At 52.8% G+C, this 134,074-nt stretch overlaps 9 protein-coding genes and 3 long non-coding RNA genes across 28 annotated transcripts; 4 read left to right on the forward strand and 8 right to left on the reverse strand.

Moving 5' to 3' along the window:
• Positions 1–5,880: 5,880 nt before the first annotated feature.
• LOC135323831 (uncharacterized) lies at positions 5,881–13,796 on the reverse strand. 4 transcript variants are annotated; one of them, XM_064498704.1, is made up of 16 exons: positions 13,747–13,796; positions 12,091–12,162; positions 11,822–11,893; positions 11,626–11,724; positions 10,829–10,936; positions 10,334–10,405; positions 9,383–9,421; positions 9,098–9,157; positions 8,598–8,669; positions 8,335–8,406; positions 8,204–8,242; positions 7,756–7,827; positions 7,219–7,290; positions 6,944–7,018; positions 6,457–6,604; positions 5,881–6,262 (listed from the first exon to the last, which is right to left on the reverse strand). In XM_064498704.1, the coding sequence occupies exons 3-16, from the start codon at positions 11,883–11,885 to the stop codon at positions 5,905–5,907; spliced, it is 1,350 nt and encodes a 449-aa protein (XP_064354774.1). In that variant the 5' UTR covers positions 11,886–11,893; positions 12,091–12,162; positions 13,747–13,796; the 3' UTR covers positions 5,881–5,904. The 4 variants fall into 4 exon arrangements, with proteins under 4 accessions (XP_064354774.1, XP_064354757.1, XP_064354766.1 ...); XM_064498687.1 differs by lacking the exon at positions 13,747–13,796 and adding an exon at positions 12,782–13,043; XM_064498696.1 differs by lacking the exons at positions 10,334–10,405; positions 13,747–13,796 and adding an exon at positions 12,782–13,042.
• A 7,187-nt stretch (positions 13,797–20,983) lies between these two features.
• Positions 20,984–25,398, reverse strand: LOC135323837 (uncharacterized). 2 transcript variants are annotated; one of them, XM_064498717.1, is made up of 9 exons: positions 25,183–25,398; positions 23,701–23,772; positions 23,438–23,509; positions 23,307–23,345; positions 22,859–22,930; positions 22,322–22,393; positions 22,047–22,121; positions 21,560–21,707; positions 20,984–21,365 (listed from the first exon to the last, which is right to left on the reverse strand). In XM_064498717.1, the coding sequence occupies exons 1-9, from the start codon at positions 25,280–25,282 to the stop codon at positions 21,008–21,010; spliced, it is 1,008 nt and encodes a 335-aa protein (XP_064354787.1). In that variant the 5' UTR covers positions 25,283–25,398; the 3' UTR covers positions 20,984–21,007. The 2 variants fall into 2 exon arrangements, with proteins under 2 accessions (XP_064354787.1, XP_064354791.1); XM_064498721.1 differs by having other exon boundaries at positions 24,912–25,250.
• A 166-nt stretch (positions 25,399–25,564) lies between these two features.
• Positions 25,565–33,486, forward strand: LOC135323840 (uncharacterized). Of its 2 annotated transcripts, none has more exons than XM_064498734.1 (16): positions 25,565–25,608; positions 27,193–27,264; positions 27,462–27,533; positions 27,631–27,729; positions 28,419–28,526; positions 28,950–29,021; positions 29,946–29,984; positions 30,210–30,269; positions 30,698–30,769; positions 30,961–31,032; positions 31,125–31,163; positions 31,540–31,611; positions 32,077–32,148; positions 32,349–32,423; positions 32,763–32,910; positions 33,105–33,486. In XM_064498734.1, exons 3-16 carry the CDS (start codon positions 27,470–27,472, stop codon positions 33,460–33,462), a joined length of 1,350 nt encoding a protein of 449 aa, XP_064354804.1. In that variant the 5' UTR covers positions 25,565–25,608; positions 27,193–27,264; positions 27,462–27,469; the 3' UTR covers positions 33,463–33,486. The 2 variants fall into 2 exon arrangements, with proteins under 2 accessions (XP_064354804.1, XP_064354801.1); XM_064498731.1 differs by lacking the exon at positions 25,565–25,608 and adding an exon at positions 26,314–26,573.
• A 12,330-nt stretch (positions 33,487–45,816) lies between these two features.
• LOC135329680 (uncharacterized) lies at positions 45,817–47,349 on the reverse strand. The gene is made up of 4 exons (XR_010391234.1): positions 47,218–47,349; positions 46,811–47,125; positions 46,375–46,446; positions 45,817–45,872 (listed from the first exon to the last, which is right to left on the reverse strand). It is a non-coding gene; the product is annotated as an uncharacterized LOC135329680 (long non-coding RNA).
• A 1,401-nt stretch (positions 47,350–48,750) lies between these two features.
• Positions 48,751–54,161, reverse strand: LOC135323843 (uncharacterized). 3 transcript variants are annotated; one of them, XM_064498746.1, is made up of 10 exons: positions 53,660–54,161; positions 52,571–52,642; positions 52,440–52,478; positions 52,180–52,239; positions 50,956–51,027; positions 50,440–50,511; positions 50,236–50,334; positions 49,637–49,714; positions 49,150–49,297; positions 48,751–48,953 (listed from the first exon to the last, which is right to left on the reverse strand). In XM_064498746.1, the coding sequence occupies exons 1-10, from the start codon at positions 53,775–53,777 to the stop codon at positions 48,764–48,766; spliced, it is 948 nt and encodes a 315-aa protein (XP_064354816.1). In that variant the 5' UTR covers positions 53,778–54,161; the 3' UTR covers positions 48,751–48,763. The 3 variants fall into 3 exon arrangements, with proteins under 3 accessions (XP_064354816.1, XP_064354825.1, XP_064354832.1); XM_064498755.1 differs by lacking the exon at positions 52,180–52,239; XM_064498762.1 differs by lacking the exon at positions 49,150–49,297 and having other exon boundaries at positions 48,761–48,953.
• A 664-nt stretch (positions 54,162–54,825) lies between these two features.
• Positions 54,826–59,249, forward strand: LOC135323848 (uncharacterized). 2 transcript variants are annotated; one of them, XM_064498768.1, is made up of 9 exons: positions 54,826–55,050; positions 56,461–56,532; positions 56,724–56,795; positions 56,888–56,926; positions 57,303–57,374; positions 57,840–57,911; positions 58,112–58,186; positions 58,526–58,673; positions 58,868–59,249. In XM_064498768.1, exons 1-9 carry the CDS (start codon positions 54,951–54,953, stop codon positions 59,223–59,225), a joined length of 1,008 nt encoding a protein of 335 aa, XP_064354838.1. In that variant the 5' UTR covers positions 54,826–54,950; the 3' UTR covers positions 59,226–59,249. The 2 variants fall into 2 exon arrangements, with proteins under 2 accessions (XP_064354838.1, XP_064354842.1); XM_064498772.1 differs by having other exon boundaries at positions 54,987–55,321.
• Positions 59,250–73,329: 14,080 nt separating this feature from the next.
• Positions 73,330–77,746, forward strand: LOC135323851 (uncharacterized). 3 transcript variants are annotated; one of them, XM_064498781.1, is made up of 9 exons: positions 73,332–73,547; positions 74,958–75,029; positions 75,221–75,292; positions 75,385–75,423; positions 75,800–75,871; positions 76,337–76,408; positions 76,609–76,683; positions 77,023–77,170; positions 77,365–77,746. In XM_064498781.1, the coding sequence occupies exons 1-9, from the start codon at positions 73,448–73,450 to the stop codon at positions 77,720–77,722; spliced, it is 1,008 nt and encodes a 335-aa protein (XP_064354851.1). In that variant the 5' UTR covers positions 73,332–73,447; the 3' UTR covers positions 77,723–77,746. The 3 variants fall into 3 exon arrangements, with proteins under 3 accessions (XP_064354868.1, XP_064354851.1, XP_064354860.1); XM_064498790.1 differs by having other exon boundaries at positions 73,484–73,818; XM_064498798.1 differs by lacking the exon at positions 77,023–77,170 and having other exon boundaries at positions 73,330–73,547; positions 77,365–77,692.
• Positions 77,747–90,932: 13,186 nt separating this feature from the next.
• LOC135329686 (uncharacterized) lies at positions 90,933–92,459 on the reverse strand. Its single transcript, XR_010391260.1, has 3 exons — positions 92,328–92,459; positions 91,485–92,235; positions 90,933–90,982 (listed from the first exon to the last, which is right to left on the reverse strand). It is a non-coding gene; the product is annotated as an uncharacterized LOC135329686 (long non-coding RNA).
• A 1,401-nt stretch (positions 92,460–93,860) lies between these two features.
• Positions 93,861–99,300, reverse strand: LOC135323855 (uncharacterized). Of its 3 annotated transcripts, XM_064498807.1 has the most exons (10): positions 98,799–99,300; positions 97,681–97,752; positions 97,550–97,588; positions 97,290–97,349; positions 96,066–96,137; positions 95,550–95,621; positions 95,346–95,444; positions 94,747–94,824; positions 94,260–94,407; positions 93,861–94,063 (listed from the first exon to the last, which is right to left on the reverse strand). In XM_064498807.1, the coding sequence occupies exons 1-10, from the start codon at positions 98,914–98,916 to the stop codon at positions 93,874–93,876; spliced, it is 948 nt and encodes a 315-aa protein (XP_064354877.1). In that variant the 5' UTR covers positions 98,917–99,300; the 3' UTR covers positions 93,861–93,873. The 3 variants fall into 3 exon arrangements, with proteins under 3 accessions (XP_064354877.1, XP_064354884.1, XP_064354889.1); XM_064498814.1 differs by lacking the exon at positions 97,290–97,349; XM_064498819.1 differs by lacking the exon at positions 94,260–94,407 and having other exon boundaries at positions 93,890–94,063.
• Positions 99,301–99,975: 675 nt separating this feature from the next.
• Positions 99,976–104,388, forward strand: LOC135323858 (uncharacterized). Of its 3 annotated transcripts, none has more exons than XM_064498830.1 (9): positions 99,979–100,189; positions 101,600–101,671; positions 101,863–101,934; positions 102,027–102,065; positions 102,442–102,513; positions 102,979–103,050; positions 103,251–103,325; positions 103,665–103,812; positions 104,007–104,388. In XM_064498830.1, the coding sequence occupies exons 1-9, from the start codon at positions 100,090–100,092 to the stop codon at positions 104,362–104,364; spliced, it is 1,008 nt and encodes a 335-aa protein (XP_064354900.1). In that variant the 5' UTR covers positions 99,979–100,089; the 3' UTR covers positions 104,365–104,388. The 3 variants fall into 3 exon arrangements, with proteins under 3 accessions (XP_064354913.1, XP_064354900.1, XP_064354908.1); XM_064498838.1 differs by having other exon boundaries at positions 100,126–100,460; XM_064498843.1 differs by lacking the exon at positions 103,665–103,812 and having other exon boundaries at positions 99,976–100,189; positions 104,007–104,334.
• A 13,205-nt stretch (positions 104,389–117,593) lies between these two features.
• Positions 117,594–119,120, reverse strand: LOC135329693 (uncharacterized). Its single transcript, XR_010391272.1, has 4 exons — positions 118,989–119,120; positions 118,582–118,896; positions 118,146–118,217; positions 117,594–117,643 (listed from the first exon to the last, which is right to left on the reverse strand). It is a non-coding gene; the product is annotated as an uncharacterized LOC135329693 (long non-coding RNA).
• Positions 119,121–120,521: 1,401 nt separating this feature from the next.
• LOC135323859 (uncharacterized) lies at positions 120,522–125,888 on the reverse strand. 3 transcript variants are annotated; one of them, XM_064498848.1, is made up of 10 exons: positions 125,421–125,888; positions 124,332–124,403; positions 124,201–124,239; positions 123,941–124,000; positions 122,727–122,798; positions 122,211–122,282; positions 122,007–122,105; positions 121,408–121,485; positions 120,921–121,068; positions 120,522–120,724 (listed from the first exon to the last, which is right to left on the reverse strand). In XM_064498848.1, exons 1-10 carry the CDS (start codon positions 125,536–125,538, stop codon positions 120,535–120,537), a joined length of 948 nt encoding a protein of 315 aa, XP_064354918.1. In that variant the 5' UTR covers positions 125,539–125,888; the 3' UTR covers positions 120,522–120,534. The 3 variants fall into 3 exon arrangements, with proteins under 3 accessions (XP_064354918.1, XP_064354927.1, XP_064354934.1); XM_064498857.1 differs by lacking the exon at positions 123,941–124,000; XM_064498864.1 differs by lacking the exon at positions 120,921–121,068 and having other exon boundaries at positions 120,532–120,724.
• Positions 125,889–134,074: the final 8,186 nt, after the last annotated feature.

A 134,074-nucleotide genomic window follows, 5' to 3' on the forward strand; every position in this document is an offset into this window, starting at 1 on the left:
TGAGCTGCGTCAACTGCTAGAACGCATCTGAAACAATGGACAAAAAGCTCTAATCACCGCTCATCATGATACGGAAGAGATACAGGACATCTTGGAAAGGGTGAAGCAGGACAGGGAACATCATGGGTGGGAAACTCTTCTGGGATGGTCACCAACTGCAACAGGGATTCATACTCACGTGTTGCGCCCAGTAGTAGTTGTGTTAAGTTTAACCGTGTTATGCCTATTACTTACGATCATATTATACATAAGATTATGGAAAGTGATAGCATGCCTTGAAAGCCTTTGAGAACTCTGTCTAAAGTATTAGCAGGGATGCTTAATAGAAACAAAGGGAGGACTGTTAAAGAATATTGAACTGGAACCATCTAGAGGTAACCACTTAGCACAACTTATGCAAACCTTGCTTAGCATGAGTAGCTAAATTTGCTGAAGCCTTAGGCCACACTCAGATAATGTGAGGAACTTTCAGCTAGTCCAGTAAGAAAGGGCCCCAGGACCGGTTCAAGGTGGAAAGATAAGGAAGCTTACGAGGAAGGTAAGGCCATCAGCAGAAGCTGCCACCGTAAAGATAAGGAAAACCAGGCTGCCTAGAGACAGCAGTGGGACCCAGTGAAGAACAGGAAGCCCCCAGAGCCAAATAGGATGATTGGTCTGAAGCTTTGCATGGGGTGTGGGGATCTTAGATTGTGAAGGTATAATTGCCCAGGGATTTCTTTGTTCGGGGTGCCTCTTGGGAGGCAGCCAGCTCAACCTGTAATTCCTGCCCGTGCATCATTACATTTTATTGAATTTGCTTTGATTTGGCTCCAAACTTCTCAGCGGGAACCTAGGGTCGGACTCTGTTATGGTGGCTGGCGAGCATAATTTTCCATAGCAGTGTGTGCTTTGAAGAGCTGGGACAGTCGTGGTTTAGTCAAGTGGTGGCTTGTAGTCTTGGCAAGAAGGTATTGGCCTGGACGTGTCTCTCTGAGAGAGGGGTGAGTGTTGGCGGCCCTGGTGATGAGGGCAACATCACCTTTGGGAAGGGCAGGAAAGAGAAGGGAAGGGCAGGGAGTTTCCTCCATCTTTCCTGTCTTCTGGTAGGTTTGGGATTCGTGGGCTGTGGTGGAGCAGCAGAGCTGAGTGTGCCCAGCCGCCTCCCGCTGGGTTTCCCAGCAGAAGCACTGACCCTGTGTCTTAAGCACGAGCTCTTCTGTTCCAAGTCCATGGATTCCATTTCCATTGATTGATTTCCGAATTGCAAAAGCTTGGGTGCAGGGGAGGCAGGAAAGGTCTGCGAGGAAAGAGTCGGTGGCCCAGAAGAACGTGCACAGGCAGGGAGGCAGCTTTCTGCAAACGGCATTTCTGTCTTTACTCATGTTTCGGCTTGTGTGTCCCCCGACTCCTACAATGACGTCACGGGAGCGTGAAGGGCTCCGTTGTGCAAGCCTGGCCGTAACTAGCACGCAGAGGGGTTCTGTCGGTTCCCAGGCTCTGACGTGCATTGTCCTCCTGGACACGAGTTTTATATGCCCGAGGTGCAAATGCTTCTCTTCCTGCAGGACCGAAGTTTCCAAAGGCAAGGAGGTGGCTTTGGAAGAAAGCCTGGACGTGCAGGCGCTGGCACAGTGTTTTTTTCTTCTCAGAGCTTGTTGCCTCCTTCTTTGCAGAGTCCAAGGCTGCTCTTCAGCTCCGAGGTACTTTGCTGTGGGCTTTGTTAGACTTGAGGAGGCAAAGAACGCCTCTGCCTCTGGAGGGGGCTGGGAAGGAGGCTCTTGTGGAGTGTGCTCCGGTCCACAGGGCTGGTCTGTGGGACTTCGTGGCATGACTCCGTTTCCTTCCTCTTCCTGGGAAATGCCATTCCTCTGTCCCCATGAGCACTTCCCTGACTCCAAGCCAGTCTTTTTGGGTGTTCTCCCTTGCAGACTCCTTTGAGACGAGGGGGCAGGTGACCAATTTAATTTTCCTCGCCCCAGAGTTTTCAAGCTGGAACCACCTCCCATTGCTAGGGACTTGGTTTTTCCTCGAAGGCAGTTTGGTCTGTGTTCCTATTTCCCCGTGCCGGGAGGCATTTCTTCTGCTTTTCTGTGGAGCAGTTGTTTGCAGATAACAGCTCTGTTGCTCACCGCCTTCTGTTTTGGCTGCACGTTCAACAGCACGGGTGTTTAGGATGCTGGCCAGGCCCTTGTAGCTCTTGCTGGCCGAAGGAGGCCAGCGTGGGCTTCTCTGGGTGTGTGCCCCCGAGAAAGGGGAGTGTGTGGGCAAAGACATGTGCTGCCTTGCATGAAAGCGCAGAATTGCTTCTGTAGCAGTCTCAGTGCTCGTCGACAGTGGCACAGTCACTTTGGCAGCTGTCCGGAGAGAAGACTTCGTCTCCCCAGACATCTGCCTACTTCCAGAACGTTGCCTATCTGCATACCGGAGAATTAGGCCATTGATGGTTATCTTGACACTACCCTTCTGCAACAGAGAAACCCTCTTCTGTAGGTGAGCAGCAGAGACAGAAACACGAATGCCCCAGTCCCATCACACCCGCCCTCCAGCTTGGTCTCTGCAGCACCTGACTCAGGGCTTTCTCAGAACAGCCGCTCAAACTCCGCCTAAAACCATTTCAGTTCAACAGTCCTGTGTTATGCATCCGTACTGCTTGTCCGTGGGAAGTATGGTGCTGGAGTGAGACTCACCTGCTGGGTTACCCTCAGATTGCTGTCTTCCTATGGAGAATGTGAGAACAAGTCCTGCAACTTGCCCTTGTAAAGGCTCTGTAAAAGTCATTAACACGCCACGAATAGTCTCAGGTGCTGAGTGGACTGAGAGCTGCAATAGCAGAGGCTTTGTGTTTGGCTCGCTCTGGCGATGCTTGGCTTGTGTGAACATGGTGGTTTAGCCAGGGGCCTCCCTGGGCCCAGCGAGTCTCTTGCATCATGTGACGCTGCCGCTCTTCCTCCTTTAGTCTCTGTGTAGGGCCAAAGGGGTGTAAGTGCATCCCAAGAGGAAGAGGCGAGCAGGAGGAGGAAAGCATGTCAAGAACCCATCCTCTGCATGTGCACACAGCTGCCAATACTTGCTCACTTGTGCCAGCTGCCCCTCAGAATTGTTTTTTTCTTTTAAATGGCTGATGAGTAGGTGTAACTTCTGCGGCTTCATGTTTTGCTGCTCTGTTTAGTAGTCTGTAGGCAGTAGTCCTCAACAGGCAATGAGTTTAGTGACCATGTCGAGCTAGGTGTGTCTGAATGGAGGATGGATGAGCTACACATCCCGTCTCTGGAAAGCTGCTCGTTCACAGGACAGGAGAACTACTGCGAGACTGCTACGGGCAGCTGTTTAGTCTCCCCACAGGAGACCAAGTGCTTGCTCCCCTGCCAGAGGGGGACAGTCTCTTCATTCAAGTGTCCGTCTTCTCCCCACAGGGGAAGCAATGCGCATGTTTTGGTGTAATCTGGTGAAAAAAAACACACTCCCAGTGCTTTGCATTTGTTTTCCTAGCCTTTGCAAGTCATAGCTGTTAAAGACGTGCAGAAAGAGTCCTTTTTTTCAGGACCTCCTGCTTGTTTCGAAGGGCCCGGAAAGGGGCAATGGGAGAGCTGTTGGGGTGTCGTGCACAGAGTGCCTTCTTTGAGGGGCCTTCTTCTCCCGTTGTCCTGTACCTCTCATTCCAAAGTTCCCATTCCCCAGTGCAATCACCTCTTAGCATGCCAGAAAGAAAGAGTGGAGGGGGCACAGCCATATGTGCCACAGCAGCCTTTTGGGAGTTGAACCCAGGTCCACTGGAAACCAAAACCCTCCCCAGAGCTCACCTCTTGACCTTCATGCAGGAGAAATTGGGGATGCCTTGTGAATCATAACCTTCTTCAGAACCTCGCTGCACAATGCCCCCAGCAGAGCAGGCCTTTTACCTTCTCTGGTACCTGTTGCCCACAGTAATAAATCCTGCCAAAGGCATTTTGAGTGATACTAATACTGCGCTTGACCTAGAGCTGTTGGGGCTGCTTTCAGCCCTTTCACATCGCTCTTTGCATTGCACCTTGTCAGGGTACAGTGGTTTCAGAGCATCAGAGTGGCAACTCAGCACCTGCTCAGCATGCGCACAGCACTTCACAGCACTTCTGTCAGGCCGTTTGCACCATCGGATCTGCTTCTCCGCTTCTGGCCTCTAAATTATTGGCCAGTCCCTGCCTGGGCAGCCTCTGTCATGTCTGAAGGCCACTGGGTGCTCTCCCTTTGGATACGTCCACACGAGCGTTTCAGCGGAGATCAGGAGCGAGCTGCTGAAGGGAGTCTTCCCACGCTCCCTACCTGCTGAGCTTTGCTCCATCCTGTGCAGAGCTCCCACAGCCCCTTGGCTGGAGCTGAAGGGGAAGGTGGGCTGCAGGCCGGTGCCTCCTGGGTCCTGACTGCTGCCGGGTGCTCAGTGCTGAGACCAGAGGAGAGCTAGCCCCAAATGACGCCCCCTCCAAAGGCATACGGGCTAGACACCGGGTTCGCAGCACCCACTGCCCCGCTCAGCAGATCCTCTGCTGTTCCTGTGTTAAAGCCTCTGCTTTAGAAGTGGTGGCATCGGGGGCATTTCTCAACCAGCCGCTGAGGAGGTGGGAGTTTCCTCCACCTCTCCAGGAGCCTGTGGCAGAATTAGGCTTTGGCTTCTGTGTTTCCGGAGGCCTCCTGCAGTGTCCTAACCCTGAGCTCCTTCCTCCCCTTGCCTCTCCTTGTGCTGAGGAGCCACCACAACCACCTCTGCCTGCCAGCTCACAAACAGCACGGGAAGGATTCCCTTGGTTTGGGCGGCTTGTGCTTTGAGACCCAGTGCCTGAACATCTTCCTGTGAGAAGTGCCGCTCTCCGGAGTGGTGTGTCCCTAGTCCTTACTTGGCTGAGCCTCGTGAGAAGAGGCTGCCGCTTGAATGCCTGTCCCTTAGTGCAGCGTGCAGAGCAAATCCTGCAGCACTTGATGAACATGCAGGGAAGGTGGAGGAGGAGCTGCTTCTTCTGATCCCAGAGGCAAAGGGTTGCTGGGCCACCTGAGAAACATGCTCAAATCTCACCGCTTGCCTTTCCTGTCCTACGCCCTTCCCTCACCAGGTTTCTCAGGGCCACGTGAGCTTCCCACACGACACTGCAGGTGCTGGGGAAGCACCTTCCTGCCATGGCCTTCCTATGGGATCCTACGAGGGCCTTTACTCCTTATCCTCTCCTGCAAGCTGGCAGTAGGGGTGACAAATGTTTTTTGAGGTGGCAACTGTTTGCTTGTCATCCTCGGGAAAGGTAAGAGACCACTTTTGCCCCCTTGAAAGAGAGCACAGAGGAGCCTGGGCTTTCCTCCAAATACAGCTGTATTCCCTTTTTGGCCTTACCGCTGCTATTCATGGCTTGAACGTTTGGGAGGAGAGCAATGCCATTTCTGTGGGTCTTTGTGCCATTTTTAAGGCCAGTACCGTTCTTCCTGTCACAGTCCTTTTCACTCTCTTGCCCAACCAGCCCCCTCTCACTTTGCTCTACTCAAAGACGGTCAGCTTCTGTGCACGGAAGACCATTGCGCTAACCCCCAGCAGCCTCTGGTCTCACTTTAGCACTCCTCTAACTCATTGCTCAGAGCTGCACAGCCATCCTTTGCAGCACCTCCTTCCCCTCTCAGTCCCCACATCCACCAGGATTCAGTGGAGCACTCCCAGGGAGTTCACGGATAACCATTTGCGTGCCATGTCTCATCCACGCTCCCCCATTCGGATGAATGAAACCTTAATGACAGCCCGAGCTGGGAAACTACATTGATAATGGGAACGAGGGCAGCCCTTGAGGGAGGGCAACTCTCTGACAGCCCCTCTCACTCATCCAACCCTGCCGTAAGCGCTGTGCATTACACCCAGACACAGAGGACCAAAACAGCCAAGGACTCGCACCGTTTTAGCCCACCATTTTTATTATTCTATTCGGAATATGCATCTGAAGTACAATATCCCTCTTGGTAACGAAAACACACACACTTGGAATGATCGCCTTGGGGAAAATCCCGGGAAATGCAGATATTTGAGGAACAGCCATAACCACCATCTGAGTTGCTCTGGCATCTAGGCTGAAATGAACTTTTCGAATTCATGGCATCAAATAACTGGGCAAGCTCTGTCGCAAAGTTCACCGGAAGGCGCCTGGAGCTGTTGTTGAGATTTTCATTTTCTAGGGTGAGCCCATCCTTTTCTCTGTCACTCCCTGGTTTTGCTCTGCCTTCCTCTGTGCTTGACTCCTCTCTGTTGGAGGCAGCGGCAGGGTTAGCTGGCATCGCTTCTCTGCAACAACGAAAATGGCTTTCAGGAAAGAGCACTCACTGCTAGGAAGGAAGAGTCCGCTTAAGAAAGCTAACAGCAGACGTCTCAACAGAGTCCTCTCAACAGCTCACCAGGCACTCCACCATACTATCACTACACATGCTTTGTTGCTAAAACACGGAAAATAGAAAGAATGTCGGAAAAGAACAACTCACTGTTTTCTCTTCCTCAGCCGGAAAGTAACTATGCAAGTCAGCACCACGGCAAACACTACGGAACCCGAGACTGCAGCGCTCAGGACCAAACGCTGCTTTTGTTGCGCTTTATGAGCTGCAGCCTGGGCATCTTTGTCACCAGCAAGGCCTGCAGGAAAGGAGACAATCCCATACATGCCTGGGTTCTGCAGGACTGATAATCTCACTGGGTGGCTGGGATTTCCAGGCAATTTTACATGCCGTGGTGTTGCTATCGCTGATTCTGGTCTCTTGGCAGCGGCGGACAAGAAAGCTCATTGACACTTCTCAGGGGCAAGAGCCCACTGGCCAGTGAAAGCCTGAACTAGCGCTACCCCTACCTGTGCCCCTGGGCTTCAGGGAGGGCATGTGTGCTGGGCACCTTGCATTCCCCAGGAGGGCAATAAAAGAGGGAAAAGGAGAAAATACTAATAGAAAAATCAAAAGGAAAGGAAGACAGATTACTTACCCCTGCGATCTCCCTGAGGCTCAAGCAGAGGCTTCAGCCCCTGAGAAGCTGGAGAAACACTGCCTTCAGGGACATCTGTCATGACACACAGAGGAGAAAAGGGTGAAATACCTGTGGCAATATACTTGTTTGCAAGGGAAGTGTAGTGAACTGACAGAGATCTTGTAACGACCTGGGACACGTGTAGGTCTAGGTTCTCACAGCTCTGGAGAACCCTTCCTGACCTTTAGGTAGGGACATGGCACCCTCAAAATAAACCAAGAGTCACAACTCACCTCTGGGATTCCCCAGAGACTCAAAATCAGAGTCCAGATGAGAAGATAAATCTCCACCACCTATGGCCACATCTGTAACCAAACACACGAGAACAGCTCCCATTACATATTTCCGTACACTTCTTCAGATTTGAATGGTAGTGAATGCAGGGGGAAAATATAATCCCACCAAGGAACTTGTCGGGCCCTTCCACTCCTGAGCATCTTGCAAACGCACACCGGGTGCGCGCATGGGCATCGTATGGGTGTAAATTTGACAATGCACAGAACTGCCAGGGGAAAGCACACCCTGCAGTTCACAGAAGCTGCAAACACAAACACCAACAAGCCTGCTGGCTTTGCCGTAGGCACTTGAAGAAGCACAAGGCTGGAGGAGCCAGGCAAAGCGCCCACCGCAGATCTCTGAAGCCCTCCCAAAGCCCACTCTGCTCTTTTGCAGGCATGAGCCTCGGCCAAGGACTGAAGCTACACGGCCCGTGAATACAACTCCGAAACCAAAGGCTCCTCCCAGGAAGTGAATACATCTCCACCACTTACTCCTGGCATGCCCCTGAGGCTCAGAAGTGGGATCCAGCTGGGAACCTAGAAGGCCACCGCCTGCAGGAACACCTGTAAGCAAACACAGACAAGACAAGTTTTCATTACGTCGTGCAACATGCTTCCGCGGAAGTGACGTGCCGGGAATGGGGGACACACGTGTAGTCTGAGAGTCTTCCAGCCACAATAGGGCCAGGGGTACTTGTTGGCTGGGACCTGGCGCCTCCCCAAAATCCTCCGTTGAGGCGCAACCCAGCAGCCCCCAAGCACCCCCAGGACAAACACACGGCCCCCCGCTGCTATGGAAAGCCAAATGGAAGTGAATGGAAGGGGGGGGCCATGATGGGACATATATGTAGGTCGCGAGTCTCAAAGCTGTGGAGGGGCAGAGAGGACCTTCTGCCTGGCACCTGGCAGCTCTCAAAGGAAAGAAATGCTCACAACTTACCCCTGGGACTCCCCTGCGGCTCTAAACCGCTTGGACCACCTGCAGAGGAAGTATGAAGCACAAGTTCACGGGAACAAAATAGCACAAGGAAAGTTCTTGTTCTTTCAGGGAAGTAAAAATTGACTACGTACCCCTGGGAAGACCTGGAGGCTCAGCAACAGCATCCAGCTGAGAAGCTGGATAAGCCCTCTGCAGGGGAACAGCTGTAATCAAAAACACAGGAGAAACACCTCCATTTGAGCTTGAGATATAGCTTTTCAAGTCAATGGCAGCACACGGAAGGGGAAAAAGGGATACACATATAGCTCTAGATACCTAAAGCTGACAAGGTACCTGGCTGATATTTTGTCCGTGACATGGAAGCTCTCAAAGAAGCTAAATATTCATGACTTACATGCACGACCATCTCGAGGTTCAAAATGGGGATCCAGCTGAGAAGCTGCATGCCCATCAATGTCGGCCACATCTGTAACCAGACACAGATTTGAATGGTAGCGAATGGCGGCGAGGAACATAGCATTACACCAAGGCCCTTGTCATGCCCTTCCACTCACGAGCATCTTGCAAACGCTCACCGGGTGCATGCACAGGCACCGTATGGGTACCAATCTAAGCAGGCACAGACCTGCTGCGGGAAAGCACGCCCTGGAGTTCACGCAAGCTGTAAACTCAACCCCAACAAGCCCGCTGGCTCTGCAGCAGGCTTTGGAAGCAGCACAAAGACTTTGCAAGGCAAAGCACCCCGGGGCACATCTCTCAAGGCCTCCCGAGTCCCACTCTGCTTTTCTCTGGCTCTGAGCATCAGCTGACGACTTACTCAGTTACACTCCATACCAGGAAAAGTTGGAAACGTAAAAGCTTCTTCTAGGAAGTGAATACACCTTGACCACTTACCCCGGGGATCCTCCCGAGGCTCAGGAAGAGGAAACAGCCAGAATGATGGATAACCATTGCCTACAGACAGAGCAGAAACCCGACACAGAGGTCGCAAGTTTTCCTTACAAGCTGCTACCAAGTTCTTCACAGAGCAGTTGTAATGACTGGAAGGGGGGGTCACGTCATGACACGGGACATATATGTAGGTCAATAGTCCCAAAGCTGTCCCAAAGTGGAGGGGCAGAGAGGACCTTTTGCCTGGCACCTGGCAGCTCTCAAAGGAAAAAAATGCTCACAACTTACCCCTGGGACTCCCCTGCGGCTGAAAAGCTCTTGGACGACCTGCAGAGGAAGTATGAAGTACAACTTCATGGGAACAAAATAGCACAAGGAAAGTTCTTGTTCTTTCAGGGAAGTAAAAATTGGCTATGTACCCCTGGGGAGACCCAGAGGCTCAGCAACAGGATGCAGCTGAGAAGCTGGATACCTGTCAACTTCAGCCACATCTGTAACCAAACACAGATGGGAACAGTTCTCATTATCTAATTCTATAGTCGTCTTCTGATTTGAAGGCTGGGGATATGATGATGAATGATAGGGAACATATAATTACACCATAGCACCTCTCTCTCCCTTCCAGTCATGCACATCATGCGCATCTTGAGCTGCTGGGGGAAAGGACGCCCCGGAGCTCACCCAAGCTGTAAACTCAACCCCATCATGCCAGCCCAGTTGGCAGCAGGCACTGGAAGCAGCACAGGCTCAGGGGGACTCGCCAACAGCGCTTTGCGAGCCAAGGCACCCAGCGCAGATCTTCCAAGCCTTTCTGAGTTGCACTCTGCTCTTTTTGGTGTCTGAACATTGGCCAAGCACTTGTTCAGTCAAATGTCACATGCAGAAGATATTGAAAACGAACGCTCATTCCACACATGCAGTTTGAGAGTCTCCCAGCTGCAGGAGGGCCAGCGGCACTCGCTGGCTGGGACCTGGCGCCTCTCAAGTCCTGCATCCAGGCGCCATACGACAGCCCCCAAGCACCCCCAGGACAAACACGCGGGCCCTCGGCACCTCCTTCCAGGGAGCTCTCTAACGCACAGCACTCTGCAAAGGGGGAACCCTCAGCACCGCAGGACACGAAGGATCGTTTACACTGCGCGGGCACAAGAGCTCCCCGGCCAGCGAAAGGCCAAAGCGGCGCCAGGAAAGGCATGCTTCTGGTCTTGCCAGGGAAGGGACGGTCCCCTGAGGACTCACCTCCAGCATCTTCCCAAGCCTTCGGTCCCGCATCTGGCCAAGCACCAGCATCGCCATCGCTGCCAGGCACCGCTGCAAACCCCCGCGGGGACGACAGCTCCTGTCACCCAGCGCCAGGCACTGCACCAGGCACAGCTCTCGCCCCCGGCCCCCGGCACCCCCCAGCGCACCCCCCTCCCCCGCGGCCTCCTTCCCCAAATGGCAAAGCTCCAAAATCTCTGAGAGCTGCGTGGTGTGGGAAGTGAGGCTATCTAATAGGACCCACAAAGGTTTATATGTACATGTCTGGCACACTAATTGCAATCATCTCCGCACACCAGAGACAGAAATCATCTTCAGAAAGCCGCTCCTGGCTTGTTTTAGAACACTTCCAATGCCCTAACACTTTAACATTTGGCCGCTGACATGATGTGTAGTAGCAGGCCCCAAGGGAAGAGCCTGCAGACACACAGGGATTTTGATTTCCTGCAGTGGATGACAATGGACAGCAAGTACCTGGCATGCCTGTTGCTTGAACTGCCTCTCTTTCTTCATCGGAGACTGGCAGGCTGTGACTGCCTCCTGCCGGAAAGGTCTCCTTCTCCAGGGTCTCCTGATGATTCTCTTTGGAAAGAAAGCAAGACAGCTTGATTAGAAGGAACTGATCCTCATCACTTCCTCATGGTATCTTCAGGAGGCAATACTTTTCAAAAGGCTTCAGTAAAAAGCTCAGAAACAAAACCTGGCATTTCAGGGTGGGCACCTGGTCACTAGCCCAATGTGTCCTTTGTAGAGAAAAATCAAAGCACACAAAATCTTCCCGATAACCAATACAGGCAGCAACACCTGCTGTACGGGTGGGGAGACGAGACAATTGCATGTGATCCTCTCATTCTCACTCCACTTGGTGCCTTTTTGAGAATTGGCACGATGACATTGAATCCTTTCCTTCAAAGAGGGCAGGAAAAAGCTGTAGCCGGTTCAGCTGGGGGAAAAGGCCTTCTGAGAACCAAGGCTCATCATGCCAACTCCACCACACAGTACGCATAACAGTCACATACAGTACACTGAGCCCCAAGCTCTTGCCACTATATTCAGGGCGCTTTCACAAACATGGTGAAGAACACGCTCGTATAAGAGACCCTCAACAAGCTCTGCGGCTTGCCAATGCCTGCGAGGTGTGACGTGGTGCGTCACTGCGGGGAGGCTCTGATCGATCCCTTTCTCCTGCGTAAGCCACAGCTCATCCATAGCTGTTTCTAAAACCTCAAGTTTACAATGATTACACTTAGCACAGAGTGAAATCTACCCACCAGCTGCTCCCTCCAAGTCCTTCAAGATTTCCTGTAGGACTTCAGAAGATTCCTGAGAGGACTTTCCCATTTTGGCCTCATACTGTGCTCTTTGCGGACCTAAACAGAAAGCATTAAGTTAAATGGCACACGAACAAGATATGCACAAGTAAATGCTGTTTCTTTCAAGTAAACCAAATACTGACTACTTACTTACCCGTGGCATGCTGCCAAGGCTCTAGAAAAGGATCCAGCCGAGAAGCCAGAGAAGCCCTCCTCATGGCTACATCTGTACACCAATGGGAAATGTTTTCATTACATATTGCAATATACTTCCTCATAAGTGAACTGCTGGGAATGGAAAGGGATCATGTAATCACATGGGACATATAAGTAGGTTGAGACTCTCAGGGCTGCAAAGGGGCCTGGCAGACCTGTTGGGGGACACCTGGCAGCTCTCAAAGAAAGTAAATATGGAAGACTTACCCGTGGGAATCTCCTGAGGCTCAAAACCAGCACCCAGCCGAGAAACAGGATAGCCATCCTCTACAGCCACATCTGTAACCAAACACAGATGGGAACAGCACCTGTCACATATACAGACCAATCTATCTATATACCTGTACATATATATATAGTGGCCTCCCTCCAGGGACATCAGGAATTTTACATGCTGCAACACACCTCTGCAGAAGTGAACTGCTGGTAATGGAAGGGCAATGGGGGACACACGCGCAGCTCGAGAGTCTCGCACCTGAAGAGCAGCCCAGGACCTGCTGGCTGGGACCGGGCAGCTCCCATAATCCTCTGTCGAGGCGACACCCAACACCCCGCAAGGACCCCCGGGACAAGGGCACAGCCGCTCCGCGCCTCCCCGCGGGAGTTCCGCGTCCTGCCTGCCCCGCGGACGCCTGCCCGCGCCGCTAGTACGGCCCGGTCCGCCCCAGCGCCGGCACCGCGCTGCCCCGCGCAGCGCCGCCCTCCCTCCGCGGCCCCACGAGCCTCGCCGAGCCGCTCCCGGCCCCCGCCGCCGCCTCCCGTCGCCCCGCAGCCCGGCAGGCGCCTCCCGCCGCCCCCGGCCGCCCCGGCCGCTCGCCGGCCGGCCCCGCGGCCCCCAGGCTGCCGCGCCGCGCCGTGCGGGGGCGGCGCTGCCTCCGTCGCCGCCCGCCCGCCCTACCTGGGCCCGGCGCTGCCCGCGGAGCAGCCCGGCTGTCCCGGGCACGCAGGGCCGCCAGGAGGCCGAGCAGCAGCAGCAGGCGACGCCCGGGGCCGGACGCCCCCCGCGCTCGCACCATGCTGCCCGTCGCCAGCAGCCGCCCCCCGCCGGCGCCCTCGAGCAACGCGCGCGCGGAGCGGCGTCTGCGGGGCGCGGCGCGGCACAACGCACCGCAGCGGAAAGCACCGCACCGCAGCGGAAAGCACCGCACCGCACTGCACCGCACTGCACTGCACCGCAGCGGAAAGCACCGCACCGCAGCGCAAAGCAGCGCACTGCCCCGCAGCACAACGCAACACCGCGCAGCACAACGCAGCACAATGCACCGCGGGGCCCCTCTGTGAGCTCAGGGGCGCCCTCCGCGCGCCTCCGCGGCGGCCCGCGCTCCCTCCGCGCGCCGGCGCCGGCGCCGGCGCCGCCCTGTGCGGGCAGCCCGGGCATGCTGGCGGCCGGGGGTGCTGCTGCCGCCCTCGAGGAGCCCCTCGGGGGCAGCCCGGCTCTCTGCCCACACGCTCGCGCCCCTGCGCTCGCCTCGCTGCTCGGCAGCTCCGCGCCAGCGCCTGCTCCGGCCTCGCTCGCTGCTCTCCTTCCCGCCCCCGCTGCCGCCGCTCTGCTCCAGCGCCAGCGCTAGCGCCAGCTGTGCACTTCCGGAGCTGGCCCAGGGGCAGCTGCTGACAGGCGGGGGGGCTCCAGTGCCAAGCCTGTGCCCCAGCTCTCCTCCCCCGTCCAGCTGGGATTCCGCCTCCCGCTTCCTTGCTGGCACCACTGCCTCTGTCCCCTTTGCTTTGGGACCAACATTTCAGGCCTCCTTGGGCCTTGGGACATCCTAGAACTGCTAAAGCCCTAAAGAAACGTTACATCAAAATGGTTTATTTCTAGCTGTGTGTTGCCAGTTTGGCAAAAGAGCTCATGTATCCCTAACTGACCTGTCCTCCATGTAATGCAAAAAATCCCGCCCACTGGTCAAAAAGCCCCATGCCCGGGTGAAGACCCCTGCCCTGAGCATGCGTAGTAGTAAAATGGTGTGTAAGCAGTCTTATAGTTGTCTGTAAATCACTACCCAATCAGTGTAAAAGGGAAAGTTGCAAACCTTGCAATGTGTTTGTATAAATGCTACTTGAAAAGGTGGGGGGGTGTGCTTGATTTGTGGGAAACCACCGAGCACCCAGGCTTGCGCAATGCTGAACTAAATAAGCCAGTGTCTCTCCCGAGTGTGTAATTATTGGCTTATTGCACAACAGGCAACGAATCCATGTTTTGGACAGCGCTCCTGGGGGCTTTGGGTGCTCTCTCTCAGCAAGGAGGAGGTGCTGACGCCCTCACGTATATCCTGGCCCCGGCGGCTGGACTCTGTGAGCATGGCTTGTGTGTCTTGCCAGCCTCCCCTCTTTATGTTGAAGAGGGTCACCAGGCCACCTGTGGATTTCAGGAGCTCCTGGATGCAGTGTGGCTGGAGGAAGAACTGTCGCCTGTGATTCTGGCGTGGCCAGCTGAGAAGATCGTAGTATCTCTGAGCATGTGTGCTGGCTCAGGCTTGACTTCTCTGCCATAGCTGCATGTCTGTGAGGAACTGTACCTCGGGAGGGAGGTCAAAAGAATGAACAGGACATTACAAGATAAAATCACAAAGGTATGCCCACACACTGGCCTAAAATGGCCAGAAGCCCTAAACTTAGCTCTGTGGGACATACAAAATGCGCCACAACAACCCGTAGGACTACCACCAGCCGAAATTCTCTTTGGGAGACCTTTAGCTATACGAGGGACTTCGATTCCAGCTAAGAGCAGCCTGTTAGACGGAGATGAATGACAAAGCCAGTGTGTTCTAAGTATGCAAAAAAGGTTTGAAAAGCTTAAAAAATATGCTCAGTGCTATCAATCCACACCACCTGAAATACAAGTGCCTGGTATACAGCCTGGGGCTGAAGTTTTAGTTAAAGTATTTTTAGGAAAATCCAAGTTAAAACCTAAATGGGAACGGCCATATACTGTCCTACTATGTTCCAATTTTGCTGTAAAGTTAAACTGTACTTGTATATATTCGGAAAGGCTGTGTGTGTATGAGAACCCTTTGTAGTCTTATATTCGTAGAGGACATTGCTGTAAATACAAGTAATCGCTCAAATATTTGTGCTGGTAACTTTACCAAGATTATGCGATGCGACTCTAGTTGTTCAGCTCCTGGTATGTCTTATCCATTATTACAGTCTAATTACACATTGAGTCAAGACTGACTGCCTACCCCCATCGGAATGAATCTTACATTGGTGGAGAAACTACTGCAACATGATGAGCTGCGTCAACTGCTAGAACGCATCTGAAACAATGGACAAAAAGCTCTAATCACCACTCATCATGATACGGAAGAGATACAGGACATCTTGGAAAGGGTGAAGCAGGACAGGGAACATCATGGGTGGGAAACTCTTCTGGGATGGTCACCAACTGCAACAGGGATTCATACTCACGTGTTGCGCCCAGTAGTAGTTGTGTTAAGTTTAACCGTGTTATGCCTATTACTTACGATCATATTATACATAAGATTATGGAAAGTGATAGCATGCCTTGAAAGCCTTTGAGAACTCTGTCTAAAGTATTAGCAGGGATGCTTAATAGAAACAAAGGGAGGACTGTTAAAGAATATTGAACTGGAACCATCTAGAGGTAACCACTTAGCACAACTTATGCAAACCTTGCTTAGCATGAGTAGCTAAATTTGCTGAAGCCTTAGGCCACACTCAGATAATGTGAGGAACTTTCAGCTAGTCCAGTAAGAAAGGGCCCCAGGACCGGTTCAAGGTGGAAAGATAAGGAAGCTTACGAGGAAGGTAAGGCCATCAGCAGAAGCCGCCACCGTAAAGATAAGGAAAACCAGGCTGCCTAGAGACAGCAGTGGGACCCAGTGAAGAACAGGAAGCCCCCAGAGCCAAATAGGATGATTGGTCTGAAGCTTTGCATGGGGTGTGGGGATCTTAGATTGTGAAGGTATAATTGCCCAGGGATTTCTTTGTTCGGGGTGCCTCTTGGGAGGCAGCCAGCTCAACCTGTAATTCCTGCCCGTGCATCATTACATTTTATTGAATTTGCTTTGATTTGGCTCCAAACTTCTCAGCGGGAACCTAGGGTCGGACTCTGTTATGGTGGCTGGCGAGCGTAATTTTCCATAGCAGTGTGTGCTTTGAAGAGCTGGGACAGTCGTGGTTTAGTCAAGTGGTGGCTTGTAGTCTTGGCAAGAAGGTATTGGCCTGGACGTGTCTCTCTGAGAGAGGGGTGAGTGTTGGCGGCCCTGGTGATGAGGGCAACATCACCTTTGGGAAGGGCAGGAAAGAGAAGGGAAGGGCAGGGAGTTTCCTCCATCTTTCCTGTCTTCTGGTAGGTTTGGGATTCGTGGGCTGTGGTGGAGCAGCAGAGCTGAGTGTGCCCAGCCGCCTCCCGCTGGGTTTCCCAGCAGAAGCACTGACCCTGTGTCTTAAGCACGAGCTCTTCTGTTCCAAGTCCATGGATTCCATTTCCATTGATTGATTTCCGAATTGCAAAAGCTTGGGTGCAGGGGAGGCAGGAAAGGTCTGCGAGGAAAGAGTCGGTGGCCCAGAAGAACGTGCACAGGCAGGGAGGCAGCTTTCTGCAAACGGCATTTCTGTCTTTACTCATGTTTCGGCTTGTGTGTCCCCCGACTCCTACAATGACGTCACGGGAGCGTGAAGGGCTCCGTTGTGCAAGCCTGGCCGTAACTAGCACGCAGAGGGGTTCTGTCGGTTCCCAGGCTCTGACGTGCATTGTCCTCCTGGACACGAGTTTTATATGCCCGAGGTGCAAATGCTTCTCTTCCTGCAGGACCGAAGTTTCCAAAGGCAAGGAGGTGGCTTTGGAAGAAAGCCTGGACGTGCAGGCGCTGGCACAGTGTTTTTTTCTTCTCAGAGCTTGTTGCCTCCTTCTTTGCAGAGTCCAAGGCTGCTCTTCAGCTCCGAGGTACTTTGCTGTGGGCTTTGTTAGACTTGAGGAGGCAAAGAACGCCTCTGCCTCTGGAGGGGGCTGGGAAGGAGGCTCTTGTGGAGTGTGCTCCGGTCCACAGGGCTGGTCTGTGGGACTTCGTGGCATGACTCCGTTTCCTTCCTCTTCCTGGGAAATGCCATTCCTCTGTCCCCATGAGCACTTCCCTGACTCCAAGCCAGTCTTTTTGGGTGTTCTCCCTTGCAGACTCCTTTGAGACGAGGGGGCAGGTGACCAATTTAATTTTCCTCGCCCCAGAGTTTTCAAGCTGGAACCACCTCCCATTGCTAGGGACTTGGTTTTTCCTCGAAGGCAGTTTGGTCTGTGTTCCTATTTCCCCGTGCCGGGAGGCATTTCTTCTGCTTTTCTGTGGAGCAGTTGTTTGCAGATAACAGCTCTGTTGCTCACCGCCTTCTGTTTTGGCTGCACGTTCAACAGCACGGGTGTTTAGGATGCTGGCCAGGCCCTTGTAGCTCTTGCTGGCCGAAGGAGGCCAGCGTGGGCTTCTCTGGGTGTGTGCCCCCGAGAAAGGGGAGTGTGTGGGCAAAGACATGTGCTGCCTTGCATGAAAGCGCAGAATTGCTTCTGTAGCAGTCTCAGTGCTCGTCTACAGTGGCACAGTCACTTTGGCAGCTGTCCGGAGAGAAGACTTCGTCTCCCCAGACATCTGCCTACTTCCAGAACGTTGCCTATCTGCATACCGGAGAATTAGGCCATTGATGGTTATCTTGACACTACCCTTCTGCAACAGAGAAACCCTCTTCTGTAGGTGAGCAGCAGAGACAGAAACACGAATGCCCCAGTCCCATCACACCCGCCCTCCAGCTTGGTCTCTGCAGCACCTGACTCAGGGCTTTCTCAGAACAGCCGCTCAAACTCCGCCTAAAACCATTTCAGTTCAACAGTCCTGTGTTATGCATCCGTACTGCTTGTCCGTGGGAAGTATGGTGCTGGAGTGAGACTCACCTGCTGGGTTACCCTCAGATTGCTGTCTTCCTATGGAGAATGTGAGAACAAGTCCTGCAACTTGCCCTTGTAAAGGCTCTGTAAAAGTCATTAACACGCCACGAATAGTCTCAGGTGCTGAGTGGACTGAGAGCTGCAATAGCAGAGGCTTTGTGTTTGGCTCGCTCTGGCGATGCTTGGCTTGTGTGAACATGGTGGTTTAGCCAGGGGCCTCCCTGGGCCCAGCGAGTCTCTTGCATCATGTGACGCTGCCGCTCTTCCTCCTTTAGTCTCTGTGTAGGGCCAAAGGGGTGTAAGTGCATCCCAAGAGGAAGAGGCGAGCAGGAGGAGGAAAGCATGTCAAGAACCCATCCTCTGCATGTGCACACAGCTGCCAATACTTGCTCACTTGTGCCAGCTGCCCCTCAGAATTGTTTTTTTCTTTTAAATGGCTGATGAGTAGGTGTAACTTCTGCGGCTTCATGTTTTGCTGCTCTGTTTAGTAGTCTGTAGGCAGTAGTCCTCAACAGGCAATGAGTTTAGTGACCATGTCGAGCTAGGTGTGTCTGAATGGAGGATGGATGAGCTACACATCCCGTCTCTGGAAAGCTGCTCGTTCACAGGACAGGAGAACTACTGCGAGACTGCTACGGGCAGCTGTTTAGTCTCCCCACAGGAGACCAAGTGCTTGCTCCCCTGCCAGAGGGGGACAGTCTCTTCATTCAAGTGTCCGTCTTCTCCCCACAGGGGAAGCAATGCGCATGTTTTGGTGTAATCTGGTGAAAAAAACCACACTCCCAGTGCTTTGCATTTGTTTTCCTAGCCTTTGCAAGTCATAGCTGTTAAAGACGTGCAGAAAGAGTCCTTTTTTTCAGGACCTCCTGCTTGTTTCGAAGGGCCCGGAAAGGGGCAATGGGAGAGCTGTTGGGGTGTCGTGCACAGAGTGCCTTCTTTGAGGGGCCTTCTTCTCCCGTTGTCCTGTACCTCTCATTCCAAAGTTCCCATTCCCCAGTGCAATCACCTCTTAGCATGCCAGAAAGAAAGAGTGGAGGGGGCACAGCCATATGTGCCACAGCAGCCTTTTGGGAGTTGAACCCAGGTCCACTGGAAACCAAAACCCTCCCCAGAGCTCACCTCTTGACCTTCATGCAGGAGAAATTGGGGATGCCTTGTGAATCATAACCTTCTTCAGAACCTCGCTGCACAATGCCCCCAGCAGAGCAGGCCTTTTACCTTCTCTGGTACCTGTTGCCCACAGTAATAAATCCTGCCAAAGGCATTTTGAGTGATACTAATACTGCGCTTGACCTAGAGCTGTTGGGGCTGCTTTCAGCCCTTTCACATCGCTCTTTGCATTGCACCTTGTCAGGGTACAGTGGTTTCAGAGCATCAGAGTGGCAACTCAGCACCTGCTCAGCATGCGCACAGCACTTCACAGCACTTCTGTCAGGCCGTTTGCACCATCGGATCTGCTTCTCCGCTTCTGGCCTCTAAATTATTGGCCAGTCCCTGCCTGGGCAGCCTCTGTCATGTCTGAAGGCCACTGGGTGCTCTCCCTTTGGATACGTCCACACGAGCGTTTCAGCGGAGATCAGGAGCGAGCTGCTGAAGGGAGTCTTCCCACGCTCCCTACCTGCTGAGCTTTGCTCCATCCTGTGCAGAGCTCCCACAGCCCCTTGGCTGGAGCTGAAGGGGAAGGTGGGCTGCAGGCCGGTGGGTCCTGACTGCTGCCGGGTGCTCAGTGCTGAGACCAGAGGAGAGCTAGCCCCAAATGACGCCCCCTCCAAAGGCATACGGGCTAGACACCGGGTTCGCAGCACCCACTGCCCCGCTCAGCAGATCCTCTGCTGTTCCTGTGTTAAAGCCTCTGCTTTAGAAGTGGTGGCATCGGGGGCATTTCTCAACCAGCCGCTGAGGAGGTGGGAGTTTCCTCCACCTCTCCAGGAGCCTGTGGCAGAATTAGGCTTTGGCTTCTGTGTTTCCGGAGGCCTCCTGCAGTGTCCTAACCCTGAGCTCCTTCCTCCCCTTGCCTCTCCTTGTGCTGAGGAGCCACCACAACCACCTCTGCCTGCCAGCTCACAAACAGCACGGGAAGGATTCCCTTGGTTTGGGCGGCTTGTGCTTTGAGACCCAGTGCCTGAACATCTTCCTGTGAGAAGTGCCGCTCTCCGGAGTGGTGTGTCCCTAGTCCTTACTTGGCTGAGCCTCGTGAGAAGAGGCTGCCGCTTGAATGCCTGTCCCTTAGTGCAGCGTGCAGAGCAAATCCTGCAGCACTTGATGAACATGCAGGGAAGGTGGAGGAGGAGCTGCTTCTTCTGATCCCAGAGGCAAAGGGTTGCTGGGCCACCTGAGAAACATGCTCAAATCTCACCGCTTGCCTTTCCTGTCCTACGCCCTTCCCTCACCAGGTTTCTCAGGGCCACGTGAGCTTCCCACACGACACTGCAGGTGCTGGGGAAGCACCTTCCTGCCATGGCCTTCCTGTGGGATCCTACGAGGGCCTTTACTCCTTATCCTCTCCTGCAAGCTGGCAGTAGGGGTGACAAATGTTTTTTGAGGTGGCAACTGTTTGCTTGTCATCCTCGGGAAAGGTAAGAGACCACTTTTGCCCCCTTGAAAGAGAGCACAGAGGAGCCTGGGCTTTCCTCCAAATACAGCTGTATTCCCTTTTTGGCCTTACCGCTACTATTCATGGCTTGAACGTTTGGGAGGAGAGCAATGCCATTTCTGTGGGTCTTTGTGCCATTTTTAAGGCCAGTACCGTTCTTCCTGTCACAGTCCTTTTCACTCTCTTGCCCAACCAGCCCCCTCTCACTTTGCTCTACTCAAAGACGGTCAGCTTCTGTGCACGGAAGACCATTGCGCTAACCCCCAGCAGCCTCTGGTCTCACTTTAGCACTCCTCTAACTCATTGCTCAGAGCTGCACAGCCATCCTTTGCAGCACCTCCTTCCCCTCTCAGTCCCCACATCCACCAGGATTCAGTGGAGCACTCCCAGGGAGTTCACGGATAACCATTTGCGTGCCATGTCTCATCCACGCTCCCCCATTCGGATGAATGAAACCTTAATGACAGCCCGAGCTGGGAAACTACATTGATAATGGGAACGAGGGCAGCCCTTGAGGGAGGGCAACTCTCTGACAGCCCCTCTCACTCATCCAAGCCTGCCGTAAGCGCTGTGCATTACACCCAGACACAGAGGACCAAAACAGCCAAGGATTCGCACCGTTTTAGCCCACCATTTTTATTATTCTATTCGGAATATGCATCTGAAGTACAATATCCCTCTTGGTAACGAAAACACACACACTTGGAATGATCGCCTTGGGGAAAATCCCGGGAAATGCAGATATTTGAGGAACAGCCATAACCACCATCTGAGTTGCTCTGGCATCTAGGCTGAAATGAACTTTTCGAATTCATGGCATCAAATAACTGGGCAAGCTCTGTCGCAAAGTTCACCGGAAGGCGCCTGGAGCTGTTGTTGAAATTTTCATTTTCTAGGGTGAGCCCATCCTTTTCTCTGTCACTCCCTGGTTTTGCTCTGCCTTCCTCTGTGCTTGACTCCTCTCTGTTGGAGGCAGCGGCAGGGTTAGCTGGCATCGCTTCTCTGCAACAACGAAAATGGCTTTCAGGAAAGAGCACTCACTGCTAGGAAGGAAGAGTCCGCTTAAGAAAGCTAACAGCAGACGTCTCAACAGAGTCCTCTCAACAGCTCACCAGGCACTCCACCATACTATCACTACACATGCTTTGTTGCTAAAACACGGAAAATAGAAAGAATGTCGGAAAAGAACAACTCACTGTTTTCTCTTCCTCAGCCGGAAAGTAACTATGCAAGTCAGCACCACGGCAAACACTACGGAACCCGAGACTGCAGCGCTCAGGACCAAACGCTGCTTTTGTTGCGCTTTATGAGCTGCAGCCTGGGCATCTTTGTCACCAGCAAGGCCTGCAGGAAAGGAGACAATCCCATACATGCCTGGGTTCTGCAGGACTGATAATCTCACTGGGTGGCTGGGATTTCCAGGCAATTTTACATGCCGTGGTGTTGCTATCGCTGATTCTGGTCTCTTGGCAGCGGCGGACAAGAAAGCTCATTGACACTTCTCAGGGGCAAGAGCCCACTGGCCAGTGAAAGCCTGAACTAGCGCTACCCCTACCTGTGCCCCTGGGCTTCAGGGAGGGCATGTGTGCTGGGCACCTTGCATTCCCCAGGAGGGCAATAAAAGAGGGAAAAGGAGAAAATACTAATAGAAAAATCAAAAGGAAAGGAAGACAGATTACTTACCCCTGCGATCTCCCTGAGGCTCAAGCAGAGGCTTCAGCCCCTGAGAAGCTGGAGAAACACTGCCTTCAGGGACATCTGTCATGACACACAGAGGAGAAAAGGGTGAAATACCTGTGGCAATATACTTGTTTGCAAGGGAAGTGTAGTGAACTGACAGAGATCTTGTAACGACCTGGGACACGTGTAGGTCTAGGTTCTCACAGCTCTGGAGAACCCTTCCTGACCTTTAGGTAGGGACATGGCACCCTCAAAATAAACCAAGAGTCACAACTCACCTCTGGGATTCCCCAGAGACTCAAAATCAGAGTCCAGATGAGAAGATAAATCTCCACCACCTATGGCCACATCTGTAACCAAACACACGAGAACAGCTCCCATTACATATTTCCGTACACTTCTTCAGATTTGAATGGTAGTGAATGCAGGGGGAAAATATAATCCCACCAAGGAACTTGTCGGGCCCTTCCACTCCTGAGCATCTTGCAAACGCACACCGGGTGCGCGCATGGGCATCGTATGGGTGTAAATTTGACAATGCACAGAACTGCCAGGGGAAAGCACACCCTGCAGTTCACAGAAGCTGCAAACACAAACACCAACAAGCCTGCTGGCTTTGCCGTAGGCACTTGAAGAAGCACAAGGCTGGAGGAGCCAGGCAAAGCGCCCACCGCAGATCTCTGAAGCCCTCCCAAAGCCCACTCTGCTCTTTTGCAGGCATGAGCCTCGGCCAAGGACTGAAGCTACACGGCCCGTGAATACAACTCCGAAACCAAAGGCTCCTCCCAGGAAGTGAATACATCTCCACCACTTACTCCTGGCATGCCCCTGAGGCTCAGAAGTGGGATCCAGCTGGGAACCTAGAAGGCCACCGCCTGCAGGAACACCTGTAAGCAAACACAGACAAGACAAGTTTTCATTACGTCGTGCAACATGCTTCCGCGGAAGTGACGTGCCGGGAATGGGGGACACACATGTAGTCTGAGAGTCTTCCAGCCACAATAGGGCCAGGGGTACTTGTTGGCTGGGACCTGGCGCCTCCCCAAAATCCTCCGTTGAGGCGCAACCCAGCAGCCCCCAAGCACCCCCAGGACAAACACACGGCCCCCCGCTGCTATGGAAAGCCAAATGGAAGTGAATGGAAGGGGGGGGCCATGATGGGACATATATGTAGGTCGCGAGTCTCAAAGCTGTGGAGGGGCAGAGAGGACCTTCTGCCTGGCACCTGGCAGCTCTCAAAGGAAAGAAATGCTCACAACTTACCCCTGGGACTCCCCTGCGGCTCTAAACCGCTTGGACCACCTGCAGAGGAAGTATGAAGCACAAGTTCACGGGAACAAAATAGCACAAGGAAAGTTCTTGTTCTTTCAGGGAAGTAAAAATTGACTACGTACCCCTGGGAAGACCTGGAGGCTCAGCAACAGCATCCAGCTGAGAAGCTGGATAAGCCCTCTGCAGGGGAACAGCTGTAATCAAAAACACAGGAGAAACACCTCCATTTGAGCTTGAGATATAGCTTTTCAAGTCAATGGCAGCACACGGAAGGGGAAAAAGGGATACACATATAGCTCTAGATACCTAAAGCTGACAAGGTACCTGGCTGATATTTTGTCCGTGACATGGAAGCTCTCAAAGAAGCTAAATATTCATGACTTACATGCACGACCATCTCGAGGTTCAAAATGGGGATCCAGCTGAGAAGCTGCATGCCCATCAATGTCGGCCACATCTGTAACCAGACACAGATTTGAATGGTAGCGAATGGCGGCGAGGAACATAGCATTACACCAAGGCCCTTGTCATGCCCTTCCACTCACGAGCATCTTGCAAACGCTCACCGGGTGCATGCACAGGCACCGTATGGGTACCAATCTAAGCAGGCACAGACCTGCTGCGGGAAAGCACGCCCTGGAGTTCACGCAAGCTGTAAACTCAACCCCAACAAGCCCGCTGGCTCTGCAGCAGGCTTTGGAAGCAGCACAAAGACTTTGCAAGGCAAAGCACCCCGGGGCACATCTCTCAAGGCCTCCCGAGTCCCACTCTGCTTTTCTCTGGCTCTGAGCATCAGCTGACGACTTACTCAGTTACACTCCACACCAGGAAAAGCTGGAAACATAAAAGCTTCTTCTAGGAAGTGAATACACCTTGACCACTTACCCCAGGGATCCTCCCGACGCTCGGGAAGAGGGAAAAGCTTACAGCTTACCATAGCTTACAGGCAGAGCAGAAACATAGAGGTGCCAATTTTCCTTACAAAATGCTACCAACTTCTTCACAAAGCAATGTTAGTGAATGGAAGGGGGGCCATGATGGGACATTTATATGTAGGTCGCGAGTCCCAAAGCTGTCCCAAAGTGGAGGGGCAGAGAGGACCTTTTGCCTGGCACCTGGCAGCTCTCAAAGGAAAGAAATGCTCACAACTTACCCATGGGAACCTCCCACCCTCCCACCCTCCCCCCCCCACGGCTCTAAAGCGCTTGGATGACCTGGAGAGGAAGTATGAAGTACAATTTCATATGAACAAAACTACAACTACAAGGAAAGTTCTTGTTCTTTCAGGGAAGTAAAAATTGACAGCTGGGAGATTCAGATCTGCTGCTCCCATCAGGAGCAGATGAGCAAGGGATGGAGAAGAGAAGCTCTCAAGCTAGGCTAGGAGCTCCTGCTGGAGGAGTTCTCTGAAGAGGCACATGGGCGAAAACACCCAGAATGCAGCCTCTAGTAGCTGTGCTCCTGTAACACCAAAGCTCTGCAAAACTCGTGCAAGCAAAACTCATACAAGCAACACTAAACATGGACACTGGCATTTCCGCTTTACGCCTCTACTCCCACCAGCCAAAAAGGTCCTCACTCTAAACACCTACATACATCTTGCTAAACATAACCATGCCACAAAGAAGTGCCTCCCTCCCGAGGTACAGTTCCTCACAGACATGCAGCTATGGCAGAGAAGTCAAGCCTGAGCCAGCACACATGCTCAGAGATACTACGATCTTCTCAGCTGGCCACGCCAGAATCACAGGCGACAGTTCTTCCTCCAGCCACACTGCATCCAGGAGCTCCTGAAATCCACAGGTGGCCTGGTGACCCTCTTCAACATAAAGAGGGGAGGCTGGCAAGACACACAAGCCATGCTCACAGAGTCCAGCCGCCGGGGCCAGGATATACGTGAGGGCGTCAGCACCTCCTCCTTGCTGAGAGAGAGCACCCAAAGCCCCCAGGAGCGCTGTCCAAAACATGGATTCGTTGCCTGTTGTGCAATAAGCCAATAATTACACACTCGGGAGAGACACTGGCTTATTTAGTTCAGCATTGCGCAAGCCTGGGTGCTCGGTGGTTTCCCACAAATCAAGCACACCCCCCCACCTTTTCAAGTAGCATTTATACAAACACATTGCAAGGTTTGCAACTTTCCCTTTTACACTGATTGGGTAGTGATTTACAGACAACTATAAGACTGCTTACACACCATTTTACTACTACGCATGCTCAGGGCAGGGGTCTTCACCCGGGCATGGGGCTTTTTGACCAGTGGGCGGGATTTTTTGCATTACATGGAGGACAGGTCAGTTAGGGATACATGAGCTCTTTTGCCAAACTGGCAACACACAGCTAGAAATAAACCATTTTGATGTAACGTTTCTTTAGGGCTTTAGCAGTTCTAGGATGTCCCAAGGCCCAAGGAGGCCTGAAATGTTGGTCCCAAAGCAAAGGGGACAGAGGCAGTGGTGCCAGCAAGGAAGCGGGAGGCGGAATCCCAGCTGGACGGGGGAGGAGAGCTGGGGCACAGGCTTGGCACTGGAGCCCCCCCGCCTGTCAGCAGCTGCCCCTGGGCCAGCTCCGGAAGTGCACAGCTGGCGCTAGCGCTGGCGCTGGAGCAGAGCGGCGGCAGCGGGGGCGGGAAGGAGAGCAGCGAGCGAGGCCGGAGCAGGCGCTGGCGCGGAGCTGCCGAGCAGCGAGGCGAGCGCAGGGGCGCGAGCGTGTGGGCAGAGAGCCGGGCTGCCCCCGAGGGGCTCCTCGAGGGCGGCAGCAGCACCCCCGGCCGCCAGCATGCCCGGGCTGCCCGCACAGGGCGGCGCCGGCGCCGGCGCCGGCGCGCGGAGGGAGCGCGGGCCGCCGCGGAGGCGCGCGGAGGGCGCCCCTGAGCTCACAGAGGGGCCCCGCGGTGCATTGTGCTGCGTTGTGCTGCGCGGTGTTGCGTTGTGCTGCGGGGCAGTGCGCTGCTTTGCGCTGCGGTGCGGTGCTTTCCGCTGCGGTGCAGTGCAGTGCGGTGCAGTGCGGTGCGGTGCTTTCCGCTGCGGTGCGGTGCTTTCCGCTGCGGTGCGTTGTGCCGCGCCGCGCCCCGCAGACGCCGCTCCGCGCGCGCGTTGCTCGAGGGCGCCGGCGGGGGGCGGCTGCTGGCGACGGGCAGCATGGTGCGAGCGCGGGGGGCGTCCGGCCCCGGGCGTCGCCTGCTGCTGCTGCTCGGCCTCCTGGCGGCCCTGCGTGCCCGGGACAGCCGGGCTGCTCCGCGGGCAGCGCCGGGCCCAGGTAGGGCGGGCGGGCGGCGACGGAGGCAGCGCCGCCCCCGCACGGCGCGGCGCGGCAGCCTGGGGGCCGCGGGGCCGGCCGGCGAGCGGCCGGGGCGGCCGGGGGCGGCGGGAGGCGCCTGCCGGGCTGCGGGGCGACGGGAGGCGGCGGCGGGGGCCGGGAGCGGCTCGGCGAGGCTCGTGGGGCCGCGGAGGGAGGGCGGCGCTGCGCGGGGCAGCGCGGTGCCGGCGCTGGGGCGGACCGGGCCGTACTAGCGGCGCGGGCAGGCGTCCGCGGGGCAGGCAGGACGCGGAACTCCCGCGGGGAGGCGCGGAGCGGCTGTGCCCTTGTCCCGGGGGTCCTTGCGGGGTGTTGGGTGTCGCCTCGACAGAGGATTATGGGAGCTGCCCGGTCCCAGCCAGCAGGTCCTGGGCTGCTCTTCAGGTGCGAGACTCTCGAGCTGCGCGTGTGTCCCCCATTGCCCTTCCATTACCAGCAGTTCACTTCTGCAGAGGTGTGTTGCAGCATGTAAAATTCCTGATGTCCCTGGAGGGAGGCCACTATATATATATGTACAGGTATATAGATAGATTGGTCTGTATATGTGACAGGTGCTGTTCCCATCTGTGTTTGGTTACAGATGTGGCTGTAGAGGATGGCTATCCTGTTTCTCGGCTGGGTGCTGGTTTTGAGCCTCAGGAGATTCCCACGGGTAAGTCTTCCATATTTACTTTCTTTGAGAGCTGCCAGGTGTCCCCCAACAGGTCTGCCAGGCCCCTTTGCAGCCCTGAGAGTCTCAACCTACTTATATGTCCCATGTGATTACATGATCCCTTTCCATTCCCAGCAGTTCACTTATGAGGAAGTATATTGCAATATGTAATGAAAACATTTCCCATTGGTGTACAGATGTAGCCATGAGGAGGGCTTCTCTGGCTTCTCGGCTGGATCCTTTTCTAGAGCCTTGGCAGCATGCCACGGGTAAGTAAGTAGTCAGTATTTGGTTTACTTGAAAGAAACAGCATTTACTTGTGCATATCTTGTTCGTGTGCCATTTAACTTAATGCTTTCTGTTTAGGTCCGCAAAGAGCACAGTATGAGGCCAAAATGGGAAAGTCCTCTCAGGAATCTTCTGAAGTCCTACAGGAAATCTTGAAGGACTTGGAGGGAGCAGCTGGTGGGTAGATTTCACTCTGTGCTAAGTGTAATCATTGTAAACTTGAGGTTTTAGAAACAGCTATGGATGAGCTGTGGCTTACGCAGGAGAAAGGGATCGATCAGAGCCTCCCCGCAGTGACGCACCACGTCACACCTCGCAGGCATTGGCAAGCTGCAGAGCTTGTTGAGGGTCTCTTATACGAGCGTGTTCTTCACCATGTTTGTGAAAGCGCCCTGAATATAGTGGCAAGAGCTTGGGGCTCAGTGTACTGTATGTGACTGTTATGCGTACTGTGTGGTGGAGTTGGCATGATGAGCCTTGGTTCTCAGAAGGCCTTTTCCCCCAGCTGAACCGGCTACAGCTTTTTCCTGCCCTCTTTGAAGGAAAGGATTCAATGTCATCGTGCCAATTCTCAAAAAGGCACCAAGTGGAGTGAGAATGAGAGGATCACATGCAATTGTCTCGTCTCCCCACCCGTACAGCAGGTGTTGCTGCCTGTATTGGTTATCGGGAAGATTTTGTGTGCTTTGATTTTTCTCTACAAAGGACACATTGGGCTAGTGACCAGGTGCCCACCCTGAAATGCCAGGTTTTGTTTCTGAGCTTTTTACTGAAGCCTTTTGAAAAGTATTGCCTCCTGAAGATACCATGAGGAAGTGATGAGGATCAGTTCCTTCTAATCAAGCTGTCTTGCTTTCTTTCCAAAGAGAATCATCAGGAGACCCTGGAGAAGGAGACCTTTCCGGCAGGAGGCAGTCACAGCCTGCCAGTCTCCGATGAAGAAAGAGAGGCAGTTCAAGCAACAGGCATGCCAGGTACTTGCTGTCCATTGTCATCCACTGCAGGAAATCAAAATCCCTGTGTGTCTGCAGGCTCTTCCCTTGGGGCCTGCTACTACACATCATGTCAGCGGCCAAATGTTAAAGTGTTAGGGCATTGGAAGTGTTCTAAAACAAGCCAGGAGCGGCTTTCTGAAGATGATTTCTGTCTCTGGTGTGCGGAGATGATTGCAATTAGTGTGCCAGACATGTACATATAAACCTTTGTGGGTCCTATTAGATAGCCTCACTTCCCACACCACGCAGCTCTCAGAGATTTTGGAGCTTTGCCATTTGGGGAAGGAGGCCGCGGGGGAGGGGGGTGCGCTGGGGGGTGCCGGGGGCCGGGGGCGAGAGCTGTGCCTGGTGCAGTGCCTGGCGCTGGGTGACAGGAGCTGTCGTCCCCGCGGGGGTTTGCAGCGGTGCCTGGCGGCGATGGCGATGCTGGTGCTTGGCCGGATGCGGGACCGAAGGCTTGGGAAGATGCTGGAGGTGAGTCCTCAGGGGACCGTCCCTTCCCTGGCAAGACCAGAAGCATGCCTTTCCTGGCGCCGCTTTGGCCTTTCGCTGGCCGGGGAGCTCTTGTGCCCGCGCAGTGTAAACGATCCTTCATGTCCTGCGGTGCTGAGGGTTGCCCCTTTGCAGGGTCCTGGCTTCCTTGGTGGATGTTAGAGACCTCCCTGGAAGAAGGTGCTGAGGGCCCGCGTGTTTGTCCTGGGGGTGCTTGAGGGCTGTCGTATAGCGCCCGGATGCAGGACTTGAGAGGCGCCAGGTCCCAGCCAGCGAGTGCCGCTGGCCCTCCTGCAGCTGGGAGACTCTCAAACTGCATGTGTGGAATGAGCGTTCGTTTTCAATATCTTCTGCATGTGACATTTGACTGAACAAGTGCTTGGCCAATGTTCAGACACCAAAAAGAGCAGAGTGCAACTCAGAAAGGCTTGGAAGATCTGCGCTGGGTGCCTTGGCTCGCAAAGCGCTGTTGGCGAGTCCCCCTGAGCCTGTGCTGCTTCCAGTGCCTGCTGCCAACTGGGCTGGCATGATGGGGTTGAGTTTACAGCTTGGGTGAGCTCCGGGGCGTCCTTTCCCCCAGCAGCTCAAGATGCGCATGATGTGCATGACTGGAAGGGAGAGAGAGGTGCTATGGTGTAATTATATGTTCCCTATCATTCATCATCATATCCCCAGCCTTCAAATCAGAAGACGACTATAGAATTAGATAATGAGAACTGTTCCCATCTGTGTTTGGTTACAGATGTGGCTGAAGTTGACAGGTATCCAGCTTCTCAGCTGCATCCTGTTGCTGAGCCTCTGGGTCTCCCCAGGGGTACATAGCCAATTTTTACTTCCCTGAAAGAACAAGAACTTTCCTTGTGCTATTTTGTTCCCATGAAGTTGTACTTCATACTTCCTCTGCAGGTCGTCCAAGAGCTTTTCAGCCGCAGGGGAGTCCCAGGGGTAAGTTGTGAGCATTTTTTTCCTTTGAGAGCTGCCAGGTGCCAGGCAAAAGGTCCTCTCTGCCCCTCCACTTTGGGACAGCTTTGGGACTATTGACCTACATATATGTCCCGTGTCATGACGTGACCCCCCCTTCCAGTCATTACAACTGCTCTGTGAAGAACTTGGTAGCAGCTTGTAAGGAAAACTTGCGACCTCTGTGTCGGGTTTCTGCTCTGTCTGTAGGCAATGGTTATCCATCATTCTGGCTGTTTCCTCTTCCTGAGCCTCGGGAGGATCCCCGGGGTAAGTAGTCAAGGTGTATTCACTTCCTAGAAGAAGCTTTTACGTTTCCAACTTTTCCTGGTATGGAGTGTAACTGAGTAAGTCGTCAGCTGATGCTCAGAGCCAGAGAAAAGCAGAGTGGGACTCGGGAGGCCTTGAGAGATGTGCCCCGGGGTGCTTTGCCTTGCAAAGTCTTTGTGCTGCTTCCAAAGCCTGCTGCAGAGCCAGCGGGCTTGTTGGGGTTGAGTTTACAGCTTGCGTGAACTCCAGGGCGTGCTTTCCCGCAGCAGGTCTGTGCCTGCTTAGATTGGTACCCATACGGTGCCTGTGCATGCACCCGGTGAGCGTTTGCAAGATGCTCATGAGTGGAAGGGCATGACAAGGGCCTTGGTGTAATGCTATGTTCCTCGCCGCCATTCGCTACCATTCAAATCTGTGTCTGGTTACAGATGTGGCCGACATTGATGGGCATGCAGCTTCTCAGCTGGATCCCCATTTTGAACCTCGAGATGGTCGTGCATGTAAGTCATGAATATTTAGCTTCTTTGAGAGCTTCCATGTCACGGACAAAATATCAGCCAGGTACCTTGTCAGCTTTAGGTATCTAGAGCTATATGTGTATCCCTTTTTCCCCTTCCGTGTGCTGCCATTGACTTGAAAAGCTATATCTCAAGCTCAAATGGAGGTGTTTCTCCTGTGTTTTTGATTACAGCTGTTTCCCTGCAGAGGGCTTATCCAGCTTCTCAGCTGGATGCTGTTGCTGAGCCTCCAGGTCTTCCCAGGGGTACGTAGTCAATTTTTACTTCCCTGAAAGAACAAGAACTTTCCTTGTGCTATTTTGTTCCCGTGAACTTGTGCTTCATACTTCCTCTGCAGGTGGTCCAAGCGGTTTAGAGCCGCAGGGGAGTCCCAGGGGTAAGTTGTGAGCATTTCTTTCCTTTGAGAGCTGCCAGGTGCCAGGCAGAAGGTCCTCTCTGCCCCTCCACAGCTTTGAGACTCGCGACCTACATATATGTCCCATCATGGCCCCCCCCTTCCATTCACTTCCATTTGGCTTTCCATAGCAGCGGGGGGCCGTGTGTTTGTCCTGGGGGTGCTTGGGGGCTGCTGGGTTGCGCCTCAACGGAGGATTTTGGGGAGGCGCCAGGTCCCAGCCAACAAGTACCCCTGGCCCTATTGTGGCTGGAAGACTCTCAGACTACACGTGTGTCCCCCATTCCCGGCACGTCACTTCCGCGGAAGCATGTTGCACGACGTAATGAAAACTTGTCTTGTCTGTGTTTGCTTACAGGTGTTCCTGCAGGCGGTGGCCTTCTAGGTTCCCAGCTGGATCCCACTTCTGAGCCTCAGGGGCATGCCAGGAGTAAGTGGTGGAGATGTATTCACTTCCTGGGAGGAGCCTTTGGTTTCGGAGTTGTATTCACGGGCCGTGTAGCTTCAGTCCTTGGCCGAGGCTCATGCCTGCAAAAGAGCAGAGTGGGCTTTGGGAGGGCTTCAGAGATCTGCGGTGGGCGCTTTGCCTGGCTCCTCCAGCCTTGTGCTTCTTCAAGTGCCTACGGCAAAGCCAGCAGGCTTGTTGGTGTTTGTGTTTGCAGCTTCTGTGAACTGCAGGGTGTGCTTTCCCCTGGCAGTTCTGTGCATTGTCAAATTTACACCCATACGATGCCCATGCGCGCACCCGGTGTGCGTTTGCAAGATGCTCAGGAGTGGAAGGGCCCGACAAGTTCCTTGGTGGGATTATATTTTCCCCCTGCATTCACTACCATTCAAATCTGAAGAAGTGTACGGAAATATGTAATGGGAGCTGTTCTCGTGTGTTTGGTTACAGATGTGGCCATAGGTGGTGGAGATTTATCTTCTCATCTGGACTCTGATTTTGAGTCTCTGGGGAATCCCAGAGGTGAGTTGTGACTCTTGGTTTATTTTGAGGGTGCCATGTCCCTACCTAAAGGTCAGGAAGGGTTCTCCAGAGCTGTGAGAACCTAGACCTACACGTGTCCCAGGTCGTTACAAGATCTCTGTCAGTTCACTACACTTCCCTTGCAAACAAGTATATTGCCACAGGTATTTCACCCTTTTCTCCTCTGTGTGTCATGACAGATGTCCCTGAAGGCAGTGTTTCTCCAGCTTCTCAGGGGCTGAAGCCTCTGCTTGAGCCTCAGGGAGATCGCAGGGGTAAGTAATCTGTCTTCCTTTCCTTTTGATTTTTCTATTAGTATTTTCTCCTTTTCCCTCTTTTATTGCCCTCCTGGGGAATGCAAGGTGCCCAGCACACATGCCCTCCCTGAAGCCCAGGGGCACAGGTAGGGGTAGCGCTAGTTCAGGCTTTCACTGGCCAGTGGGCTCTTGCCCCTGAGAAGTGTCAATGAGCTTTCTTGTCCGCCGCTGCCAAGAGACCAGAATCAGCGATAGCAACACCACGGCATGTAAAATTGCCTGGAAATCCCAGCCACCCAGTGAGATTATCAGTCCTGCAGAACCCAGGCATGTATGGGATTGTCTCCTTTCCTGCAGGCCTTGCTGGTGACAAAGATGCCCAGGCTGCAGCTCATAAAGCGCAACAAAAGCAGCGTTTGGTCCTGAGCGCTGCAGTCTCGGGTTCCGTAGTGTTTGCCGTGGTGCTGACTTGCATAGTTACTTTCCGGCTGAGGAAGAGAAAACAGTGAGTTGTTCTTTTCCGACATTCTTTCTATTTTCCGTGTTTTAGCAACAAAGCATGTGTAGTGATAGTATGGTGGAGTGCCTGGTGAGCTGTTGAGAGGACTCTGTTGAGACGTCTGCTGTTAGCTTTCTTAAGCGGACTCTTCCTTCCTAGCAGTGAGTGCTCTTTCCTGAAAGCCATTTTCGTTGTTGCAGAGAAGCGATGCCAGCTAACCCTGCCGCTGCCTCCAACAGAGAGGAGTCAAGCACAGAGGAAGGCAGAGCAAAACCAGGGAGTGACAGAGAAAAGGATGGGCTCACCCTAGAAAATGAAAATTTCAACAACAGCTCCAGGCGCCTTCCGGTGAACTTTGCGACAGAGCTTGCCCAGTTATTTGATGCCATGAATTCGAAAAGTTCATTTCAGCCTAGATGCCAGAGCAACTCAGATGGTGGTTATGGCTGTTCCTCAAATATCTGCATTTCCCGGGATTTTCCCCAAGGCGATCATTCCAAGTGTGTGTGTTTTCGTTACCAAGAGGGATATTGTACTTCAGATGCATATTCCGAATAGAATAATAAAAATGGTGGGCTAAAACGGTGCGAATCCTTGGCTGTTTTGGTCCTCTGTGTCTGGGTGTAATGCACAGCGCTTACGGCAGGCTTGGATGAGTGAGAGGGGCTGTCAGAGAGTTGCCCTCCCTCAAGGGCTGCCCTCGTTCCCATTATCAATGTAGTTTCCCAGCTCGGGCTGTCATTAAGGTTTCATTCATCCGAATGGGGGAGCGTGGATGAGACATGGCACGCAAATGGTTATCCGTGAACTCCCTGGGAGTGCTCCACTGAATCCTGGTGGATGTGGGGACTGAGAGGGGAAGGAGGTGCTGCAAAGGATGGCTGTGCAGCTCTGAGCAATGAGTTAGAGGAGTGCTAAAGTGAGACCAGAGGCTGCTGGGGGTTAGCGCAATGGTCTTCCGTGCACAGAAGCTGACCGTCTTTGAGTAGAGCAAAGTGAGAGGGGGCTGGTTGGGCAAGAGAGTGAAAAGGACTGTGACAGGAAGAACGGTACTGGCCTTAAAAATGGCACAAAGACCCACAGAAATGGCATTGCTCTCCTCCCAAACGTTCAAGCCATGAATAGTAGCGGTAAGGCCAAAAAGGGAATACAGCTGTATTTGGAGGAAAGCCCAGGCTCCTCTGTGCTCTCTTTCAAGGGGGCAAAAGTGGTCTCTTACCTTTCCCGAGGATGACAAGCAAACAGTTGCCACCTCAAAAAACATTTGTCACCCCTACTGCCAGCTTGCAGGAGAGGATAAGGAGTAAAGGCCCTCGTAGGATCCCACAGGAAGGCCATGGCAGGAAGGTGCTTCCCCAGCACCTGCAGTGTCGTGTGGGAAGCTCACGTGGCCCTGAGAAACCTGGTGAGGGAAGGGCGTAGGACAGGAAAGGCAAGCGGTGAGATTTGAGCATGTTTCTCAGGTGGCCCAGCAACCCTTTGCCTCTGGGATCAGAAGAAGCAGCTCCTCCTCCACCTTCCCTGCATGTTCATCAAGTGCTGCAGGATTTGCTCTGCACGCTGCACTAAGGGACAGGCATTCAAGCGGCAGCCTCTTCTCACGAGGCTCAGCCAAGTAAGGACTAGGGACACACCACTCCGGAGAGCGGCACTTCTCACAGGAAGATGTTCAGGCACTGGGTCTCAAAGCACAAGCCGCCCAAACCAAGGGAATCCTTCCCGTGCTGTTTGTGAGCTGGCAGGCAGAGGTGGTTGTGGTGGCTCCTCAGCACAAGGAGAGGCAAGGGGAGGAAGGAGCTCAGGGTTAGGACACTGCAGGAGGCCTCCAGAAACACAGAAGCCAAAGCCTAATTCTGCCACAGGCTCCTGGAGAGGTGGAGGAAACTCCCACCTCCTCAGCGGCTGGTTGAGAAATGCCCCCAATGCCACCACTTCTAAAGCAGAGGCTTTAACACAGGAACAGCAGAGGATCTGCTGAGCGGGGCAGTGGGTGCTGCGAACCCGGTGTCTAGCCCGTATGCCTTTGGAGGGGGCGTCATTTGGGGCTAGCTCTCCTCTGGTCTCAGCACTGAGCACCCGGCAGCAGTCAGGACCCAGGAGGCACCGGCCTGCAGCCCACCTTCCCCTTCAGCTCCAGCCAAGGGGCTGTGGGAGCTCTGCACAGGATGGAGCAAAGCTCAGCAGGTAGGGAGCGTGGGAAGACTCCCTTCAGCAGCTCGCTCCTGATCTCCGCTGAAACGCTCGTGTGGACGTATCCAAAGGGAGAGCACCCAGTGGCCTTCAGACATGACAGAGGCTGCCCAGGCAGGGACTGGCCAATAATTTAGAGGCCAGAAGCGGAGAAGCAGATCCGATGGTGCAAACGGCCTGACAGAAGTGCTGTGAAGTGCTGTGCGCATGCTGAGCAGGTGCTGAGTTGCCACTCTGATGCTCTGAAACCACTGTACCCTGACAAGGTGCAATGCAAAGAGCGATGTGAAAGGGCTGAAAGCAGCCCCAACAGCTCTAGGTCAAGCGCAGTATTAGTATCACTCAAAATGCCTTTGGCAGGATTTATTACTGTGGGCAACAGGTACCAGAGAAGGTAAAAGGCCTGCTCTGCTGGGGGCATTGTGCAGCGAGGTTCTGAAGAAGGTTATGATTCACAAGGCATCCCCAATTTCTCCTGCATGAAGGTCAAGAGGTGAGCTCTGGGGAGGGTTTTGGTTTCCAGTGGACCTGGGTTCAACTCCCAAAAGGCTGCTGTGGCACATATGGCTGTGCCCCCTCCACTCTTTCTTTCTGGCATGCTAAGAGGTGATTGCACTGGGGAATGGGAACTTTGGAATGAGAGGTACAGGACAACGGGAGAAGAAGGCCCCTCAAAGAAGGCACTCTGTGCACGACACCCCAACAGCTCTCCCATTGCCCCTTTCCGGGCCCTTCGAAACAAGCAGGAGGTCCTGAAAAAAAGGACTCTTTCTGCACGTCTTTAACAGCTATGACTTGCAAAGGCTAGGAAAACAAATGCAAAGCACTGGGAGTGTGTTTTTTTTCACCAGATTACACCAAAACATGCGCATTGCTTCCCCTGTGGGGAGAAGACGGACACTTGAATGAAGAGACTGTCCCCCTCTGGCAGGGGAGCAAGCACTTGGTCTCCTGTGGGGTGACTAAACAGCTGCCCGTAGCAGTCTCGCAGTAGTTCTCCTGTCCTGTGAACGAGCAGCTTTCCAGAGACGGGATGTGTAGCTCATCCATCCTCCATTCAGACACACCTAGCTCGACATGGTCACTAAACTCATTGCCTGTTGAGGACTACTGCCTACAGACTACTAAACAGAGCAGCAAAACATGAAGCCGCAGAAGTTACACCTACTCATCAGCCATTTAAAAGAAAAAAACAATTCTGAGGGGCAGCTGGCACAAGTGAGCAAGTATTGGCAGCTGTGTGCACATGCAGAGGATGGGTTCTTGACATGCTTTCCTCCTCCTGCTCGCCTCTTCCTCTTGGGATGCACTTACACCCCTTTGGCCCTACACAGAGACTAAAGGAGGAAGAGCGGCAGCGTCACATGATGCAAGAGACTCGCTGGGCCCAGGGAGGCCCCTGGCTAAACCACCATGTTCACACAAGCCAAGCATCGCCAGAGCGAGCCAAACACAAAGCCTCTGCTATTGCAGCTCTCAGTCCACTCAGCACCTGAGACTATTCGTGGCGTGTTAATGACTTTTACAGAGCCTTTACAAGGGCAAGTTGCAGGACTTGTTCTCACATTCTCCATAGGAAGGCAGCAATCTGAGGGTAACCCAGCAGGTGAGTCTCACTCCAGCACCATACTTCCCACGGACAAGCAGTACGGATGCATAACACAGGACTGTTGAACTGAAATGGTTTTAGGCGGAGTTTGAGCGGCTGTTCTGAGAAAGCCCTGAGTCAGGTGCTGCAGAGACCAAGCTGGAGGGCGGGTGTGATGGGACTGGGGCATTCGTGTTTCTGTCTCTGCTGCTCACCTACAGAAGAGGGTTTCTCTGTTGCAGAAGGGTAGTGTCAAGATAACCATCAATGGCCTAATTCTCCGGTATGCAGATAGGCAACGTTCTGGAAGTAGGCAGATGTCTGGGGAGACGAAGTCTTCTCTCCGGACAGCTGCCAAAGTGACTGTGCCACTGTAGACGAGCACTGAGACTGCTACAGAAGCAATTCTGCGCTTTCATGCAAGGCAGCACATGTCTTTGCCCACACACTCCCCTTTCTCGGGGGCACACACCCAGAGAAGCCCACGCTGGCCTCCTTCGGCCAGCAAGAGCTACAAGGGCCTGGCCAGCATCCTAAACACCCGTGCTGTTGAACGTGCAGCCAAAACAGAAGGCGGTGAGCAACAGAGCTGTTATCTGCAAACAACTGCTCCACAGAAAAGCAGAAGAAATGCCTCCCGGCACGGGGAAATAGGAACACAGACCAAACTGCCTTCGAGGAAAAACCAAGTCCCTAGCAATGGGAGGTGGTTCCAGCTTGAAAACTCTGGGGCGAGGAAAATTAAATTGGTCACCTGCCCCCTCGTCTCAAAGGAGTCTGCAAGGGAGAACACCCAAAAAGACTGGCTTGGAGTCAGGGAAGTGCTCATGGGGACAGAGGAATGGCATTTCCCAGGAAGAGGAAGGAAACGGAGTCATGCCACGAAGTCCCACAGACCAGCCCTGTGGACCGGAGCACACTCCACAAGAGCCTCCTTCCCAGCCCCCTCCAGAGGCAGAGGCGTTCTTTGCCTCCTCAAGTCTAACAAAGCCCACAGCAAAGTACCTCGGAGCTGAAGAGCAGCCTTGGACTCTGCAAAGAAGGAGGCAACAAGCTCTGAGAAGAAAAAAACACTGTGCCAGCGCCTGCACGTCCAGGCTTTCTTCCAAAGCCACCTCCTTGCCTTTGGAAACTTCGGTCCTGCAGGAAGAGAAGCATTTGCACCTCGGGCATATAAAACTCGTGTCCAGGAGGACAATGCACGTCAGAGCCTGGGAACCGACAGAACCCCTCTGCGTGCTAGTTACGGCCAGGCTTGCACAACGGAGCCCTTCACGCTCCCGTGACGTCATTGTAGGAGTCGGGGGACACACAAGCCGAAACATGAGTAAAGACAGAAATGCCGTTTGCAGAAAGCTGCCTCCCTGCCTGTGCACGTTCTTCTGGGCCACCGACTCTTTCCTCGCAGACCTTTCCTGCCTCCCCTGCACCCAAGCTTTTGCAATTCGGAAATCAATCAATGGAAATGGAATCCATGGACTTGGAACAGAAGAGCTCGTGCTTAAGACACGGGGTCAGTGCTTCTGCTGGGAAACCCAGCGGGAGGCGGCTGGGCACACTCAGCTCTGCTGCTCCACCACAGCCCACGAATCCCAAACCTACCAGAAGACAGGAAAGATGGAGGAAACTCCCTGCCCTTCCCTTCTCTTTCCTGCCCTTCCCAAAGGTGATGTTGCCCTCATCACCAGGGCCGCCAACACTCACCCCTCTCTCAGAGAGACACGTCCAGGCCAATACCTTCTTGCCAAGACTACAAGCCACCACTTGACTAAACCACGACTGTCCCAGCTCTTCAAAGCACACACTGCTATGGAAAATTATGCTCGCCAGCCACCATAACAGAGTCCGACCCTAGGTTCCCGCTGAGAAGTTTGGAGCCAAATCAAAGCAAATTCAATAAAATGTAATGATGCACGGGCAGGAATTACAGGTTGAGCTGGCTGCCTCCCAAGAGGCACCCCGAACAAAGAAATCCCTGGGCAATTATACCTTCACAATCTAAGATCCCCATAACCCCATGCAAAGCTTCAGACCAATCATCCTATTTGGCTCTGGGGGCTTCCTGTTCTTCACTGGGTCCCACTGCTGTCTCTAGGCAGCCTGGTTTTCCTTATCTTTACGGTGGCGGCTTCTGCTGATGGCCTTACCTTCCTCGTAAGCTTCCTTATCTTTCCACCTTGAACCGGTCCTGGGGCCCTTTCTTACTGGACTAGCTGAAAGTTCCTCACATTATCTGAGTGTGGCCTAAGGCTTCAGCAAATTTAGCTACTCATGCTAAGCAAGGTTTGCATAAGTTGTGCTAAGTGGTTACCTCTAGATGGTTCCAGTTCAATATTCTTTAACAGTCCTCCCTTTGTTTCTATTAAGCATCCCTGCTAATACTTTAGACAGAGTTCTCAAAGGCTTTCAAGGCATGCTATCACTTTCCATAATCTTATGTATAATATGATCGTAAGTAATAGGCATAACACGGTTAAACTTAACACAACTACTACTGGGCGCAACACGTGAGTATGAATCCCTGTTGCAGTTGGTGACCATCCCAGAAGAGTTTCCCACCCATGATGTTCCCTGTCCTGCTTCACCCTTTCCAAGATGTCCTGTATCTCTTCCGTATCATGATGAGCGGTGATTAGAGCTTTTTGTCCATTGTTTCAGATGCGTTCTAGCAGTTGACGCAGCTCATCATGTTGCAGTAGTTTCTCCACCAATGTAAGATTCATTCCGATGGGGGTAGGCAGTCAGTCTTGACTCAATGTGTAATTAGACTGTAATAATGGATAAGACATACCAGGAGCTGAACAACTAGAGTCGCATCGCATAATCTTGGTAAAGTTACCAGCACAAATATTTGAGCGATTACTTGTATTTACAGCAATGTCCTCTACGAATATAAGACTACAAAGGGTTCTCATACATACACAGCCTTTCCGAATATATACAAGTACAGTTTAACTTTAACAGCAAAATTGGAACATAGTAGGACAGTATATGGCCGTTCCCATTTAGGTTTTAACTTGGATTTTCCTAAAAATACTTTAACTAAAACTTCAGCCCCAGGCTGTATACCAGGCACTTGTATTTCAGGTGGTGTGGATTGATAGCACTGAGCATATTTTATTTATCTTCATACATGGTTCTGGGGTCTATTCAATTTGGCCATTCACTTTGGTTCATCATTGGAACTGCCACCATACGTCCTCTCAGAGGTTGTCGGGCTGCAGCCTTCGCAGCGGCGTCCGCTAAAGCATTTCCTTTACTGATTTCTCTAGTGTCTCTAGTATGGGCTGGGCAGTGTATTACGGCAATTTCTTTGGGCCTTTGGACTGCTTCCAGACAATAACATATTTCTTCTCCACTAGCTGTTTTCTTTCCTGATGATGTAAAAAATCCTCGTTTTTTTCCATAACATCCCAGTTGCCTGACATACCCCAAAAGGCATAGCGAGAGTTGGTGAAGATGTTAACTCACTTTCCTTTTCCTAGGAGCGCTGCACGTGTCAAGGCTACTAGTTCTGCTCCTTGCGCACTCCTTCGTGTGGGAAGCGGTTCGGCCTCTGTTCCTCATTCCTCGCTGACTACAACATGCCCAGTTTGTCATTGTCCATGCAGGTAGCAGGATGAGATGTCTACAGATAGAACTAGGTCTGGGTTTGGCAAAGGAACATCAGTTAAATCACTTCTCGGCTTACTGGAAGTGTGCATTACCTGCTCACGTTGGTGATGTTTTTCTCCATCATCAGGCAGAGCTATTAGGGTTGCTGGATTCAAGGCATTGCATCTTCTTAGGACTACATTATCTGCCATGAGGAGGATCAGTTCGCATCTGTGTGCCCGTTGTGGCCATAATGCCTGGGTGGTATATTGTTTTAGTAGCATCTCCACTTTGTGCCGCACATAAGCTGTGACAGGGTGCCCCAGAATGAGAGGGCAGCTTCTCTCAACTATTGCTGCTGCTGCCGCCACCGATTTGATGCAGGCTGGTGCCCCTGCTGCAACCGAATCTAGCTGAGCAGAATATGCTACTGGTCTCTGGGGGGGTCCTAATTTTTGCCTCATTACTCTGCTGGCAATCCCCTTACATTCATGTACCTATAAATTGAAGGACTTTGTATAATCTGGGAGCCCGAGAGCAGGCACGGATGCCAAAGCTCCTTTCATAGTTCTAAAAGCTTGCTCTCCTTCGGGGCCCCACGCAATGGGTTCTGCTTTTTCCTTTCCAGCAGCCTCTGTCAGGGGTTTTGCTAATTCTCCCAACCCAGGAATCCATGGTCTGCAACATCCCACAGCTCCAAAAGATCCTCCTAACTGTTTCTGTGTTACTGCACGGGGCAGTTTTATGACAGCATCTACTCTCTCTGGATCTACTAGTCGTTGCCCTTCTCTGAGAATGAACCCCAAGTATTTTGCCTCTTTTTGACACGGCTGGACTTTAAACGGAGCTGCCCAGGGACCTTTTTCTGTTGAAGTAGGACACAGATATGCAGAGTCTATTCTACAGGTATCTTCATCCTTACTTGCTCTCAGTAAATCGTCTACATATTGCCTGAGAGTTGACCCACCCGGGAATTCTACATCTTTTAAATCATTCCTTAATATTTGTGAGGAAATGGTGGGAGACCCAGTGAACCCTTGTGGGAGGTGCGTCCACGTCCGTTGTTGCCCTTTCCATGGAAAGGCGAACAAGGGTTGACTACTTTCCTCAAGCGGGTTCCTAACTACTCCTGATAGATCCTAGCTACTCATGCTAAGCAAGTTTAATATAAGTTGGGCTAAGCAGCTACCTGTAGACAGTTTCAGTTCAATATTCTTTGACAGCCTTGTGAATCGTAACCTTCTTCAGAACGTCCCTACACAACACCCCCGACAGAGGAGGCCTTTTACCTTCTCTGGTACCTGTTGCCTGCAGTAATAAATCCTGCCAAAGTCATTTTGAATGATACTAATACTGCACTTGACCTAGAGCTGTTGGGGCTGCTTTCAGCCCTTTCACATCGCTCTTTGCATTGCACCTTGTCAGGGTACAGTGGTTTCAGAGCATCAGAGTGGCAACTCAGCACCTGCTCAGCATGCGCACAGCACTTCACAGCACTTCTGTCAGGCCGTTTGCACCATCGGATCTGCTTCTCCGCTTCTGGCCTCTAAATTATTGGCCAGTCCCTGCCTGGGCAGCCTCTGTCATGTCTGAAGGCCACTGGGTGCTCTCCCTTTGGATACGTCCACACGAGCGTTTCAGCGGAGATCAGGAGCGAGCTGCTGAAGGGAGTCTTCCCACGCTCCCTACCTGCTGAGCTTTGCTCCATCCTGTGCAGAGCTCCCACAGCCCCTTGGCTGGAGCTGAAGGGGAAGGTGGGCTGCAGGCCGGTGCCTCCTGGGTCCTGACTGCTGCCAGGTGCTCAGTGCTGAGACCAGAGGAGAGCTAGCCCCAAATGACGCCCCCTCCAAAGGCATACGGGCTAGACACTGGGTTTGCAGCACCCACTGCCCCACTCAGCAGATCCTCTGCTGTTCTGTGGTGCTAGTTGCTGCTGTAGGTGTGGCCCAGCGCAAATAGGTCCTTTGGAAGCAAGCAGTGGTTTTAAGCTGGACTTTAAACTTGTTGCTGCAACCTGAGAAAGCCTTGTGGGGCTGGCCTGGGAGGTTGGGGGCAGTGGCGCAGGGGCCGTTGCCCTGCAGCGCCCATCCAGGGAGCCAGGGGAGCTCTCCTTAAAAGGCTGAGCTGGGTGTGCTGGAGGAGCCCACGTCCTGCACAGCTCTGCCCATTACAGCTTGAGGCTTGCTTTTGCTCCTCGGTTTATGGCGGGGCAATAGTGCAGCTCTGAAGTCTGAAAAGCACGGGCATTGGGATGTGCGAGGCGTTGCAAGTGGCCCTTCCTCTGGCCACACTCTCTCGGTGGCCTCGCGCTAGGAGTTCCTGTGTTAAAGCCTCTGCTTTAGAAGTGGTGGCATCGGGGGCGTTTCCCAGCCAGCTGCTGAGGAGGTGGGATTTTCCCCGCCTCTCCAGGAGCCTGTGGCAGGATTAGGCTTTGGCTTATGTGTTTCTGGAGGCCTCCTGCAGTGTCCTAACCCTGAGCTCCTTCCTCCCCTTGCCTCTCCTTGTGCTGAGGAGCCACCACAACCACCTCTGCCTGCCAGCTCACACCCAGCGCAGGAAGGATTCCCTTGGTTTGGGCGGCTTGTGCTTTGAGACCCAGTGCCTGAACATCTTCCTGTGAGCAGTGCTGCTCTCGGAAGTGGTGGTCCTAGTCCTTAACTGGCTGAGCCTCGTGAGGGGAGACTGACGGGTCATACCAAGAAAATCCAGAAAAGATGTATCTATCGATCCTTTAAAATGATAATTGCGAATCATAATCCAGCCTGGCAGGATTTACAGGTGCTTTTAAATACTTTGCTTGCCCCTGAGGAGAAGAGAATGGTATTGGACAAAGCTCGAGGGGAAAATGAAACTGCTGCTTGAATGCCTGTCCCTTAGTGCAGCGTGCAGAGCAAATCCTGCAGCACTTGATGAACATGCAGGGAAGAGGGAGGAGCTGGTTCTTCTGATCCCAGAGGCAAAGGGTTGCTGGGCCACCTGAGAAACATGCTCAAATCTCACCGCTTGCCTTTCCTGTCCTATGCCCTTCCCTCACCAGGATTCTCAGGGCCACGTGAGCTTCCCCAGGGACACTGCAGGTGCTGGGGCTGCACCTTCCTCCCATGGCCTTCCTCTCTTTCCCAACCAGCCCCCTCTCACTTTCCTCCACTTGGAGACGTTCAGCTTCTGTGCACAGAAGACCACTGTGCTAACACCCAGCAGCCTCTGGTCTCACTTTAGCACTCCTCTAACTCACTCATAACTCAGAGCTGCACGGCCGTCCTTCGCAGCGCCTCCTTCCCCTCTCGATCCCCAAATCCACCAGGATTCAGCGGGGCACTCCCAGTGAGTTCACTTGCACTCCAAGGCTCCTCCACGCTCCCCCATTCGGATGAATGAATCCTTAAGGACAGCCCGAGCTGGGAAACTACAGTGATGAGGGGACCGAGGGCAGCCCTTGATGCAGGGCAACTCTCTGACAGCCCCTCTCCCTCATCCAACCCTGCCGTAAGCGCTGTGCATTACACCCAGACACAAAGGACCAAACAGCCAAGGACTCGCACCATTCTAGCCCAACAGGTTTTTTATTCTCTTCGGAATGGGCACAGGTTTTTTATTCTGTTCGGGATAGGCACCGGAAGTCGCCTGGAGCTGCTGTTGAGATTTTCATTTCCTATAGTAAACTCATCCTTTTTTCTTTTGCTTTCTAGCTTTGCTCTTCCTTCCTCCATACTGGGCTCTTGTCTGTCAGAGGCAGCGGCAGGATTAGCTGGTACCGCTTCTCTGCAGCAACGAGAATGGCTTTCAGGAAAAGAGTACTCACTGCCAGGAAGGAAGAGTCCACCTAAGAAAGCTAACAGCAGACGTCTCAACAGAGTCCTCTCAACAGCTCACCAGGCACTCCACCATACTATCCCTACACATGCTTCGTTGCTAAGAGCGGCCATGTACTAAAGAACATCGGAAAAGAACAACTCACTGTTTTCTCTTCCTCAGCAGGGAAATGACTTTACAGGTCAGCAGTACCCCAAGCAGCAACGAATCCGAGACTGCTGCAGTGAAGACCAAACACTGCTTTCGTCGGCCTTTATGAGCTGCAGCCTCGGCATCTTTGTCACCACCAAGACCTGGAGGAAAGGAGACAATCCCATACATCCCTGGGTTCTGCACGACTGATAATCTCACTGTGTGGTTGGGATTCCCAGGCAATTTTACATGCCGTGTTGTTACTATCACTGATTCTGGCCTCTTGGCAGCGGCGGACAAGAAAGTTCACTGAAACGTCTCATGGGCAAGAACCCACTGGCCGGTGAAAGTCTGAACCAGCACCACCCCTAACTGTGCTGGCGGCACTCCCCAGCCCAGCAGGCAGAACGGGCTCCTCTGCGTCTGCCTGCGGCCAAGGAGACACCTGAACCTGGCTCTCTCCCTTTGCTTTTTCTCTCACACAGGCACCACCTCCCCTTCCTCTGCCCTCTGCTCTTCCAAACACAACTCGCATGCTCCACATTTCCAGGACTCCTCTCTCACTTAGGCATCCCTGCAAGACTGCTCAGTACCTTGGTGTGTTGGAAAAAAGGCGTATTTCCTGCCGTGGGGAGCTTCTCCAGGCTGTGACACGCTTGGAAGCACTATGAAGAATCAGAGAGAGGGAAAGCCTCAGCACTGCTCAGGCACACAGCATGCAGAAGGACAGACAAGCTTCCCTCCTGCCTGACCCCTGAATCAGGGCATCGCTTTGGGCCTCCTTTCACAGCAGGGATCCCACTCGGTGCACCTTTTGTGCCTAGGGCCTCTAGGGACTCCCTGCAAGTTCTGAGATGCAGACACAGCAGGAGATCGAGTTGATTAAGAGTCATGTTTGCTAACATGTGCTCAGTGGGGTTAAAACCGCCTCAGTCACCACACGGCAAAGCTCCAAAATCCCTGGGAGCTGCGGGGTGTGGGAAGTGAGGCTATCTCACAGGATCCACAAAGGTTTATTTAATTAGCATGTCAGAGATGTGCATATCATCTCCACACACCAGAGACAAAAGTCATCTTCAGAAAGCCGCTCCCGCCTTGTTGTAGAACACTTCCAATGCCCTAGTACTTTCCGTAGGCTTCTTCAGATTGGAATGGCAGCGAATGAGCGTGGGCTCGTGAGCCTCTAATTACACCAAGGCACTTGTCTCGCCCTTCCACTCCTGGGCATTTTGCAAACGCTTACCGGGCGCCTGCACAGGCACCATCTGCGTACCAATGGAAGCATGCAGGGAGCTGCTTGGGGAAAGGACACCCTGGACTTCACACAAGCTCTAAACTCAACCCCAACAAGCCTGCTGCCTTTGCTGCAGGCACTGGAAGAAGCACAAGGTTGCAGCAGCTAGCAAACACCACTTGGCCACACAAAGCACCCTGGGACACATCTCTGAAGCCCTCCCAAATCCCTCTTGGCTCTTTTGCCTCTAGGAGCACCAGCCAAGGACTTAAGCTACATGGCCCATGAATCAAATAGTGAAAAATCCTGCTCATTCCTGGAAGGGAATCAGTCCTGACCACTTACCCCTGGCATGCCCCTGAGGCATAACAGTGGCATCCGGATGAGAAGCTGGGAGGCCACTGCCTACAGGAACACCTGTAAGCAAACACAGACAAGTTTTCATTACAGGTTGCCACACTCTTCTGCAGAAGTGAATTGCAGTGACTGGAAGGGGAATGGGGGGACACACGCAGGTTGAGAGTCTCCCAGCTGCAGGAGGGCCAGGGAGACTTGCTGCCTGGGACCTGGCACCTCTCCAAATCCTCTGTCAACACACTATCCAACACCCCGCAAGCACCCCAGGACAAACACACAGCCCCTTGGTGCTTTCTTCTGGGGAGGTCTCTAACATACACCAAGGAAGCCAGAACTCTACGAACAGGCAACCTTCAGGACTGGAGGACAACAAGGATCATTTACATTCCTCATGCACAGAAGCCCACTGGCCAGTGCAAGACTGAACCAGCGCTACCCCTAACTGTTTCTCTAGCCTGCCAGCAGGGCACGGCTGTTGCGGACCTTGGCATTGTCCAGAGGGCACAACAAAGTGAGAAAAGAAATGCTTATTTTTTCAACCGAGTATCTGCTGACTGCTCACCTCCATGATGTCTCGGAGTCTCCAGGCCAGGCTCCAGAGCAGAAGAGGGATCTCCACTCCCTACGGCCACAGCTTCAACCAAACACACATGGGAACAGTTCCCGTTATCTATATGTTGCCATATACTTCTGCAGATTTTTATGGGTACAAACTGAAGCCTGCACAGAGCTGCTGGGGGAAAGGATGCCCTGGAGTTCACGCAAGCTGTAACTCCACCCCAACAAGCCTGTGGCCTTTGCAGTAGGCACTGCGAGCAGCACAAAGCCTTCCCAAGGAAAAGCACACCGCGGCAGATAGCTGAAGGCCACCCAAGTCCCACTCTACTATTGGGAGTGTCTGAGCAGCAGCCAAGGACTTACTCAGGTCTGTGCCATATGAAGAACATTTTCAAAGGTAAAAGCTTATTCTGTGAAGTGAATAAAGCTTGACTACTTACCCTGGGGATCCTCCTGAGGCATGAGAACTGGATACCGCTGAAAAGTTTGGTAACCATCGCCTATAGGCAGAGCACAAACCGAACGCATTGGTGACAAGGTTTCCTTACAAGCTGGTACAGATTGCTCCACGCAGCAGTTGCACTGAATGGAAGGGGGGCCAGGCAGTGACATGGGACCTATTAGCAGGTCGAGAGTCTCAGAGCTGTGGAGGGGCAGGCGTCACCTTTTGCCTGGCACTTGGCAGCTCTCAAAGTAAAGGAACGCTCACAACTTACCCCTGGCACCCCTGCGAGGTTCAACAACTCTTGGACCACCTGAAGAGGAAGCATGATGTACAATTGCACATGAACTACATACTACAAAGGACATTCTTATTCTTGCAGGTAAGGAAAAGGTGACTACGTACCCCTGGGAAGACCCCGAGCCTCAGCAACGGGATCCAGGCGAGAACCGGGATAACCATTAACCACAGCCTCGTCTGTAACCAAACACGCGTGGGAACAGTTCTCGGTACGTATTTCCACACTCTTCTGATTCGAATGGTGGTGAACGACAGGGAACATATAATTTCACCACGCTTCCACTCATGCGCATCTTGCAAACACTTAGCGGGTGCCTGCAGTGCCACCATATGGGCATAAATCTAAGCAGGCATGGAGCTGCTGGGGGAAGGGATGCCCTGGAGTTCACACAAGCTCTGGGGCTCAACCCCACCGTGCCCCCTGGCTTTGCAGCAGGCACTGGAAGCAGCACAGCATCAGAGCAGCTCGCCAACAGCACTCCGCGCACCAAAGCTCCCAGCGCAGATCTCGGAAGCCTTCCCAGCTTCCCCTCTGCTCTTTTGTGTGTCTAAGAATTGGCCCAGGACTTATTCAATCCAACGTCACATGAACAAAATACCAAAAAGCAAAGGCTCCTTCCATAAAGTGAATTGATCTTGACCACTTACCCCTGGCATCCTCCTGATGCTCAAAAAGCAGATTCAACTGAGAAGCTGGAAGACCACTGCCTACAGGAAGAGCTGGTTCTTCTGATCCCAGAGGCAAAGGGTTGCTGGGCCACCTGAGAAACATGCTCAAATCTCACCGCTTGCCTTTCCTGTCCTACGCCCTTCCCTCACCAGGTTTCTCAGGGCCACGTGAGCTTCCCCAGGGACACTGCAGGTGCTGGGGCTGCACCTTGCCGTGGCCTTCCTATGGGATCCTACGAGGGCCTTTACTCCTTATCCTCTCCTGCAAGCTGGCAGTAGGGGTGACAAATGTTTTTTGAGGCGGCAACTGTTTGCCTGTGGTCCTCTGGAAATCTAGGAGTCCACTTTTGCCCCCTTGAAAGAGAGCACAGAGGAGCCTGGGCTTTCCTCCAAATACAGCTGTATTCCCTTTTCTGCCTTACCGCCAATATTCACGGCTTCAGTGTTTGGGAGCAGAGCAATGCCATTTCTTTTGGTTACCTTTTGTGCCATTTCTAAGGCCAGTATTGTTCTTCCTATCACAGTCCTTTTTACTCTCTTGCCCGAACAGCCCCCTCTCACTTTGCTCTACTTGAAGACGGTCAGCTTCTGCGCACAGAAGACCATTGCACTAACCCCCAGCAGCCTCTCATCTCACTTTAGCACTCCTCTAACCCATTGCTCAGAGCTGCATGGCCATCCTTCGCAGCGCCACCTTCCCCTCTCGGTCCCCAAATCCACCAGGATTCAGCGGGGCACTCCCAGTGAGTTCACTTGCACTCCAAGGCTCCTCCATGCTCCCCCATTCGGATGAATGAATCCTTAAGGACAGCCCGAGCTGGGAAACTACAGTGATGAGGGGACCGAGGGCAGCCCTTGATGCAGGGCAACTCTCTGACAGCCCCTCTCCCTCATCCAACCCTGCTGTAAGTGCTGTGCATTACACCCAGACACAAAGGACCAAACAGCCAAGGACTCGCACCATTCTAGCCCAACAGGTTTTTTATTCTCTTCGGAATGGGCACAGGTTTTTTATTCTGTTCGGGATAGGCACCGGAAGTCGCCTGGAGCTGCTGTTGAGATTTTCATTTTCTACGGCAAGTTCATCCTTTTCTGTTCTGCTCCCTGGTTTTGCTCTGCCTTCCTCTGTACTTGACTCCTCTCTGTTGGAGGCAGCGGCAGGATTAGCTTCCCTGCAACAACGAGAATGGCTTTCAGGAAAAGAGTACTCACTGCCAGGAAGGAAGAGTCCACCTAAGAAAGCTAACAGCAGACGTCTCAACAGAGTCCTCTCAACAGCTCACCAGGCACTCCACCATACTATCCCTACACATGCTTCGCTGCTAAGAGCAGCCATGTACTAAAGAATGTCGGAAAAGAACAACTCACTGTTTTCTCTTCCTCAGCCGGAAAGTAACTACACATGTCAGTACTACGGCAAACAGTATGGAGCCCGAGACTGCAGTGCTCAGGACCAAACGCTGCTTTCGTCGGCCTTTATGAGCTGCAGCCTCGGCATCTTTGTCACCAGCAAGGCCTGCAGGAAAGGAGACAATCCCATACATGCCTGGGTTCTGCAGGACTGATAATCTCACTGGGTGGCTGGGATTTCCAGGCAATTTTACATGCCGTGGTGTTGCTATCGCTGATTCTGGTCTCTTGGCAGCGGCGGACAAGAAAGCTCATTGACACTTCTCAGGGGCAAGAGCCCACTGGCCAGTGAAAGCCTGAACCAGCGCTACCCCTACCTGTGCCCCTGGGCTTCAGGGAGGGCATGTGTGCTGGGCACCTTGCATTCCCCAGGAGGGCAATAAAAGAGGGAAAAGGAGAAAATACTAATAGAAAAATCAAAAGGAAAGGAAGACAGATTACTTACCCCTGCGATCTCCCTGAGGCTCAAGCAGAGGCTTCAGCCCCTGAGAAGCTGCAGAAGCTTCACTGACTTGAGGGACATCTGTAATTACACACGGAGGAGAAGACGGTAAAATACCTGGGGCAATGCACCTGTTCGTAAAGGAACTCTAGTGCACTGAAAGGGATGTTGCTATGCCCTGGGTAGGCCTAGAGTTGCACAGTGGCCGAGGGGCCTACCTGACCTTTGGCTAGGGACACGGCGGCTCTCACAGTAAACCAATAGTCACACCTCACCTCCGGGATTCCCCAGAGACTAATTGCAAGCATCTCCACAGACCAGAGACAAAAGTCATCTTCAGAAAGCCGCTCCTGCCTTGCTTTAGAACACCTCCCATACTCTAGTACCTCAACATTAACAAACGCAGTGAAGAACACGCTTGTAGAAGAGACCCTCGACAAGCTCTGCGGCTTGCCAATGCCTGCAAGGTGTGACGCGGTGTGTCACTGCGGCGAGGCTCTGATCAATCCCTTTCTCCTGCGTAAGGCACAGCTCATCCATAGCTGTTTCCAAAACCTCAAGTTTACAATGATTACCCTTAACACAGAGTGAAATCTACCCACCAGCTGCTCTCTGCAACTCCTTCAAGATTTCCTGCAGGAGTTTAGAATACTTCTCAGAGGACTTTCCTCTCTGGGCCTTATACTTCCTCTGCCGAGGACCTAAACAGAAAGTATTAAGTTAAACTGCACACGAACAAGATACGCACAAGTAAATGCTCCTTCTTTCAAATAACCCAAAAGAGTAGGCAAATAGTCACGACTCACCTGTACGATTCCCCAGAGATTCTACATGGGCATCCAGATGAGAAGCTGCATAGCCATCTCCTGCGGCCACATCTGTAACCAAAGAGATGAGCAGAGCTCTCATTACCTATTTCTGTATGCTGCTTCGGATTTGAATGGTAGCGAATGAGCATGGAACGTCTCATTACAGCAAGGCACTCGTCTTGCCCTTCCGCTCCTGAGTCTTTGGCAAACACTCATCGGGTGCCTGCACAGGTACCACGTGCCTACAAATGCAAGCATGCTGGGAAAGGATGCCCTGGAGTTCACCTGAGCCCTAAGCTCAACCCCAGCAAGCCTGCTGGCTTTGCTGTAGGCACTGGAAAAGCACAAGGCTGGAGGAGCCAGGCAAAGCGCAGATCTCTGAAGCCCTCCCAAAGCCCACTCTGCTCTTTTGCAGGCATGAGCCTCGGCCAAGGACTGAAGCTACACGGCCCGTGAATACAACTCCGAAACCAAAGGCTCCTCCCAGGAAGTGAATACATCTCCACCACTTACTCCTGGCATGCCCCTGAGGCTCAGAAGTGGGATCCAGCTGGGAACCTAGAAGGCCACCGCCTGCAGGAACACCTGTAAGCAAACACAGACAAGACAAGTTTTCATTACGTCGTGCAACATACTTCTGCAGAAGTGACTTGCTGTGAATGGAAGGGGAATGCGGGACACACGTGCAGTCCAAGAGTCTCCCAGCTGCAGGAGGGCCAGGGGCGCTTGTTGCCTGGGCCCTGCTGCCTCTCCAAATGCTCTGTCAAGGCGCTACCCAGCGCCCCCCAAGCACCCCCACGACAAACACACAGCCCCACGGTGCTTTCTTCCGAGGAGGTCTCTAACGTACACCAAGGTGTTAAAGAATAGTGAATTGAAACTGTCTAGAGATAGCTGCTTAGCACAACTTATATAAAACTTGCTTAGCATGAGTAGCTAAATTTGCTGAAGCCTTAGGCCACACTTGGATAAAGTAATGAACCTTTACCTAGTTTAGTAAAAAACAGTGCCTCAGAGCTCGTTCAGGCTGGGAAGATAAGGAAGCCACACACAGTCTGCGTTCCTGTGTCACCCACTCCGAAAGGGAAGACGTCAAAACATTGAAAAATAAGACCTTGGGAGACAACCGCAAGACCCAACAAAGGTACAACCGTCATCAGAGACCACAAAAAACAAAGGTAAGGAGAAAAACAGCTTACCTAGGAACAACGATGAGATCCAATGAGGAGCAGGAGACCCCAGACCTAAAAATTACTATTGGTCTAACTACTGTGTGAGGGGTGGGAAATTTAAGTTGAAAAACCTATAATTGCCCAGGATTTGTTTTTGTTAGGGTCCCTCTTTGGAGGCACCCAGCTCGAGCTGTAATTACGGCACGCACGTGATTAAAATTTAATTATTTAATTTGCTTTGATTTTGATTGGCTCTGAACTTTACCTGCGGGAACCTAGGGTCGAGCCCTGTTATGGTGGCCGACAAGCCTAACTTCCATAACAAAGGAAACCAGAACTCTACGAACAGGCAACCTTCAGGACTGGAGGACAACAAGGATCGTTTACATTGCTCACGCACAGGAGCCCACTGGCCGGTGGAGGACTGAACCAGCACTACCCCTAGTTGTTCTGCTGCCCTTTGGTCAGCACATGTGTGCTGCAGACCTTGGCTTCCTCCGGACTGCACTACAGAGGCGGAAAAGACATACTTCTCTCTTCAACTGAGTATCTGCTGACTACTCACCTCCAGGTTCAAATCCAGGGTCCAGAGAAGAAGAGAAATCTCCATCACCCACGGCCACATCTGTACCCAAACACATGAGAATGGCTCCCATTACTTTCTTCTTCCCGTTACAACTTCTTCACAAAGCAATGGTAGCGAATGGAAGGGGGGCCACGATGGGACATATATGTAGGTCGGGAGTCTCAAAGCTGTGGAGGGCAGAGATGACCTTCTGCCCAGCACCTGGCAGCTCTCAAAGGAAAGAAATGCTCACAACTTACCCCTGGGGACCCCTCGCGGCTCTAAAGCACGTGGACGACCTGGAGAAGAAGGATGAAGTACAAGTTCACAGGAACAAAATAGTACAAAGAAAGTTCTTATTCTTTCTGGGACGTAAAAACTGACTACGTACCCCTGGGAAGACCCAGAGGCTCAACAAGACGATGCAGCTGAGCGGCTGGATAATCATCAAATACAGCCACATCTGTAACCAAACACAGATGGGAGGAGTTCTCATGATGTATTTCCATAGATGACTTCTGATTTGAAGGGTGGTGAGTGGTGGGGAACATATAATCACACCGTACTTCCGCTCATGGGCACCTTGCAAACGCTTAGCGGGTGTCTGCAGTGGCACCCTATGGGCATAAATCTAAGCAGGCACGGAGCTGCTGGGGGAAAGGGTGCCCTGGAGTTCACACAAGCTCTAGGCTCAACCCCACCGTGCCCCCTGGCTTTGCAGCAGGCACTGGAAGCAGCACAGGCTCAGGGGGACTCAGCAACAGTGCTTTGCAAGCCAAAGCACCCAGCACAGATCTCGGAAGCCTTCCCCAGGTCACACATGTGGGTCGAGAGCCTCACAAGTGCAGAGGAGCCGGGGGGAACCTGTCGGCTGGGATCTGGCAGCTCTCCAAATCCTGCATCCAGGCGCCATACGACAGCCCCCAAGCACCCCCAGGACAAACACGCGGGCCCTCGGCACCTCCTTCCAGGGAGCTCTCTAACGCACAGCACTCTGCAAAGGGGGAACCCTCAGCACCGCAGGACACGAAGGATCGTTTACACTGCGCGGGCACAAGAGCTCCCCGGCCAGCGAAAGGCCAAAGCGGCGCCAGGAAAGGCATGCTTCTGGTCTTGCCAGGGAGGGGACGGTCCCCTGAGGACTCACCTCCAGCATCTTCCCAAGCCTTCGGTCCCGCATCCGGCCAAGCACCGGCATCGCCATCGCCGCCGGGCACCGCTGCAACCCCCCGCGGGGACGACAGCTCCCGTCACCCAGCGCCAGGTGCTGCTCCAGGCACAGCTCTCGCCCCCGGCGCCCCCCAGCGCACCCCCCTCCCCGCGGCCCCACGAGCCTCGCCGAGCCGCTCCCGGCCCCCGCCGCCGCCTCCCGCCGCCCCCGGCCGCCCCGGCCGCTCGCCGGCCGGCCCCGCGGCCCCCAGGCTGCCGCGCCGCGCCGTGCGGGGGCGGCGCTGCCTCCGTCGCCGCCCGCCCGCCCTACCTGGGCCCGGCGCTGCCCGCGGAGCAGCCCGGCTGTCCCGGGCACGCAGGGCCGCCAGGAGGCCGAGCAGCAGCAGCAGGCGACGCCCGGGGCCGGACGCCCCCCGCGCTCGCACCATGCTGCCCGTCGCCAGCAGCCGCCCCCCGCCGGCGCCCTCGAGCAACGCGCGCGCGGAGCGGCGTCTGCGGGGCGCGGCGCGGCACAACGCACCGCAGCGGAAAGCACCGCACCGCAGCGGAAAGCACCGCACCGCACTGCACCGCACTGCACTGCACCGCAGCGGAAAGCACCGCACCGCAGCGCAAAGCAGCGCACTGCCCCGCAGCACAACGCAACACCGCGCAGCACAACGCAGCACAATGCACCGCGGGGCCCCTCTGTGAGCTCAGGGGCGCCCTCCGCGCGCCTCCGCGGCGGCCCGCGCTCCCTCCGCGCGCCGGCGCCGGCGCCGGCGCCGCCCTGTGCGGGCAGCCCGGGCATGCTGGCGGCCGGGGGTGCTGCTGCCGCCCTCGAGGAGCCCCTCGGGGGCAGCCCGGCTCTCTGCCCACACGCTCGCGCCCCTGCGCTCGCCTCGCTGCTCGGCAGCTCCGCGCCAGCGCCTGCTCCGGCCTCGCTCGCTGCTCTCCTTCCCGCCCCCGCTGCCGCCGCTCTGCTCCAGCGCCAGCGCTAGCGCCAGCTGTGCACTTCCGGAGCTGGCCCAGGGGCAGCTGCTGACAGGCGGGGGGGCTCCAGTGCCAAGCCTGTGCCCCAGCTCTCCTCCCCCGTCCAGCTGGGATTCCGCCTCCCGCTTCCTTGCTGGCACCACTGCCTCTGTCCCCTTTGCTTTGGGACCAACATTTCAGGCCTCCTTGGGCCTTGGGACATCCTAGAACTGCTAAAGCCCTAAAGAAACGTTACATCAAAATGGTTTATTTCTAGCTGTGTGTTGCCAGTTTGGCAAAAGAGCTCATGTATCCCTAACTGACCTGTCCTCCATGTAATGCAAAAAATCCCGCCCACTGGTCAAAAAGCCCCATGCCCGGGTGAAGACCCCTGCCCTGAGCATGCGTAGTAGTAAAATGGTGTGTAAGCAGTCTTATAGTTGTCTGTAAATCACTACCCAATCAGTGTAAAAGGGAAAGTTGCAAACCTTGCAATGTGTTTGTATAAATGCTACTTGAAAAGGTGGGGGGGTGTGCTTGATTTGTGGGAAACCACCGAGCACCCAGGCTTGCGCAATGCTGAACTAAATAAGCCAGTGTCTCTCCCGAGTGTGTAATTATTGGCTTATTGCACAACAGGCAACGAATCCATGTTTTGGACAGCGCTCCTGGGGGCTTTGGGTGCTCTCTCTCAGCAAGGAGGAGGTGCTGACGCCCTCACGTATATCCTGGCCCCGGCGGCTGGACTCTGTGAGCATGGCTTGTGTGTCTTGCCAGCCTCCCCTCTTTATGTTGAAGAGGGTCACCAGGCCACCTGTGGATTTCAGGAGCTCCTGGATGCAGTGTGGCTGGAGGAAGAACTGTCGCCTGTGATTCTGGCGTGGCCAGCTGAGAAGATCGTAGTATCTCTGAGCATGTGTGCTGGCTCAGGCTTGACTTCTCTGCCATAGCTGCATGTCTGTGAGGAACTGTACCTCGGGAGGGAGGCACTTCTTTGTGGCATGGTTATGTTTAGCAAGATGTATGTAGGTGTTTAGAGTGAGGACCTTTTTGGCTGGTGGGAGTAGAGGCGTAAAGCGGAAATGCCAGTGTCCATGTTTAGTGTTGCTTGTATGAGTTTTGCTTGCACGAGTTTTGCAGAGCTTTGGTGTTACAGGAGCACAGCTACTAGAGGCTGCATTCTGGGTGTTTTCGCCCATGTGCCTCTTCAGAGAACTCCTCCAGCAGGAGCTCCTAGCCTAGCTTGAGAGCTTCTCTTCTCCATCCCTTGCTCATCTGCTCCTGATGGGAGCAGCAGATCTGAATCTCCCAGCTGTCAATTTTTACTTCCCTGAAAGAACAAGAACTTTCCTTGTAGTTGTAGTTTTGTTCATATGAAATTGTACTTCATACTTCCTCTCCAGGTCATCCAAGCGCTTTAGAGCCGTGGGGGGGGGAGGGTGGGAGGGTGGGAGGTTCCCATGGGTAAGTTGTGAGCATTTCTTTCCTTTGAGAGCTGCCAGGTGCCAGGCAAAAGGTCCTCTCTGCCCCTCCACTTTGGGACAGCTTTGGGACTCGCGACCTACATATAAATGTCCCATCATGGCCCCCCTTCCATTCACTAACATTGCTTTGTGAAGAAGTTGGTAGCATTTTGTAAGGAAAATTGGCACCTCTATGTTTCTGCTCTGCCTGTAAGCTATGGTAAGCTGTAAGCTTTTCCCTCTTCCCGAGCGTCGGGAGGATCCCTGGGGTAAGTGGTCAAGGTGTATTCACTTCCTAGAAGAAGCTTTTATGTTTCCAGCTTTTCCTGGTGTGGAGTGTAACTGAGTAAGTCGTCAGCTGATGCTCAGAGCCAGAGAAAAGCAGAGTGGGACTCGGGAGGCCTTGAGAGATGTGCCCCGGGGTGCTTTGCCTTGCAAAGTCTTTGTGCTGCTTCCAAAGCCTGCTGCAGAGCCAGCGGGCTTGTTGGGGTTGAGTTTACAGCTTGCGTGAACTCCAGGGCGTGCTTTCCCGCAGCAGGTCTGTGCCTGCTTAGATTGGTACCCATACGGTGCCTGTGCATGCACCCGGTGAGCGTTTGCAAGATGCTCGTGAGTGGAAGGGCATGACAAGGGCCTTGGTGTAATGCTATGTTCCTCGCCGCCATTCGCTACCATTCAAATCTGTGTCTGGTTACAGATGTGGCCGACATTGATGGGCATGCAGCTTCTCAGCTGGATCCCCATTTTGAACCTCGAGATGGTCGTGCATGTAAGTCATGAATATTTAGCTTCTTTGAGAGCTTCCATGTCACGGACAAAATATCAGCCAGGTACCTTGTCAGCTTTAGGTATCTAGAGCTATATGTGTATCCCTTTTTCCCCTTCCGTGTGCTGCCATTGACTTGAAAAGCTATATCTCAAGCTCAAATGGAGGTGTTTCTCCTGTGTTTTTGATTACAGCTGTTCCCCTGCAGAGGGCTTATCCAGCTTCTCAGCTGGATGCTGTTGCTGAGCCTCCAGGTCTTCCCAGGGGTACGTAGTCAATTTTTACTTCCCTGAAAGAACAAGAACTTTCCTTGTGCTATTTTGTTCCCGTGAACTTGTGCTTCATACTTCCTCTGCAGGTGGTCCAAGCGGTTTAGAGCCGCAGGGGAGTCCCAGGGGTAAGTTGTGAGCATTTCTTTCCTTTGAGAGCTGCCAGGTGCCAGGCAGAAGGTCCTCTCTGCCCCTCCACAGCTTTGAGACTCACGACCTACATATATGTCCCATCATGGCCCCCCCCTTCCATTCACTTCCATTTGGCTTTCCATAGCAGCGGGGGGCCGTGTGTTTGTCCTGGGGGTGCTTGGGGGCTGCTGGGTTGCGCCTCAACGGAGGATTTTGGGGAGGCGCCAGGTCCCAGCCAACAAGTACCCCTGGCCCTATTGTGGCTGGAAGACTCTCAGACTACATGTGTGTCCCCCATTCCCGGCACGTCACTTCCGCGGAAGCATGTTGCACGACGTAATGAAAACTTGTCTTGTCTGTGTTTGCTTACAGGTGTTCCTGCAGGCGGTGGCCTTCTAGGTTCCCAGCTGGATCCCACTTCTGAGCCTCAGGGGCATGCCAGGAGTAAGTGGTGGAGATGTATTCACTTCCTGGGAGGAGCCTTTGGTTTCGGAGTTGTATTCACGGGCCGTGTAGCTTCAGTCCTTGGCCGAGGCTCATGCCTGCAAAAGAGCAGAGTGGGCTTTGGGAGGGCTTCAGAGATCTGCGGTGGGCGCTTTGCCTGGCTCCTCCAGCCTTGTGCTTCTTCAAGTGCCTACGGCAAAGCCAGCAGGCTTGTTGGTGTTTGTGTTTGCAGCTTCTGTGAACTGCAGGGTGTGCTTTCCCCTGGCAGTTCTGTGCATTGTCAAATTTACACCCATACGATGCCCATGCGCGCACCCGGTGTGCGTTTGCAAGATGCTCAGGAGTGGAAGGGCCCGACAAGTTCCTTGGTGGGATTATATTTTCCCCCTGCATTCACTACCATTCAAATCTGAAGAAGTGTACGGAAATATGTAATGGGAGCTGTTCTCGTGTGTTTGGTTACAGATGTGGCCATAGGTGGTGGAGATTTAGCTTCTCATCTGGACTCTGATTTTGAGTCTCTGGGGAATCCCAGAGGTGAGTTGTGACTCTTGGTTTATTTTGAGGGTGCCATGTCCCTACCTAAAGGTCAGGAAGGGTTCTCCAGAGCTGTGAGAACCTAGACCTACACGTGTCCCAGGTCGTTACAAGATCTCTGTCAGTTCACTACACTTCCCTTGCAAACAAGTATATTGCCACAGGTATTTCACCCTTTTCTCCTCTGTGTGTCATGACAGATGTCCCTGAAGGCAGTGTTTCTCCAGCTTCTCAGGGGCTGAAGCCTCTGCTTGAGCCTCAGGGAGATCGCAGGGGTAAGTAATCTGTCTTCCTTTCCTTTTGATTTTTCTATTAGTATTTTCTCCTTTTCCCTCTTTTATTGCCCTCCTGGGGAATGCAAGGTGCCCAGCACACATGCCCTCCCTGAAGCCCAGGGGCACAGGTAGGGGTAGCGCTGGTTCAGGCTTTCACTGGCCAGTGGGCTCTTGCCCCTGAGAAGTGTCAATGAGCTTTCTTGTCCGCCGCTGCCAAGAGACCAGAATCAGCGATAGCAACACCACGGCATGTAAAATTGCCTGGAAATCCCAGCCACCCAGTGAGATTATCAGTCCTGCAGAACCCAGGCATGTATGGGATTGTCTCCTTTCCTGCAGGCCTTGCTGGTGACAAAGATGCCGAGGCTGCAGCTCATAAAGGCCGACGAAAGCAGCGTTTGGTCCTGAGCACTGCAGTCTCGGGCTCCATACTGTTTGCCGTAGTACTGACATGTGTAGTTACTTTCCGGCTGAGGAAGAGAAAACAGTGAGTTGTTCTTTTCCGACATTCTTTCTATTTTCCGTGTTTTAGCAACAAAGCATGTGTAGTGATAGTATGGTGGAGTGCCTGGTGAGCTGTTGAGAGGACTCTGTTGAGACGTCTGCTGTTAGCTTTCTTAAGCGGACTCTTCCTTCCTAGCAGTGAGTGCTCTTTCCTGAAAGCCATTTTCGTTGTTGCAGAGAAGCGATGCCAGCTAACCCTGCCGCTGCCTCCAACAGAGAGGAGTCAAGCACAGAGGAAGGCAGAGCAAAACCAGGGAGTGACAGAGAAAAGGATGGGCTCACCCTAGAAAATGAAAATTTCAACAACAGCTCCAGGCGCCTTCCGGTGAACTTTGCGACAGAGCTTGCCCAGTTATTTGATGCCATGAATTCGAAAAGTTCATTTCAGCCTAGATGCCAGAGCAACTCAGATGGTGGTTATGGCTGTTCCTCAAATATCTGCATTTCCCGGGATTTTCCCCAAGGCGATCATTCCAAGTGTGTGTGTTTTCGTTACCAAGAGGGATATTGTACTTCAGATGCATATTCCGAATAGAATAATAAAAATGGTGGGCTAAAACGGTGCGAGTCCTTGGCTGTTTTGGTCCTCTGTGTCTGGGTGTAATGCACAGCGCTTACGGCAGGGTTGGATGAGTGAGAGGGGCTGTCAGAGAGTTGCCCTCCCTCAAGGGCTGCCCTCGTTCCCATTATCAATGTAGTTTCCCAGCTCGGGCTGTCATTAAGGTTTCATTCATCCGAATGGGGGAGCGTGGATGAGACATGGCACGCAAATGGTTATCCGTGAACTCCCTGGGAGTGCTCCACTGAATCCTGGTGGATGTGGGGACTGAGAGGGGAAGGAGGTGCTGCAAAGGATGGCTGTGCAGCTCTGAGCAATGAGTTAGAGGAGTGCTAAAGTGAGACCAGAGGCTGCTGGGGGTTAGCGCAATGGTCTTCCGTGCACAGAAGCTGACCGTCTTTGAGTAGAGCAAAGTGAGAGGGGGCTGGTTGGGCAAGAGAGTGAAAAGGACTGTGACAGGAAGAACGGTACTGGCCTTAAAAATGGCACAAAGACCCACAGAAATGGCATTGCTCTCCTCCCAAACGTTCAAGCCATGAATAGCAGCGGTAAGGCCAAAAAGGGAATACAGCTGTATTTGGAGGAAAGCCCAGGCTCCTCTGTGCTCTCTTTCAAGGGGGCAAAAGTGGTCTCTTACCTTTCCCGAGGATGACAAGCAAACAGTTGCCACCTCAAAAAACATTTGTCACCCCTACTGCCAGCTTGCAGGAGAGGATAAGGAGTAAAGGCCCTCGTAGGATCCCATAGGAAGGCCATGGCAGGAAGGTGCTTCCCCAGCACCTGCAGTGTCGTGTGGGAAGCTCACGTGGCCCTGAGAAACCTGGTGAGGGAAGGGCGTAGGACAGGAAAGGCAAGCGGTGAGATTTGAGCATGTTTCTCAGGTGGCCCAGCAACCCTTTGCCTCTGGGATCAGAAGAAGCAGCTCCTCCTCCACCTTCCCTGCATGTTCATCAAGTGCTGCAGGATTTGCTCTGCACGCTGCACTAAGGGACAGGCATTCAAGCGGCAGCCTCTTCTCACGAGGCTCAGCCAAGTAAGGACTAGGGACACACCACTCCGGAGAGCGGCACTTCTCACAGGAAGATGTTCAGGCACTGGGTCTCAAAGCACAAGCCGCCCAAACCAAGGGAATCCTTCCCGTGCTGTTTGTGAGCTGGCAGGCAGAGGTGGTTGTGGTGGCTCCTCAGCACAAGGAGAGGCAAGGGGAGGAAGGAGCTCAGGGTTAGGACACTGCAGGAGGCCTCCGGAAACACAGAAGCCAAAGCCTAATTCTGCCACAGGCTCCTGGAGAGGTGGAGGAAACTCCCACCTCCTCAGCGGCTGGTTGAGAAATGCCCCCGATGCCACCACTTCTAAAGCAGAGGCTTTAACACAGGAACAGCAGAGGATCTGCTGAGCGGGGCAGTGGGTGCTGCGAACCCGGTGTCTAGCCCGTATGCCTTTGGAGGGGGCGTCATTTGGGGCTAGCTCTCCTCTGGTCTCAGCACTGAGCACCCGGCAGCAGTCAGGACCCACCGGCCTGCAGCCCACCTTCCCCTTCAGCTCCAGCCAAGGGGCTGTGGGAGCTCTGCACAGGATGGAGCAAAGCTCAGCAGGTAGGGAGCGTGGGAAGACTCCCTTCAGCAGCTCGCTCCTGATCTCCGCTGAAACGCTCGTGTGGACGTATCCAAAGGGAGAGCACCCAGTGGCCTTCAGACATGACAGAGGCTGCCCAGGCAGGGACTGGCCAATAATTTAGAGGCCAGAAGCGGAGAAGCAGATCCGATGGTGCAAACGGCCTGACAGAAGTGCTGTGAAGTGCTGTGCGCATGCTGAGCAGGTGCTGAGTTGCCACTCTGATGCTCTGAAACCACTGTACCCTGACAAGGTGCAATGCAAAGAGCGATGTGAAAGGGCTGAAAGCAGCCCCAACAGCTCTAGGTCAAGTGCAGTATTAGTATCATTCAAAATGACTTTGGCAGGATTTATTACTGCAGGCAACAGGTACCAGAGAAGGTAAAAGGCCTCCTCTGTCGGGGGTGTTGTGTAGGGACGTTCTGAAGAAGGTTACGATTCACAAGGCTGTCAAAGAATATTGAACTGAAACTGTCTACAGGTAGCTGCTTAGCCCAACTTATATTAAACTTGCTTAGCATGAGTAGCTAGGATCTATCAGGAGTAGTTAGGAACCCGCTTGAGGAAAGTAGTCAACCCTTGTTCGCCTTTCCATGGAAAGGGCAACAACGGACGTGGACGCACCTCCCACAAGGGTTCACTGGGTCTCCCACCATTTCCTCACAAATATTAAGGAATGATTTAAAAGATGTAGAATTCCCGGGTGGGTCAACTCTCAGGCAATATGTAGACGATTTACTGAGAGCAAGTAAGGATGAAGATACCTGTAGAATAGACTCTGCATATCTGTGTCCTACTTCAACAGAAAAAGGTCCCTGGGCAGCTCCGTTTAAAGTCCAGCCGTGTCAAAAAGAGGCAAAATACTTGGGGTTCATTCTCAGAGAAGGGCAACGACTAGTAGATCCAGAGAGAGTAGATGCTGTCATAAAACTGCCCCGTGCAGTAACACAGAAACAGTTAGGAGGATCTTTTGGAGCTGTGGGATGTTGCAGACCATGGATTCCTGGGTTGGGAGAATTAGCAAAACCCCTGACAGAGGCTGCTGGAAAGGAAAAAGCAGAACCCATTGCGTGGGGCCCCGAAGGAGAGCAAGCTTTTAGAACTATGAAAGGAGCTTTGGCATCCGTGCCTGCTCTCGGGCTCCCAGATTATACAAAGTCCTTCAATTTATAGGTACATGAATGTAAGGGGATTGCCAGCAGAGTAATGAGGCAAAAATTAGGACCCCCCCAGAGACCAGTAGCATATTCTGCTCAGCTAGATTCGGTTGCAGCAGGGGCACCAGCCTGCATCAAATCGGTGGCGGCAGCAGCAGCAATAGTTGAGAGAAGCTGCCCTCTCATTCTGGGGCACCCTGTCACAGCTTATGTGCGGCACAAAGTGGAGATGCTACTAAAACAATATACCACCCAGGCATTATGGCCACAACGGGCACACAGATGCGAACTGATCCTCCTCATGGCAGATAATGTAGTCCTAAGAAGATGCAATGCCTTGAATCCAGCAACCCTAATAGCTCTGCCTGATGATGGAGAAAAACATCACCAACGTGAGCAGGTAATGCACACTTCCAGTAAGCCGAGAAGTGATTTAACTGATGTTCCTTTGCCAAACCCAGACCTAGTTCTATCTGTAGACAGCTCATCCTGCTACCTGCATGGACAATGACAAACTGGGCATGTTGTAGTCAGCGAGGAATGAGGAACAGAGGCCGAACCGCTTCCCACACGAAGGAGTGCGCAAGGAGCAGAACTAGTAGCCTTGACACGTGCAGCGCTCCTAGGAAAAGGAAAGTGAGTTAACATCTTCACCAACTCTCGCTATGCCTTTTGGGGTATGTCAGGCAACTGGGATGTTATGGAAAAAAACGAGGATTTTTTACATCATCAGGAAAGAAAACAGCTAGTGGAGAAGAAATATGTTATTGTCTGGAAGCAGTCCAAAGGCCCAAAGAAATTGCCGTAATACACTGCCCAGCCCATACTAGAGACACTAGAGAAATCAGTAAAGGAAATGCTTTAGCGGACGCCGCTGCGAAGGCTGCAGCCCGACAACCTCTGAGAGGACGTATGGTGGCAGTTCCAATGATGAACCAAAGTGAATGGCCAAATTGAATAGACCCCAGAACCATGTATGAAGATAAATAAAATATGCTCAGTGCTATCAATCCACACCACCTGAAATACAAGTGCCTGGTATACAGCCTGGGGCTGAAGTTTTAGTTAAAGTATTTTTAGGAAAATCCAAGTTAAAACCTAAATGGGAACGGCCATATACTGTCCTACTATGTTCCAATTTTGCTGTTAAAGTTAAACTGTACTTGTATATATTCGGAAAGGCTGTGTATGTATGAGAACCCTTTGTAGTCTTATATTCGTAGAGGACATTGCTGTAAATACAAGTAATCGCTCAAATATTTGTGCTGGTAACTTTACCAAGATTATGCGATGCGACTCTAGTTGTTCAGCTCCTGGTATGTCTTATCCATTATTACAGTCTAATTACACATTGAGTCAAGACTGACTGCCTACCCCCATCGGAATGAATCTTACATTGGTGGAGAAACTACTGCAACATGATGAGCTGCGTCAACTGCTAGAACGCATCTGAAACAATGGACAAAAAGCTCTAATCACCGCTCATCATGATACGGAAGAGATACAGGACATCTTGGAAAGGGTGAAGCAGGACAGGGAACATCATGGGTGGGAAACTCTTCTGGGATGGTCACCAACTGCAACAGGGATTCATACTCACGTGTTGCGCCCAGTAGTAGTTGTGTTAAGTTTAACCGTGTTATGCCTATTACTTACGATCATATTATACATAAGATTATGGAAAGTGATAGCATGCCTTGAAAGCCTTTGAGAACTCTGTCTAAAGTATTAGCAGGGATGCTTAATAGAAACAAAGGGAGGACTGTTAAAGAATATTGAACTGGAACCATCTAGAGGTAACCACTTAGCACAACTTATGCAAACCTTGCTTAGCATGAGTAGCTAAATTTGCTGAAGCCTTAGGCCACACTCAGATAATGTGAGGAACTTTCAGCTAGTCCAGTAAGAAAGGGCCCCAGGACCGGTTCAAGGTGGAAAGATAAGGAAGCTTACGAGGAAGGTAAGGCCATCAGCAGAAGCCGCCACCGTAAAGATAAGGAAAACCAGGCTGCCTAGAGACAGCAGTGGGACCCAGTGAAGAACAGGAAGCCCCCAGAGCCAAATAGGATGATTGGTCTGAAGCTTTGCATGGGGTGTGGGGATCTTAGATTGTGAAGGTATAATTGCCCAGGGATTTCTTTGTTCGGGGTGCCTCTTGGGAGGCAGCCAGCTCAACCTGTAATTCCTGCCCGTGCATCATTACATTTTATTGAATTTGCTTTGATTTGGCTCCAAACTTCTCAGCGGGAACCTAGGGTCGGACTCTGTTATGGTGGCTGGCGAGCATAATTTTCCATAGCAGTGTGTGCTTTGAAGAGCTGGGACAGTCGTGGTTTAGTCAAGTGGTGGCTTGTAGTCTTGGCAAGAAGGTATTGGCCTGGACGTGTCTCTCTGAGAGAGGGGTGAGTGTTGGCGGCCCTGGTGATGAGGGCAACATCACCTTTGGGAAGGGCAGGAAAGAGAAGGGAAGGGCAGGGAGTTTCCTCCATCTTTCCTGTCTTCTGGTAGGTTTGGGATTCGTGGGCTGTGGTGGAGCAGCAGAGCTGAGTGTGCCCAGCCGCCTCCCGCTGGGTTTCCCAGCAGAAGCACTGACCCTGTGTCTTAAGCACGAGCTCTTCTGTTCCAAGTCCATGGATTCCATTTCCATTGATTGATTTCCGAATTGCAAAAGCTTGGGTGCAGGGGAGGCAGGAAAGGTCTGCGAGGAAAGAGTCGGTGGCCCAGAAGAACGTGCACAGGCAGGGAGGCAGCTTTCTGCAAACGGCATTTCTGTCTTTACTCATGTTTCGGCTTGTGTGTCCCCCGACTCCTACAATGACGTCACGGGAGCGTGAAGGGCTCCGTTGTGCAAGCCTGGCCGTAACTAGCACGCAGAGGGGTTCTGTCGGTTCCCAGGCTCTGACGTGCATTGTCCTCCTGGACACGAGTTTTATATGCCCGAGGTGCAAATGCTTCTCTTCCTGCAGGACCGAAGTTTCCAAAGGCAAGGAGGTGGCTTTGGAAGAAAGCCTGGACGTGCAGGCGCTGGCACAGTGTTTTTTTCTTCTCAGAGCTTGTTGCCTCCTTCTTTGCAGAGTCCAAGGCTGCTCTTCAGCTCCGAGGTACTTTGCTGTGGGCTTTGTTAGACTTGAGGAGGCAAAGAACGCCTCTGCCTCTGGAGGGGGCTGGGAAGGAGGCTCTTGTGGAGTGTGCTCCGGTCCACAGGGCTGGTCTGTGGGACTTCGTGGCATGACTCCGTTTCCTTCCTCTTCCTGGGAAATGCCATTCCTCTGTCCCCATGAGCACTTCCCTGACTCCAAGCCAGTCTTTTTGGGTGTTCTCCCTTGCAGACTCCTTTGAGACGAGGGGGCAGGTGACCAATTTAATTTTCCTCGCCCCAGAGTTTTCAAGCTGGAACCACCTCCCATTGCTAGGGACTTGGTTTTTCCTCGAAGGCAGTTTGGTCTGTGTTCCTATTTCCCCGTGCCGGGAGGCATTTCTTCTGCTTTTCTGTGGAGCAGTTGTTTGCAGATAACAGCTCTGTTGCTCACCGCCTTCTGTTTTGGCTGCACGTTCAACAGCACGGGTGTTTAGGATGCTGGCCAGGCCCTTGTAGCTCTTGCTGGCCGAAGGAGGCCAGCGTGGGCTTCTCTGGGTGTGTGCCCCCGAGAAAGGGGAGTGTGTGGGCAAAGACATGTGCTGCCTTGCATGAAAGCGCAGAATTGCTTCTGTAGCAGTCTCAGTGCTCGTCTACAGTGGCACAGTCACTTTGGCAGCTGTCCGGAGAGAAGACTTCGTCTCCCCAGACATCTGCCTACTTCCAGAACGTTGCCTATCTGCATACCGGAGAATTAGGCCATTGATGGTTATCTTGACACTACCCTTCTGCAACAGAGAAACCCTCTTCTGTAGGTGAGCAGCAGAGACAGAAACACGAATGCCCCAGTCCCATCACACCCGCCCTCCAGCTTGGTCTCTGCAGCACCTGACTCAGGGCTTTCTCAGAACAGCCGCTCAAACTCCGCCTAAAACCATTTCAGTTCAACAGTCCTGTGTTATGCATCCGTACTGCTTGTCCGTGGGAAGTATGGTGCTGGAGTGAGACTCACCTGCTGGGTTACCCTCAGATTGCTGCCTTCCTATGGAGAATGTGAGAACAAGTCCTGCAACTTGCCCTTGTAAAGGCTCTGTAAAAGTCATTAACACGCCACGAATAGTCTCAGGTGCTGAGTGGACTGAGAGCTGCAATAGCAGAGGCTTTGTGTTTGGCTCGCTCTGGCGATGCTTGGCTTGTGTGAACATGGTGGTTTAGCCAGGGGCCTCCCTGGGCCCAGCGAGTCTCTTGCATCATGTGACGCTGCCGCTCTTCCTCCTTTAGTCTCTGTGTAGGGCCAAAGGGGTGTAAGTGCATCCCAAGAGGAAGAGGCGAGCAGGAGGAGGAAAGCATGTCAAGAACCCATCCTCTGCATGTGCACACAGCTGCCAATACTTGCTCACTTGTGCCAGCTGCCCCTCAGAATTGTTTTTTTCTTTTAAATGGCTGATGAGTAGGTGTAACTTCTGCGGCTTCATGTTTTGCTGCTCTGTTTAGTAGTCTGTAGGCAGTAGTCCTCAACAGGCAATGAGTTTAGTGACCATGTCGAGCTAGGTGTGTCTGAATGGAGGATGGATGAGCTACACATCCCGTCTCTGGAAAGCTGCTCGTTCACAGGACAGGAGAACTACTGCGAGACTGCTACGGGCAGCTGTTTAGTCACCCCACAGGAGACCAAGTGCTTGCTCCCCTGCCAGAGGGGGACAGTCTCTTCATTCAAGTGTCCGTCTTCTCCCCACAGGGGAAGCAATGCGCATGTTTTGGTGTAATCTGGTGAAAAAAAACACACTCCCAGTGCTTTGCATTTGTTTTCCTAGCCTGTCACAGTCCTTTTCACTCTCTTGCCCAACCAGCCCCCTCTCACTTTGCTCTACTCAAAGACGGTCAGCTTCTGTGCACGGAAGACCATTGCGCTAACCCCCAGCAGCCTCTGGTCTCACTTTAGCACTCCTCTAACTCATTGCTCAGAGCTGCACAGCCATCCTTTGCAGCACCTCCTTCCCCTCTCAGTCCCCACATCCACCAGGATTCAGTGGAGCACTCCCAGGGAGTTCACGGATAACCATTTGCGTGCCATGTCTCATCCACGCTCCCCCATTCGGATGAATGAAACCTTAATGACAGCCCGAGCTGGGAAACTACATTGATAATGGGAACGAGGGCAGCCCTTGAGGGAGGGCAACTCTCTGACAGCCCCTCTCACTCATCCAAGCCTGCCGTAAGCGCTGTGCATTACACCCAGACACAGAGGACCAAAACAGCCAAGGACTCGCACCGTTTTAGCCCACCATTTTTATTATTCTATTCGGAATATGCATCTGAAGTACAATATCCCTCTTGGTAACGAAAACACACACACTTGGAATGATCGCCTTGGGGAAAATCCCGGGAAATGCAGATATTTGAGGAACAGCCATAACCACCATCTGAGTTGCTCTGGCATCTAGGCTGAAATGAACTTTTCGAATTCATGGCATCAAATAACTGGGCAAGCTCTGTCGCAAAGTTCACCGGAAGGCGCCTGGAGCTGTTGTTGAAATTTTCATTTTCTAGGGTGAGCCCATCCTTTTCTCTGTCACTCCCTGGTTTTGCTCTGCCTTCCTCTGTGCTTGACTCCTCTCTGTTGGAGGCAGCGGCAGGGTTAGCTGGCATCGCTTCTCTGCAACAACGAAAATGGCTTTCAGGAAAGAGCACTCACTGCTAGGAAGGAAGAGTCCGCTTAAGAAAGCTAACAGCAGACGTCTCAACAGAGTCCTCTCAACAGCTCACCAGGCACTCCACCATACTATCACTACACATGCTTTGTTGCTAAAACACGGAAAATAGAAAGAATGTCGGAAAAGAACAACTCACTGTTTTCTCTTCCTCAGCCGGAAAGTAACTATGCAAGTCAGCACCACGGCAAACACTACGGAACCCGAGACTGCAGCGCTCAGGACCAAACGCTGCTTTTGTTGCGCTTTATGAGCTGCAGCCTGGGCATCTTTGTCACCAGCAAGGCCTGCAGGAAAGGAGACAATCCCATACATGCCTGGGTTCTGCAGGACTGATAATCTCACTGGGTGGCTGGGATTTCCAGGCAATTTTACATGCCGTGGTGTTGCTATCGCTGATTCTGGTCTCTTGGCAGCGGCGGACAAGAAAGCTCATTGACACTTCTCAGGGGCAAGAGCCCACTGGCCAGTGAAAGCCTGAACTAGCGCTACCCCTACCTGTGCCCCTGGGCTTCAGGGAGGGCATGTGTGCTGGGCACCTTGCATTCCCCAGGAGGGCAATAAAAGAGGGAAAAGGAGAAAATACTAATAGAAAAATCAAAAGGAAAGGAAGACAGATTACTTACCCCTGCGATCTCCCTGAGGCTCAAGCAGAGGCTTCAGCCCCTGAGAAGCTGGAGAAACACTGCCTTCAGGGACATCTGTCATGACACACAGAGGAGAAAAGGGTGAAATACCTGTGGCAATATACTTGTTTGCAAGGGAAGTGTAGTGAACTGACAGAGATCTTGTAACGACCTGGGACACGTGTAGGTCTAGGTTCTCACAGCTCTGGAGAACCCTTCCTGACCTTTAGGTAGGGACATGGCACCCTCAAAATAAACCAAGAGTCACAACTCACCTCTGGGATTCCCCAGAGACTCAAAATCAGAGTCCAGATGAGAAGATAAATCTCCACCACCTATGGCCACATCTGTAACCAAACACACGAGAACAGCTCCCATTACATATTTCCGTACACTTCTTCAGATTTGAATGGTAGTGAATGCAGGGGGAAAATATAATCCCACCAAGGAACTTGTCGGGCCCTTCCACTCCTGAGCATCTTGCAAACGCACACCGGGTGCGCGCATGGGCATCGTATGGGTGTAAATTTGACAATGCACAGAACTGCCAGGGGAAAGCACACCCTGCAGTTCACAGAAGCTGCAAACACAAACACCAACAAGCCTGCTGGCTTTGCCGTAGGCACTTGAAGAAGCACAAGGCTGGAGGAGCCAGGCAAAGCGCCCACCGCAGATCTCTGAAGCCCTCCCAAAGCCCACTCTGCTCTTTTGCAGGCATGAGCCTCGGCCAAGGACTGAAGCTACACGGCCCGTGAATACAACTCCGAAACCAAAGGCTCCTCCCAGGAAGTGAATACATCTCCACCACTTACTCCTGGCATGCCCCTGAGGCTCAGAAGTGGGATCCAGCTGGGAACCTAGAAGGCCACCGCCTGCAGGAACACCTGTAAGCAAACACAGACAAGACAAGTTTTCATTACGTCGTGCAACATGCTTCCGCGGAAGTGACGTGCCGGGAATGGGGGACACACGTGTAGTCTGAGAGTCTTCCAGCCACAATAGGGCCAGGGGTACTTGTTGGCTGGGACCTGGCGCCTCCCCAAAATCCTCCGTTGAGGCGCAACCCAGCAGCCCCCAAGCACCCCCAGGACAAACACACGGCCCCCCGCTGCTATGGAAAGCCAAATGGAAGTGAATGGAAGGGGGGGGCCATGATGGGACATATATGTAGGTCGCGAGTCTCAAAGCTGTGGAGGGGCAGAGAGGACCTTCTGCCTGGCACCTGGCAGCTCTCAAAGGAAAGAAATGCTCACAACTTACCCCTGGGACTCCCCTGCGGCTCTAAACCGCTTGGACCACCTGCAGAGGAAGTATGAAGCACAAGTTCACGGGAACAAAATAGCACAAGGAAAGTTCTTGTTCTTTCAGGGAAGTAAAAATTGACTACGTACCCCTGGGAAGACCTGGAGGCTCAGCAACAGCATCCAGCTGAGAAGCTGGATAAGCCCTCTGCAGGGAAACAGCTGTAATCAAAAACACAGGAGAAACACCTCCATTTGAGCTTGAGATATAGCTTTTCAAGTCAATGGCAGCACACGGAAGGGGAAAAAGGGATACACATATAGCTCTAGATACCTAAAGCTGACAAGGTACCTGGCTGATATTTTGTCCGTGACATGGAAGCTCTCAAAGAAGCTAAATATTCATGACTTACATGCACGACCATCTCGAGGTTCAAAATGGGGATCCAGCTGAGAAGCTGCATGCCCATCAATGTCGGCCACATCTGTAACCAGACACAGATTTGAATGGTAGCGAATGGCGGCGAGGAACATAGCATTACACCAAGGCCCTTGTCATGCCCTTCCACTCATGAGCATCTTGCAAACGCTCACCGGGTGCATGCACAGGCACCGTATGGGTACCAATCTAAGCAGGCACAGACCTGCTGCGGGAAAGCACGCCCTGGAGTTCACGCAAGCTGTAAACTCAACCCCAACAAGCCCGCTGGCTCTGCAGCAGGCTTTGGAAGCAGCACAAAGACTTTGCAAGGCAAAGCACCCCGGGGCACATCTCTCAAGGCCTCCCGAGTCCCACTCTGCTTTTCTCTGGCTCTGAGCATCAGCTGACGACTTACTCAGTTACACTCCATACCAGGAAAAGTTGGAAACGTAAAAGCTTCTTCTAGGAAGTGAATACACCTTGACTACTTACCCCGGGGATCCTCCCGAGGCTCAGGAAGAGGAAACAGCCAGAATGATGGATAACCATTGCCTACAGACAGAGCAGAAACCCGACACAGAGGTCGCAAGTTTTCCTTACAAGCTGCTACCAAGTTCTTCACAGAGCAGTTGTAATGACTGGAAGGGGGGGTCACGTCATGACACGGGACATATATGTAGGTCAATAGTCCCAAAGCTGTCCCAAAGTGGAGGGGCAGAGAGGACCTTTTGCCTGGCACCTGGCAGCTCTCAAAGGAAAAAAATGCTCACAACTTACCCCTGGGACTCCCCTGCGGCTGAAAAGCTCTTGGACGACCTGCAGAGGAAGTATGAAGTACAACTTCATGGGAACAAAATAGCACAAGGAAAGTTCTTGTTCTTTCAGGGAAGTAAAAATTGGCTATGTACCCCTGGGGAGACCCAGAGGCTCAGCAACAGGATGCAGCTGAGAAGCTGGATACCTGTCAACTTCAGCCACATCTGTAACCAAACACAGATGGGAACAGTTCTCATTATCTAATTCTATAGTCGTCTTCTGATTTGAAGGCTGGGGATATGATGATGAATGATAGGGAACATATAATTACACCATAGCACCTCTCTCTCCCTTCCAGTCATGCACATCATGCGCATCTTGAGCTGCTGGGGGAAAGGACGCCCCGGAGCTCACCCAAGCTGTAAACTCAACCCCATCATGCCAGCCCAGTTGGCAGCAGGCACTGGAAGCAGCACAGGCTCAGGGGGACTCGCCAACAGCGCTTTGCGAGCCAAGGCACCCAGCGCAGATCTTCCAAGCCTTTCTGAGTTGCACTCTGCTCTTTTTGGTGTCTGAACATTGGCCAAGCACTTGTTCAGTCAAATGTCACATGCAGAAGATATTGAAAACGAACGCTCATTCCACACATGCAGTTTGAGAGTCTCCCAGCTGCAGGAGGGCCAGCGGCACTCGCTGGCTGGGACCTGGCGCCTCTCAAGTCCTGCATCCAGGCGCCATACGACAGCCCCCAAGCACCCCCAGGACAAACACGCGGGCCCTCGGCACCTCCTTCCAGGGAGCTCTCTAACGCACAGCACTCTGCAAAGGGGGAACCCTCAGCACCGCAGGACACGAAGGATCGTTTACACTGCGCGGGCACAAGAGCTCCCCGGCCAGCGAAAGGCCAAAGCGGCGCCAGGAAAGGCATGCTTCTGGTCTTGCCAGGGAGGGGACGGTCCCCTGAGGACTCACCTCCAGCATCTTCCCAAGCCTTCGGTCCCGCATCCGGCCAAGCACCGGCATCGCCATCGCCGCCGGGCACCGCTGCAACCCCCCGCGGGGACGACAGCTCCCGTCACCCAGCGCCAGGTGCTGCTCCAGGCACAGCTCTCGCCCCCGGCGCCCCCCAGCGCACCCCCCTCCCCGCGGCCCCACGAGCCTCGCCGAGCCGCTCCCGGCCCCCGCCGCCGCCTCCCGCCGCCCCCGGCCGCCCCGGCCGCTCGCCGGCCGGCCCCGCGGCCCCCAGGCTGCCGCGCCGCGCCGTGCGGGGGCGGCGCTGCCTCCGTCGCCGCCCGCCCGCCCTACCTGGGCCCGGCGCTGCCCGCGGAGCAGCCCGGCTGTCCCGGGCACGCAGGGCCGCCAGGAGGCCGAGCAGCAGCAGCAGGCGACGCCCGGGGCCGGACGCCCCCCGCGCTCGCACCATGCTGCCCGTCGCCAGCAGCCGCCCCCCGCCGGCGCCCTCGAGCAACGCGCGCGCGGAGCGGCGTCTGCGGGGCGCGGCGCGGCACAACGCACCGCAGCGGAAAGCACCGCACCGCAGCGGAAAGCACCGCACCGCACTGCACCGCACTGCACTGCACCGCAGCGGAAAGCACCGCACCGCAGCGCAAAGCAGCGCACTGCCCCGCAGCACAACGCAACACCGCGCAGCACAACGCAGCACAATGCACCGCGGGGCCCCTCTGTGAGCTCAGGGGCGCCCTCCGCGCGCCTCCGCGGCGGCCCGCGCTCCCTCCGCGCGCCGGCGCCGGCGCCGGCGCCGCCCTGTGCGGGCAGCCCGGGCATGCTGGCGGCCGGGGGTGCTGCTGCCGCCCTCGAGGAGCCCCTCGGGGGCAGCCCGGCTCTCTGCCCACACGCTCGCGCCCCTGCGCTCGCCTCGCTGCTCGGCAGCTCCGCGCCAGCGCCTGCTCCGGCCTCGCTCGCTGCTCTCCTTCCCGCCCCCGCTGCCGCCGCTCTGCTCCAGCGCCAGCGCTAGCGCCAGCTGTGCACTTCCGGAGCTGGCCCAGGGGCAGCTGCTGACAGGCGGGGGGGCTCCAGTGCCAAGCCTGTGCCCCAGCTCTCCTCCCCCGTCCAGCTGGGATTCCGCCTCCCGCTTCCTTGCTGGCACCACTGCCTCTGTCCCCTTTGCTTTGGGACCAACATTTCAGGCCTCCTTGGGCCTTGGGACATCCTAGAACTGCTAAAGCCCTAAAGAAACGTTACATCAAAATGGTTTATTTCTAGCTGTGTGTTGCCAGTTTGGCAAAAGAGCTCATGTATCCCTAACTGACCTGTCCTCCATGTAATGCAAAAAATCCCGCCCACTGGTCAAAAAGCCCCATGCCCGGGTGAAGACCCCTGCCCTGAGCATGCGTAGTAGTAAAATGGTGTGTAAGCAGTCTTATAGTTGTCTGTAAATCACTACCCAATCAGTGTAAAAGGGAAAGTTGCAAACCTTGCAATGTGTTTGTATAAATGCTACTTGAAAAGGTGGGGGGGTGTGCTTGATTTGTGGGAAACCACCGAGCACCCAGGCTTGCGCAATGCTGAACTAAATAAGCCAGTGTCTCTCCCGAGTGTGTAATTATTGGCTTATTGCACAACAGGCAACGAATCCATGTTTTGGACAGCGCTCCTGGGGGCTTTGGGTGCTCTCTCTCAGCAAGGAGGAGGTGCTGACGCCCTCACGTATATCCTGGCCCCGGCGGCTGGACTCTGTGAGCATGGCTTGTGTGTCTTGCCAGCCTCCCCTCTTTATGTTGAAGAGGGTCACCAGGCCACCTGTGGATTTCAGGAGCTCCTGGATGCAGTGTGGCTGGAGGAAGAACTGTCGCCTGTGATTCTGGCGTGGCCAGCTGAGAAGATCGTAGTATCTCTGAGCATGTGTGCTGGCTCAGGCTTGACTTCTCTGCCATAGCTGCATGTCTGTGAGGAACTGTACCTCGGGAGGGAGGCACTTCTTTGTGGCATGGTTATGTTTAGCAAGATGTATGTAGGTGTTTAGAGTGAGGACCTTTTTGGCTGGTGGGAGTAGAGGCGTAAAGCGGAAATGCCAGTGTCCATGTTTAGTGTTGCTTGTATGAGTTTTGCTTGCACGAGTTTTGCAGAGCTTTGGTGTTACAGGAGCACAGCTACTAGAGGCTGCATTCTGGGTGTTTTCGCCCATGTGCCTCTTCAGAGAACTCCTCCAGCAGGAGCTCCTAGCCTAGCTTGAGAGCTTCTCTTCTCCATCCCTTGCTCATCTGCTCCTGATGGGAGCAGCAGATCTGAATCTCCCAGCTGTCAATTTTTACTTCCCTGAAAGAACAAGAACTTTCCTTGTAGTTGTAGTTTTGTTCATATGAAATTGTACTTCATACTTCCTCTCCAGGTCATCCAAGCGCTTTAGAGCCGTGGGGGGGGGAGGGTGGGAGGGTGGGAGGTTCCCATGGGTAAGTTGTGAGCATTTCTTTCCTTTGAGAGCTGCCAGGTGCCAGGCAAAAGGTCCTCTCTGCCCCTCCACTTTGGGACAGCTTTGGGACTCGCGACCTACATATAAATGTCCCATCATGGCCCCCCTTCCATTCACTAACATTGCTTTGTGAAGAAGTTGGTAGCATTTTGTAAGGAAAATTGGCACCTCTATGTTTCTGCTCTGCCTGTAAGCTATGGTAAGCTGTAAGCTTTTCCCTCTTCCCGAGCGTCGGGAGGATCCCTGGGGTAAGTGGTCAAGGTGTATTCACTTCCTAGAAGAAGCTTTTATGTTTCCAACTTTTCCTGGTATGGAGTGTAACTGAGTAAGTCGTCAGCTGATGCTCAGAGCCAGAGAAAAGCAGAGTGGGACTCGGGAGGCCTTGAGAGATGTGCCCCGGGGTGCTTTGCCTTGCAAAGTCTTTGTGCTGCTTCCAAAGCCTGCTGCAGAGCCAGCGGGCTTGTTGGGGTTGAGTTTACAGCTTGCGTGAACTCCAGGGCGTGCTTTCCCGCAGCAGGTCTGTGCCTGCTTAGATTGGTACCCATACGGTGCCTGTGCATGCACCCGGTGAGCGTTTGCAAGATGCTCGTGAGTGGAAGGGCATGACAAGGGCCTTGGTGTAATGCTATGTTCCTCGCCGCCATTCGCTACCATTCAAATCTGTGTCTGGTTACAGATGTGGCCGACATTGATGGGCATGCAGCTTCTCAGCTGGATCCCCATTTTGAACCTCGAGATGGTCGTGCATGTAAGTCATGAATATTTAGCTTCTTTGAGAGCTTCCATGTCACGGACAAAATATCAGCCAGGTACCTTGTCAGCTTTAGGTATCTAGAGCTATATGTGTGTCCCTTTTTCCCCTTCCGTGTGCTGCCATTGACTTGAAAAGCTATATCTCAAGCTCAAATGGAGGTGTTTCTCCTGTGTTTTTGATTACAGCTGTTTCCCTGCAGAGGGCTTATCCAGCTTCTCAGCTGGATGCTGTTGCTGAGCCTCCAGGTCTTCCCAGGGGTACGTAGTCAATTTTTACTTCCCTGAAAGAACAAGAACTTTCCTTGTGCTATTTTGTTCCCGTGAACTTGTGCTTCATACTTCCTCTGCAGGTGGTCCAAGCGGTTTAGAGCCGCAGGGGAGTCCCAGGGGTAAGTTGTGAGCATTTCTTTCCTTTGAGAGCTGCCAGGTGCCAGGCAGAAGGTCCTCTCTGCCCCTCCACAGCTTTGAGACTCACGACCTACATATATGTCCCATCATGGCCCCCCCCTTCCATTCACTTCCATTTGGCTTTCCATAGCAGCGGGGGGCCGTGTGTTTGTCCTGGGGGTGCTTGGGGGCTGCTGGGTTGCGCCTCAACGGAGGATTTTGGGGAGGCGCCAGGTCCCAGCCAACAAGTACCCCTGGCCCTATTGTGGCTGGAAGACTCTCAGACTACATGTGTGTCCCCCATTCCCGGCACGTCACTTCCGCGGAAGCATGTTGCACGACGTAATGAAAACTTGTCTTGTCTGTGTTTGCTTACAGGTGTTCCTGCAGGCGGTGGCCTTCTAGGTTCCCAGCTGGATCCCACTTCTGAGCCTCAGGGGCATGCCAGGAGTAAGTGGTGGAGATGTATTCACTTCCTGGGAGGAGCCTTTGGTTTCGGAGTTGTATTCACGGGCCGTGTAGCTTCAGTCCTTGGCCGAGGCTCATGCCTGCAAAAGAGCAGAGTGGGCTTTGGGAGGGCTTCAGAGATCTGCGGTGGGCGCTTTGCCTGGCTCCTCCAGCCTTGTGCTTCTTCAAGTGCCTACGGCAAAGCCAGCAGGCTTGTTGGTGTTTGTGTTTGCAGCTTCTGTGAACTGCAGGGTGTGCTTTCCCCTGGCAGTTCTGTGCATTGTCAAATTTACACCCATACGATGCCCATGCGCGCACCCGGTGTGCGTTTGCAAGATGCTCAGGAGTGGAAGGGCCCGACAAGTTCCTTGGTGGGATTATATTTTCCCCCTGCATTCACTACCATTCAAATCTGAAGAAGTGTACGGAAATATGTAATGGGAGCTGTTCTCGTGTGTTTGGTTACAGATGTGGCCATAGGTGGTGGAGATTTATCTTCTCATCTGGACTCTGATTTTGAGTCTCTGGGGAATCCCAGAGGTGAGTTGTGACTCTTGGTTTATTTTGAGGGTGCCATGTCCCTACCTAAAGGTCAGGAAGGGTTCTCCAGAGCTGTGAGAACCTAGACCTACACGTGTCCCAGGTCGTTACAAGATCTCTGTCAGTTCACTACACTTCCCTTGCAAACAAGTATATTGCCACAGGTATTTCACCCTTTTCTCCTCTGTGTGTCATGACAGATGTCCCTGAAGGCAGTGTTTCTCCAGCTTCTCAGGGGCTGAAGCCTCTGCTTGAGCCTCAGGGAGATCGCAGGGGTAAGTAATCTGTCTTCCTTTCCTTTTGATTTTTCTATTAGTATTTTCTCCTTTTCCCTCTTTTATTGCCCTCCTGGGGAATGCAAGGTGCCCAGCACACATGCCCTCCCTGAAGCCCAGGGGCACAGGTAGGGGTAGCGCTGGTTCAGGCTTTCACTGGCCAGTGGGCTCTTGCCCCTGAGAAGTGTCAATGAGCTTTCTTGTCCGCCGCTGCCAAGAGACCAGAATCAGCGATAGCAACACCACGGCATGTAAAATTGCCTGGAAATCCCAGCCACCCAGTGAGATTATCAGTCCTGCAGAACCCAGGCATGTATGGGATTGTCTCCTTTCCTGCAGGCCTTGCTGGTGACAAAGATGCCGAGGCTGCAGCTCATAAAGGCCGACGAAAGCAGCGTTTGGTCCTGAGCACTGCAGTCTCGGGCTCCATACTGTTTGCCGTAGTACTGACATGTGTAGTTACTTTCCGGCTGAGGAAGAGAAAACAGTGAGTTGTTCTTTTCCGACATTCTTTCTATTTTCCGTGTTTTAGCAACAAAGCATGTGTAGTGATAGTATGGTGGAGTGCCTGGTGAGCTGTTGAGAGGACTCTGTTGAGACGTCTGCTGTTAGCTTTCTTAAGCGGACTCTTCCTTCCTAGCAGTGAGTGCTCTTTCCTGAAAGCCATTTTCGTTGTTGCAGAGAAGCGATGCCAGCTAACCCTGCCGCTGCCTCCAACAGAGAGGAGTCAAGCACAGAGGAAGGCAGAGCAAAACCAGGGAGTGACAGAGAAAAGGATGGGCTCACCCTAGAAAATGAAAATTTCAACAACAGCTCCAGGCGCCTTCCGGTGAACTTTGCGACAGAGCTTGCCCAGTTATTTGATGCCATGAATTCGAAAAGTTCATTTCAGCCTAGATGCCAGAGCAACTCAGATGGTGGTTATGGCTGTTCCTCAAATATCTGCATTTCCCGGGATTTTCCCCAAGGCGATCATTCCAAGTGTGTGTGTTTTCGTTACCAAGAGGGATATTGTACTTCAGATGCATATTCCGAATAGAATAATAAAAATGGTGGGCTAAAACGGTGCGAGTCCTTGGCTGTTTTGGTCCTCTGTGTCTGGGTGTAATGCACAGCGCTTACGGCAGGCTTGGATGAGTGAGAGGGGCTGTCAGAGAGTTGCCCTCCCTCAAGGGCTGCCCTCGTTCCCATTATCAATGTAGTTTCCCAGCTCGGGCTGTCATTAAGGTTTCATTCATCCGAATGGGGGAGCGTGGATGAGACATGGCACGCAAATGGTTATCCGTGAACTCCCTGGGAGTGCTCCACTGAATCCTGGTGGATGTGGGGACTGAGAGGGGAAGGAGGTGCTGCAAAGGATGGCTGTGCAGCTCTGAGCAATGAGTTAGAGGAGTGCTAAAGTGAGACCAGAGGCTGCTGGGGGTTAGCGCAATGGTCTTCCGTGCACAGAAGCTGACCGTCTTTGAGTAGAGCAAAGTGAGAGGGGGCTGGTTGGGCAAGAGAGTGAAAAGGACTGTGACAGGAAGAATGGTACTGGCCTTAAAAATGGCACAAAGACCCACAGAAATGGCATTGCTCTCCTCCCAAACGTTCAAGCCATGAATAGCAGCGGTAAGGCCAAAAAGGGAATACAGCTGTATTTGGAGGAAAGCCCAGGCTCCTCTGTGCTCTCTTTCAAGGGGGCAAAAGTGGTCTCTTACCTTTCCCGAGGATGACAAGCAAACAGTTGCCACCTCAAAAAACATTTGTCACCCCTACTGCCAGCTTGCAGGAGAGGATAAGGAGTAAAGGCCCTCGTAGGATCCCATAGGAAGGCCATGGCAGGAAGGTGCAGCCCCAGCACCTGCAGTGTCGTGTGGGAAGCTCACGTGGCCCTGAGAAACCTGGTGAGGGAAGGGCGTAGGACAGGAAAGGCAAGCGGTGAGATTTGAGCATGTTTCTCAGGTGGCCCAGCAACCCTTTGCCTCTGGGATCAGAAGAAGCAGCTCCTCCTCCACCTTCCCTGCATGTTCATCAAGTGCTGCAGGATTTGCTCTGCACGCTGCACTAAGGGACAGGCATTCAAGCGGCAGCCTCTTCTCACGAGGCTCAGCCAAGTAAGGACTAGGGACACACCACTCCGGAGAGCGGCACTTCTCACAGGAAGATGTTCAGGCACTGGGTCTCAAAGCACAAGCCGCCCAAACCAAGGGAATCCTTCCCGTGCTGTTTGTGAGCTGGCAGGCAGAGGTGGTTGTGGTGGCTCCTCAGCACAAGGAGAGGCAAGGGGAGGAAGGAGCTCAGGGTTAGGACACTGCAGGAGGCCTCCAGAAACACATAAGCCAAAGCCTAATTCTGCCACAGGCTCCTGGAGAGGTGGAGGAAACTCCCACCTCCTCAGCGGCTGGTTGAGAAATGCCCCCGATGCCACCACTTCTAAAGCAGAGGCTTTAACACAGGAACAGCAGAGGATCTGCTGAGCGGGGCAGTGGGTGCTGCGAACCCGGTGTCTAGCCCGTATGCCTTTGGAGGGGGCGTCATTTGGGGCTAGCTCTCCTCTGGTCTCAGCACTGAGCACCCGGCAGCAGTCAGGACCCACCGGCCTGCAGCCCACCTTCCCCTTCAGCTCCAGCCAAGGGGCTGTGGGAGCTCTGCACAGGATGGAGCAAAGCTCAGCAGGTAGGGAGCGTGGGAAGACTCCCTTCAGCAGCTCGCTCCTGATCTCCGCTGAAACGCTCGTGTGGACGTATCCAAAGGGAGAGCACCCAGTGGCCTTCAGACATGACAGAGGCTGCCCAGGCAGGGACTGGCCAATAATTTAGAGGCCAGAAGCGGAGAAGCAGATCCGATGGTGCAAACGGCCTGACAGAAGTGCTGTGAAGTGCTGTGCGCATGCTGAGCAGGTGCTGAGTTGCCACTCTGATGCTCTGAAACCACTGTACCCTGACAAGGTGCAATGCAAAGAGCGATGTGAAAGGGCTGAAAGCAGCCCCAACAGCTCTAGGTCAAGCGCAGTATTAGTATCACTCAAAATGCCTTTGGCAGGATTTATTACTGTGGGCAACAGGTACCAGAGAAGGTAAAAGGCCTGCTCTGCTGGGGGCATTGTGCAGCGAGGTTCTGAAGAAGGTTATGATTCACAAGGCATCCCCAATTTCTCCTGCATGAAGGTCAAGAGGTGAGCTCTGGGGAGGGTTTTGGTTTCCAGTGGACCTGGGTTCAACTCCCAAAAGGCTGCTGTGGCACATATGGCTGTGCCCCCTCCACTCTTTCTTTCTGGCATGCTAAGAGGTGATTGCACTGGGGAATGGGAACTTTGGAATGAGAGGTACAGGACAACGGGAGAAGAAGGCCCCTCAAAGAAGGCACTCTGTGCACGACACCCCAACAGCTCTCCCATTGCCCCTTTCCGGGCCCTTCGAAACAAGCAGGAGGTCCTGAAAAAAAGGACTCTTTCTGCACGTCTTTAACAGCTATGACTTGCAAAGGCTAGGAAAACAAATGCAAAGCACTGGGAGTGTGTTTTTTTTCACCAGATTACACCAAAACATGCGCATTGCTTCCCCTGTGGGGAGAAGACGGACACTTGAATGAAGAGACTGTCCCCCTCTGGCAGGGGAGCAAGCACTTGGTCTCCTGTGGGGAGACTAAACAGCTGCCCGTAGCAGTCTCGCAGTAGTTCTCCTGTCCTGTGAACGAGCAGCTTTCCAGAGACGGGATGTGTAGCTCATCCATCCTCCATTCAGACACACCTAGCTCGACATGGTCACTAAACTCATTGCCTGTTGAGGACTACTGCCTACAGACTACTAAACAGAGCAGCAAAACATGAAGCCGCAGAAGTTACACCTACTCATCAGCCATTTAAAAGAAAAAAACAATTCTGAGGGGCAGCTGGCACAAGTGAGCAAGTATTGGCAGCTGTGTGCACATGCAGAGGATGGGTTCTTGACATGCTTTCCTCCTCCTGCTCGCCTCTTCCTCTTGGGATGCACTTACACCCCTTTGGCCCTACACAGAGACTAAAGGAGGAAGAGCGGCAGCGTCACATGATGCAAGAGACTCGCTGGGCCCAGGGAGGCCCCTGGCTAAACCACCATGTTCACACAAGCCAAGCATCGCCAGAGCGAGCCAAACACAAAGCCTCTGCTATTGCAGCTCTCAGTCCACTCAGCACCTGAGACTATTTGTGGCGTGTTAATGACTTTTACAGAGCCTTTACAAGGGCAAGTTGCAGGACTTGTTCTCACATTCTCCATAGGAAGGCAGCAATCTGAGGGTAACCCAGCAGGTGAGTCTCACTCCAGCACCATACTTCCCACGGACAAGCAGTACGGATGCATAACACAGGACTGTTGAACTGAAATGGTTTTAGGCGGAGTTTGAGCGGCTGTTCTGAGAAAGCCCTGAGTCAGGTGCTGCAGAGACCAAGCTGGAGGGCGGGTGTGATGGGACTGGGGCATTCGTGTTTCTGTCTCTGCTGCTCACCTACAGAAGAGGGTTTCTCTGTTGCAGAAGGGTAGTGTCAAGATAACCATCAATGGCCTAATTCTCCGGTATGCAGATAGGCAACGTTCTGGAAGTAGGCAGATGTCTGGGGAGACGAAGTCTTCTCTCCGGACAGCTGCCAAAGTGACTGTGCCACTGTAGACGAGCACTGAGACTGCTACAGAAGCAATTCTGCGCTTTCATGCAAGGCAGCACATGTCTTTGCCCACACACTCCCCTTTCTCGGGGGCACACACCCAGAGAAGCCCACGCTGGCCTCCTTCGGCCAGCAAGAGCTACAAGGGCCTGGCCAGCATCCTAAACACCCGTGCTGTTGAACGTGCAGCCAAAACAGAAGGCGGTGAGCAACAGAGCTGTTATCTGCAAACAACTGCTCCACAGAAAAGCAGAAGAAATGCCTCCCGGCACGGGGAAATAGGAACACAGACCAAACTGCCTTCGAGGAAAAACCAAGTCCCTAGCAATGGGAGGTGGTTCCAGCTTGAAAACTCTGGGGCGAGGAAAATTAAATTGGTCACCTGCCCCCTCGTCTCAAAGGAGTCTGCAAGGGAGAACACCCAAAAAGACTGGCTTGGAGTCAGGGAAGTGCTCATGGGGACAGAGGAATGGCATTTCCCAGGAAGAGGAAGGAAACGGAGTCATGCCACGAAGTCCCACAGACCAGCCCTGTGGACCGGAGCACACTCCACAAGAGCCTCCTTCCCAGCCCCCTCCAGAGGCAGAGGCGTTCTTTGCCTCCTCAAGTCTAACAAAGCCCACAGCAAAGTACCTCGGAGCTGAAGAGCAGCCTTGGACTCTGCAAAGAAGGAGGCAACAAGCTCTGAGAAGAAAAAAACACTGTGCCAGCGCCTGCACGTCCAGGCTTTCTTCCAAAGCCACCTCCTTGCTTTTGGAAACTTCGGTCCTGCAGGAAGAGAAGCATTTGCACCTCGGGCATATAAAACTCGTGTCCAGGAGGACAATGCACGTCAGAGCCTGGGAACCGACAGAACCCCTCTGCGTGCTAGTTACGGCCAGGCTTGCACAACGGAGCCCTTCACGCTCCCGTGACGTCATTGTAGGAGTCGGGGGACACACAAGCCGAAACATGAGTAAAGACAGAAATGCCGTTTGCAGAAAGCTGCCTCCCTGCCTGTGCACATTCTTCTGGGCCACCGACTCTTTCCTCGCAGACCTTTCCTGCCTCCCCTGCACCCAAGCTTTTGCAATTCGGAAATCAATCAATGGAAATGGAATCCATGGACTTGGAACAGAAGAGCTCGTGCTTAAGACACAGGGTCAGTGCTTCTGCTGGGAAACCCAGCGGGAGGCGGCTGGGCACACTCAGCTCTGCTGCTCCACCACAGCCCACGAATCCCAAACCTACCAGAAGACAGGAAAGATGGAGGAAACTCCCTGCCCTTCCCTTCTCTTTCCTGCCCTTCCCAAAGGTGATGTTGCCCTCATCACCAGGGCCGCCAACACTCACCCCTCTCTCAGAGAGACACGTCCAGGCCAATACCTTCTTGCCAAGACTACAAGCCACCACTTGACTAAACCACGACTGTCCCAGCTCTTCAAAGCACACACTGCTATGGAAAATTATGCTCGCCAGCCACCATAACAGAGTCCGACCCTAGGTTCCCGCTGAGAAGTTTGGAGCCAAATCAAAGCAAATTCAATAAAATGTAATGATGCACGGGCAGGAATTACAGGTTGAGCTGGCTGCCTCCCAAGAGGCACCCCGAACAAAGAAATCCCTGGGCAATTATACCTTCACAATCTAAGATCCCCACACCCCATGCAAAGCTTCAGACCAATCATCCTATTTGGCTCTGGGGGCTTCCTGTTCTTCACTGGGTCCCACTGCTGTCTCTAGGCAGCCTGGTTTTCCTTATCTTTACGGTGGCAGCTTCTGCTGATGGCCTTACCTTCCTCGTAAGCTTCCTTATCTTTCCACCTTGAACCGGTCCTGGGGCCCTTTCTTACTGGACTAGCTGAAAGTTCCTCACATTATCTGAGTGTGGCCTAAGGCTTCAGCAAATTTAGCTACTCATGCTAAGCAAGGTTTGCATAAGTTGTGCTAAGTGGTTACCTCTAGATGGTTCCAGTTCAATATTCTTTAACAGTCCTCCCTTTGTTTCTATTAAGCATCCCTGCTAATACTTTAGACAGAGTTCTCAAAGGCTTTCAAGGCATGCTATCACTTTCCATAATCTTATGTATAATATGATCGTAAGTAATAGGCATAACACGGTTAAACTTAACACAACTACTACTGGGCGCAACACGTGAGTATGAATCCCTGTTGCAGTTGGTGACCATCCCAGAAGAGTTTCCCACCCATGATGTTCCCTGTCCTGCTTCACCCTTTCCAAGATGTCCTGTATCTCTTCCGTATCATGATGAGCGGTGATTAGAGCTTTTTGTCCATTGTTTCAGATGCGTTCTAGCAGTTGACGCAGCTCATCATGTTGCAGTAGTTTCTCCACCAATGTAAGATTCATTCCGATGGGGGTAGGCAGTCAGTCTTGACTCAATGTGTAATTAGACTGTAATAATGGATAAGACATACCAGGAGCTGAACAACTAGAGTCGCATCGCATAATCTTGGTAAAGTTACCAGCACAAATATTTGAGCGATTACTTGTATTTACAGCAATGTCCTCTACGAATATAAGACTACAAAGGGTTCTCATACATACACAGCCTTTCCGAATATATACAAGTACAGTTTAACTTTAACAGCAAAATTGGAACATAGTAGGACAGTATATGGCCGTTCCCATTTAGGTTTTAACTTGGATTTTCCTAAAAATACTTTAACTAAAACTTCAGCCCCAGGCTGTATACCAGGCACTTGTATTTCAGGTGGTGTGGATTGATAGCACTGAGCATATTTTTTAAGATTTTCAAACCTTTTTTGCATACTTAGAACACACTGGCTTTGTCATTCATCTCCGTCTAACAGGCTGCTCTTAGATGGAATCGAAGTCCCTCGTATAGCTAAAGGTCTCCCAAAGAGAATTTCGGCTGGTGGTAGTCCTACGGGTTGTTGTGGCGCATTTTGTATGTCCCACAGAGCTAAGTTTAGGGCTTCTGGCCATTTTAGGCCAGTGTGTGGGCATACCTTTGTGATTTTATCTTCTAATGTCCTGTTCATTCTTTTGACCTGTTCTTAAAGACTGTGGGTGGTAGGGAGAAGGTGGGTTTCTCTCTGTTCCTGGGGATTTATATAACTGATTGACTATGTCTGCCATAAAATGAGCGCCCCTGTCTGAATGAATGGCTTCTGGAACACCATACCTGCATATGATTTCTTTCAGTAAGGCTTTTACTACCCCTCCTGTGTCAGCCTTTCTTGTTGGGAAAGCTTCTACCCAGCCTGATAACTGATCTACTATCACTAACAAGTGTTTGTACCTGTCGGTGGAGGGCATATGCACATAATCTATTGGTAGCCTTTGAAAAGGGAAGCAGGCCCACAGTCTTCCCCCTAACTCTGAGCTTGGTTTGTTGCTCGAGAACTTTTGGCAGGCTGGGCAGCTATTGGTTCTTCTTTTTGCAGCCACATAAATTCCTGCACTGGCCCATGCTTTCTGTACTTGCTTAGCTACTGCCTCTGCTCCCCCATGAGCTTTCTCGTGATACCACCTAGCTATAGGAATTACATATTTTTTGGTAGAATTGGTTTTCCTCCAATATTCCATCATCATTTTGTTCTGCTTCCCTCTCTTCCCATTGTTTTTTTCTTCTCTTCCACAGAGCAGGCCTTTTCATACATGGTTCTGGGGTCTATTCAATTTGGCCATTCACTTTGGTTCATCATTGGAACTGCCACCATACGTCCTCTCAGAGGTTGTCGGGCTGCAGCCTTCGCAGCGGCGTCCGCTAAAGCATTTCCTTTACTGATTTCTCTAGTGTCTCTAGTATGGGCTGGGCAGTGTATTACGGCAATTTCTTTGGGCCTTTGGACTGCTTCCAGACAATAACATATTTCTTCTCCACTAGCTGTTTTCTTTCCTGATGATGTAAAAAATCCTCGTTTTTTTCCATAACATCCCAGTTGCCTGACATACCCCAAAAGGCATAGCGAGAGTTGGTGAAGATGTTAACTCACTTTCCTTTTCCTAGGAGCGCTGCACGTGTCAAGGCTACTAGTTCTGCTCCTTGCGCACTCCTTCGTGTGGGAAGCGGTTCGGCCTCTGTTCCTCATTCCTCGCTGACTACAACATGCCCAGTTTGTCATTGTCCATGCAGGTAGCAGGATGAGATGTCTACAGATAGAACTAGATCTGGGTTTGGCAAAGGAACATCAGTTAAATCACTTCTCGGCTTACTGGAAGTGTGCATTACCTGCTCACATTGGTGATGTTTTTCTCCATCATCAGGCAGAGCTATTAGGGTTGCTGGATTCAAGGCATTGCATCTTCTTAGGACTACATTATCTGCCATGAGGAGGATCAGTTCGCATCTGTGTGCCCGTTGTGGCCATAATGCCTGGGTGGTATATTGTTTTAGTAGCATCTCCACTTTGTGCCGCACATAAGCTGTGACAGGGTGCCCCAGAATGAGAGGGCAGCTTCTCTCAACTATTGCTGCTGCTGCCGCCACCGATTTGATGCAGGCTGGTGCCCCTGCTGCAACCGAATCTAGCTGAGCAGAATATGCTACTGGTCTCTGGGGGGGTCCTAATTTTTGCCTCATTACTCTGCTGGCAATCCCCTTACATTCATGTACCTATAAATTGAAGGACTTTGTATAATCTGGGAGCCCGAGAGCAGGCACGGATGCCAAAGCTCCTTTCATAGTTCTAAAAGCTTGCTCTCCTTCGGGGCCCCACGCAATGGGTTCTGCTTCTTCCTTTCCAGCAGCCTCTGTCAGGGGTTTTGCTAATTCTCCCAACCCAGGAATCCATGGTCTGCAACATCCCACAGCTCCAAAAGATCCTCCTAACTGTTTCTGTGTTACTGCACGGGGCAGTTTTATGACAGCATCTACTCTCTCTGGATCTACTAGTCGTTGCCCTTCTCTGAGAATGAACCCCAAGTATTTTGCCTCTTTTTGACACGGCTGGACTTTAAACGGAGCTGCCCAGGGACCTTTTTCTGTTGAAGTAGGACACAGATATGCAGAGTCTATTCTACAGGTATCTTCATCCTTACTTGCTCTCAGTAAATCGTCTACATATTGCCTGAGAGTTGACCCACCCGGGAATTCTACATCTTTTAAATCATTCCTTAATATTTGTGAGGAAATGGTGGGAGACCCAGTGAACCCTTGTGGGAGGTGCGTCCACGTCCGTTGTTGCCCTTTCCATGGAAAGGCGAACAAGGGTTGACTACTTTCCTCAAGTGGGATCCTAACTACTCCTGATAGATCCTAGCTACTCATGCTAAGCAAGTTTAATATAAGTTGGGCTAAGCAGCTACCTGTAGACAGTTTCAGTTCAATATTCTTTGACAGCCTTGTGAATCGTAACCTTCTTCAGAACGTCCCTACACAACACCCCCGACAGAGGAGGCCTTTTACCTTCTCTGGTACCTGTTGCCTGCAGTAATAAATCCTGCCAAAGGCATTTTGAGTGATACTAATACTGCACTTGACCTAGAGCTGTTGGGGCTGCTTTCAGCCCTTTCACATCGCTCTTTGCATTGCACCTTGTCAGGGTACAGTGGTTTCAGAGCATCAGAGTGGCAACTCAGCACCTGCTCAGCATGCACACAGCACTTCACAGCACTTCTGTCAGGCCGTTTGCACCATCGGATCTGCTTCTCCACTTCTGGCCTCTAAATTATTGGCCAGTCCCTGCCTGGGCAGCCTCTGTCATGTCTGAAGGCCACTGGGTGCTCTCCCTTTGGATACGTCCACACGAGCGTTTCAGCGGAGATCAGGAGCGAGCTGCTGAAGGGAGTCTTCCCACGCTCCCTACCTGCTGAGCTTTGCTCCATCCTGTGCATCCAGCCCCTTGGCTGGAGCTGAAGGGGAAGGTGGGCTGCAGGCCGGTGCCTCCTGGGTCCTGACTGCTGCCGGGTGCTCAGTGCTGAGACCAGAGGAGAGCTAGCCCCAAATGACGCCCCCTCCAAAGGCATACGGGCTAGTCACTGGGTTTGCAGCACCCACTGCCCCACTCAGCAGATCCTCTGCTGTTCTGTGGTGCTAGTTGCTGCTGTAGGTGTGGCCCAGCGCAAATAGGTCCTTTGGAAGCAAGCAGTGGTTTTAAGCTGGACTTTAAACTTGTTGCTGCAACCTGAGAAAGCCTTGTGGGGCTGGCCTGGGAGGTTGGGGGCAGTGGCGCAGGGGCCGTTGCCCTGCAGCGCCCATCCAGGGAGCCAGGGGAGCTCTCCTTAAAAGGCTGAGCTGGGTGTGCTGGAGGAGCCCACGTCCTGCACAGCTCTGCCCATTACAGCTTGAGGCTTGCTTTTGCTCCTCGGTTTATGGCAGGGCAATAGTGCAGCTCTGAAGTCTGAAAAGCACGGGCATTGGGATGTGCGAGGCGTTGCAAGTGGCCCTTCCTCTGGCCACACTCTCTCGGTGGCCTCGCGCTAGGAGTTCCTGTGTTAAAGCCTCTGCTTTAGAAGTGGTGGCATCGGGGGCGTTTCCCAGCCAGCTGCTGAGGAGGTGGGATTTTCCCCGCCTCTCCAGGAGCCTGTGGCAGGATTAGGCTTTGGCTTATGTGTTTCTGGAGGCCTCCTGCAGTGTCCTAACCCTGAGCTCCTTCCTCCCCTTGCCTCTCCTTGTGCTGAGGAGCCACCACAACCACCTCTGCCTGCCAGCTCACACCCAGCGCAGGAAGGATTCCCTTGGTTTGGGCGGCTTGTGCTTTGAGACCCAGTGCCTGAACATCTTCCTGTGAGCAGTGCTGCTCTCGGAAGTGGTGGTCCTAGTCCTTAACTGGCTGAGCCTCGTGAGGGGAGACTGACGGGTCATACCAAGAAAATCCAGAAAAGATGTATCTATCGATCCTTTAAAATGATAATTGCGAATCATAATCCAGCCTGGCAGGATTTACAGGTGCTTTTAAATACTTTGCTTGCCCCTGAGGAGAAGAGAATGGTATTGGACAAAGCTCGAGGGGAAAATGAAACTGCTGCTTGAATGCCTGTCCCTTAGTGCAGCGTGCAGAGCAAATCCTGCAGCACTTGATGAACATGCAGGGAAGAGGGAGGAGCTGGTTCTTCTGATCCCAGAGGCAAAGGGTTGCTGGGCCACCTGAGAAACATGCTCAAATCTCACCGCTTGCCTTTCCTGTCCTATGCCCTTCCCTCACCAGGATTCTCAGGGCCACGTGAGCTTCCCCAGGGACACTGCAGGTGCTGGGGCTGCACCTTCCTCCCATGGCCTTCCTCTCTTTCCCAACCAGCCCCCTCTCACTTTCCTCCACTTGGAGACGTTCAGCTTCTGTGCACAGAAGACCACTGTGCTAACACCCAGCAGCCTCTGGTCTCACTTTAGCACTCCTCTAACTCACTCATAACTCAGAGCTGCACGGCCGTCCTTCGCAGCGCCTCCTTCCCCTCTCGATCCCCAAATCCACCAGGATTCAGCGGGGCACTCCCAGTGAGTTCACTTGCACTCCAAGGCTCCTCCACGCTCCCCCATTCGGATGAATGAATCCTTAAGGACAGCCCGAGCTGGGAAACTACAGTGATGAGGGGACCGAGGGCAGCCCTTGATGCAGGGCAACTCTCTGACAGCCCCTCTCCCTCATCCAACCCTGCCGTAAGCGCTGTGCATTACACCCAGACACAAAGGACCAAACAGCCAAGGACTCGCACCATTCTAGCCCAACAGGTTTTTTATTCTCTTCGGAATGGGCACAGGTTTTTTATTCTGTTCGGGATAGGCACCGGAAGTCGCCTGGAGCTGCTGTTGAGATTTTCATTTCCTATAGTAAACTCATCCTTTTTTCTTTTGCTTTCTAGCTTTGCTCTTCCTTCCTCCATACTGGGCTCTTGTCTGTCAGAGGCAGCGGCAGGATTAGCTGGTACCGCTTCTCTGCAGCAACGAGAATGGCTTTCAGGAAAAGAGTACTCACTGCCAGGAAGGAAGAGTCCACCTAAGAAAGCTAACAGCAGACGTCTCAACAGAGTCCTCTCAACAGCTCACCAGGCACTCCACCATACTATCCCTACACATGCTTCGTTGCTAAGAGCGGCCATGTACTAAAGAACATCGGAAAAGAACAACTCACTGTTTTCTCTTCCTCAGCAGGGAAATGACTTTACAGGTCAGCAGTACCCCAAGCAGCAACGAATCCGAGACTGCTGCAGTGAAGACCAAACACTGCTTTCGTCGGCCTTTATGAGCTGCAGCCTCGGCATCTTTTTCACCACCAAGACCTGGAGGAAAGGAGACAATCCCATACATCCCTGGGTTCTGCACGACTGATAATCTCACTGTGTGGTTGGGATTCCCAGGCAATTTTACATGCCGTGTTGTTACTATCACTGATTCTGGCCTCTTGGCAGCGGCGGACAAGAAAGTTCACTGAAACGTCTCATGGGCAAGAACCCACTGGCCGGTGAAAGTCTGAACCAGCACCACCCCTAACTGTGCTGGCGGCACTCCCCAGCCCAGCAGGCAGAACGGGCTCCTCTGCGTCTGCCTGCGGCCAAGGAGACACCTGAACCTGGCTCTCTCCCTTTGCTTTTTCTCTCACACAGGCACCACCTCCCCTTCCTCTGCCCTCTGCTCTTCCAAACACAACTCGCATGCTCCACATTTCCAGGACTCCTCTCTCACTTAGGCATCCCTGCAAGACTGCTCAGTACCTTGGTGTGTTGGAAAAAAGGCGTATTTCCTGCCGTGGGGAGCTTCTCCAGGCTGTGACACGCTTGGAAGCACTATGAAGAATCAGAGAGAGGGAAAGCCTCAGCACTGCTCAGGCACACAGCATGCAGAAGGACAGACAAGCTTCCCTCCTGCCCGACCCCTGAATCAGGGCATCGCTTTGGGCCTCCTTTCACAGCAGGGATCCCACTCGGTGCACCTTTTGTGCCTAGGGCCTCTAGGGACTCCCTGCAAGTTCTGAGATGCAGACACAGCAGGAGATCGAGTTGATTAAGAGTCATGTTTGCTAACATGTGCTCAGTGGGGTTAAAACCGCCTCAGTCACCACACGGCAAAGCTCCAAAATCCCTGGGAGCTGCGGGGTGTGGGAAGTGAGGCTATCTCACAGGATCCACAAAGGTTTATTTAATTAGCATGTCAGAGATGTGCATATCATCTCCACACACCAGAGACAAAAGTCATCTTCAGAAAGCCGCTCCCGCCTTGTTGTAGAACACTTCCAATGCCCTAGTACTTTCCGTAGGCTTCTTCAGATTGGAATGGCAGCGAATGAGCGTGGGCTCGTGAGCCTCTAATTACACCAAGGCACTTGTCTCGCCCTTCCACTCCTGGGCATTTTGCAAACGCTTACCGGGCGCCTGCACAGGCACCATCTGCGTACCAATGGAAGCATGCAGGGAGCTGCTTGGGGAAAGGACACCCTGGGCTTCACACAAGCTCTAAACTCAACCCCAACAAGCCTGCTGCCTTTGCTGCAGGCACTGGAAGAAGCACAAGGTTGCAGCAGCTAGCAAACACCACTTGGCCACACAAAGCACCCTGGGACACATCTCTGAAGCCCTCCCAAATCCCTCTTGGCTCTTTTGCCTCTAGGAGCACCAGCCAAGGACTTAAGCTACATGGCCCATGAATCAAATAGTGAAAAATCCTGCTCATTCCTGGAAGGGAATCAGTCCTGACCACTTACCCCTGGCATGCCCCTGAGGCATAACAGTGGCATCCGGATGAGAAGCTGGGAGGCCACTGCCTACAGGAACACCTGTAAGCAAACACAGACAAGTTTTCATTACAGGTTGCCACACTCTTCTGCAGAAGTGAATTGCAGTGACTGGAAGGGGAATGGGGGGACACACGCAGGTTGAGAGTCTCCCAGCTGCAGGAGGGCCAGGGAGACTTGCTGCCTGGGACCTGGCGCCTCTCCAAATCCTCTGTCAACACACTATCCAACACCCCGCAAGCACCCCAGGACAAACACACAGCCCCTTGGTGCTTTCTTCTGGGGAGGTCTCTAACATACACCAAGGAAGCCAGAACTCTACGAACAGGCAACCTTCAGGACTGGAGGACAACAAGGATCATTTACATTCCTCATGCACAGAAGCCCACTGGCCAGTGCAAGACTGAACCAGCGCTACCCCTAACTGTTTCTCTAGCCTGCCAGCAGGGCACGGCTGTTGCGGACCTTGGCATTGTCCAGAGGGCACAACAAAGTGAGAAAAGAAATGCTTATTTTTTCAACCGAGTATCTGCTGACTGCTCACCTCCATGATGTCTCGGAGTCTCCAGGCCAGGCTCCAGAGCAGAAGAGGGATCTCCACTCCCTACAGCCACAGCTTCAACCAAACACACATGGGAACAGTTCCCGTTATCTATATGTTGCCATATACTTCTGCAGATTTTTATGGGTACAAACTGAAGCCTGCACAGAGCTGCTGGGGGAAAGGATGCCCTGGAGTTCACGCAAGCTGTAACTCCACCCCAACAAGCCTGTGGCCTTTGCAGTAGGCACTGCGAGCAGCACAAAGCCTTCCCAAGGAAAAGCACACCGCGGCAGATAGCTGAAGGCCACCCAAGTCCCACTCTACTATTGGGAGTGTCTGAGCAGCAGCCAAGGACTTACTCAGGTCTGTGCCATATGAAGAACATTTTCAAAGGTAAAAGCTTATTCTGTGAAGTGAATAAAGCTTGACTACTTACCCCGGGGATCCTCCTGAGGCATGAGAACTGGATACCGCTGAAAAGTTTGGTAACCATCGCCTATAGGCAGAGCACAAACCGAACGCATTGGTGACAAGGTTTCCTTACAAGCTGGTACAGATTGCTCCACGCAGCAGTTGCACTGAATGGAAGGGGGGCCAGGCAGTGACATGGGACCTATTAGCAGGTCGAGAGTCTCAGAGCTGTGGAGGGGCAGGCGTCACCTTTTGCCTGGCACTTGGCAGCTCTCAAAGTAAAGGAACGCTCACAACTTACCCCTGGCACCCCTGCGAGGTTCAACAACTCTTGGACCACCTGAAGAGGAAGCATGATGTACAATTGCACATGAACTACATACTACAAAGGACATTCTTATTCTTGCAGGTAAGGAAAAGGTGACTACGTACCCCTGGGAAGACCCCGAGCCTCAGCAACGGGATCCAGGCGAGAATCGGGATAACCATTAACCACAGCCTCGTCTGTAACCAAACACGCGTGGGAACAGTTCTCGGTACGTATTTCCACACTCTTCTGATTCGAATGGTGGTGAACGACAGGGAACATATAATTTCACCACGCTTCCACTCATGCGCATCTTGCAAACACTTAGCGGGTGCCTGCAGTGCCACCATATGGGCATAAATCTAAGCAGGCATGGAGCTGCTGGGGGAAGGGATGCCCTGGAGTTCACACAAGCTCTGGGGCTCAACCCCACCGTGCCCCCTGGCTTTGCAGCAGGCACTGGAAGCAGCACAGCATCAGAGCAGCTCGCCAACAGCACTCCGCGCACCAAAGCTCCCAGCGCAGATCTCGGAAGCCTTCCCAGCTTCCCCTCTGCTCTTTTGTGTGTCTAAGAATTGGCCCAGGACTTATTCAGTCCAACGTCACATGAACAAAATACCAAAAAGCAAAGGCTCCTTCCATAAAGTGAATTGATCTTGACCACTTACCCCTGGCATCCCCCTGATGCTCAAAAAGCAGATTCAACTGAGAAGCTGGAAGACCACTGCCTACAGGAAGAGCTGGTTCTTCTGATCCCAGAGGCAAAGGGTTGCTGGGCCACCTGAGAAACATGCTCAAATCTCACCGCTTGCCTTTCCTGTCCTACGCCCTTCCCTCACCAGGTTTCTCAGGGCCACGTGAGCTTCCCCAGGGACACTGCAGGTGCTGGGGCTGCACCTTGCCGTGGCCTTCCTATGGGATCCTACGAGGGCCTTTACTCCTTGCCCTCTCCTGCAAGCTGGCAGTAGGGGTGACAAATGTTTTTTGAGGCGGCAACTGTTTGCCTGTGGTCCTCTGGAAAGCTAGGAGTCCACTTTTGCCCCCTTAACAGAGAGCACAGAGGAGCCTGGGCTTTCCTCCAAATACAGCTGTATTCCCTTTTCTGCCTTACCGCCAATATTCACGGCTTCAGTGTTTGGGAGCAGAGCAATGCCATTTCTTTTGGTTACCTTTTGTGCCATTTCTAAGGCCAGTATTGTTCTTCCTATCACAGTCCTTTTTACTCTCTTGCCCGAACAGCCCCCTCTCACTTTGCTCCACTTGGAGACGGTCAGCTTCTGCGCACAGAAGACCATTGCACTAACCCCCAGCAGCCTCTCATCTCACTTTAGCACTCCTCTAACCTATTGCTCAGAGCTGCATGGCCATCCTTCGCAGCGCCACCTTCCCCTCTCGGTCCCCAAATCCACCAGGATTCAGCGGGGCACTCCCAGTGAGTTCACTTGCACTCCAAGGCTCCTCCATGCTCCCCCATTCGGATGAATGAATCCTTAAGGACAGCCCGAGCTGGGAAACTACAGTGATGAGGGGACCGAGGGCAGCCCTTGATGCAGGGCAACTCTCTGACAGCCCCTCTCCCTCATCCAACCCTGCTGTAAGTGCTGTGCATTACATCCAGACACAGAGGACCAAACAGCCAAGGACTCGCACCATTCTAGCCCAACAGGTTTTTTATTCTCTTCGGAATGGGCACAGGTTTTTTATTCTGTTCGGGATAGGCACCGGAAGTCGCCTGGAGCTGCTGTTGAGATTTTCATTTTCTACGGCAAGTTCATCCTTTTCTGTTCTGCTCCCTGGTTTTGCTCTGCCTTCCTCTGTACTTGACTCCTCTCTGTTGGAGGCAGCGGCAGGATTAGCCTCCCTGCAACAACGAGAATGGCTTTCAGGAAAAGAGTACTCACTGCCAGGAAGGAAGAGTCCACCTAAGAAAGCTAACAGCAGACGTCTCAACAGAGTCCTCTCAACAGCTCACCAGGCACTCCACCATACTATCCCTACACATGCTTCGCTGCTAAGAGCAGCCATGTACTAAAGAATGTCGGAAAAGAACAACTCACTGTTTTCTCTTCCTCAGCCGGAAAGTAACTACACATGTCAGTACTACGGCAAACAGTATGGAGCCCGAGACTGCAGTGCTCAGGACCAAACGCTGCTTTCGTCGGCCTTTATGAGCTGCAGCCTCGGCATCTTTGTCACCAGCAAGGCCTGCAGGAAAGGAGACAATCCCATACATGCCTGGGTTCTGCAGGACTGATAATCTCACTGGGTGGCTGGGATTTCCAGGCAATTTTACATGCCGTGGTGTTGCTATCGCTGATTCTGGTCTCTTGGCAGCGGCGGACAAGAAAGCTCATTGACACTTCTCAGGGGCAAGAGCCCACTGGCCAGTGAAAGCCTGAACCAGCGCTACCCCTACCTGTGCCCCTGGGCTTCAGGGAGGGCATGTGTGCTGGGCACCTTGCATTCCCCAGGAGGGCAATAAAAGAGGGAAAAGGAGAAAATACTAATAGAAAAATCAAAAGGAAAGGAAGACAGATTACTTACCCCTGCGATCTCCCTGAGGCTCAAGCAGAGGCTTCAGCCCCTGAGAAGCTGCAGAAGCTTCACTGACTTGAGGGACATCTGTAATTACACACGGAGGAGAAGACGGTAAAATACCTGGGGCAATGCACCTGTTCGTAAAGGAACTCTAGTGCACTGAAAGGGATGTTGCTATGCCCTGGGTAGGCCTAGAGTTGCACAGTGGCCGAGGGGCCTACCTGACCTTTGGCTAGGGACACGGCGGCTCTCACAGTAAACCAATAGTCACACCTCACCTCCGGGATTCCCCAGAGACTAATTGCAAGCATCTCCACAGACCAGAGACAAAAGTCATCTTCAGAAAGCCGCTCCTGCCTTGCTTTAGAACACCTCCCATACTCTAGTACCTCAACATTAACAAACGCAGTGAAGAACACGCTTGTAGAAGAGACCCTCGACAAGCTCTGCGGCTTGCCAATGCCTGCAAGGTGTGACGCGGTGTGTCACTGCGGCGAGGCTCTGATCAATCCCTTTCTCCTGCGTAAGGCACAGCTCATCCATAGCTGTTTCCAAAACCTCAAGTTTACAATGATTACCCTTAACACAGAGTGAAATCTACCCACCAGCTGCTCTCTGCAACTCCTTCAAGATTTCCTGCAGGAGTTTAGAATACTTCTCAGAGGACTTTCCTCTCTGGGCCTTATACTTCCTCTGCCGAGGACCTAAACAGAAAGTATTAAGTTAAACTGCACACGAACAAGATACGCACAAGTAAATGCTCCTTCTTTCAAATAACCCAAAAGAGTAGGCAAATAGTCACGACTCACCTGTACGATTCCCCAGAGATTCTACATGGGCATCCAGATGAGAAGCTGCATAGCCATCTCCTGCGGCCACATCTGTAACCAAAGAGATGAGCAGAGCTCTCATTACCTATTTCTGTATGCTGCTTCGGATTTGAATGGTAGCGAATGAGCATGGAACGTCTCATTACAGCAAGGCACTCGTCTTGCCCTTCCGCTCCTGAGTCTTTGGCAAACACTCATCGGGTGCCTGCACAGGTACCACGTGCCTACAAATGCAAGCATGCTGGGAAAGGATGCCCTGGAGTTCACCTGAGCCCTAAGCTCAACCCCAGCAAGCCTGCTGGCTTTGCTGTAGGCACTGGAAAAGCATAAGGCTGGAGGAGCCAGGCAAAGCGCAGATCTCTGAAGCCCTCCCAAAGCCCACTCTGCTCTTTTGCAGGCATGAGCCTCGGCCAAGGACTGAAGCTACACGGCCCGTGAATACAACTCCGAAACCAAAGGCTCCTCCCAGGAAGTGAATACATCTCCACCACTTACTCCTGGCATGCCCCTGAGGCTCAGAAGTGGGATCCAGCTGGGAACCTAGAAGGCCACCGCCTGCAGGAACACCTGTAAGCAAACACAGACAAGACAAGTTTTCATTACGTCGTGCAACATACTTCTGCAGAAGTGACTTGCTGTGAATGGAAGGGGAATGCGGGACACACGTGCAGTCCAAGAGTCTCCCAGCTGCAGGAGGGCCAGGGGCGCTTGTTGCCTGGGCCCTGCTGCCTCTCCAAATGCTCTGTCAAGGCGCTACCCAGCGCCCCCCAAGCACCCCCACGACAAACACACAGCCCCACGGTGCTTTCTTCCGAGGAGGTCTCTAACGTACACCAAGGTGTTAAAGAATAGTGAATTGAAACTGTCTAGAGATAGCTGCTTAGCACAACTTATATAAAACTTGCTTAGCATGAGTAGCTAAATTTGCTGAAGCCTTAGGCCACACTTGGATAAAGTAATGAACCTTTACCTAGTTTAGTAAAAAACAGTGCCTCAGAGCTCGTTCAGGCTGGGAAGATAAGGAAGCCACACACAGTCTGCGTTCCTGTGTCACCCACTCCGAAAGGGAAGACGTCAAAACATTGAAAAATAAGACCTTGGGAGACAACCGCAAGACCCAACAAAGGTACAACCGTCATCAGAGACCACAAAAAACAAAGGTAAGGAGAAAAACAGCTTACCTAGGAACAACGATGAGATCCAATGAGGAGCAGGAGACCCCAGACCTAAAAATTACTATTGGTCTAACTACTGTGTGAGGGGTGGGAAATTTAAGTTGAAAAACCTATAATTGCCCAGGATTTGTTTTTGTTAGGGTCCCTCTTTGGAGGCACCCAGCTCGAGCTGTAATTACGGCACGCACGTGATTAAAATTTAATTATTTAATTTGCTTTGATTTTGATTGGCTCTGAACTTTACCTGCGGGAACCTAGGGTCGAGCCCTGTTATGGTGGCCGACAAGCCTAACTTCCATAACAAAGGAAACCAGAACTCTACGAACAGGCAACCTTCAGGACTGGAGGACAACAAGGATCGTTTACATTGCTCACGCACAGGAGCCCACTGGCCGGTGGAGGACTGAACCAGCACTACCCCTAGTTGTTCTGCTGCCCTTTGGTCAGCACATGTGTGCTGCAGACCTTGGCTTCCTCCGGACTGCACTACAGAGGCGGAAAAGACATACTTCTCTCTTCAACTGAGTATCTGCTGACTACTCACCTCCAGGTTCAAATCCAGGGTCCAGAGAAGAAGAGAAATCTCCATCACCCACGGCCACATCTGTACCCAAACACATGAGAATGGCTCCCATTACTTTCTTCTTCCCGTTACAACTTCTTCACAAAGCAATGGTAGCGAATGGAAGGGGGGCCACGATGGGACATATATGTAGGTCGGGAGTCTCAAAGCTGTGGAGGGCAGAGATGACCTTCTGCCCAGCACCTGGCAGCTCTCAAAGGAAAGAAATGCTCACAACTTACCCCTGGGGACCCCTCGCGGCTCTAAAGCACGTGGACGACCTGGAGAAGAAGGATGAAGTACAAGTTCACAGGAACAAAATAGTACAAAGAAAGTTCTTATTCTTTCTGGGACGTAAAAACTGACTACGTACCCCTGGGAAGACCCAGAGGCTCAACAAGACGATGCAGCTGAGCGGCTGGATAATCATCAAATACAGCCACATCTGTAACCAAACACAGATGGGAGGAGTTCTCATGATGTATTTCCATAGATGACTTCTGATTTGAAGGGTGGTGAGTGGTGGGGAACATATAATCACACCGTACTTCCGCTCATGGGCACCTTGCAAACGCTTAGCGGGTGTCTGCAGTGGCACCCTATGGGCATAAATCTAAGCAGGCACGGAGCTGCTGGGGGAAAGGGTGCCCTGGAGTTCACACAAGCTCTAGGCTCAACCCCACCGTGCCCCCTGGCTTTGCAGCAGGCACTGGAAGCAGCACAGGCTCAGGGGGACTCAGCAACAGTGCTTTGCAAGCCAAAGCACCCAGCACAGATCTCGGAAGCCTTCCCCAGGTCACACATGTGGGTCGAGAGCCTCACAAGTGCAGAGGAGCCGGGGGGAACCTGTCGGCTGGGATCTGGCAGCTCTCCAAATCCTGCATCCAGGCGCCATACGACAGCCCCCAAGCACCCCCAGGACAAACACGCGGGCCCTCGGCACCTCCTTCCAGGGAGCTCTCTAACGCACAGCACTCTGCAAAGGGGGAACCCTCAGCACCGCAGGACACGAAGGATCGTTTACACTGCGCGGGCACAAGAGCTCCCCGGCCAGCGAAAGGCCAAAGCGGCGCCAGGAAAGGCATGCTTCTGGTCTTGCCAGGGAGGGGACGGTCCCCTGAGGACTCACCTCCAGCATCTTCCCAAGCCTTCGGTCCCGCATCCGGCCAAGCACCGGCATCGCCATCGCCGCCGGGCACCGCTGCAACCCCCCGCGGGGACGACAGCTCCCGTCACCCAGCGCCAGGTGCTGCTCCAGGCACAGCTCTCGCCCCCGGCGCCCCCCAGCGCACCCCCCTCCCCGCGGCCCCACGAGCCTCGCCGAGCCGCTCCCGGCCCCCGCCGCCGCCTCCCGTCGCCCCGCAGCCCGGCAGGCGCCTCCCGCCGCCCCCGGCCGCCCCGGCCGCTCGCCGGCCGGCCCCGCGGCCCCCAGGCTGCCGCGCCGCGCCGTGCGGGGGCGGCGCTGCCTCCGTCGCCGCCCGCCCGCCCTACCTGGGCCCGGCGCTGCCCGCGGAGCAGCCCGGCTGTCCCGGGCACGCAGGGCCGCCAGGAGGCCGAGCAGCAGCAGCAGGCGACGCCCGGGGCCGGACGCCCCCCGCGCTCGCACCATGCTGCCCGTCGCCAGCAGCCGCCCCCCGCCGGCGCCCTCGAGCAACGCGCGCGCGGAGCGGCGTCTGCGGGGCGCGGCGCGGCACAACGCACCGCAGCGGAAAGCACCGCACCGCAGCGGAAAGCACCGCACCGCACTGCACCGCACTGCACTGCACCGCAGCGGAAAGCACCGCACCGCAGCGCAAAGCAGCGCACTGCCCCGCAGCACAACGCAACACCGCGCAGCACAACGCAGCACAATGCACCGCGGGGCCCCTCTGTGAGCTCAGGGGCGCCCTCCGCGCGCCTCCGCGGCGGCCCGCGCTCCCTCCGCGCGCCGGCGCCGGCGCCGGCGCCGCCCTGTGCGGGCAGCCCGGGCATGCTGGCGGCCGGGGGTGCTGCTGCCGCCCTCGAGGAGCCCCTCGGGGGCAGCCCGGCTCTCTGCCCACACGCTCGCGCCCCTGCGCTCGCCTCGCTGCTCGGCAGCTCCGCGCCAGCGCCTGCTCCGGCCTCGCTCGCTGCTCTCCTTCCCGCCCCCGCTGCCGCCGCTCTGCTCCAGCGCCAGCGCTAGCGCCAGCTGTGCACTTCCGGAGCTGGCCCAGGGGCAGCTGCTGACAGGCGGGGGGGCTCCAGTGCCAAGCCTGTGCCCCAGCTCTCCTCCCCCGTCCAGCTGGGATTCCGCCTCCCGCTTCCTTGCTGGCACCACTGCCTCTGTCCCCTTTGCTTTGGGACCAACATTTCAGGCCTCCTTGGGCCTTGGGACATCCTAGAACTGCTAAAGCCCTAAAGAAACGTTACATCAAAATGGTTTATTTCTAGCTGTGTGTTGCCAGTTTGGCAAAAGAGCTCATGTATCCCTAACTGACCTGTCCTCCATGTAATGCAAAAAATCCCGCCCACTGGTCAAAAAGCCCCATGCCCGGGTGAAGACCCCTGCCCTGAGCATGCGTAGTAGTAAAATGGTGTGTAAGCAGTCTTATAGTTGTCTGTAAATCACTACCCAATCAGTGTAAAAGGGAAAGTTGCAAACCTTGCAATGTGTTTGTATAAATGCTACTTGAAAAGGTGGGGGGGTGTGCTTGATTTGTGGGAAACCACCGAGCACCCAGGCTTGCGCAATGCTGAACTAAATAAGCCAGTGTCTCTCCCGAGTGTGTAATTATTGGCTTATTGCACAACAGGCAACGAATCCATGTTTTGGACAGCGCTCCTGGGGGCTTTGGGTGCTCTCTCTCAGCAAGGAGGAGGTGCTGACGCCCTCACGTATATCCTGGCCCCGGCGGCTGGACTCTGTGAGCATGGCTTGTGTGTCTTGCCAGCCTCCCCTCTTTATGTTGAAGAGGGTCACCAGGCCACCTGTGGATTTCAGGAGCTCCTGGATGCAGTGTGGCTGGAGGAAGAACTGTCGCCTGTGATTCTGGCGTGGCCAGCTGAGAAGATCGTAGTATCTCTGAGCATGTGTGCTGGCTCAGGCTTGACTTCTCTGCCATAGCTGCATGTCTGTGAGGAACTGTACCTCGGGAGGGAGGCACTTCTTTGTGGCATGGTTATGTTTAGCAAGATGTATGTAGGTGTTTAGAGTGAGGACCTTTTTGGCTGGTGGGAGTAGAGGCGTAAAGCGGAAATGCCAGTGTCCATGTTTAGTGTTGCTTGTATGAGTTTTGCTTGCACGAGTTTTGCAGAGCTTTGGTGTTACAGGAGCACAGCTACTAGAGGCTGCATTCTGGGTGTTTTCGCCCATGTGCCTCTTCAGAGAACTCCTCCAGCAGGAGCTCCTAGCCTAGCTTGAGAGCTTCTCTTCTCCATCCCTTGCTCATCTGCTCCTGATGGGAGCAGCAGATCTGAATCTCCCAGCTGTCAATTTTTACTTCCCTGAAAGAACAAGAACTTTCCTTGTAGTTGTAGTTTTGTTCATATGAAATTGTACTTCATACTTCCTCTCCAGGTCATCCAAGCGCTTTAGAGCCGTGGGGGGGGGAGGGTGGGAGGGTGGGAGGTTCCCATGGGTAAGTTGTGAGCATTTCTTTCCTTTGAGAGCTGCCAGGTGCCAGGCAAAAGGTCCTCTCTGCCCCTCCACTTTGGGACAGCTTTGGGACTCGCGACCTACATATAAATGTCCCATCATGGCCCCCCTTCCATTCACTAACATTGCTTTGTGAAGAAGTTGGTAGCATTTTGTAAGGAAAATTGGCACCTCTATGTTTCTGCTCTGCCTGTAAGCTATGGTAAGCTGTAAGCTTTTCCCTCTTCCCGAGCGTCGGGAGGATCCCTGGGGTAAGTGGTCAAGGTGTATTCACTTCCTAGAAGAAGCTTTTATGTTTCCAACTTTTCCTGGTATGGAGTGTAACTGAGTAAGTCGTCAGCTGATGCTCAGAGCCAGAGAAAAGCAGAGTGGGACTCGGGAGGCCTTGAGAGATGTGCCCCGGGGTGCTTTGCCTTGCAAAGTCTTTGTGCTGCTTCCAAAGCCTGCTGCAGAGCCAGCGGGCTTGTTGGGGTTGAGTTTACAGCTTGCGTGAACTCCAGGGCGTGCTTTCCCGCAGCAGGTCTGTGCCTGCTTAGATTGGTACCCATACGGTGCCTGTGCATGCACCCGGTGAGCGTTTGCAAGATGCTCGTGAGTGGAAGGGCATGACAAGGGCCTTGGTGTAATGCTATGTTCCTCGCCGCCATTCGCTACCATTCAAATCTGTGTCTGGTTACAGATGTGGCCGACATTGATGGGCATGCAGCTTCTCAGCTGGATCCCCATTTTGAACCTCGAGATGGTCGTGCATGTAAGTCATGAATATTTAGCTTCTTTGAGAGCTTCCATGTCACGGACAAAATATCAGCCAGGTACCTTGTCAGCTTTAGGTATCTAGAGCTATATGTGTGTCCCTTTTTCCCCTTCCGTGTGCTGCCATTGACTTGAAAAGCTATATCTCAAGCTCAAATGGAGGTGTTTCTCCTGTGTTTTTGATTACAGCTGTTTCCCTGCAGAGGGCTTATCCAGCTTCTCAGCTGGATGCTGTTGCTGAGCCTCCAGGTCTTCCCAGGGGTACGTAGTCAATTTTTACTTCCCTGAAAGAACAAGAACTTTCCTTGTGCTATTTTGTTCCCGTGAACTTGTGCTTCATACTTCCTCTGCAGGTGGTCCAAGCGGTTTAGAGCCGCAGGGGAGTCCCAGGGGTAAGTTGTGAGCATTTCTTTCCTTTGAGAGCTGCCAGGTGCCAGGCAGAAGGTCCTCTCTGCCCCTCCACAGCTTTGAGACTCACGACCTACATATATGTCCCATCATGGCCCCCCCCTTCCATTCACTTCCATTTGGCTTTCGATAGCAGCGGGGGGCCGTGTGTTTGTCCTGGGGGTGCTTGGGGGCTGCTGGGTTGCGCCTCAACGGAGGATTTTGGGGAGGCGCCAGGTCCCAGCCAACAAGTACCCCTGGCCCTATTGTGGCTGGAAGACTCTCAGACTACATGTGTGTCCCCCATTCCCGGCACGTCACTTCCGCGGAAGCATGTTGCACGACGTAATGAAAACTTGTCTTGTCTGTGTTTGCTTACAGGTGTTCCTGCAGGCGGTGGCCTTCTAGGTTCCCAGCTGGATCCCACTTCTGAGCCTCAGGGGCATGCCAGGAGTAAGTGGTGGAGATGTATTCACTTCCTGGGAGGAGCCTTTGGTTTCGGAGTTGTATTCACGGGCCGTGTAGCTTCAGTCCTTGGCCGAGGCTCATGCCTGCAAAAGAGCAGAGTGGGCTTTGGGAGGGCTTCAGAGATCTGCGGTGGGCGCTTTGCCTGGCTCCTCCAGCCTTGTGCTTCTTCAAGTGCCTACGGCAAAGCCAGCAGGCTTGTTGGTGTTTGTGTTTGCAGCTTCTGTGAACTGCAGGGTGTGCTTTCCCCTGGCAGTTCTGTGCATTGTCAAATTTACACCCATACGATGCCCATGCGCGCACCCGGTGTGCGTTTGCAAGATGCTCAGGAGTGGAAGGGCCCGACAAGTTCCTTGGTGGGATTATATTTTCCCCCTGCATTCACTACCATTCAAATCTGAAGAAGTGTACGGAAATATGTAATGGGAGCTGTTCTCGTGTGTTTGGTTACAGATGTGGCCATAGGTGGTGGAGATTTATCTTCTCATCTGGACTCTGATTTTGAGTCTCTGGGGAATCCCAGAGGTGAGTTGTGACTCTTGGTTTATTTTGAGGGTGCCATGTCCCTACCTAAAGGTCAGGAAGGGTTCTCCAGAGCTGTGAGAACCTAGACCTACACGTGTCCCAGGTCGTTACAAGATCTCTGTCAGTTCACTACACTTCCCTTGCAAACAAGTATATTGCCACAGGTATTTCACCCTTTTCTCCTCTGTGTGTCATGACAGATGTCCCTGAAGGCAGTGTTTCTCCAGCTTCTCAGGGGCTGAAGCCTCTGCTTGAGCCTCAGGGAGATCGCAGGGGTAAGTAATCTGTCTTCCTTTCCTTTTGATTTTTCTATTAGTATTTTCTCCTTTTCCCTCTTTTATTGCCCTCCTGGGGAATGCAAGGTGCCCAGCACACATGCCCTCCCTGAAGCCCAGGGGCACAGGTAGGGGTAGCGCTGGTTCAGGCTTTCACTGGCCAGTGGGCTCTTGCCCCTGAGAAGTGTCAATGAGCTTTCTTGTCCGCCGCTGCCAAGAGACCAGAATCAGCGATAGCAACACCACGGCATGTAAAATTGCCTGGAAATCCCAGCCACCCAGTGAGATTATCAGTCCTGCAGAACCCAGGCATGTATGGGATTGTCTCCTTTCCTGCAGGCCTTGCTGGTGACAAAGATGCCGAGGCTGCAGCTCATAAAGGCCGACGAAAGCAGCGTTTGGTCCTGAGCACTGCAGTCTCGGGCTCCATACTGTTTGCCGTAGTACTGACATGTGTAGTTACTTTCCGGCTGAGGAAGAGAAAACAGTGAGTTGTTCTTTTCCGACATTCTTTCTATTTTCCGTGTTTTAGCAACAAAGCATGTGTAGTGATAGTATGGTGGAGTGCCTGGTGAGCTGTTGAGAGGACTCTGTTGAGACGTCTGCTGTTAGCTTTCTTAAGCGGACTCTTCCTTCCTAGCAGTGAGTGCTCTTTCCTGAAAGCCATTTTCGTTGTTGCAGAGAAGCGATGCCAGCTAACCCTGCCGCTGCCTCCAACAGAGAGGAGTCAAGCACAGAGGAAGGCAGAGCAAAACCAGGGAGTGACAGAGAAAAGGATGGGCTCACCCTAGAAAATGAAAATTTCAACAACAGCTCCAGGCGCCTTCCGGTGAACTTTGCGACAGAGCTTGCCCAGTTATTTGATGCCATGAATTCGAAAAGTTCATTTCAGCCTAGATGCCAGAGCAACTCAGATGGTGGTTATGGCTGTTCCTCAAATATCTGCATTTCCCGGGATTTTCCCCAAGGCGATCATTCCAAGTGTGTGTGTTTTCGTTACCAAGAGGGATATTGTACTTCAGATGCATATTCCGAATAGAATAATAAAAATGGTGGGCTAAAACGGTGCGAGTCCTTGGCTGTTTTGGTCCTCTGTGTCTGGGTGTAATGCACAGCGCTTACGGCAGGCTTGGATGAGTGAGAGGGGCTGTCAGAGAGTTGCCCTCCCTCAAGGGCTGCCCTCGTTCCCATTATCAATGTAGTTTCCCAGCTCGGGCTGTCATTAAGGTTTCATTCATCCGAATGGGGGAGCGTGGATGAGACATGGCACGCAAATGGTTATCCGTGAACTCCCTGGGAGTGCTCCACTGAATCCTGGTGGATGTGGGGACTGAGAGGGGAAGGAGGTGCTGCAAAGGATGGCTGTGCAGCTCTGAGCAATGAGTTAGAGGAGTGCTAAAGTGAGACCAGAGGCTGCTGGGGGTTAGCGCAATGGTCTTCCGTGCACAGAAGCTGACCGTCTTTGAGTAGAGCAAAGTGAGAGGGGGCTGGTTGGGCAAGAGAGTGAAAAGGACTGTGACAGGAAGAATGGTACTGGCCTTAAAAATGGCACAAAGACCCACAGAAATGGCATTGCTCTCCTCCCAAACGTTCAAGCCATGAATAGCAGCGGTAAGGCCAAAAAGGGAATACAGCTGTATTTGGAGGAAAGCCCAGGCTCCTCTGTGCTCTCTTTCAAGGGGGCAAAAGTGGTCTCTTACCTTTCCCGAGGATGACAAGCAAACAGTTGCCACCTCAAAAAACATTTGTCACCCCTACTGCCAGCTTGCAGGAGAGGATAAGGAGTAAAGGCCCTCGTAGGATCCCATAGGAAGGCCATGGCAGGAAGGTGCAGCCCCAGCACCTGCAGTGTCGTGTGGGAAGCTCACGTGGCCCTGAGAAACCTGGTGAGGGAAGGGCGTAGGACAGGAAAGGCAAGCGGTGAGATTTGAGCATGTTTCTCAGGTGGCCCAGCAACCCTTTGCCTCTGGGATCAGAAGAAGCAGCTCCTCCTCCACCTTCCCTGCATGTTCATCAAGTGCTGCAGGATTTGCTCTGCACGCTGCACTAAGGGACAGGCATTCAAGCGGCAGCCTCTTCTCACGAGGCTCAGCCAAGTAAGGACTAGGGACACACCACTCCGGAGAGCGGCACTTCTCACAGGAAGATGTTCAGGCACTGGGTCTCAAAGCACAAGCCGCCCAAACCAAGGGAATCCTTCCCGTGCTGTTTGTGAGCTGGCAGGCAGAGGTGGTTGTGGTGGCTCCTCAGCACAAGGAGAGGCAAGGGGAGGAAGGAGCTCAGGGTTAGGACACTGCAGGAGGCCTCCAGAAACACAGAAGCCAAAGCCTAATTCTGCCACAGGCTCCTGGAGAGGTGGAGGAAACTCCCACCTCCTCAGCGGCTGGTTGAGAAATGCCCCCGATGCCACCACTTCTAAAGCAGAGGCTTTAACACAGGAACAGCAGAGGATCTGCTGAGCGGGGCAGTGGGTGCTGCGAACCCGGTGTCTAGCCCGTATGCCTTTGGAGGGGGCGTCATTTGGGGCTAGCTCTCCTCTGGTCTCAGCACTGAGCACCCGGCAGCAGTCAGGACCCAGGAGGCACCGGCCTGCAGCCCACCTTCCCCTTCAGCTCCAGCCAAGGGGCTGTGGGAGCTCTGCACAGGATGGAGCAAAGCTCAGCAGGTAGGGAGCGTGGGAAGACTCCCTTCAGCAGCTCGCTCCTGATCTCCGCTGAAACGCTCGTGTGGACGTATCCAAAGGGAGAGCACCCAGTGGCCTTCAGACATGACAGAGGCTGCCCAGGCAGGGACTGGCCAATAATTTAGAGGCCAGAAGCGGAGAAGCAGATCCGATGGTGCAAACGGCCTGACAGAAGTGCTGTGAAGTGCTGTGCGCATGCTGAGCAGGTGCTGAGTTGCCACTCTGATGCTCTGAAACCACTGTACCCTGACAAGGTGCAATGCAAAGAGCGATGTGAAAGGGCTGAAAGCAGCCCCAACAGCTCTAGGTCAAGCGCAGTATTAGTATCACTCAAAATGCCTTTGGCAGGATTTATTACTGTGGGCAACAGGTACCAGAGAAGGTAAAAGGCCTGCTCTGCTGGGGGCATTGTGCAGCGAGGTTCTGAAGAAGGTTATGATTCACAAGGCATCCCCAATTTCTCCTGCATGAAGGTCAAGAGGTGAGCTCTGGGGAGGGTTTTGGTTTCCAGTGGACCTGGGTTCAACTCCCAAAAGGCTGCTGTGGCACATATGGCTGTGCCCCCTCCACTCTTTCTTTCTGGCATGCTAAGAGGTGATTGCACTGGGGAATGGGAACTTTGGAATGAGAGGTACAGGACAACGGGAGAAGAAGGCCCCTCAAAGAAGGCACTCTGTGCACGACACCCCAACAGCTCTCCCATTGCCCCTTTCCGGGCCCTTCGAAACAAGCAGGAGGTCCTGAAAAAAAGGACTCTTTCTGCACGTCTTTAACAGCTATGACTTGCAAAGGCTAGGAAAACAAATGCAAAGCACTGGGAGTGTGTTTTTTTTCACCAGATTACACCAAAACATGCGCATTGCTTCCCCTGTGGGGAGAAGACGGACACTTGAATGAAGAGACTGTCCCCCTCTGGCAGGGGAGCAAGCACTTGGTCTCCTGTGGGGAGACTAAACAGCTGCCCGTAGCAGTCTCGCAGTAGTTCTCCTGTCCTGTGAACGAGCAGCTTTCCAGAGACGGGATGTGTAGCTCATCCATCCTCCATTCAGACACACCTAGCTCGACATGGTCACTAAACTCATTGCCTGTTGAGGACTACTGCCTACAGACTACTAAACAGAGCAGCAAAACATGAAGCCGCAGAAGTTACACCTACTCATCAGCCATTTAAAAGAAAAAAACAATTCTGAGGGGCAGCTGGCACAAGTGAGCAAGTATTGGCAGCTGTGTGCACATGCAGAGGATGGGTTCTTGACATGCTTTCCTCCTCCTGCTCGCCTCTTCCTCTTGGGATGCACTTACACCCCTTTGGCCCTACACAGAGACTAAAGGAGGAAGAGCGGCAGCGTCACATGATGCAAGAGACTCGCTGGGCCCAGGGAGGCCCCTGGCTAAACCACCATGTTCACACAAGCCAAGCATCGCCAGAGCGAGCCAAACACAAAGCCTCTGCTATTGCAGCTCTCAGTCCACTCAGCACCTGAGACTATTCGTGGCGTGTTAATGACTTTTACAGAGCCTTTACAAGGGCAAGTTGCAGGACTTGTTCTCACATTCTCCATAGGAAGGCAGCAATCTGAGGGTAACCCAGCAGGTGAGTCTCACTCCAGCACCATACTTCCCACGGACAAGCAGTACGGATGCATAACACAGGACTGTTGAACTGAAATGGTTTTAGGCGGAGTTTGAGCGGCTGTTCTGAGAAAGCCCTGAGTCAGGTGCTGCAGAGACCAAGCTGGAGGGCGGGTGTGATGGGACTGGGGCATTCGTGTTTCTGTCTCTGCTGCTCACCTACAGAAGAGGGTTTCTCTGTTGCAGAAGGGTAGTGTCAAGATAACCATCAATGGCCTAATTCTCCGGTATGCAGATAGGCAACGTTCTGGAAGTAGGCAGATGTCTGGGGAGACGAAGTCTTCTCTCCGGACAGCTGCCAAAGTGACTGTGCCACTGTAGACGAGCACTGAGACTGCTACAGAAGCAATTCTGCGCTTTCATGCAAGGCAGCACATGTCTTTGCCCACACACTCCCCTTTCTCGGGGGCACACACCCAGAGAAGTCCACGCTGGCCTCCTTCGGCCAGCAAGAGCTACAAGGGCCTGGCCAGCATCCTAAACACCCGTGCTGTTGAACGTGCAGCCAAAACAGAAGGCGGTGAGCAACAGAGCTGTTATCTGCAAACAACTGCTCCACAGAAAAGCAGAAGAAATGCCTCCCGGCACGGGGAAATAGGAACACAGACCAAACTGCCTTCGAGGAAAAACCAAGTCCCTAGCAATGGGAGGTGGTTCCAGCTTGAAAACTCTGGGGCGAGGAAAATTAAATTGGTCACCTGCCCCCTCGTCTCAAAGGAGTCTGCAAGGGAGAACACCCAAAAAGACTGGCTTGGAGTCAGGGAAGTGCTCATGGGGACAGAGGAATGGCATTTCCCAGGAAGAGGAAGGAAACGGAGTCATGCCACGAAGTCCCACAGACCAGCCCTGTGGACCGGAGCACACTCCACAAGAGCCTCCTTCCCAGCCCCCTCCAGAGGCAGAGGCGTTCTTTGCCTCCTCAAGTCTAACAAAGCCCACAGCAAAGTACCTCGGAGCTGAAGAGCAGCCTTGGACTCTGCAAAGAAGGAGGCAACAAGCTCTGAGAAGAAAAAAACACTGTGCCAGCGCCTGCACGTCCAGGCTTTCTTCCAAAGCCACCTCCTTGCCTTTGGAAACTTCGGTCCTGCAGGAAGAGAAGCATTTGCACCTCGGGCATATAAAACTCGTGTCCAGGAGGACAATGCACGTCAGAGCCTGGGAACCGACAGAACCCCTCTGCGTGCTAGTTACGGCCAGGCTTGCACAACGGAGCCCTTCACGCTCCCGTGACGTCATTGTAGGAGTCGGGGGACACACAAGCCGAAACATGAGTAAAGACAGAAATGCCGTTTGCAGAAAGCTGCCTCCCTGCCTGTGCACGTTCTTCTGGGCCACCGACTCTTTCCTCGCAGACCTTTCCTGCCTCCCCTGCACCCAAGCTTTTGCAATTCGGAAATCAATCAATGGAAATGGAATCCATGGACTTGGAACAGAAGAGCTCGTGCTTAAGACACAGGGTCAGTGCTTCTGCTGGGAAACCCAGCGGGAGGCGGCTGGGCACACTCAGCTCTGCTGCTCCACCACAGCCCACGAATCCCAAACCTACCAGAAGACAGGAAAGATGGAGGAAACTCCCTGCCCTTCCCTTCTCTTTCCTGCCCTTCCCAAAGGTGATGTTGCCCTCATCACCAGGGCCGCCAACACTCACCCCTCTCTCAGAGAGACACGTCCAGGCCAATACCTTCTTGCCAAGACTACAAGCCACCACTTGACTAAACCACGACTGTCCCAGCTCTTCAAAGCACACACTGCTATGGAAAATTATGCTCGCCAGCCACCATAACAGAGTCCGACCCTAGGTTCCCGCTGAGAAGTTTGGAGCCAAATCAAAGCAAATTCAATAAAATGTAATGATGCACGGGCAGGAATTACAGGTTGAGCTGGCTGCCTCCCAAGAGGCACCCCGAACAAAGAAATCCCTGGGCAATTATACCTTCACAATCTAAGATCCCCACACCCCATGCAAAGCTTCAGACCAATCATCCTATTTGGCTCTGGGGGCTTCCTGTTCTTCACTGGGTCCCACTGCTGTCTCTAGGCAGCCTGGTTTTCCTTATCTTTACGGTGGCGGCTTCTGCTGATGGCCTTACCTTCCTCGTAAGCTTCCTTATCTTTCCACCTTGAACCGGTCCTGGGGCCCTTTCTTACTGGACTAGCTGAAAGTTCCTCACATTATCTGAGTGTGGCCTAAGGCTTCAGCAAATTTAGCTACTCATGCTAAGCAAGGTTTGCATAAGTTGTGCTAAGTGGTTACCTCTAGATGGTTCCAGTTCAATATTCTTTAACAGTCCTCCCTTTGTTTCTATTAAGCATCCCTGCTAATACTTTAGACAGAGTTCTCAAAGGCTTTCAAGGCATGCTATCACTTTCCATAATCTTATGTATAATATGATCGTAAGTAATAGGCATAACACGGTTAAACTTAACACAACTACTACTGGGCGCAACACGTGAGTATGAATCCCTGTTGCAGTTGGTGACCATCCCAGAAGAGTTTCCCACCCATGATGTTCCCTGTCCTGCTTCACCCTTTCCAAGATGTCCTGTATCTCTTCCGTATCATGATGAGCGGTGATTAGAGCTTTTTGTCCATTGTTTCAGATGCGTTCTAGCAGTTGACGCAGCTCATCATGTTGCAGTAGTTTCTCCACCAATGTAAGATTCATTCCGATGGGGGTAGGCAGTCAGTCTTGACTCAATGTGTAATTAGACTGTAATAATGGATAAGACATACCAGGAGCTGAACAACTAGAGTCGCATCGCATAATCTTGGTAAAGTTACCAGCACAAATATTTGAGCGATTACTTGTATTTACAGCAATGTCCTCTACGAATATAAGACTACAAAGGGTTCTCATACACACACAGCCTTTCCGAATATATACAAGTACAGTTTAACTTTAACAGCAAAATTGGAACATAGTAGGACAGTATATGGCCGTTCCCATTTAGGTTTTAACTTGGATTTTCCTAAAAATACTTTAACTAAAACTTCAGCCCCAGGCTGTATACCAGGCACTTGTATTTCAGGTGGTGTGGATTGATAGCACTGAGCATATTTTTTAAGCTTTTCAAACCTTTTTTGCATACTTAGAACACACTGGCTTTGTCATTCATCTCCGTCTAACAGGCTGCTCTTAGCTGGAATCGAAGTCCCTCGTATAGCTAAAGGTCTCCCAAAGAGAATTTCGGCTGGTGGTAGTCCTACGGGTTGTTGTGGAGCATTTTGTATGTCCCACAGAGCTAAGTTTAGGGCTTCTGGCCATTTTAGGCCAGTGTGTGGGCATACCTTTGTGATTTTATCTTCTAATGTCCTGTTCATTCTTTTGACCTGTTCTTAAAGACTGTGGGTGGTAGGGAGAAGGTGGGTTTCTCTCTGTTCCTAGGGATTTATATAACTGATTGACTATGTCTGCCATAAAATGAGCGCCCTGTCTGAATGAATGGCTTCTGGAACACCATACCTGCATATGATTTCTTTCAGTAAGGCTTTTACTACCCCTCCTGTGTCAGCCTTTCTTGTTGGGAAAGCTTCTACCCAGCCTGATAACTGATCTACTATCACTAACAAGTGTTTGTACCTGTCGGTGGAGGGCATATGCACATAATCTATTGGTAGCCTTTGAAAAGGGAAGCAGGCCCACAGTCTTCCCCCTAACTCTGAGCTTGGTTTGTTGCTCGAGAACTTTTGGCAGGCTGGGCAGCTATTGGTTCTTCTTTTTGCAGCCACATAAATTCCTGCACTGGCCCATGCTTTCTGTACTTGCTTAGCTACCGCCTCTGCTCCCCCATGAGCTTTCTCGTGATACCACCTAGCTATAGGAATTACATATTTTTTGGTAGAATTGGTTTTCCTCCAATTGTCCATATTCCATCATCATTTTGTTCTGCTTCCCTCTCTTCCCATTGTTTTTTCTTCTCTTCCACAGAGCAGGCCTTTTCATACATGGTTCTGGGGTCTATTCAATTTGGCCATTCACTTTGGTTCATCATTGGAACTGCCACCATACGTCCTCTCAGAGGTTGTCGGGCTGCAGCCTTCGCAGCGGCGTCCGCTAAAGCATTTCCTTTACTGATTTCTCTAGTGTCTCTAGTATGGGCTGGGCAGTGTATTACGGCAATTTCTTTGGGCCTTTGGACTGCTTCCAGACAATAACATATTTCTTCTCCACTAGCTGTTTTCTTTCCTGATGATGTAAAAAATCCTCGTTTTTTTCCATAACATCCCAGTTGCCTGACATACCCCAAAAGGCATAGCGAGAGTTGGTGAAGATGTTAACTCACTTTCCTTTTCCTAGGAGCGCTGCACGTGTCAAGGCTACTAGTTCTGCTCCTTGCGCACTCCTTCATGTGGGAAGCGGTTCGGCCTCTGTTCCTCATTCCTCGCTGACTACAACATGCCCAGTTTGTCATTGTCCATGCAGGTAGCAGGATGAGCTGTCTACAGATAGAACTAGGTCTGGGTTTGGCAAAGGAACATCAGTTAAATCACTTCTCGGCTTACTGGAAGTGTGCATTACCTGCTCACGTTGGTGATGTTTTTCTCCATCATCAGGCAGAGCTATTAGGGTTGCTGGATTCAAGGCATTGCATCTTCTTAGGACTACATTATCTGCCATGAGGAGGATCAGTTCGCATCTGTGTGCCCGTTGTGGCCATAATGCCTGGGTGGTATATTGTTTTAGTAGCATCTCCACTTTGTGCCGCACATAAGCTGTGACAGGGTGCCCCAGAATGAGAGGGCAGCTTCTCTCAACTATTGCTGCTGCTGCCGCCACCGATTTGATGCAGGCTGGTGCCCCTGCTGCAACCGAATCTAGCTGAGCAGAATATGCTACTGGTCTCTGGGGGGGTCCTAATTTTTGCCTCATTACTCTGCTGGCAATCCCCTTACATTCATGTACCTATAAATTGAAGGACTTTGTATAATCTGGGAGCCCGAGAGCAGGCACGGATGCCAAAGCTCCTTTCATAGTTCTAAAAGCTTGCTCTCCTTCGGGGCCCCACGCAATGGGTTCTGCTTCTTCCTTTCCAGCAGCCTCTGTCAGGGGTTTTGCTAATTCTCCCAACCCAGGAATCCATGGTCTGCAACATCCCACAGCTCCAAAAGATCCTCCTAACTGTTTCTGTGTTACTGCACGGGGCAGTTTTATGACAGCATCTACTCTCTCTGGATCTACTAGTCGTTGCCCTTCTCTGAGAATGAACCCCAAGTATTTTGCCTCTTTTTGACACGGCTGGACTTTAAACGGAGCTGCCCAGGGACCTTTTTCTGTTGAAGTAGGACACAGATATGCAGAGTCTATTCTACAGGTATCTTCATCCTTACTTGCTCTCAGTAAATCGTCTACATATTGCCTGAGAGTTGACCCACCCGGGAATTCTACATCTTTTAAATCATTCCTTAATATTTGTGAGGAAATGGTGGGAGACCCAGTGAACCCTTGTGGGAGGTGCGTCCACGTCCGTTGTTGCCCTTTCCATGGAAAGGCGAACAAGGGTTGACTACTTTCCTCAAGCGGGTTCCTAACTACTCCTGATAGATCCTAGCTACTCATGCTAAGCAAGTTTTATATAAGTTGGGCTAAGCAGCTACCTGTAGACAGTTTCAGTTCAATATTCTTTGACAGCCTTGTGAATCGTAACCTTCTTCAGAACGTCCCTACACAACACCCCCGACAGAGGAGGCCTTTTACCTTCTCTGGTACCTGTTGCCTGCAGTAATAAATCCTGCCAAAGGCATTTTGAGTGATACTAATACCGCGCTTGACCTAGAGCTGTTGGGGCTGCTTTCAGCCCTTTCACATCGCTCTTTGCATTGCACCTTGTCAGGGTACAGTGGTTTCAGAGCATCAGAGTGGCAACTCAGCACCTGCTCAGCATGCGCACAGCACTTCACAGCACTTCTGTCAGGCCGTTTGCACCATCGGATCTGCTTCTCCACTTCTGGCCTCTAAATTATTGGCCAGTCCCTGCCTGGGCAGCCTCTGTCATGTCTGAAGGCCACTGGGTGCTCTCCCTTTGGATACGTCCACACGAGCGTTTCAGCGGAGATCAGGAGCGAGCTGCTGAAGGGAGTCTTCCCACGCTCCCTACCTGCTGAGCTTTGCTCCATCCTGTGCAGAGCTCCCACAGCCCCTTGGCTGGAGCTGAAGGGGAAGGTGGGCTGCAGGCCGGTGCCTCCTGGGTCCTGACTGCTGCCGGGTGCTCAGTGCTGAGACCAGAGGAGAGCTAGCCCCAAATGACGCCCCCTCCAAAGGCATACGGGCTAGTCACTGGGTTTGCAGCACCCACTGCCCCACTCAGCAGATCCTCTGCTGTTCTGTGGTGCTAGTTGCTGCTGTAGGTGTGGCCCAGCGCAAATAGGTCCTTTGGAAGCAAGCAGTGGTTTTAAGCTGGACTTTAAACTTGTTGCTGCAACCTGAGAAAGCCTTGTGGGGCTGGCCTGGGAGGTTGGGGGCAGTGGCGCAGGGGCCGTTGCCCTGCAGCGCCCATCCAGGGAGCCAGGGGAGCTCTCCTTAAAAGGCTGAGCTGGGTGTGCTGGAGGAGCCCACGTCCTGCACAGCTCTGCCCATTACAGCTTGAGGCTTGCTTTTGCTCCTCGGTTTATGGCAGGGCAATAGTGCAGCTCTGAAGTCTGAAAAGCACGGGCATTGGGATGTGCGAGGCGTTGCAAGTGGCCCTTCCTCTGGCCACACTCTCTCGGTGGCCTCGCGCTAGGAGTTCCTGTGTTAAAGCCTCTGCTTTAGAAGTGGTGGCATCGGGGGCGTTTCCCAGCCAGCTGCTGAGGAGGTGGGATTTTCCCCGCCTCTCCAGGAGCCTGTGGCAGGATTAGGCTTTGGCTTATGTGTTTCTGGAGGCCTCCTGCAGTGTCCTAACCCTGAGCTCCTTCCTCCCCTTGCCTCTCCTTGTGCTGAGGAGCCACCACAACCACCTCTGCCTGCCAGCTCACACCCAGCGCAGGAAGGATTCCCTTGGTTTGGGCGGCTTGTGCTTTGAGACCCAGTGCCTGAACATCTTCCTGTGAGCAGTGCTGCTCTCGGAAGTGGTGGTCCTAGTCCTTAACTGGCTGAGCCTCGTGAGGGGAGACTGACGGGTCATACCAAGAAAATCCAGAAAAGATGTATCTATCGATCCTTTAAAATGATAATTGCGAATCATAATCCAGCCTGGCAGGATTTACAGGTGCTTTTAAATACTTTGCTTGCCCCTGAGGAGAAGAGAATGGTATTGGACAAAGCTCGAGGGGAAAATGAAACTGCTGCTTGAATGCCTGTCCCTTAGTGCAGCGTGCAGAGCAAATCCTGCAGCACTTGATGAACATGCAGGGAAGAGGGAGGAGCTGGTTCTTCTGATCCCAGAGGCAAAGGGTTGCTGGGCCACCTGAGAAACATGCTCAAATCTCACCGCTTGCCTTTCCTGTCCTATGCCCTTCCCTCACCAGGATTCTCAGGGCCACGTGAGCTTCCCCAGGGACACTGCAGGTGCTGGGGCTGCACCTTCCTCCCATGGCCTTCCTCTCTTTCCCAACCAGCCCCCTCTCACTTTCCTCCACTTGGAGACGTTCAGCTTCTGTGCACAGAAGACCACTGTGCTAACACCCAGCAGCCTCTGGTCTCACTTTAGCACTCCTCTAACTCACTCATAACTCAGAGCTGCACGGCCGTCCTTCGCAGCGCCTCCTTCCCCTCTCGATCCCCAAATCCACCAGGATTCAGCGGGGCACTCCCAGTGAGTTCACTTGCACTCCAAGGCTCCTCCACGCTCCCCCATTCGGATGAATGAATCCTTAAGGACAGCCCGAGCTGGGAAACTACAGTGATGAGGGGACCGAGGGCAGCCCTTGATGCAGGGCAACTCTCTGACAGCCCCTCTCCCTCATCCAACCCTGCCGTAAGCGCTGTGCATTACACCCAGACACAAAGGACCAAACAGCCAAGGACTCGCACCATTCTAGCCCAACAGGTTTTTTATTCTCTTCGGAATGGGCACAGGTTTTTTATTCTGTTCGGGATAGGCACCGGAAGTCGCCTGGAGCTGCTGTTGAGATTTTCATTTCCTATAGTAAACTCATCCTTTTTTCTTTTGCTTTCTAGCTTTGCTCTTCCTTCCTCCATACTGGGCTCTTGTCTGTCAGAGGCAGCGGCAGGATTAGCTGGTACCGCTTCTCTGCAGCAACGAGAATGGCTTTCAGGAAAAGAGTACTCACTGCCAGGAAGGAAGAGTCCACCTAAGAAAGCTAACAGCAGACGTCTCAACAGAGTCCTCTCAACAGCTCACCAGGCACTCCACCATACTATCCCTACACATGCTTCGTTGCTAAGAGCGGCCATGTACTAAAGAACATCGGAAAAGAACAACTCACTGTTTTCTCTTCCTCAGCAGGGAAATGACTTTACAGGTCAGCAGTACCCCAAGCAGCAACGAATCCGAGACTGCTGCAGTGAAGACCAAACACTGCTTTCGTCGGCCTTTATGAGCTGCAGCCTCGGCATCTTTGTCACCACCAAGACCTGGAGGAAAGGAGACAATCCCATACATCCCTGGGTTCTGCACGACTGATAATCTCACTGTGTGGTTGGGATTCCCAGGCAATTTTACATGCCGTGTTGTTACTATCACTGATTCTGGCCTCTTGGCAGCGGCGGACAAGAAAGTTCACTGAAACGTCTCATGGGCAAGAACCCACTGGCCGGTGAAAGTCTGAACCAGCACCACCCCTAACTGTGCTGGCGGCACTCCCCAGCCCAGCAGGCAGAACGGGCTCCTCTGCGTCTGCCTGCGGCCAAGGAGACACCTGAACCTGGCTCTCTCCCTTTGCTTTTTCTCTCACACAGGCACCACCTCCCCTTCCTCTGCCCTCTGCTCTTCCAAACACAACTCGCATGCTCCACATTTCCAGGACTCCTCTCTCACTTAGGCATCCCTGCAAGACTGCTCAGTACCTTGGTGTGTTGGAAAAAAGGCGTATTTCCTGCCGTGGGGAGCTTCTCCAGGCTGTGACACGCTTGGAAGCACTATGAAGAATCAGAGAGAGGGAAAGCCTCAGCACTGCTCAGGCACACAGCATGCAGAAGGACAGACAAGCTTCCCTCCTGCCTGACCCCTGAATCAGGGCATCGCTTTGGGCCTCCTTTCACAGCAGGGATCCCACTCGGTGCACCTTTTGTGCCTAGGGCCTCTAGGGACTCCCTGCAAGTTCTGAGATGCAGACACAGCAGGAGATCGAGTTGATTAAGAGTCATGTTTGCTAACATGTGCTCAGTGGGGTTAAAACCGCCTCAGTCACCACACGGCAAAGCTCCAAAATCCCTGGGAGCTGCGGGGTGTGGGAAGTGAGGCTATCTCACAGGATCCACAAAGGTTTATTTAATTAGCATGTCAGAGATGTGCATATCATCTCCACACACCAGAGACAAAAGTCATCTTCAGAAAGCCGCTCCCGCCTTGTTGTAGAACACTTCCAATGCCCTAGTACTTTCCGTAGGCTTCTTCAGATTGGAATGGCAGCGAATGAGCGTGGGCTCGTGAGCCTCTAATTACACCAAGGCACTTGTCTCGCCCTTCCACTCCTGGGCATTTTGCAAACGCTTACCGGGCGCCTGCACAGGCACCATCTGCGTACCAATGGAAGCATGCAGGGAGCTGCTTGGGGAAAGGACACCCTGGACTTCACACAAGCTCTAAACTCAACCCCAACAAGCCTGCTGCCTTTGCTGCAGGCACTGGAAGAAGCACAAGGTTGCAGCAGCTAGCAAACACCACTTGGCCACACAAAGCACCCTGGGACACATCTCTGAAGCCCTCCCAAATCCCTCTTGGCTCTTTTGCCTCTAGGAGCACCAGCCAAGGACTTAAGCTACATGGCCCATGAATCAAATAGTGAAAAATCCTGCTCATTCCTGGAAGGGAATCAGTCCTGACCACTTACCCCTGGCATGCCCCTGAGGCATAACAGTGGCATCCGGATGAGAAGCTGGGAGGCCACTGCCTACAGGAACACCTGTAAGCAAACACAGACAAGTTTTCATTACAGGTTGCCACACTCTTCTGCAGAAGTGAATTGCAGTGACTGGAAGGGCAATGGGGGGACACACGCAGGTTGAGAGTCTCCCAGCTGCAGGAGGGCCAGGGAGACTTGCTGCCTGGGACCTGGCACCTCTCCAAATCCTCTGTCAACACACTATCCAACACCCCGCAAGCACCCCAGGACAAACACACAGCCCCTTGGTGCTTTCTTCTGGGGAGGTCTCTAACATACACCAAGGAAGCCAGAACTCTACGAACAGGCAACCTTCAGGACTGGAGGACAACAAGGATCATTTACATTCCTCATGCACAGAAGCCCACTGGCCAGTGCAAGACTGAACCAGCGCTACCCCTAACTGTTTCTCTAGCCTGCCAGCAGGGCACGGCTGTTGCGGACCTTGGCATTGTCCAGAGGGCACAACAAAGTGAGAAAAGAAATGCTTATTTTTTCAACCGAGTATCTGCTGACTGCTCACCTCCATGATGTCTCGGAGTCTCCAGGCCAGGCTCCAGAGCAGAAGAGGGATCTCCACTCCCTACGGCCACAGCTTCAACCAAACACACATGGGAACAGTTCCCGTTATCTATATGTTGCCATATACTTCTGCAGATTTTTATGGGTACAAACTGAAGCCTGCACAGAGCTGCTGGGGGAAAGGATGCCCTGGAGTTCACGCAAGCTGTAACTCCACCCCAACAAGCCTGTGGCCTTTGCAGTAGGCACTGCGAGCAGCACAAAGCCTTCCCAAGGAAAAGCACACCGCGGCAGATAGCTGAAGGCCACCCAAGTCCCACTCTACTATTGGGAGTGTCTGAGCAGCAGCCAAGGACTTACTCAGGTCTGTGCCATATGAAGAACATTTTCAAAGGTAAAAGCTTATTCTGTGAAGTGAATAAAGCTTGACTACTTACCCCGGGGATCCTCCTGAGGCATGAGAACTGGATACCGCTGAAAAGTTTGGTAACCATCGCCTATAGGCAGAGCACAAACCGAACGCATTGGTGACAAGGTTTCCTTACAAGCTGGTACAGATTGCTCCACGCAGCAGTTGCACTGAATGGAAGGGGGGCCAGGCAGTGACATGGGACCTATTAGCAGGTCGAGAGTCTCAGAGCTGTGGAGGGGCAGGCGTCACCTTTTGCCTGGCACTTGGCAGCTCTCAAAGTAAAGGAACGCTCACAACTTACCCCTGGCACCCCTGCGAGGTTCAACAACTCTTGGACCACCTGAAGAGGAAGCATGATGTACAATTGCACATGAACTACATACTACAAAGGACATTCTTATTCTTGCAGGTAAGGAAAAGGTGACTACGTACCCCTGGGAAGACCCCGAGCCTCAGCAACGGGATCCAGGCGAGAACCGGGATAACCATTAACCACAGCCTCGTCTGTAACCAAACACGCGTGGGAACAGTTCTCGGTACGTATTTCCACACTCTTCTGATTCGAATGGTGGTGAACGACAGGGAACATATAATTTCACCACGCTTCCACTCATGCGCATCTTGCAAACACTTAGCGGGTGCCTGCAGTGCCACCATATGGGCATAAATCTAAGCAGGCATGGAGCTGCTGGGGGAAGGGATGCCCTGGAGTTCACACAAGCTCTGGGGCTCAACCCCACCGTGCCCCCTGGCTTTGCAGCAGGCACTGGAAGCAGCACAGCATCAGAGCAGCTCGCCAACAGCACTCCGCGCACCAAAGCTCCCAGCGCAGATCTCGGAAGCCTTCCCAGCTTCCCCTCTGCTCTTTTGTGTGTCTAAGAATTGGCCCAGGACTTATTCAGTCCAACGTCACATGAACAAAATACCAAAAAGCAAAGGCTCCTTCCATAAAGTGAATTGATCTTGACCACTTACCCCTGGCATCCTCCTGATGCTCAAAAAGCAGATTCAACTGAGAAGCTGGAAGACCACTGCCTACAGGAAGAGCTGGTTCTTCTGATCCCAGAGGCAAAGGGTTGCTGGGCCACCTGAGAAACATGCTCAAATCTCACCGCTTGCCTTTCCTGTCCTACGCCCTTCCCTCACCAGGTTTCTCAGGGCCACGTGAGCTTCCCCAGGGACACTGCAGGTGCTGGGGCTGCACCTTGCCGTGGCCTTCCTATGGGATCCTACGAGGGCCTTTACTCCTTGCCCTCTCCTGCAAGCTGGCAGTAGGGGTGACAAATGTTTTTTGAGGCGGCAACTGTTTGCCTGTGGTCCTCTGGAAATCTAGGAGTCCACTTTTGCCCCCTTAACAGAGAGCACAGAGGAGCCTGGGCTTTCCTCCAAATACAGCTGTATTCCCTTTTCTGCCTTACCGCCAATATTCACGGCTTCAGTGTTTGGGAGCAGAGCAATGCCATTTCTTTTGGTTACCTTTTGTGCCATTTCTAAGGCCAGTATTGTTCTTCCTATCACAGTCCTTTTTACTCTCTTGCCCGAACAGCCCCCTCTCACTTTGCTCTACTTGAAGACGGTCAGCTTCTGCGCACAGAAGACCATTGCACTAACCCCCAGCAGCCTCTCATCTCACTTTAGCACTCCTCTAACCCATTGCTCAGAGCTGCATGGCCATCCTTCGCAGCGCCACCTTCCCCTCTCGGTCCCCAAATCCACCAGGATTCAGCGGGGCACTCCCAGTGAGTTCACTTGCACTCCAAGGCTCCTCCATGCTCCCCCATTCGGATGAATGAATCCTTAAGGACAGCCCGAGCTGGGAAACTACAGTGATGAGGGGACCGAGGGCAGCCCTTGATGCAGGGCAACTCTCTGACAGCCCCTCTCCCTCATCCAACCCTGCTGTAAGTGCTGTGCATTACACCCAGACACAAAGGACCAAACAGCCAAGGACTCGCACCATTCTAGCCCAACAGGTTTTTTATTCTCTTCGGAATGGGCACAGGTTTTTTATTCTGTTCGGGATAGGCACCGGAAGTCGCCTGGAGCTGCTGTTGAGATTTTCATTTTCTACGGCAAGTTCATCCTTTTCTGTTCTGCTCCCTGGTTTTGCTCTGCCTTCCTCTGTACTTGACTCCTCTCTGTTGGAGGCAGCGGCAGGATTAGCTTCCCTGCAACAACGAGAATGGCTTTCAGGAAAAGAGTACTCACTGCCAGGAAGGAAGAGTCCACCTAAGAAAGCTAACAGCAGACGTCTCAACAGAGTCCTCTCAACAGCTCACCAGGCACTCCACCATACTATCACTACACATGCTTCGCTGCTAAGAGCAGCCATGTACTAAAGAATGTCGGAAAAGAACAACTCACTGTTTTCTCTTCCTCAGCCGGAAAGTAACTACACATGTCAGTACTACGGCAAACAGTATGGAGCCCGAGACTGCAGTGCTCAGGACCAAACGCTGCTTTCGTCGGCCTTTATGAGCTGCAGCCTCGGCATCTTTGTCACCAGCAAGGCCTGCAGGAAAGGAGACAATCCCATACATGCCTGGGTTCTGCAGGACTGATAATCTCACTGGGTGGCTGGGATTTCCAGGCAATTTTACATGCCGTGGTGTTGCTATCGCTGATTCTGGTCTCTTGGCAGCGGCGGACAAGAAAGCTCATTGACACTTCTCAGGGGCAAGAGCCCACTGGCCAGTGAAAGCCTGAACCAGCGCTACCCCTACCTGTGCCCCTGGGCTTCAGGGAGGGCATGTGTGCTGGGCACCTTGCATTCCCCAGGAGGGCAATAAAAGAGGGAAAAGGAGAAAATACTAATAGAAAAATCAAAAGGAAAGGAAGACAGATTACTTACCCCTGCGATCTCCCTGAGGCTCAAGCAGAGGCTTCAGCCCCTGAGAAGCTGCAGAAGCTTCACTGACTTGAGGGACATCTGTAATTACACACGGAGGAGAAGACGGTAAAATACCTGGGGCAATGCACCTGTTCGTAAAGGAACTCTAGTGCACTGAAAGGGATGTTGCTATGCCCTGGGTAGGCCTAGAGTTGCACAGTGGCCGAGGGGCCTACCTGACCTTTGGCTAGGGACACGGCGGCTCTCACAGTAAACCAATAGTCACACCTCACCTCCGGGATTCCCCAGAGACTAATTGCAAGCATCTCCACAGACCAGAGACAAAAGTCATCTTCAGAAAGCCGCTCCTGCCTTGCTTTAGAACACCTCCCATACTCTAGTACCTCAACATTAACAAACGCAGTGAAGAACACGCTTGTAGAAGAGACCCTCGACAAGCTCTGCGGCTTGCCAATGCCTGCAAGGTGTGACGCGGTGTGTCACTGCGGCGAGGCTCTGATCAATCCCTTTCTCCTGCGTAAGGCACAGCTCATCCATAGCTGTTTCCAAAACCTCAAGTTTACAATGATTACCCTTAACACAGAGTGAAATCTACCCACCAGCTGCTCTCTGCAACTCCTTCAAGATTTCCTGCAGGAGTTTAGAATACTTCTCAGAGGACTTTCCTCTCTGGGCCTTATACTTCCTCTGCCGAGGACCTAAACAGAAAGTATTAAGTTAAACTGCACACGAACAAGATACGCACAAGTAAATGCTCCTTCTTTCAAATAACCCAAAAGAGTAGGCAAATAGTCACGACTCACCTGTACGATTCCCCAGAGATTCTACATGGGCATCCAGATGAGAAGCTGCATAGCCATCTCCTGCGGCCACATCTGTAACCAAAGAGATGAGCAGAGCTCTCATTACCTATTTCTGTATGCTGCTTCGGATTTGAATGGTAGCGAATGAGCATGGAACGTCTCATTACAGCAAGGCACTCGTCTTGCCCTTCCGCTCCTGAGTCTTTGGCAAACACTCATCGGGTGCCTGCACAGGTACCACGTGCCTACAAATGCAAGCATGCTGGGAAAGGATGCCCTGGAGTTCACCTGAGCCCTAAGCTCAACCCCAGCAAGCCTGCTGGCTTTGCTGTAGGCACTGGAAAAGCACAAGGCTGGAGGAGCCAGGCAAAGCGCAGATCTCTGAAGCCCTCCCAAAGCCCACTCTGCTCTTTTGCAGGCATGAGCCTCGGCCAAGGACTGAAGCTACACGGCCCGTGAATACAACTCCGAAACCAAAGGCTCCTCCCAGGAAGTGAATACATCTCCACCACTTACTCCTGGCATGCCCCTGAGGCTCAGAAGTGGGATCCAGCTGGGAACCTAGAAGGCCACCGCCTGCAGGAACACCTGTAAGCAAACACAGACAAGACAAGTTTTCATTACGTCGTGCAACATGCTTCCGCGGAAGTGACGTGCCGGGAATGGGGGACACACATGTAGTCTGAGAGTCTTCCAGCCACAATAGGGCCAGGGGTACTTGTTGGCTGGGACCTGGCGCCTCCCCAAAATCCTCCGTTGAGGCGCAACCCAGCAGCCCCCAAGCACCCCCACGACAAACACACAGCCCCACGGTGCTTTCTTCCGAGGAGGTCTCTAACGTACACCAAGGTGTTAAAGAATAGTGAATTGAAACTGTCTAGAGATAGCTGCTTAGCACAACTTATATAAAACTTGCTTAGCATGAGTAGCTAAATTTGCTGAAGCCTTAGGCCACACTTGGATAAAGTAATGAACCTTTACCTAGTTTAGTAAAAAACAGTGCCTCAGAGCTCGTTCAGGCTGGGAAGATAAGGAAGCCACACACAGTCTGCGTTCCTGTGTCACCCACTCCGAAAGGGAAGACGTCAAAACATTGAAAAATAAGACCTTGGGAGACAACCGCAAGACCCAACAAAGGTACAACCGTCATCAGAGACCGCAAAAAACAAAGGTAAGGAGAAAAACAGCTTACCTAGGAACAACGATGAGATCCAATGAGGAGCAGGAGACCCCAGACCTAAAAATTACTATTGGTCTAACTACTGTGTGAGGGGTGGGAAATTTAAGTTGAAAAACCTATAATTGCCCAGGATTTGTTTTTGTTAGGGTCCCTCTTTGGAGGCACCCAGCTCGAGCTGTAATTACGGCACGCACGTGATTAAAATTTAATTATTTAATTTGCTTTGATTTTGATTGGCTCTGAACTTTACCTGCGGGAACCTAGGGTCGAGCCCTGTTATGGTGGCCAACAAGCCTAACTTCCATAACAAAGGAAACCAGAACTCTACGAACAGGCAACCTTCAGGACTGGAGGACAACAAGGATCGTTTACATTGCTCACGCACAGGAGCCCACTGGCCGGTGGAGGACTGAACCAGCACTACCCCTAGTTGTTCTGCTGCCCTTTGGTCAGCACATGTGTGCTGCAGACCTTGGCTTCCTCCGGACTGCACTACAGAGGCGGAAAAGACATACTTCTCTCTTCAACTGAGTATCTGCTGACTACTCACCTCCAGGTTCAAATCCAGGGTCCAGAGAAGAAGAGAAATCTCCATCACCCACGGCCACATCTGTACCCAAACACATGAGAATGGCTCCCATTACATTCTTCTTCCCGTTACAACTTCTTCACAAAGCAATGGTAGCGAATGGAAGGGGGGCCACGATGGGACATATATGTAGGTCGGGAGTCTCAAAGCTGTGGAGGGCAGAGATGACCTTCTGCCCAGCACCTGGCAGCTCTCAAAGGAAAGAAATGCTCACAACTTACCCCTGGGGACCCCTCGCGGCTCTAAAGCACGTGGACGACCTGGAGAAGAAGGATGAAGTACAAGTTCACAGGAACAAAATAGTACAAAGAAAGTTCTTATTCTTTCTGGGACGTAAAAACTGACTACGTACCCCTGGGAAGACCCAGAGGCTCAACAAGACGATGCAGCTGAGCGGCTGGATAATCATCAAATACAGCCACATCTGTAACCAAACACAGATGGGAGGAGTTCTCATGATGTATTTCCATAGATGACTTCTGATTTGAAGGGTGGTGAGTGGTGGGGAACATATAATCACACCGTACTTCCGCTCATGGGCACCTTGCAAACGCTTAGCGGGTGTCTGCAGTGGCACCCTATGGGCATAAATCTAAGCAGGCACGGAGCTGCTGGGGGAAAGGGTGCCCTGGAGTTCACACAAGCTCTAGGCTCAACCCCACCGTGCCCCCTGGCTTTGCAGCAGGCACTGGAAGCAGCACAGGCTCAGGGGGACTCAGCAACAGTGCTTTGCAAGCCAAAGCACCCAGCACAGATCTCGGAAGCCTTCCCCAGGTCACACATGTGGGTCGAGAGCCTCACAAGTGCAGAGGAGCCGGGGGGAACCTGTCGGCTGGGATCTGGCAGCTCTCCAAATCCTGCATCCAGGCGCCATACGACAGCCCCCAAGCACCCCCAGGACAAACACGCGGGCCCTCGGCACCTCCTTCCAGGGAGCTCTCTAACGCACAGCACTCTGCAAAGGGGGAACCCTCAGCACCGCAGGACACGAAGGATCGTTTACACTGCGCGGGCACAAGAGCTCCCCGGCCAGCGAAAGGCCAAAGCGGCGCCAGGAAAGGCATGCTTCTGGTCTTGCCAGGGAGGGGACGGTCCCCTGAGGACTCACCTCCAGCATCTTCCCAAGCCTTCGGTCCCGCATCCGGCCAAGCACCGGCATCGCCATCGCCGCCGGGCACCGCTGCAACCCCCCGCGGGGACGACAGCTCCCGTCACCCAGCGCCAGGTGCTGCTCCAGGCACAGCTCTCGCCCCCGGCGCCCCCCAGCGCACCCCCCTCCCCGCGGCCCCACGAGCCTCGCCGAGCCGCTCCCGGCCCCCGCCGCCGCCTCCCGCCGCCCCCGGCCGCCCCGGCCGCTCGCCGGCCGGCCCCGCGGCCCCCAGGCTGCCGCGCCGCGCCGTGCGGGGGCGGCGCTGCCTCCGTCGCCGCCCGCCCGCCCTACCTGGGCCCGGCGCTGCCCGCGGAGCAGCCCGGCTGTCCCGGGCACGCAGGGCCGCCAGGAGGCCGAGCAGCAGCAGCAGGCGACGCCCGGGGCCGGACGCCCCCCGCGCTCGCACCATGCTGCCCGTCGCCAGCAGCCGCCCCCCGCCGGCGCCCTCGAGCAACGCGCGCGCGGAGCGGCGTCTGCGGGGCGCGGCGCGGCACAACGCACCGCAGCGGAAAGCACCGCACCGCAGCGGAAAGCACCGCACCGCACTGCACCGCACTGCACTGCACCGCAGCGGAAAGCACCGCACCGCAGCGCAAAGCAGCGCACTGCCCCGCAGCACAACGCAACACCGCGCAGCACAACGCAGCACAATGCACCGCGGGGCCCCTCTGTGAGCTCAGGGGCGCCCTCCGCGCGCCTCCGCGGCGGCCCGCGCTCCCTCCGCGCGCCGGCGCCGGCGCCGCCCTGTGCGGGCAGCCCGGGCATGCTGGCGGCCGGGGGTGCTGCTGCCGCCCTCGAGGAGCCCCTCGGGGGCAGCCCGGCTCTCTGCCCACACGCTCGCGCCCCTGCGCTCGCCTCGCTGCTCGGCAGCTCCGCGCCAGCGCCTGCTCCGGCCTCGCTCGCTGCTCTCCTTCCCGCCCCCGCTGCCGCCGCTCTGCTCCAGCGCCAGCGCTAGCGCCAGCTGTGCACTTCCGGAGCTGGCCCAGGGGCAGCTGCTGACAGGCGGGGGGGCTCCAGTGCCAAGCCTGTGCCCCAGCTCTCCTCCCCCGTCCAGCTGGGATTCCGCCTCCCGCTTCCTTGCTGGCACCACTGCCTCTGTCCCCTTTGCTTTGGGACCAACATTTCAGGCCTCCTTGGGCCTTGGGACATCCTAGAACTGCTAAAGCCCTAAAGAAACGTTACATCAAAATGGTTTATTTCTAGCTGTGTGTTGCCAGTTTGGCAAAAGAGCTCATGTATCCCTAACTGACCTGTCCTCCATGTAATGCAAAAAATCCCGCCCACTGGTCAAAAAGCCCCATGCCCGGGTGAAGACCCCTGCCCTGAGCATGCGTAGTGGTAAAATGGTGTGTAAGGAGTATTATAATTGTCTGTAAATTACTACCCAATCAGTGTAAAAAGAGGAAACTCTGAACCTGGAGGATGAGAAAAAATGGCCAGAAATATCACTCTGTATTTCTTTAGGTATACCATAGGTATGCATCAGTTGCTCCAAGCCTTGTACAGTGGCGGACTGATTTGCATGAGAGGTGGGATATGTATACATAAGAGTCGTGTAGGTGTTTACGGTGGTTAGAATACACTTTCTTCCCTGTGAAGGGGGCAGTGGGCCTACATAATCTATTTTCCAGGTTGTAAATGGTTGTTTAGCTTGTTTAAAGTGACCATATGTACTAGTTAGAGGTACTTTTACTTCCATCAAACAGGTGGAACAATTAGCATGCGCAGTCTTATGCCAGTGTAGCACCAGCATGGGGTGGCCTCGTGACAAGTCCCAAGCTTGAGCGGTGACAGGGCCCCGATGCCCTGACTGTTCGTGCGCTTGTCGGGCCTGTTTTAACTCTGAGGGGGTTGCCATCTGGTCAACCGCTGTATTATATTGCGTTTCAAGAGTCTCTTGCTTTTGATGGGCATCAACATGTCGTACTGAAATAATTTTTGTCTGCACAATACTCCATTTTTTTCCCACAAGGAGCTTCCCCAAAGTTCCCTATTAGGTATTTTCCATTGTGCAGCAGCCCATGCTGGCAGCCAAGCCTGCAGGGCTTTGTACACCACCCAACTATCTGTGTAGAGATAGCGTGCATCTCCTTCATCTAAAGCTGTAGCTGCGGCTTTTAGTTCAGCCCATTGACTGGAGTATCCTGTGTCGGAGGCCAAACCGATAGTGTCTGTGGCAGGGTTGTATGCCACAGAAGGCCATGTGCGTTCTCCTGCCCAAGCATACACTGCACTGCCATCGGAAAACCCAGCCCACTCCTGCTGTTCAGGAGACAACATCTCAAAGGGAGGAGCTTCTTGTACCGGTGACACTTCTGCCGGGGGGGCAGGAAGGGGTAGACCCTCCAGTTCAGATAGTAATGGCATGTGCTCAAACTGTACTTCTCCCAGGAAAGTGGCATGTGGGGTGCTTAACTCCTCCTTTCCCCCTTTCAGTCGAGCCTGCAAATAGTGTTTCCACTTCCATTGCGTTGCAGCTTCGGCTACTCCAACACGGGCTCTAACAGTGTCATCATTTTCCCACGCTTGAACTGGGATGGGTGTATGCACAGTAACGTGACTGCGTCCAGTAATTTGTTCTGTGTCCTGCAGGACCCATACCACTGCCAGGAGTTGTTTTTCTAAGGGGGTGTAATTTGCTGTAGCTCCTTGCAATGAGCAGGACCAGAACCCTATGGGCTCATGCCGTGCATGAGCACATTGCTGCCATGACCCCCCAGATACTGTATCTTCCATAATCGCAACTTGTAATTCAAAGGGTTGTCCTTCATAGGGTGTGAATAACTCAGTGTTGAACTGCCACTTCCTTGCACAAATTGAAAGCCCACTGGTGCTCTTTGGTCCACTGCCACTGACTGCTTTTCTTTGTTAAACGCTGCAAGGGCCGCATCGAGTATGCTGAATGAGGTATAAAAGTTGGCCAAAATCCTAGGAGACCTAGGAAAGCTTGCAGCTGTTTTACAGGCGTAGGGACAGGGTATTGCTGGACAGTATTAGGCACTTTTTCAGGAATGGCCTTCGTTTGTCCTCTCCACGCTGCTCCTGGAAATTGGTCCTTGTACCTTTTGGGGGTTCAGAGCCCATCCCCTATCCTGGAAAGCACGCGTCAGTGCCATTAGCTGCTCTTTCACCTGATTTTCAGATGGTCCCATTGTCAAAATATCATCGATGCAATGATGACTAGTGCACTCTGGGAGAGGTGTTGGGAGGTCGGCAGCGACCATGTGATGACGTATAGTGGGACTATGCCTATATCCCTGCAGAAGGACCTGGAATGTATACTGCTTACCGTTCCAAGTGAAGGCAAATTGGTGCTGCAAGGCTGGGGATATAGCGATAGAGAAAAAAGCATTTGCCAGATCCACCACAGCCTTCCATTCTTGCGAATTTTTGCCCACTTCTTCTAACAAAGTCACCATATCGCTATGCTGCAACTGACACCCGGATTTTGGGGGACCCGCCTCCCCTTCATTGTTTCTTAGGAGGCAGCTTCCAGGGAGCACTTGGTGCAGGTGAGGCAGTGGGTTTAGCTCGGTTTTGTTGATTGGCAGGCAAATGCTGCCAGCGCTTGAATAGATTGGCAGTGGGCAAGCCATCGATCTCATCCTGCGATATCCCCGCCTGCAGCAAGTCAGTCCACATCTGCTTTCGTGTGACCTTTCCACTCACCTCAGTCGCTCCTCCCTGTCTCTTTGCTCTTTCTGAGCCACCTGTACCTGTTTAGAATCTGGCCCACCCACCAAAGCTAGGTCTTGCAAATGATTCACCAGCGCTCCTACTGTACCAGTAGCAGGCATCACCATCCCTAACAGCAGTGGTTTCAAGGCACTTGGGGCCCCTTTTAATAGCTGTGTTTTCATTTGCCGAGTTATTTCTACACCATCAGGACCACTACCGTCCACTAATCCAGTGGCTACCCCCAACTGTTGCAACATATTTATTCCTTTTTCCACGGCACGCCATGCCCCCACCGTGGTGGCCAGGTCACCCATAGATAGGAAAGCCCCTACCACCGCGGCACATAACCACTGACACAGCAAAGGAGCAACTACAGGGTTACCGGTGCTCTCTCGTGCAAGCGTAAGCTGGGAGAGAGAATACTGCACTTGAGCATCTGTGGACAACGGGCTCATTAAATCCAGTTCTTCCCTTAGTAAAGTTAATGATGCAGCCCCCTTGTTCCAGGCTCTCACCATCCATGCTAGTAATAACTCCCCCGGTTGTTGTTGAAATGTACTCAAAAGCTCACGTAATTCCTTTGGCATATCGGTCCTTGACTGCTCTACGGTATCCCTATTGATTTGTTGCTCCCCCCCACATCTGAACAAGCGGCCACACCTGAGCGTTAGTGGGTTCTTGCTCGATATCAGACTGAATTTCCGAGTCAGATGAGGTACTCCAAATATTACCATCCCACTCCTCTGCATCCCTGGAAGGTCGAGTTATGATCGCCCGCACCTGAGAAACAGTAGCGGGTACCTTCCCATAACGCCCGCGGCGCTTATTAGCCATCCACAAAGCTAGCCGCTCCATCTTATGGGCTAAATCTTGGCTTTTCTCAGCTTGTGCTGTAATCACTTCTTGGGCTATCGCTTTTGCATCTTGCCAATCCCCTACCTCCTTTTCCAACTCTTTCACTTGCTGCTGCAAGGATACTACGTCATTATCTAGGGCTCTAATACCCGTTAGCAACGCCCAGCCAAGCCGTGCTGCTAACTTCTGAGAGGCTTCTGAGGCAGCCCGAAAGGGTATAGCTCGCAAAGCAGATTCAGCTGCCTTCGGGGTGACGTCTTCCCCTTTTGCCAGCTCCGGCCAGTCCTCTGGGACCGCCAACGTGGCAAGTAATGCGGCTACTGGCCCCCACTGCTCAGTCTGGGGCCATCCAGGTAGTCGAGGGCGAGCAACTTTCCTCTGGCTCTCGCCTTCCGCCTTCGCCTTCTTAGACCACGGCATTGCTATTTGTGTATCCTGCCAACTATGCCAACGGTGGGTGCAAGGTGGGGGCGCCGCCCTAGCCCCAGGCAGGGACGGATACACAAATACAACGCACACAACGATCGTTAGAAGGCGTTTATTACCTCTGTGTCTATGTGGGGGTTCCCCAGTGTTATCCCGATCCAGGCAATGAGAAGATGGGAGAAGCCCTGGCACTGCCGAGCGTTGGTCCATGACGAGGAACCCGGGGAGGGGGACTAATAGGTTTTTATGCAACAGGCACATGCCCAATAAGCAGAATTGCGTTGTGATCATGAAATGGTCATGTGATATTATAGCCGCTAAAGCATGCCAAGCTAGGGGTTGTAACGGATGAGATGTGCAGGACAGTTTACGCTGTTTCTTTTCCCTCCTGGGACAGTCTGGCTAGTTCCCATCACCTATCTCCTCAACACTCTTCCGCATTAGTCCATACATTCCACCCCCACGACGGGGTGCTAGTCACAGGCTGTCCCAATCTTTATGAGGGTGTGATGGGTGTGGACAAGGGCTTTTACAGAGCAGTGATACTATAACATAGCATGAAACAAGGCCAAAAAGAAGCTGAAGCCCTCCTTGGCTTAGGTGGCTTAGGTGTTAGAGAACCAAACCAGCTGGCTAGCCGTGCTTTGCCATCATTTTGGCGAATGGGTTGAATAACATCTTGCAGATGACTGATGTCAGTCTCAATAGATGCTGATTTGTCAGTTGTGTTGAAGCAACATATGTTAGGGAAATCATGGCATCCATGGTTATGTCGGAGCAGAAGGTAATTGCTAATGGATTTTGCAACGTGCTTTGTCGTACTGCGCTTAACTCTGTTTAAAGAGGCAGTGGCTTTAGATGTTTAATTTAGTCCTTGGGCTGAAGCACAAGCGACATGTTCTAATTGTTTATAATTATGGGTTACCACCTCGGGGATACCAGTTAGGCTTAGTAACAATCCTAGAGCCTCTCCATGAGAAAACAGACTAATGTGGGGGTCACATGTGGCATGCAGAACATGCCGTGGTTTTCTCTTTTGTTTTGTTAGGAAAGGGAGGATATTTAGCGTAACACGACCTGTGGCACAAGGGCCACTGGTGGTATTGGCTGGCACATAGGTGTAAGCAGTGGTGCCGCATAACAGGAACCACCTAGAGGCAATCTGAGATGGGCTGAGGCACAGGTTATATTCATAGTACTATTACATTTCAATTGCGTATTGGTCATATCATACCATGGTATGGTAGCATTGACAAAGGGAAAACATGAATCTGCTTTGGACACATTGGCAATCCGAAATGAGTACGTACAAGGTGTTGATTTAGTAGAGGCTTTTCCCAGATTGTCTAAATTCAAGGGGGCGAGTTGGATATCAAAATTGCTGAAGAATGTATAATATTTGAAGGGGGGGGGTAGTATTCCTATATAACATGTGGTTAGTACATCATCGATAGACCGTCCACCCGCAAGACAAAAGGCAGATAAGTTAGCCGAGCGCTGAGCTAGCCAGATCCCTGTATTTCTATGTGGTGCGGGATGATCCTGTAAGTCGATTGCATTTGTTAGGGACCACAGGATGCAGTGTACTAGCAATGCTTCACAAATGCTGACGGGATTATCTCCCTGTTAGTAGAGAGATAAAAAGGTATTGTATCGCCATCAGGGAGCACTAGGACTGCTGCTCCTGGCCCGTCTGCCAGGATGGTACCAGGTGGTTTTTCCTTGTGAGGAGTTAATATCCACAGAGTAGCTAAGGAATGTGTTGAAGGTGTTTGCTGAATTTGAGGCACTCCAGCATTACGGACTAAAACTCCTCGCAGTATCGGTTCTCCTTGTGAAATATTTACTGGCGCAGATGCGGATACCTGGAATGATAACTCTTGAGAGGAAGTTAACAGAAGTGGGGTTATTTGAACGGATACCAAAGGTGTGAATAGCCATACGTGCTGCGATGGACAATCGAGCTGCAAGTGTAGGTTTCTATTTTTCTGCTCAGCAATTACTAATGGTTTGGGTGCATAGAATTCTACCTCTCTTGAGGCCAAAAAGACCCGTGCCTGGGTGAAGACCCCTCCCCTGAGAACACGTAGTAGTAAAATGGTGTGCAAGCAATATCATAGTTGTCTGTAAAATACTAACCAATCAGTGTAAAATTGCTTGTATAAATGCTACTTGAAAAGCCAGGGGGGTGTGCTTGATGTGTGGGAAACCACCAAGCACACAGGCTTGCGCAATTCTGAACTAAATAAGCCAGTGTCTCTCCTGAGTGTGTAATTACCGGCTTATTGCACACTGGGCAACAAATCCACTTTTCGGACAGCAGTTTTCTGGCGACCCAGATGAGACCCTTGCTGTGAAGCCTTGCCCAGATCGTCTTGCCAGTTCCTGGCAGGGAGACACTGCTCTTCGGACTCCAGCGCGCACTGACCGTTTTGTTTGGGGACTCCATGAGCACCCTCCCCAGTCGGAGCGGGTAAGTGACTCAAAGGTGCAATGCAGTAATTATGAAGAGACGTTGCGTAGAGGGTCTGATATAGGGGTAAAAAAGGTATGATTGGTACCAAATGTAAGCTTTGTACACGTTGGGACAGTGATGACTGGAGTGTACGAAAGCGTAATTGGTAAGAACATTCTTTTAAGGGTAATAGTATGGGAAGAGGACAATCTGCGGAGGTATCTCCCTTAGGATGCATCCTGAAACATTGGGATAAGTTTGGTGGGGATCCTTTAACAACGAGAAAAGTAGAGGACTGTTGTACTCAGTGGTGGCCAGTGTATAAACTGGAGGATGAGAAAAAAATGGCCAGAAAAGGGAATGCTAAACTATAATACAATCTTGCAACTTACGTTGTTTTGCAGAAGACGGAAGAAATGGGATGAGGTCCCACAGGAAGATTTGTGTTTCTCTTTGAGAAGCGATCATGAAACAAGAAAAAAAAGTAAGCTGTTGGTCTCTGACTGAAATGTGTTAATGATGGTGGAAGACAAAGAGAAAATGCCTCGGTGTTGCTCTGCTGGTAGTATTGGGAAAAGATGTTTAAAAGTGGGTGATGAGGAAGAGGATGTACAGTTATTGGTCTCTCTGGAAAGAGATCAAGGTAGTGTCGATGGCAGAGATAAGGGAAGTGAGGCATTTAGCCTGGCTGCAGGCAGAACTCGGGCTACTCAGGCTCAACAAAATGCTGTGATTCAGGCCCCGCTGAGTCAAGCAGTGGGACCAGACGGACTGCCTGTAGATGTGAAGGTGCCTTTTTCAACTCCAGATTTAATGAATTGGAAGGAGTCTGCCGGGTCATACCGAGAAAAATCCCGAAAGGATGTATGGATCCTTTAAAATGATAATTGCGAATCATAACCCAGCCTGGCAGGATTTACAGGCGCTTTTAAACACTTTACTTGCCCCTGAGGAGAAGAGAATGGTATTGGACAAAGCTCGAGAGGAAAATGAAAGAGAAAATGCTAGATATGGAGCGAAGCATTTTATGCCGGCCCAAGAAGTGGATTGGGATCAAACTGCGGGAACGGGTAGGTTAATGACTAAACCATACCAACAGTTAATAGTATATGGAGTAAAGCATGGAGTACCTAGGCCCCCCAATATTGCAGAACTCTATCCAGTCACGCAGGGTAAGAATGAGGATCCCTCTGCATTTTATGAGCAGTTATGTGAGACCGCCCGAAAATGGGCAGACTTGGATCCTGAGGACAAAGCGAACAAGATAACTTCTACTACATTATTTGTAGGGCAATCGGCACCAACTATAAGGAGAAAGCTTCAGAAAGTAGGTGGTATGTTGGGGATGTCAATATGGCAGTTAATAGAAATTGCATCTAAGGTGTACAATAACAGGAAAGAAGTAGAGAGAAAGGAAAAACCAAAGGAGAAATTGAAAGGTAAGAGGCAAAATGCTGCAATTTTGGCAGCTGCATTTGCCCAGGCACAAACTTGCTCTTGGGGGAGGGGCTTTCTGAAAGGACGAGGACAT

Source organism: Dromaius novaehollandiae, chromosome 1, assembly GCF_036370855.1.
Source record: "Dromaius novaehollandiae isolate bDroNov1 chromosome 1, bDroNov1.hap1, whole genome shotgun sequence".
In the NCBI taxonomy this organism is placed as follows: Eukaryota; Metazoa; Chordata; class Aves; order Casuariiformes; family Dromaiidae; genus Dromaius; species Dromaius novaehollandiae.

What these genes read in the sequence shown, in the direction of transcription:
- LOC135323831 (XM_064498687.1), bottom strand. Translation starts at nt 12,899, where the DNA reads ATGGTGCGAGCGCGGGGGGCGTCCGGCCCCGGGCGTCGCCTGCTGCTG. An exon ending in GCCGCAGGGGAGTCCCAGGG is followed by an intron (nt 7,828 to 8,203) that starts GTAAGTTGTGAG and finishes GTTTGCTTACAG; the next exon opens with GTGTTCCTGCAGGCGGTGGC. An exon ending in GCCTCAGGGAGATCGCAGGG is followed by an intron (nt 6,605 to 6,943) that starts GTAAGTAATCTG and finishes CCTTTCCTGCAG; the next exon opens with GCCTTGCTGGTGACAAAGAT.
- LOC135323837 (XM_064498717.1), bottom strand. Translation starts at nt 25,282, where the DNA reads ATGTTTTGGACAGCGCTCCTGGGGGCTTTGGGTGCTCTCTCTCAGCAA. An exon ending in ACCTCGAGATGGTCGTGCAT is followed by an intron (nt 23,510 to 23,700) that starts GTAAGTCATGAA and finishes TTTTGATTACAG; the next exon opens with CTGTTCCCCTGCAGAGGGCT. An exon ending in GCCGCAGGGGAGTCCCAGGG is followed by an intron (nt 22,931 to 23,306) that starts GTAAGTTGTGAG and finishes GTTTGCTTACAG; the next exon opens with GTGTTCCTGCAGGCGGTGGC.
- LOC135323840 (XM_064498731.1), top strand. Translation starts at nt 26,456, where the DNA reads ATGGTGCGAGCGCGGGGGGCGTCCGGCCCCGGGCGTCGCCTGCTGCTG. An exon ending in GCCTTGGCAGCATGCCACGG is followed by an intron (nt 27,534 to 27,630) that starts GTAAGTAAGTAG and finishes CTTTCTGTTTAG; the next exon opens with GTCCGCAAAGAGCACAGTAT. An exon ending in GCCTCCAGGTCTTCCCAGGG is followed by an intron (nt 31,033 to 31,124) that starts GTACGTAGTCAA and finishes CTTCCTCTGCAG; the next exon opens with GTGGTCCAAGCGGTTTAGAG.
- LOC135323843 (XM_064498746.1), bottom strand. Translation starts at nt 53,777, where the DNA reads ATGGTGCGAGCGCGGGGGGCGTCCGGCCCCGGGCGTCGCCTGCTGCTG. An exon ending in GGAGTTGCAGAGAGCAGCTG is followed by an intron (nt 49,715 to 50,235) that starts GTGGGTAGATTT and finishes GTGTAATTACAG; the next exon opens with ATGTCCCTCAAGTCAGTGAA. An exon ending in CGGCTGAGGAAGAGAAAACA is followed by an intron (nt 48,954 to 49,149) that starts GTGAGTTGTTCT and finishes TCGTTGTTGCAG; the next exon opens with GGAAGCTAATCCTGCCGCTG.
- LOC135323848 (XM_064498768.1), top strand. Translation starts at nt 54,951, where the DNA reads ATGTTTTGGACAGCGCTCCTGGGGGCTTTGGGTGCTCTCTCTCAGCAA. An exon ending in ACCTCGAGATGGTCGTGCAT is followed by an intron (nt 56,533 to 56,723) that starts GTAAGTCATGAA and finishes TTTTGATTACAG; the next exon opens with CTGTTCCCCTGCAGAGGGCT. An exon ending in CGGCTGAGGAAGAGAAAACA is followed by an intron (nt 58,674 to 58,867) that starts GTGAGTTGTTCT and finishes TCGTTGTTGCAG; the next exon opens with AGAAGCGATGCCAGCTAACC.
- LOC135323851 (XM_064498781.1), top strand. Translation starts at nt 73,448, where the DNA reads ATGTTTTGGACAGCGCTCCTGGGGGCTTTGGGTGCTCTCTCTCAGCAA. An exon ending in GGCCCCGGCGGCTGGACTCT is followed by an intron (nt 73,548 to 74,957) that starts GTGAGCATGGCT and finishes GTCTGGTTACAG; the next exon opens with ATGTGGCCGACATTGATGGG. An exon ending in GCCGCAGGGGAGTCCCAGGG is followed by an intron (nt 75,424 to 75,799) that starts GTAAGTTGTGAG and finishes GTTTGCTTACAG; the next exon opens with GTGTTCCTGCAGGCGGTGGC.
- LOC135323855 (XM_064498807.1), bottom strand. Translation starts at nt 98,916, where the DNA reads ATGGTGCGAGCGCGGGGGGCGTCCGGCCCCGGGCGTCGCCTGCTGCTG. An exon ending in CCCTGGATTTGAACCTGGAG is followed by an intron (nt 96,138 to 97,289) that starts GTGAGTAGTCAG and finishes GTTTGCTTACAG; the next exon opens with GTGTTCCTGCAGGCGGTGGC. An exon ending in CGGCTGAGGAAGAGAAAACA is followed by an intron (nt 94,064 to 94,259) that starts GTGAGTTGTTCT and finishes TCGTTGTTGCAG; the next exon opens with GGAGGCTAATCCTGCCGCTG.
- LOC135323858 (XM_064498830.1), top strand. Translation starts at nt 100,090, where the DNA reads ATGTTTTGGACAGCGCTCCTGGGGGCTTTGGGTGCTCTCTCTCAGCAA. An exon ending in GCCTCAGGGGCATGCCAGGA is followed by an intron (nt 102,514 to 102,978) that starts GTAAGTGGTGGA and finishes GTTTGGTTACAG; the next exon opens with ATGTGGCCATAGGTGGTGGA. An exon ending in CGGCTGAGGAAGAGAAAACA is followed by an intron (nt 103,813 to 104,006) that starts GTGAGTTGTTCT and finishes TCGTTGTTGCAG; the next exon opens with AGAAGCGATGCCAGCTAACC.
- LOC135323859 (XM_064498848.1), bottom strand. Translation starts at nt 125,538, where the DNA reads ATGGTGCGAGCGCGGGGGGCGTCCGGCCCCGGGCGTCGCCTGCTGCTG. An exon ending in ATCTCTGGGGAATCGTACAG is followed by an intron (nt 122,106 to 122,210) that starts GTGAGTCGTGAC and finishes CTTTCTGTTTAG; the next exon opens with GTCCTCGGCAGAGGAAGTAT. An exon ending in CGGCTGAGGAAGAGAAAACA is followed by an intron (nt 120,725 to 120,920) that starts GTGAGTTGTTCT and finishes TCGTTGTTGCAG; the next exon opens with GGAAGCTAATCCTGCCGCTG.